Raw genomic sequence first — 144,179 nt, 5'->3', positions numbered from 1 at the left:
ATTTTAATCGTACAGTTCAGTCACAGAATTCTAGATGAATGACAGAATAACTTCAGCTTGAGTTTTGTCATGCTGATCATTTGATAATACAGCCACGTTCACTTTATTCAGATTTTTTTCAAAATGGTTTGGACCTTTATATTTCTTATGAATTTTGATTCATTTCTTCCATCTTTTGTACGTCTATGTTTAATGAAATCTGCAGCCAATATGCTCCTGTCTGTATCTCCTGCAAGAGCATTTAGCTTTCACTCTTCCTGTGATCTCTCTACTGCTTAAATTCCAATTCTGTTTTACCCGCCTCTGTGGTTAACACAGTCTGAAATGACTCAGGAGTCACATCCTCGCGAAGCGATCTCCACCTGTGTAGTGGGAGAACATGGTTTGGCTGGTTTGCTCCTAAGCAACAGTGTCTGGCAAAGGCAGTAGAATGTCACTCCCTTTATGAGGTCACCTTGTATGGCAAGGATGATAGCTGCCATCTCAGGAATGTCCGTAGACGAGGGACCGTCTCCTTGCTGACCCAGTTAGATAACTCTCATATTTCAGGAAGGTCCATGAAATGACATGGATTTGAGGAACCAGAGAAAGCTTACATCTGAGGCCTGGGCTCTCACTCTCTGGACCTTTAGGGAAATGAATTCTGCTGACCACCTGGAAGATCCTGGAAGTGCAGCCTTCTCTGGTGCTCCCTCCATGATGACAGTGACCTATGTCCACTCTCATCACAGCCCCTGAAGCAGACCCAGGACAGTGGGTCCAAGGGAGCTGAGCCCAGAAATGTGGACATAAGACACGTGTGCTTTTCAGGCACAACAGCTGTAGCAACTTGTTACATGGAAATAAAAATTTGCATGCTGTCAAAACAGACCTCGTTATTATTGTTTCAATGCATATTGTCTTCAGCTTCCTTCCCTGTACAACTTTATTGGTTTATTCTTCATGACTCCCTGTATCTCAAAAGTTCCCATAGGGAGGGCCTCTTTGGGCAAGCTGGGTTTTGTTGTTGTTGTTTGTTTTGTTTTGTTTTGTTTTTTGTTGTTTTGTTTGTTTCGTTTTGTTTTGTTTTTCTGAGACAAGGTTTCTCTGTAGCTTTGGAGCCTGTCCTAGAACTAGCTCTTGTAGACCAGGCTGGCCTCAAACTCACAGAGATCCACCTACCTCTGCCTCCTGAGTGCTGGGATTAAAGGCATGCACCACCACCGCCCGACTCAAGCTGTTTGTCTGTTGTGTTTTTTCAGTTTTTAGACCATGTCTCATGAAGCCCAGGCTGGCCACCAAAGGTCAGCCTGACACTCATACCCTCACCTTATGTCCCAAGCGCTGGGCTCACAGGTATGTGCCACCACACATAGTGCTTGGGATCAAACACAAGGTTGACCAGCATGCTGGGAACACACTCTAATGAAGTTATGTTCCAAGACTCTGTATAAACTTTCTTGTTTTTTTTTCTTTTAATTTTTCAACTAATAGCAATATCAATCTGGTTTACACTTCTAACGATAGTGCTAAATTTTCATCACTTTTTAATTTTCTAGCTTCAAACATTTTTGTTATCATTCTGCTTCTTTGGAAGTAATATTTTTCCTACCGTACTATCTCCCCCATCCATCCATCTGTCTGTTCGTCTGTCTATCTATCATCTATCATCTATCTATCTATCATCTATCTATCTATCTATCTATCTATCTATCTATCTATCTATGTCTTGCTTGGAATTTATACATGAAAATTCTTTGGAGTTTGGTTTGACAGTGGATTCTTCTAGGGAAAAGTTTAGTTTCTGTTTTCCGATAGATCCTCTTTAGACTGTCTGGGCAGTGAGATGAGAGAAACTTCACTTAGGGAAATAGTCCATGCCGTTATGAAAGCTGAGATATTGGACAATAAAGCAGACACAAACTAGAAAACCAGGGAAGTGCTGGTGCACCTACATCCGAGGCGTCAAGCCTGACAAACATAAGCAGCCCTCTGGTCCACAGGCTGAAAATACAGAACCCTAACATGCAGGGGCGGGAGATGAGGGCCTGGATTAACAAGAGGGAATGCTCACTGGCCTCTCCTGTCCCTTTTTATTCTATCTCAGACCTCAGTCCATTGGAGTAGCAGCCCACACCTGGAAAACAAAGCATCCTTATTTGTGTCTTCTCTAGAAACACCCACAAAGACACACCCAGAAATGAGTGCAGTCAAGTTAACGCTCAAATGAGCCAGCCTATACCCTGTTTCTCAGGGCTGTTTGAGAGCTGGCTTTGGTAGATGAATTCTTGGAAGAAAAGAAGCATTTTGGAGGTTTGTTTGTTTCTTCACTCAAAGCATATTATATTGCCATTTTTCTAGTTCATGCTGTCACCGAAGACATAATTCTTCGTAGATCCTAGAATCCAATGCTTGTACCAATGCAGAACTAAGTTTTTCTGTGCCCAGATTGAAGCTGCAAATCATAGGAAATGACAGAGGATCTCAAAGCTCAGCATTCTCTCACTTGGTTCCTGCCAGAATTATTTTTATAAATGGGAAAAAATCGCACACAATATATTCTGATCATGCCCTTTCCTCCACAACTCCTCTAAAATCCTCTCCACGTTTTCAACCACTTAGCTCCATGCCCTTCTCTCTCTCTCTCTCTCTCTCTCTCTCTCTCTCTCTCTCTCTCTCTCTCCTCCCTCTCTGTCTGTCTTTAAAATACAAATGCCTTTTTATGACTATAAAGGCTTCTTCTTCCATCTCAGACATACACTAATGCAGGCCTTTTATTTTGTATCGACTCCTTTAGGCACTCTGCAGCATGATAGATTTTCAGGATATTTACTCTGCCAATAGTGTCGGAAAAGGAAACCCCTGTCTCCTCTTCACCTTCCTGTCACCAAGCTTTGCCCTGAGCATTTTACGGAATCTACTCTTGTTAAGGTCGCCACTGACATCATCGTTCCTAAGTAAAGTAAATACTCATCAACTTTATTTTCCCATTGAACTTTTGAAATTATTGTTCATGTACTTCATGAGTCACTTCTCCCTTGTCATATTCTACACAGATATGCATGACCACACAGACACGAACTTGAGAGCTCACCGGCCCTAATGGGAAGCTTGCCATTACCAACTCTCAAATTGTTAATTTTTAGTGTTTTTGACTCTACACGTGTCTACTAAGAAATATCATAAAACTAAGGAAATATTCTATGTCCCCTTTCTACCAATAGGGTATTGAATACACGTTTTAGTAACCTGATTTATTGTAAGAACCATTTGCTCTTTCAAATCTTCTCTGATGCTGATCTAATATAAAACGCACCATCCCAGCCTTAGATAGAGACTATTGCTCAAGGTGCCTATTGCTATTCTTACCATATCGTTCCCCTGACTCATATTAAATCATTTTCTTAGAAATGCTAGTGAATAAATAGCTAGCTGCCATTTCCATGGTGTCTGTCTGTCACTGACATAAAAGATAGCCTTAGAAAATGAGTGAGGTGGAAGGTGCTAGATGGCATCTCCAACCCGTGGCCTGTGGGCAGCTTGGGTCCCAGGATCATTATGACAACCACTATAGGTCCAATGCCATGTCATAGTGTTAAACAGTGGGAGACTCCTGCTACATAAGACAGCACGTGTATGGAATCCAAGAGAACAAATTCACAGAATTGGAAGGTACAATGGTTGTTCTCAGGAGTGGGAGGATGAGAAAACATTAATTAGAGGCTGTGAAGTTTCAGAAATACAGGATGAGTGAGTTGTTGAGATACAATGTATAGTACAGTGACTATAGTCAGTGTTGTATTGGATGTCTGAAAATTGCCGAGAGAGAACACAGACATGCACACTTGCACATATGCACACATAGGCATGTACATACAGTAATGTAGATTTCACAAATGTACAAGTTTCTCTACTGACTTGACAAATGAAAATAGGCAGCTGGTGCCACCCTGAATATCCTGTGAGAACTGCCTCTCTCTGCTTTGTGGTTAAATGCCCTGTGAACCAACATATATAAAGTAAATGAGTAAAGGTGTTGAGTGGACATACCTTCCCACCTCAGCTTAAGGAAGCAATGTCAATTAACAAGACTATCAGGCCCAGGTGGAGTTGGCGGTCGTCCTGAGACTTGCATGAAGTGGGTGCCGGATGAAGTGGATCCGCTCCCTCCTTCCTCTCTGCTCCTCATTCCTTGGGTATCGCTCGTTGCACAGTGTGTGTGTTCCCCCCATCGTCCTTCCATGCTTCTCCTGCCACTTGATCTGCCTGATTACTTTTGACCTCAATAAGCTAACAGAGCTGATGCCTGCACACATGCGTGATTATCCCTGATGTCCCTCTGAGTTTAAGGCATGAGCTGAAAAGGTTTCATCCTCTTAAAAAGACCTTAAATTCTACATTATTAAAGCTACTCTCCTATACATCAGTTATGAGACCCCACTGTGTCAGCATCCACTCTCTCACATGGTTAGTTTTTCTACACCAGTTCAGGAAACAAAGGAAGTCCACACGTGGTCAGAAACATGACCTCTGTAGATTAACCATCAGCTGTGATTTTGCCTACTGCTTTGGTAATTGCTGATGGAGAAGGTGCTCCATTCAACTCTGAATAAGTAAGTTTAAAAAAGCTTTGCAACTTCCAAATTCCGTATTTTTCCTGAAGATTCAGTCTACCTCTGGTGTCACAGCTATGGTCTCCATGACAAATATTGCTAAGAGCCTCATTTCAACAACATACGTAGATTCATCATCACCAAAGTTGCCAGATTGGAATTGCATTAGCAACATTGGAAGCAAGGGTGACCATGAAAAACTCTAGCGCATCTTTGAGGTACACAGACACGAATAGGAGTAAAACGGAGCCCCCTTCAGAGGTGAAGCCAAATTGTCGCACCTCTGGCCCTCTACTGCCATGGTTAAAACACACAGCAGTTGCTAATTTTCAAACAATTGAGAAATAACTTTCTGCCACTCCTCTGGTCCCTGATCGCAGCTCTAGACAATACTTCTCATAACTTTGAGAAAAGAGACAGGACGTTTCTGTTATTATTGAGGTAGCTTACACGCAGGTAAAAGCAGCAGAAATAATCCAGTCTATCCGTGAGAGACAGAAGTGGGAACTGCTACAGGTAGTAAGGAGGGAAAATGTTGAGGTATGGGGGCGGGGAGGTAAGAAGCCAACTCGACGAACTTCCTCTTGCAGTAGATAGAATTAAAGGGAAGTATCCGCTATACCTTAGCAGACCTCGAGAGCAGTCTTTTTATAGCCAGCTGGGAGGATGTCTTTAGGATTTCCAAGTGTTTTGATATTTTCGGCATCAATCTCTTTAGCACCTGGGTGAACAGGAAGGGTGTGTGTGGCTCCACTGTCGGCGCCCTTGGAGAGGAAGCAGCAGTGCGCCTCGGGACTGCTGATGCTTTTCCCTTTTCAAAGACAGGCGGAATTTCGTAACCTTCTACTTGGCTTTCCTTGAATCCCATGTAAGATCAAAATAATGAATTGGCAGGTTTTTCAATTTTTTCTTTCTTTTTTTAAAAATATTGCTCTCTTTCCCTCTAAGAAGTGAATATGAGAGGGTTGCCTCCGAGTTCTATAATCCTTTTGTTTCTCACAGATTTGTATCTATCCGGTAATTTAAAAAAATGAAGTAACTGCAGTGGAAGGATTAGCATTTCAGTTCAGGTTCTAGTTTAAGGTCTACTTTAAGAGCAAATGACCCATAAACTAAATAGCGCTTTTATTGTAGACAGAGAACATGGCCATCAGGGTGTCTCATGTACCTTCGGAGATGGGGTTGACTTAGAAACTCTCATTTGTCTCCCAGGATTTTTGTTGGTGGTGAGTGTGTGTCTGTGTATATTAGGTAATGGGAGAAAGGGAGCAAGGGGAGGAGGGGTGGAGGGGAAGAAAGAAGCCAAGCAGTGTACTGTGGCAGGAGATTTGCTGTAGTGACTAAGGTTGTGTTTGGATGGAAGCTGGCAACCGTCTAAAGCTAGGAGTTAAGTTCGCCTCGGGGGATCTGTTGGACTTACATGTATTGTAGAGTACTCTACAAACAGAACCACAGTGGCCAGCTCTGGATTCCGGGTGGTAAAACACAAATCTAGATATTTAAAGCACATTCATTGATAATATATCCCGAAACAGTATTTTTGAATTTAATGGATTAGTTTTTCACTGGAAATTATATTGCTGTCTTTTGGGAACATCCAACTAAAGAGATGTGTCCAAAAAGGGTAACAGATATTTCCTCTTAGAGCCATTCCACACACCCTTCAAATATAATGGGGAAGTCTTCTTTTGTGTTGCAAGATTCATTCATTTCTTTCTTTCTTCAAAGCCAAGGGTTCCAGGAGAAGCCCTCCCCCCCCATACACGCACATGCCAACAGCAAGACAGAGTTCCCATTTTGAATGTGATATCAGTTACCCTCAATAAAAAATGGAGTGGACTAAAGACACACAAAAGTCCTATCGCTCTGTTCCTTATCAAAGAGCTCAAAAACTTGGCTTTTGAAAATATTTTTTTAATTTTATTTTTAATTAGTTTATTAAAAATTTCCACCTCCTCCCTGCCTCCCTTTTCCCTTCCCCTCCCTCCCTCCCTAGTCCTAAGAGCAGTCAGGGTTCCCTGCCCCGTGGGAAGTTCAAGGTCCTCCCCCTCCATCCAGGTCTATAAAGGTGAGCAACTTTAGAAAGGCTTTGAAAATAAAACATCATGGACTTGCAGATGCTTCAAAATGGAATGGGCAAAATGGATAGAAACACAATTACCCTCAAGTCACATTTCCTCATGGGAAAAGTGTCCAGTACCTAGGATTGGATGTTACAATGGGTAGCCCAGAATTACAGGACATCTTCATCTTGGGGAGTCCTGTGGGGACTGACTGTGGTGACCACACAGAACTGACAACTCAGAAGCGGTAACCTTCGAAAGGCTGCACCCGTGGTGATCGCTCACAAAACCAGCCCAGCTGGTGGCTTACTCTCCATGGAGCAGGGAGCAGGAAGTCAGATTCTGTGTTTCCCCTTGTTGTTTCGCCCGTCCTTTAGCAGTCTTTGAAATGGTTTCTCTGACCGTGCTGTATTCCAAAGTGGCAGAGCTAGAGACAGCTGTAAGTTAAGGCACAGGGAGGAATGTCCTGTGTTATTGCTTGCTGGGACCGGACCATTTCATTCAAGTGTGAGTAGGATTACTTTACATATTTCAGCTATTGTATTTGTTTACAGACAGAAATTACATTTCACACAGCATTACAAATGTTTTTGAAAAGTTTCTAGGAAAAAAGAAAAATAGTTCCTGTTTTTTGTTGTTGTTGGCATTGTAGATGAAGGAATAGTTCCTGCTTTTTGTTGTTGGTGGTGTAGATGGTAGTGATTGTAGAGGTGATTGATGGTAATGGTAGTGGTGGCTTTCTTCCTTTCAGGGCTGGGGAGAGGACCAATGACTTCATGAGGAGCGCTGTCATTGAGCTCTAGCCACTGAGAAGTTCCCCCAGAATCTTTGAATCATCCTAGCTACACTACAGATCTGTTTTTCCCTCAACACCAATTTGCTCCTCTGTAGAGTGCATCTGTTGTTGCCTCTGCTAACATGTGCCGCCCTGTAGAACCTGATTATTTTTCTTGAAGTAATACTAGCTGATGGCAAGTCTTAGAGAAGAAAAACTAGGGTCTCCTCATTTTAACAGATACATGATGGAATGAATCTAGATAGCACACAGACCTTAGAAAAGCAATTCAGATTCTTAGCAAGACAAGACTGAGAACTCTGGTGCAAAACCTCAATTTTCTGGATAGGAAGAAAACAATCTATGCTAGCTTTCTAGATGACTTAGAAACTGTTCTGAATTGTTGTTCAAATAACTGTATGTGCACATTAACTTGAAATAATTGGACACAGAGGAGTTAAAGTCACAAACACAAGAGAAAAGCAAAAGATGAACTCTAACATGAAATGCAAACACACACACACACACACACACACACAAGCAAAGGAAAACCAATGGTTCTCTCTGTCAAATACACAAAGCAATCATTTTCAGAGGTGTTCTCATAAAATTGTTGTAAAAGTTGAATGGTACAAGTTACTTTACCTGAAAATAAAACCCTGTAATTTGTGCAATTAATGATTTTGACTTAGAAAAAATACTTTTTAGAAAGTATGATTTAAAAAAAGGACATAATGCATTTTTAAAATGTATATGGAAATGGAAAGAAAACTGGGAGTTTATTGGAGTTGAGTGTTTTGGGCTTGTGAGACAAAGTCTGGGAGAGATGCTTGAGCAAACATGCAGTGTGCAGTGTGGCATCATGACTGGCAGTGTGGCAAACACGCAGTGTGCAGTGTGGAATCATGACTGGCAATGTGGCAAACACACAGTGCGCAGTGTGGCATCATGACTGGCAATGTGGGAAACATGCAGTGTGCAGTGTGGCATCATAACTGGCAGTGTGGCAAACACGCAGTGTGCAGTGTGGCATCATGACGTAGGGCATTTTTGAAGAAAAGGAAGGGCTACGGATTTGTGGTTTAGGACTTGGTAGAAGAGCTGCAGAAGGGAGTTGGCACAGGAACCTCACGAGAACCCTCACATTACAGAAAGATTCAGTGAAGTGCTAGACAACTCATTGCACCGAGTCCTACTGTAACATTCTTAGAGTCCCCAGATTGTGTGTCTGGCAATGTCACTCCTACAGAGAAGCTCTTCAGGACATCAATACAGACTTGTTACGTGACACTCAAGAAAGCCTATCAAGTGATCGGATAGACTGCTGGATATCAATGTTTTAGTTACACGATCATTGATAAATATTTAACAAATACTGCCTATCTCCTGACCTCTCTAGGGAAGCCAAATGTTGCTGAGAAAGACTGGTCAGAGCCTGCCTTGGCAGAAGTGATAGTTCGTGGTCTCTCTCAGCCAAACAGCACTTCTGTGGGGTGTGACAATTTAAGTGTCATAAAGAAGACATACTTCCATGTGCTAGGAAGGGAGTCAGGAAGGGAGTTAGGAAGGGCATCTTTGACACCACTTTCTATTCCCCGAGGGAGAGCTAAGTTGTCCAAAATGAATAATAAACATAAAGAGAAAATAGAACTATCTGTCCAAAGACAGAAGACCAGCGTCAGTGTGTGTAAGATGGAGAAATCTATCCCTCAGACACACATGTCTAAGACCCTGGGGCAATGAATGCAACCTTCTCCCACTGTGAGGTGGAGGAATGCTTTTTTTTCCTTGCATCCTCTTCCAACTCACATGGTGGTTTGGGTGGCTGTATCCAGTGTTCTGAAGCAGCATCCTCTTGGGATCTTTTGGAAGTAGGGGGCCCTTCTCACTGCTGTTACATGGGTAAACTGGGGAGTGTATAAAATGGCTAGTTATATGTGTCAGGTCAGAATGCTGGAGATTTTTAGTTAATTTCTGTCTAGGAATTTGGCTGTTTCCTCCCAGTTCCCTGTCTTTTGACCGAATTCAGTGAAAATAACTCTCAAAAGGAAAGAAAAGTAGTATCCTACACCAGTGGCAGCTTGTTGAGGATTTGAGGATTTGACACCCCAAATCAAGTGGCTTCTTTTATTTCTTTCTTTTCTTCTGTGTGTGTGTGTGCGTGCATGTGCACGCGCATGTGTGTGTTCTTCTGATCTGGACCTAGAATGTCACAAAGGACTTTAACAAGCAGAACTAAGAGGTGGACATTCTGGATAGGAAAGGACACACACACATACACATGGACACATACACACACACACATACACATGGACACATACACACATACATACACACACATGAGTACAGTGTGCAACAGAGGGGAGAAAATTGTGTGGTTCTTGCATGGCAGGAAAAGAAGAACAAGGGCAAATGTTTCAAGAGAGATGATGAAAAGAGAAAGGATGGGGTCATACTGTAAGCCAGGAAGAGAAGGATGGAATAATTTAGTAGGATTTGTCCCTCAGTCTCTAACATTTACACTTGAACTCACGGCCAGGGGCCTTTCCAATGTCTCAGAGGAAGGCAACAATTGCCTTAAATGTCTGTCTCTTTGAACCTGCTCTGAGAACACTGCAACTCCCCTTCCTACATCAGGGAGGATTCTTTGGTAGATGTCTTAGCTTATTGAGGTAATAATTGGGATCCTTTTATATACATTGACCACTGTCCAGAGTAATAGCAGAATTCCCCTACTTAGAGCTCCCATTCTTACTGGCACCGAGGACTGGGAAACTCTTGGTTCCTTCTCTTCCTGATCTACCTCCAGCTTCACTTGCTGCTGCATCTCCAGTTGGCAAAGGGTGGGGTCATATCCAAATCCCACAGTGAACATATGGGAAGGGGTACTTGTGAGAACAGCTTGAGGTTTTGTTGTTGTTGCTGTTGTTGGGTTGTGTTTTTTGAACAAGATGGCGATGGTCATCTGCACACTTTATTCAGCATGGAGCTGCAGACTGTAGCTAAAGCAATCAAGAGAAGAGAAAGAAACCAGGGGAAGATAAGCTGGAAAAGAGGGAGCCAAACGATCGATGTTCGTAGATGACATAATCCATTATATACAGTGTCAACTCCCACCTAAAGCCCTATTGAAGTCAATGTGTTCTACAGAGCTGCAGAATTCAGAAACTACCACAAAAACTGGCAAGGATTGTTATATACAGAGAGTGAATTATCTAAACTAGCAATCAGGGGAGCTACTATTCCATTTGCAATAACCACGTAAATGCCCAGAAACACAGTTAATGAAAGAGGCAAAAATCTATGTAGTGAAACTCCTATTAATGGAAAATTGAAGTGACACACACAGAGAAGAAAGACGTCCATGTTTGTAGATTGGAAAAGTCAGTTTTATTAAAATGTCTCTACTACATAAAAGATTCAATAGAATCCCCATCAAAAATACCAATGATATTAAACATGAATTTTAAAATTTGTATGAAGCTACCAAAAAATAGATGAACTATTAGCGACAGAATAAATCTGGAAACACTTGCTTCTATATGCACTGCAAAACCAGGCAAACCACAGTGAGAGAGCGTCCTCCTCCAGTAAGGATGCTCATATAGAAAAACACAAGGGCTGTATGCCTACAAAAACATGGAGAAAAGTGACCACTTTCACACTGTTGGTAAGAATGACAATAAGCACAGCCATTTGGGAAAATGCAATGGAGGTTCCTCAAAGAACTGAAAATATACTGTCAGCAACATTCTCACCAGATATGCGTCAGAAAGAAATGAAGTTGTCATGTAAAAGAGTCATCTGTATACCTCTGCTTACTGTAGCAATATTCATAAAAGCCAAGAAGAGGAAACAACCTAAGCACCCATCAGCTGCTGGATGGATGAAGTAGAGCAGTACATACAGAGAAGAGACAGATACTATTCAACCGTAGAGAGTGCTCTACACACTGTATCGATGATTTGTACACTGGACACAAGCATCAAAATATCTCATGACATCTTACGCATGTGTGTGATTATTCTTATTTTTATGTGTCTTAAAAATAAATTTAAATTTAAAACATTTTCACTACCAGAATTATAATTAGGATGTCTTTTTTTAATTACAAAAGAAAACACATCTTAAATATTGGCATCGGGGAAATGATTAAGTAAATAAAGGAATTTCATCCTGATGGAGTATCTTGTTCCTGTTTAACAGATAACTGAGTATTTTATAAAGCATTGGTATCATTGGGCCACATATCTCTTCTCAGATCCTTGGGCAAGTGACAGGATTTCTCTAGGCCTTCCTCTTCATTTGTAATAGAAGAGAAAAATACTAATTTCTTCACGTTATTCCCAGGAAGACTTTCAATTGCGGTAGGAAAGAACTCAAAGAACTGTCTGGTTTATTCAGAACTTAACACATATTAGTTATTATTATTATGTTTTTATTTGGCCAGGTCAGTGATACACACATGCAGAAAGGGCAGAAATTAAATATTTCCCAAAAGATGCATTTGCATGGCAGTCTTTGACTTTAGACTTCTACCATTTTCTAAAGAATTGGTCTGTTGTGATTTTTGACAAAGGGCAGATTAACAATCCCCAGTCTGGAATTCCACTGGGGCATCAAGAGTAGGAGAAGCAAGGTGTGCAGGCAGAGGATGGGTATTAGCACAGACAGGAAGGTTCAGAGCTACGGGCAAGGGATACCAAACAGTACAGGAAGTTACAGAGATAGCAACAGGAGGCATTTGCCCGAGATTGGATTATCTTGACAGGCAATGTTCAGCCATGAGAAAGTCTGCACTTTCAGACTGAGAAGACTCTGATAGAAGAGATACTTGGGAAGGCGTGTTTGCTAAACCTGTACGTTGTTGGCATTAGTTAGAATATTTGATGCTTTAGGCTTCCACCATCCTTAATGGAAGGTCTGAAGTCAAACCACAGATTTGGGCTGGGTCTGGTGGCAACCGAGTCTATCAATTGATTGACAATGAATGAGGTTTTCCACTATTATTGAGGTCGTCTTCTACCTTCAACTGCAACAGAAACAAAACTACGGCAACCATTTGACTTTCCTGAATGAAAAGTCTTTTCAGTGAGCTTGCTCACACTGGTAGGTGAGGCCGCCAGGGCTCTCCCTGCATCCCATGGCCCCAGCTCTTCTCCAGGAATAACCCACAGCCAGACAGCTCCAGTCTGCCTCTTAATTTCCTCTGCTTTTCACAGCTTTGGTAAGAGCCTCCTTTACCCTCCTCCCTGCCCCTGATACCACCCTGAGTTCCATACATAGCTCAGTTTTAATTCTCAACACTCTGTGCCCCCTTGTGTTTGCTTTCCACTAAGGAAACTAAGCCCTGCCTTCTGCAGGTTGTTTGAGGTTGCTCAGGACTCCTGTCTTGAAATGGATTTGTCTTTGCTTTGTTTTTGTTTTTCCTGCTTGGACTTTAAGAGATCTGTGTCCCAGAAGGGGCTGGATATGAGCTTGGGTGCTCCGTACCACAGTGCATTTTACAGCAGTCAAGACTCGGGCCACCTGTTCTACAGTGTCAATCATCTACAAGGATGTCAATCATCCACTGAACATGAGGACAACCTGGATACACAGAAAGTCTTTCTGTCTAACTCATTCTACTTCTGCACAGAGTCGTCAGATGTAAACTAAATTTCTCTAACGTTTAGACGCTGTTAGCATTTCAAAACTTGTTATGGAGAGTTTTAGGTATTTAGCAATAATTTCCTAGAGCCGGAGCCAAACCAAATTGGCTTCTGGACCAAGATTTGTTTCTCTTTGAAGATTTTTAGATGTAACCAGAAATGACAAGGTCTAAATTTAGAGCACACTGGACTTAAATGTACTGGGGATTATTTACAACTTAGAGCGGCCCATTTGGAGACAGTTACATTCATTTTCGGATTTGCAGCTAATAAGGAAAGGTGCCTGAAAATGAGGTGCAGCCTGCCCTGAGTTAGAAGCATGCCATGGCCAATACCAGTGTCAATCACGATCCCTCAGCTCCAGCTCGATGCAGCAACTCTATGAAGCATTTGTCCTTTCAACTCAGTTTTTCAGGAAGAAGTTACACTAGCAAGCGTTTGTAAGCAACAGTCCTCCGGGATTGGCAAGGATGTGGCTTATGAACACTCTCCTTTGTTGCTAGTGGGAGTGCTGACTGGTCCCACATTTTGTATCAGAATTTAATACAAAGAGCCGAAATCCCTTAAAAGTACATATTTTTCAGGGCAGCCATTGCATTTCTAGGAATTTTTCTCCATGGTTTCCCTTATTGTGCACCCCCACATGACAAATAGCATGCTTATCACTACACAGTCACCGCTGCCCTTGAAATACACCAAAATGTCCTGCGGCCACAGGTGAGTTGATTAAAATAGTCTACAACATGCGTGCCTACGTCTACACACAGCCTCTGGAGGTAACCCGGACTGGGTGCTCTTGGGAGATAATTACTGACACGGGTAAAGGTTCATGGTATAAGTGCCAGTCAACAGGCCATCAGACACCTCCAGTGCCACACGAATACATAGGTCCTCGCTCTGTGGTGACCTCTGAGATGACAGGTGACCTGGCAGTGCCAAGGACTATGCTGCAAACACACAGGGATTTGCTGTAGGAAGTCTCACAGCCAGTGGTTACCTGCCCACTGGGGCGTGGCCTCTTCTACTATGTATGCCGATGTAGAGCATGGGTTGAGCCTCTCTGTTCCGGTTGCGGGATTAGTTTTCTGATCTCCGTTCAAACAGAGGATTCTGATTTGTGAGTCTACCCCTAAATAAATAACCATGTATTTCTCAATTCTGAGCTAGTGTGGGATTTCTTTTCAGCGTCCATCCACAGGAATTCATTTCAATTTTTCTAAGGCTGTGAGGATAAAATAAGGAACTCTGATAGAGAGACTGGAAGGATTAGTGGCTCTGCTCCCTCTTCTAGACTGGTCTTTAGAGGTGACATTTTAAAATAAAAGCCGTATGTAGGTCTGAGGAAGAAGAATTTTTTTTTTTTCAATACGGCCTTACTATGGAGCTCTGGTCGGCCTAGGACTTACTATATAGACCAGGCTCATCTCAGTTTGACAGAGAGATCATTTGGCTCACCTCTGCCTCCCAACTGCTAGGATTAAAAGTGTGCACTACCACACCCAGAAGTTCATATTTCAAGCAAAAGGAAGATTGCAAAGGGGTTGGAGCAGGGAGGGGTTAGACCATGTGTGTCTGTGCTAGTGGGAATGCAGGTCATGCTGTCCCTACTGTAGGGACTCGGGCACGATTTCCTGTACTTATAAGATACGATCGCATTTTTTATACCTGGCATGGATTTGTTTCAACAAAAATAAGTGATATAAGTACAAAATTACACCTTCACTGATGTGCACCAGGGGGAGGTTCCCAAAGTGCAGGCTTACAGTAGCAAAGGCAAGATCTTAATAAGGACAGGCAGCAGGATTCATGGTGCCACCCACTGTCCAAACAGTCTATGTCATGGATGGTTCTTATGTTGGTCCAATGCTTTACCAGGAAGTAATGGATTTGACCTAAGCAAGAATGTAGTTTGTTGTAGGAGGCTGCTTGGTCATTCTGGTCTCCCAGAACCAAAATAACCACACAGAAACTATATTATTTAAAATACCTCTTGGCCCATTAGCTCTAACTTCTTATTGGCTAATTCTTACATCCCATTTCTAGTAATCTGTGTATCACCACAAGGCTGTGGCTTACTGGGTAAAGTTCTGGGCATCTGTTCCCAGCAGGGCTACATGGCTTCTCTCTGACTCTACCCTTCTTCCTCCCAGCATTCAGCTTAGTTTTCTCCGCCTAGCTAAATTCTGCCCTGCTATAGGTCCAAAGCACTTTCTTGATTCATTAATGGTAATCACAGCATACAGAGGGGACTCCCACATCAGCAGCTGAAGAGTGAGGTTAGTCTAAAGCTGCACGTTCACTAATGAAATTAGCCTACGATAGCATGATGGATGGGCTGGGCAGAGCATGGGAGATAGCAAAGTTAGGAGACAGTACCACGTAGACTCCCAACGTTAAACCAAGTGCACCTGTCATCTTCAATTTTAAATTCTTTTCATTATATTTTGATTTTTAAGTGTGTGTGTGTGTGCACACATGTGCATGCACGTGTATGTGTGTGTGTGCACACATGTGCATGCACGTGTATGTGTGTGTGTGTATGTGTGCATGCATATGTGTGTATGCATGTGTGACTATGTGTGAATGCAGGTGGCTTGTAGAGGTCAGAGAGAGTTGGATCTCTCAGAGCTAGAATTACAGGCTGCCCAGGAGCTCCCAACAAGGTTACTTGAAACAGAATTCCAGTCCGCAGGAGAGCTGTGCACACTCAACCATCTCTCCAGTCCTTGTTCTTGTTTCCTTGTGATGAAAACAGGATTTTTTTCAGCCTTTTGAACTGTTCAGTGACGCCAATGACCTCCCTGCTGGGCTGTAGCACACCAGTACTGCTGGCAACTTAGCACCTTCCGCCCACTGCTCTCTGCCTGACTTTACCAAGACTGTCTGCAGCCCAGCTGGGCTCCTTGCCCCTTTCCATCGCGTTTTCCAATGCTTACCTTGTCTTGAACATTAAGCATACAGTGACCATGTGAATCATCACAACAGTCTATACAATGTGGTCTTTATGTTTCAATTTGAATAAAGAAGATGAAATTAGCATGAAGCAACCATCCCTTGCACATGGGTTCCAGTAACACAAATCCACACATAGAGACGGACCTGCTAGACTTGACCGTACAAATGGAACATTCCAGCACCAGCACAATTTTCTAGGCAGTGGTTGGGGTGGAGGCGCCAACAGGACATCTGCTTTCTATGGCTCTGTAGGGAGCAACTCACTGAGTCAACAAATATCGCCCGATGAAACAAATCCTTGGACTTCGATCTATTTTCTGACACGAGATTAAGAAGTGATCACAGGGAAGTTCTTGTATGGAACCACACACTAAAGCTTCTCAGTTCTTCCCACTTAGATCACCTTGACTCGATCTCCAACACCAGCTGTTCCTCACAGCATCAGAAAGCAGTGTGGCTAGAATGACGCACAGGCAGGTTAGCTCCCATGAGACACAGAAGGTCCGTTTCTCTGCAGATACTGTGAGGAAAGAAGGAAGAGGCTTTGACCTCGGCTGTGCTAAATCTTTATGAGCCAGAGCACCATAAAATTGAAATTAAGTATGTGTGAGGTTTGGATAAATTTTACCTTTGGAGATATAGAAAAAGAAGGATCGTTGCTTTGAAGGAAGACCAAGGAGAAGTAATTTGGAGAAGTAATTTTCCTCATAATCTGACTTTAGTTTGGCTCTGCCTAGGGGACTTTTTGCATGTGTCTATCTCTGAAACTGTATTGGACACTACCTTTTAATGAAAAGCAGAATAGATTCCACATCAACAGGAATTTGCTGCATGGAGATACCAGTCAAAACTGAAAGCTTGCACAACAATTCCTTAAATGTTTTAGTCTATTGTTCCTGTAGATGAACTTATTGTTCAAAAACATTGAATGTTTCTGATGCTATTTTTAAGTTTATGGTTTAAAGCAGTGGCAGTGTACAAGGCAGATATGCCTGCTTGTTCCCTACAAACAAAGGAACTATTCTTGCACTAAGTTTATTATGTGATTTCTTTAAACACTATAATAAAATGAATACCCCCCCCAAGATATCTGAGTCCTATGTTCATGGATCTGTGCGTGCTAAAAGGGACTTTAAGATATGCTACTCCTGTGTACACGAATTGTGCATGCTAAATGGGACTTCAAGATATGTGACTCTTGTGTACATAACTTCACATGTAAAGTACACTTCACACGCGCAGCCCAGGATCTTGAAATGGGAAAACATTGAAATGGTCTGACAGAAATATGGCAGTCTTTAGAAAAGGGAAGCAGGAGAATTATAGGAGATAAATGTTCTGGTGGGAATGATACTGGGAAGGGGCCACAAACTGAGAAATAGAGGCCACATTGAGAAGCTGGCAGAGCAAAGGAAACAGAATTGCATTTCCCCAGGAGGAAGAGGCTCTCACCACACAGAGTTGTTTTGGATCTCTAACGTCCAGAACTGAAAATAGGGAATTTGTGTTATTTTAAGCTACTCCGTGTATGGAATTTTGTTACAAAGACAATAGGAAGCTAACATAAACAGACATGTTCAAAACACACAACTGGATGAGCCACTTCATCTGTCTGGGTATGGGTGTTAATATTTGATTTCCATACACCCACTGCAAACGGAGCACACTGATGTTAAATTACAACCTGACACTGTCAGGCTGCCTACACTGACCTGAGAAGAGATTACCTGTGGCCACTTTAGAAAACACGATAAAATTAAAATTTAGAATTAAAAAAAATCAGATAGTGGATGGCTGGCTGATCGTTTACCAAAGGAAGCTGTGTTTAAGAACAAAATGATTGTATGAGTTTTAAAAATCCTGAAACCATACAAAACATTTCACAACCAACTCAGCTATTGAAATTTCAAATTGCTTCCCAAGTTCCGGAGTGCGTCTATTTCAGGCTGGAGCAAGCAGAGAAGTAAGAAATGAATCTGACCGTTCACACAAGTACCCTCACTTCAGACTTTTATAGATTTATAGGAGGAGGTTGCTCGTTCGTTGCCCGGCCACCCAGACCCAGATAATCACACAGAACTATATTAATTACAACACTGTTTAGCCAATAGATCAGTTGTATTTCTTGCTATTCTTACACCTTGAATTAACCCATTTCTGTTAATCTATACATTGCCACAAGGCTGTGGCCTACTTGTAAGGTCCCATCTGGTGTCTGTCTCCTTCAGCAGCTACATGGCGTCTCTCTGACTCTGCCTACTCTTTTTTTCTCTCTCTCTGTATCGCTTCTAGCCTGGCTATATTCTGCCCTGCTACAAGCCAAAGCAGCTTTATCCATTAACCAATAAGCGCAACACATATACAGAAGGACATTCCACATCCCGGGTTCAACCTGAAAACCTCAAGTGTGTTCAGCTGTTCATAGTTTTGAGCATGAAATCTCTGAAATGGGTTTATCATGGACCATCTACCTTACTGTGGACTCTGTATTAGTTCGTAGGCTACTAGGGTGATAACAAAAAGTACATGAAGCTGGCTGGGGGGGGGGGGCATGCCTGGCAGTGACCTAAGAAGTCTTAGCCGAGAGCGAAGGAAAATGCCTGCAGCTGCTGCAAGGCAGCGGGGTTTGCTGGACAGCGAAGGGTGCTGCCCACAGTTTATGCTGACCGATGACTGCAGCCTTTCCTCTCTCAGTGGGACAGCAAGGAAATGGCCCCTTCCCTCTGGCCTAGTGCCTGGGCCTTTATAAACAGCGTGTGTCTTTAGGACAGCCTCTATACCCATCCCTTCTTACTGATTTTAGAGAATCTATGAGCAAGAAGCATGAATTCCATACATAAATCTTTTACTTCAGAGTTCTCTTAAAAATAAGATAGCATAAAACCAAGCGGTTATCCTGGTAGGTCATTTTTATGTACATGTAAGCAAAATATCTGATCATTTTTCTATCTCTTCATTTTTGCCAACTGGATATCAGAAAAATATTTTCCATTATTGTTGCACGGAGAAAATCTTTCTCAAAACCACATAGAATATATAACCAGCTGTGGCCTACCATAAATGGTTGTCAAGACAAGTCATTCTGGAGTTCAGCTAGCTGGTGCCGACAAGCCCATGGCAGGGCGAGTGGACACTGATGACATCTCCGGCTACAATCTGCTGGAGGCAGAGTTGGTGCTGCCTCACACTTCCAGGCCTGCACTGAGGACAGCAGAGAGAAGGACTGGTTTGCTCCCACTGACAACCACATCTGCAAAGACTACATCTAGACAACTTAAGCTGGGACCTTTTGTTTAACTGAAATTCATACCCCTCAGAAATGAAGCATTGGTAGTACCTAAAACTGACAGACCAGTCTTTCTCACCTAACTCAGTGGGTGCCCCCTCCCGGCAATGAGGTGGTGTTTAAATGTTTCTTGTTGTGTTAGCAGCTAGCTGTCCTCAAAACAGTAGGAATTATGTGGTAAAGTGGTATTCTCACTGGGAATCTCTTGCATCCTGGGGCCTTTTCACAATGTTGGGAGCCATTACAGGATGTTGCCGGCATCAGAGCAATGACGCTGTGAAGTACCCTGCTGTGCCCCGGACAGCCCCGCACAGCAGGGAAGGACACATTCGGAATGGTAATAGCACTCAGGTTGCTAGACAGCATGAATGAGGGCATGAGAATTACGATAGGGGACTTGGTGTGAGAGAAAGCAAGGACTCTTGTTCCTGCAAAACGTTCTGCTGGCGCCCTAGCTGCAATTTTGCAATGTTGTTACCAAAGAGGAAGAAAAGTGTGCTCCTGCTGAACGGAAGGCACAGATGTGAACCCATGGGGGCTCCCTCACCGAGCAAGGCTCAAGAGCACAGCCCCTCTGTCCACGAGACAGAGATGTAGATGCCTCATCTTCTTGGTCTGCTTCTGAAAGGAGCACCCACTAGGAATTCTATTTGCTCTGCACAGAAGAATTCTCTGATTGGGATTCTGTATGTTTCAGGAAGTAATTAATTTACAGTGGAAAGTTCCGCATCCCTTTCTTCTGAAGACTCGGGCATACAGGTGAAGCTTGCTTACGAATCCTCAGGATTCAATGCGCAAGCCCCTGTTGGGAGCACAGCACGAGAGAACATGGTAGATACACAGGTTCTTAAAGACATGTCCCAGCTACTGAGTCTGTCTGTATGGCAATAGCTCCCTGTTCCTGTTATGATACGGCAAGAGCTGGCCCTTAGCAGCAGGTGAGAGAATATGCCATGCAGACAGAGTTTGAGCATGGAGTTTATTGAGATAAAGGGAACGGAAAGGGAATGAGACAGTGGGAGAAGGAGAGACAGAGGGGAGGAAAGATGAAAGGAGAGAGAGGGAGGGAGATAGAAGAAGTGAAGGAGAAAGATGGAGGTAGAGACCTGTCTGGTTCTTCAGAACTGTCAGAAGAGATATCAGGAGTGGGCAGAACTTGTCTCTTAAGGAGATCTTTGCACCTGTATACAGACTAGGACCCTGGGTTGGCCATGGTACAGCCTGGGTACAGTCTGGCAGATGACAGGGCAGGCCAGGATAAGGCCTGAATCCCAACAGTTCCTGCATGAGAAAGATCAAGAAGCATTGCCAGCTCTCCTCATTCCTAGCGATGTGGACCTCTTGCTTATGTGGGCTTTTGTGAGAGCCACCATGTTATATTAGGAAAGCTGGTTTACCTTTGGGCATCAGAATTCTCATCTGCAAAGGCAAAAAGAAAAAGAACAAAAGATGTAGGCCCCCGCCTTTTCTGTGAATACCCACACCCAATCCAGGCGCGTGCTTTCCTGAACTCGGGCCCACGAGAATGGACGCCTGTCCTGAGGGTTTAAACAGACACACACAAAAGAGACCTTGCTCACTTACCAAAGAGTAAATGGCCACTTTATTAAACTCAAGTCGGGTATTTATACCAGTGGGCAAGGGGGTTCAAAAGGGCAAGGCCTCCTCCCATCAGGAGCAGGAGAAGGAGATTACAGGTGCCCGGGGGCCTCAGGCAGAATCACCTGGGAGGGGCCAGGCATGTGGGGCCCACTGCTAGAACCTTGATTACAGGTGAAATCACCATAACAAAAGAGAGCCAAATTCTTCCTAAACTATCCCCTCAAGCCAGTGCTAGTGCAGAATCTCTAGGGAGCCGGAGGTCACAAGGCCCTGCGAATCCACAGGAAGAAGGGAAAAAGACCTTGGTACCTACAAAAAGAGAGGGAGGATGAGAAGAATACTAAGACCTTTCCTAGCTCCATGGGACTTGTGGTTTCTTCCTGGGTTAACTATAATTATCGGGACTGCCTGGTGACTACCAATGTGAGAGGCAAAGAGTCTCTGGCCAATAGAGATATTGATTAACACACACTAATCACATATGCCAGCTAATCTATGTTAATTAGCAATCACTTAATTCTTTTGCAATTCCACCTCCAAATGGGAAGGAATCTGCTTCCAATGATGGGTGCCGGTTCCTTGGTACCTGAATCTCCTCTTCATGTGAGCATTCATTCTCAGCCTAGTTGCATGAACATTATTGATAAATTAGCCACCAAGCAGGAATCCAGTCTGCAGAGAGCCTGGAAGTGAGATCACCTGGAAACAAAAGGACTGGCCACAAAGGGCTGGGCATTAAGCAATCTCAAAACAGTCCAGAGAGCTGAGAGGGAACCTGCAATTCCACATCTTCTTCTGGAGAGCAAATTGCAGAGATAGCCTCTTCATTATGGAGAAACAGTCTTGGATTCCTATGGTGATCTCCAGATGAAGCATGCACACAGCGCAATGCTGATTTGTAAACTTGAAACGGTTCTAATTTTTATGTGCCAATTATACTTCAATAAGGCCTAGATGGGTGTGCAGTGCACACTCACTTGAACCCTATCAGAAGCAAGAGGAGATCCATAAGTTCCAGCCAGCCTGAACTACATAGTGAGTTCTAGTACAGCCAGGGCTACACAGAGACACTCTATCTTAAATCCAAAATGGGTATAAGCTATATATGGAAATGCAAAAATGCTGAATTATGTACAACCCCATTAACATGTTTGGTTAAGTTTTATTTTTAAAAAACAGCAACAAAAAGAAAGTGGAGGATAAGGCAAGAGAAGGGTGGGACATGGGTTGAGGGAGAGAGGCAGAAAAAGAAGGAGTGGAAAGAGACAGAAACGTCAGGAAAGCAGCTGGAAGTCAATGATGCCAGCTGCCTCTGCCCTCCATCCCCGTGACATCCTGGAGGGGCATTCGGAGTTGCTTCATTTGAAAAGTTGCAGTAATAAAATGTTTTTGTGTAATTAAGCAGGCCTGGGGAAAATGTTTGTTACTAGATTATCAGTGTTGTTGGCAGAGGCTGATAATATCCAGTGACGTGTGGTATCAAATTTGTGGGCAGAATGATTTTCTTTTGTTCGTTACAGTCTTTGCTTTGCTCTATTTTATTGTTTTTGTCCAAATTATCCCAAACATAATTAGTAACAAAGGGGGACTTGAATTTGATGACAACAAGAGTTAAAGCAATACTGTATGCATGGGAAAATGACTCAAAATAAAAGGAGATAAAATATAATGGGCGAATGTAAGCCAGAGAGGGGTGGGGATACAACAACTGTGTATGCACTATGTCACCCTGCTTTGGTTCTAAGCCTCCTGGTGCTCCAAATAAAAGAGAGAGCTAGCTATATTCTGATGAAGAGAAAATACATTCTCTTTCCAGTTCTAGCTATAAAAACAAAAGCATTTGAGTCTTATCTAAATGTGATCGCTACAATCAACAGAGTCACGAGTACTGCAGACTGCTTTTTTTTTTAAAACTAATTCTATGAAAATTAAGATTTAAAAAAATACAAAACCAAAGACAATGGAATTTTTTACAGATGGCCACAATACTCAAGTTGGAACAAGAGAAACTTGGGGATCTATTTATAAGTGTTATGGAACAGAGATCATAGCAAATGCTTCAGGTGTAGAGAGAATGTTAACGTCTTCACAAAGTGGAAGACTTGATTGGGAAATGGGAGGCAGAGGGAAGCAAATTCTTACCTATGTGAGTACTGGTGGGAAGACCGTGCCTTGCTATAGACCAGAGCAGCTTCTTTATTAACCAATGGTAATAAAACATCCACAGCCTACACAGGGGAATCCCACAACAAGAACATCATTGTGCAGAAGGTGAGGGCAAGCAAAACAGTAGACATTAACACAAAGCTCTTGCATAGCCTTCAGCCTAACTAGGATTTGTTCAGATTTACCCCAGACAAATGTAAAATGGAAGGAAGAAGTCCTCAACAACTCCCAAACCTACTGAAAATTTACACACTGAAAACGTTAGAGCTCCTCAAATGTCAGCAGTGTTCCTTTCTAAACTATGAGATGTGTTGATTAACTCCCTTTTGAAGTCAATTTTTATTTTTGTATCTTAGAACATTTTTATTTATTATTTGACAGTTTCATGCACAAATATAATGTGCCATGCACAGACACAAGGCAAATCTTCTCTCACCTCCCTGGATTCCTCCAAAAGTTCCCCCATCACATGTCACCCCTTTGGATACTTTAATAACCCGTGGAGTCTCATTAGTGCTCAAAGGGCATGGACAACCCGGAGCAGTCACATTCCTGAAGGACAATCCCGGCTTTCCCACTAGGATATGCCCATTGCCAATAGCTACTCAGCAAGAGCTGGAGCCTTGGGACCCCCTCCCCGAGCCATGCTCGGGAGTGTGACCTGGCTTGTATTGGTGATACAGCTCCTGATTTCCTGAGATCCACAGCCCTGCCACACAGCACTTCCCTGCACCTCCCCATCTCCCAGCTCCCACATTCTTTGTGTCCTTTATTTTGGGGATGTTCCCTGAGCCTTGGGAATGTATTGAATGCAGCTTGCTAATTCAAGGGAAATGCAAACAAACACTTTTGTTTTAACTGAGAATTTCCTAGGTCTCTCTAAATGTCCTTTTTGCAGTTAAGGTCCTTTTATTAGTACACACAGAGGAATTTTGCAAGTCTCTTTGTGCCGAGACATGTATCGATTTCTAGAGGAACGCAGGAAAGAACATGCTGCCTTTCAGTGCCCTGTGGGTTATCCTTAACTTCACACTTTATTTGAATCAAGGAGAGAAATCTGAAACTTGGCACGATGGTCAAATCATTCTAAAATGTTTATAATATGCTTCTATGTTATAAAAAGAGTGTTTTAGTTATCGTCAGCTTATATCTTAGCCTTAATGCCATTAGGTAGAGGAATACTTATTCAATAGATTCAAGAATAACCTGAGTTGGGTCCAGTGTAAAGTCTTTGAGGAAAACTGTATTGGCCTGAGTTGTGCATATATTTAAATCAGATCTCACTGTGTCCCACCACAGAAAAGCATGCTGAAAAAAAGCAGAACCCCCATTCAAGGTTTCACTTTTTCTGGTTCTGCTACCCACAATCAACCGCGGTCTACAGAGAAAACGATGGGATTGTAATCTGACCTTATTGTCTAATAATCAAATCAGTTCCAATACTGGAGCTGAAATGTGTGTGCAAATCAAGCACCGCATTACTATCTGGCACGGTGTGTATATTTTAACAGCTTTGTGACTTGTCCCCATTTAATGGGCTTCCCCTGGACTCCACGAGGTGATAATGTCCTGATGGAGGTCTGAAACAAGCAAACACTTTTTTTTTTTTTAATATGCAAGCACTTTAGCTGCTGGGTGGCAAAATTACCCTGCAAATAGCTGTGCTAATTTTAAATGCAGAAAACTCCTTGAAGATGTATAAATGGCAATTTGGGCATAAACGCCTAACCGACTTCAGGACGGCCATTTTCCTTCTGGGAGTCGGGCCAATTTGTATGGTGATTTGCATCAAGCAGACACTGTTAAGACCCTGCCTTAGAAACATATGTGTGACTGTGAGTGATGCATTTCCTGACTCCCGACAGGAGGTGAACATCTGGAGAAGGCAAGGCCACAGTGTGCTCTTCCACAGGTCCTTGCTGGAGCCTCCCAGCCACTATGGGTCTCATTTAAGGTGTAATCTCTTTTATTGGTGCGTAGGGATCAGAAGATGGGGAGGAAGCATTGCCGGTCCTTCTTGGCTGTTCTCTGAAACAGCAGCATTACTGCAGCCTGGGAGAATGCACAGAATAACTCTTTTTATAGAAATTATGAAAGTGGAGATGTTTCCATTCCCACTGCACTATTCCTTAAAATCTGAAGCACTTGTGTTGGTTTCTAGTGGCTACGACAGTGAATTCCTGCATTTATTGGTTTAGGACAATACAAATGCTATCTTAACAGAATGAGAACAGTGGTTCTCTACCTTCCCAGCGTAAGCCGTTTAATACAGCGCCTCACGTGGTGACCCGCAACCATAACATTATTTTCACTGCTATTTCATGACTATAATTTGCTGTTGTTATAAACTGTGAATAGCTGATACGTGAAGAAAGGGGTCATGACCCACAGGTTGCTAGCTGTGGAATCAAGGCATCGATGAAACTGGGATTCTTCCAGAAGCACCAGGGAAGTTTCTTTCGTGCCTTTTCCAGCTTCTTGGACCTTTTTAAATTCTTTGGCATGCAGTCTTAAATCTTCAACAGAATCAGCAAAGTGTCTTCTAACTTCCTGCTCTCCTCTCCTCTCTTCCCCTCTAACTCTCTCACCTTCCTCTTGAAAGAACTTTTAGAGACAATGAGTCTCTCCAGATAATCCAGGACAGCATATGTCAGCCTTCTCTCTCTCTCTCTCTCTCTGTTTCTCTCTCTCTCTCTCTCTCTGTATGTCACACACACACACACACACACACACACACACACACACACACACACACACACATACCATCTCAATTTATCTATATCTATCTAGATATCTACCTATTGACATCATAGTTGTTTTTTGGAGATGGTTTTTTTTTTTTCTTCAGTCCTGGCTACCCTAGAACTCACTCCGTAGACCAGGCTGGCCTGAAACTCACAGAGATCCTCCTGCCTCTGCCTCCCAAGTGCTGGGATTAAAGGTCTGCGCCACCACCACCCAGCTATCAGCTTTTGTTGAGGAGGGAAAGAATAAGTTATAACTTCCAGGATTTCCATCGGTGGCTTCTTGGCCATGTCACTGTCCAGTGCACCTTGCAGGAGGGAGAGATAGAAATGTCTGTTCGTTTCAATGGACTCGGGGAATAAGAGAAAGGGGAGGGTCGTGGTCTGCAGGCCCCTATCAGAACACGTCTTCAATGCCTACTATTCTCCCACAAGGCCCTACTCTCCGAAGGCCCGTTCCCCTCCCAGTGAAGCGTAAGTGGGCGAGCCTTCAACAAAAGACTTGGAGGATGTTTAAGATCCAGTCCATAGCACCTTCCCATCCCTAGGTCCTCAACTCTGCATCTACAAATGCCCCTTGCCACCAAACTAACATAAGCAGGGGTTCTGAGGAAATATAAAGATATTTTGTTGACCATTGTTCTGAAAATGACAACCATTTGGCGACTTCAGTTGTTTTTAAAAAGGGAATATTTAAGTTTACTTCATGGGGATGGAAATGAGATTAAAATAAATAAGCATCAGATGGAATGGAAGAAAGAGGAAAGTCTTGTGCAGGATAGCTAGCGACTCTACTTACGTCATCAGCATGTCAACTCAGACACCGCTCATCTCTAAATAGAATGCCATTTAACTCTTTGGCTTCCGTCTCCTCGTTGCTAAGTGTGTAAGTTTTTCATGAACTGTTTCCGCTGTTCTGTACCGTTATTTGGAAGACACTTCCGATCGAGAGCAGCGAGATGATGAAGGTCAGCTGTGAGTCAGACAGAAACGGGAGGGGATACAGCTCATACAGGGAAGAGCGGCAGCATGCACGAACACGCAGAGCCGAAACTGGAGGCAAGACTTCCGCAGACAGAGAGTGGCTGATAAGAAGGGACAGTGAGTGGAGACTCAGAGCTGGCAGGGCTGAGGAGAGAGAGTGCGGGGACTTCTGCGGAAGGCAGAGAGAACAAATTAAGGGCAAGAAGGACCACGCTTTCCCAAGCTGGATGGCAACCTGTCCACAGGGAGACCTACAGAAGTGGGGAGGTTAAAGCCAGAAAGCATAGAAGCCTATTTTTAACTCCAAAGAAAAGAAAAACAAGGTCAGGTCTCAGAACCTCTCCTCCTATGTCCTGGCCGTGTGGAAGAGATGAAGGTATAGGGAAACAATGGGTGAGGCTACCGATTTTATTGGTGAAACTGAAAGCAAGGTCATCTGCAAGACAGGAATCATAACTACCACCCAGGTCCCTGGGGTGGCCAACACCTTTGGGTCAGCAGGCTTGGTGAGGCGTGGCAAGCTGGAATCACTTAAGAAAGCCAACGACCTGAGTGTGCAAACTGAGACCAGAAAGATTATCGTCATGTAGATTATGCTGTGATACACAGTAAGAAATGTGATGGTAGCACACATCACATCACAGAGTGTGCTATCCAAACCTCGGTGGTGTGGTTCACCGCACAACTTCGCTGTCATGTGTGGCCGCCAACATAACACACTAGTGGTCGGGGATGTCACTTTTCAGCTTGAATTTGCTCAGATCAAATACTACGAGAATTCAAATGACTTTACCTCCCGCAAAGGCTACCTCTGCCAAGCGATCGTGTGAGGCTACAGGGACCTGCTTCCTTCACGCAGACAGAAAGAAGAATGTGCATGAAAAGATCATTCATATGTGGTGGTTATTTTATTATCATATATCACTGTTTACATTTTCTTTGGCATTTAAGGACATTATAAATCATACTTACACAACAATCTATGCATAGCATATGTAAGCAATAATGATCTGAAGAACAGCAGGAAGCCATGTAAACCTAAAATCTATTCACACTGAAACCAGATAGCTTGTGCATAGTAACAGTTGAAAGGCCAATACAATGACATACTGGCAAGTGTTCAGGTGTGTAAGGACTCCAGTCACATGTCCACACAGCCTTTGGTGGGAATTTCATTGAGACATTAACCCCTCAGCCTAGCTCTGCTTTAAACACTCCTTCTGTCTGGCACTTAGCAATACAGACAAATGCACATTCAGTTTAATGGGATTTTATTATTCTCAGATGTTTGAGTTACTTTAAATAGGTAAACATACACACTATTGCTTTGAAAACGTTCAGTTTTATAAGTGTGTAATTAAATGCCACCATACTTACAACGTCCACAGTATTGTTTAGCTGACCATTTGTTAACATGTTGAAGAGACAGACAAAATGGGTTCTACGACAACTTTTAATGAAAGGTTTAAACATGAAAATGGAATATTAATCTAGATCACTGGTCTACATCCTTAGTGATATCCCATGCTCAAGCAAATTGTGAAATGTTTTAGATGGTTGTTTGTCAACGCTTAATCCTAAAATTCAGAAATTTGACTGGAAATGCATAGAATTGAGAGATTTTTTTTTTGTCTGAAGTCATGTTTACATCTATTAATTTTTTGAAAGAAAAATAAGAGATCCTGTATTTCAGTGGTCCTCAGCCTTTCTAATTCTGGGACCCTTTAACCCAGTTCCTCCTGTTGCGGTGACCTCCCCATCTATAAATTTATTTTCCTTGCTGCTTCGTAACTGTAATCTTGCTACTGTTATGAATAACAATGTAAGCACCCGTGTTTTCTGACGGTGGTTGGTGATGCCCATGAAAGGGTTGTCTGACCCACAGAGAGGTCGAGACATGGATACTGAGAGCCACTGCTGTATTTTAATAGCACACCTGAGTTTGGGATCTCATACTTTTATACAATATGTGAAAAACAGGTGCATGTCCTTTATATATTATATCTAAGTAAAATGACAAAAACAAGGACAGGCATTATCATTTTTCTTTTCTTTAACCCGACTGACAACAGGATATTTGGCAGCATGATGAATTTGTCATATTGGGAGCAAAGGTTATATCATATAAACAATGGATGGAAACGAGCAAATTATCTTTATCGTAACACCAGCTCGAAACCTCAATTCATTATTTGATTTCTTAACATGATACATTGAAATATAGGCATATGAGGTAAGGACTAGTCTTCAATGAAAACTGAAAATATTTTACAGAATATTTGTTCGTTACATTTATACAATGCACCATTTCATTTCATTCATTAAAATACCTTGCACCAAACCTGGCATCTTCAACCTTAACACTCCTCAAATATGAGAAAAACTAATACCTTTCACTAGTATAAGATGTGAAATTTATAAAGTCAATATAACAAAAAGGACTGCAGACCCAACATAGCTTTTAAGACAACTTATACATCATGAAATGAGTGCTTTACTTAATTTAATGGAGGAGCTAGACAAACTCCGCTTCCCTTCAGGGCAGCTTAGTGAGTGTGGTTGCCACGAACATTTCACACGGTGGCATTCTCTTGTCGTTACGCAGGTTTCAGTGAAAGCCAACAGTGGCATTCTAAGGATGCCACGCCTCGGAAAACACTGGTAACATGTAAGTGCTACTGTTTTAACATTTACGTAATAATTAAATAAGTTTCGTAACATGTTATTTTCAAATCTTGCAACGTAAGGCACAGAGGAACATCAAAAGTCCAGCAGCAAGTATATTACATAATAAACAGTCATCCTTTCAGTCATCATTGGCCCTTTACCTGAAGAAAGGGCTCAAGTAGTGCAGTAAACACATGCCTGAATTAATAAAAAAAATAATGATGGGCTTTAAGAAATGCCGGTAATATCTGTGTGCAGAAAGAATATTAATTCAAAAAAAGATAAAGAATATTTTGTATAAAATACACACCCTGCTGTGTTACAGGTAGACAGAAAAACATGTGAGGCACTTATATTAACAGTGTAGAAGGAAAACATTGAGATTTTTCTTTTGATAAAAGCACCAAACCATTTATTTTAACATCCAAGACAAAAACAGAGGTTAAAAATATAGGAAATCAATCAGTCTTGTAACTCAGTATTTGGTATACTAACAAGAATCCTGAAGTTCAAAGCTCAAAGTACCCACTGTTTTTCTGGCTGAAGCCACTGAGCAGAGAAGTTCAACTTTCCAGAACCCTAAAGTTCTCTGCGGTGAGCACTGTGCACCCTGAGGTGTTAAAACTTTGTAAATGCATGGGGTCTCTCCCTAGGCTCCCATGGAGCTTCCCATTTTATAGGTGACTGATAACATTTTTTTAAACTCCTTTCCTAAACAAAGATTAAAATCTGCTTTAGAAAAAGAGTGCTGAGGTCCAACATGGACTCTTCCGGTATCTTGTTCCTGGGCTTGAAGCTATAGGAATCCACTGGGGGCGACATCAGGGAAAGACCTGGAGTCCGCAGGGTGATGAAGGTGAGGAGCGGGCTGAGTGTGACCGAGGCTGTTTAATTCGGATGGGTAGGTTTCATTTAACACTCCCTGATTCTGAAACTGAAAACAGAAACAGCAGGGTCACTTGTTACGAGCCATTAAACACTTTAAAAACATACTCCAGACCCTTCCATCTGCAGGTTGTTACCCCTACAGTCCTCTACTGATGTTCGGGGCTCAACCCTTCCCCATTCAAGTCATACAAAGAAATGCTCACACACACTGAGAAAATCAGGTTTCCCCCTTACTCCGATGAGGTAAGTTAAAGTCGGTACAGAGACTGTTACAACTTGTTCACTTTGTCTGTCTTGGGACCTGAATGGAATCCCATGACACAGGGTGTCAGAGGGTTATTCTGCCCTGCCATCATTCCAATCAAGGACCTGGAGTCAGCGAGCTGACGATATCCAGAATGTCTCCACTGCATTTCAGAGAGCAGGACTTTTGCTCAGTTCTGGATTTCAAAATGTTTCTTGCTTGTTCCTATAATGTTACACTACGGGTATGATCTTAATGAATTCATTTGTAATACATGCTCAATTCGCTTTTCTGCAAGTGACGAAATGGAAAACGCTTGCTTGCTGTGTTGGCTGGTTTGGCATCAACTTGATACAAGTTAGACTCATCAGAAAGGAGGAAGCCTCAATTGAGAAAATGACCCCAAAAGATTGGACCGTAGGCCAGTTAGAGCTAAGAATTAGATGTGATTAAGAAGAGATCAGTACGGTTGAGTTGACTCTTCTGGGAAGTCTTCCTGAGAGCACAGAGAAGCTGTGTTCCAGAGGCAGCCAAGGATGCATCTTGTGCTGACAGCCAAACCTGGTAGTGTACGAGTCACCTAGGCAGGAAGGGGTCATGGAAAGCAGCTGGGACTGGACACCGTGAAGGGAGTAGTCCACGAGAGGCTATTGCTGACAGTGCAGCCCCGCTGTATCACAAGACCCCAGCCTTTCGGGGACGCCAGTAGCAGGGGATGACTTCCAAGGGCAGCAGCAGCCATGGAGAGGAGCTTGCTGGATATTAGCGGAAAAACTGCTGTGCTGCCAAGGATGGAGCCGGAGAAGCGATCGGGCCCCAGACATTGGGCACTGCACTATTTATAGAGTTGGAGTTTGGTTTTGCTTTGATGTTCTTGTGACTGTGCCCTGGCATTTCTCTCTCGAGGTTAGAAGGTATTTAATTTTATTTTGATTTTTATAGGACCCCACAGCTTAAAGACTTTGAACATTTAAAAGAGATTTTAGATTTTTTAAAAGATACTGGATATTTTAAAGAAACTGAACTTTTAATGTGTTCAAATTTGTAAAGATCACGGGACTTTTAAAGTCATTGATGTTTTATATTCTGACATTGATATTAACGTACCATTTTGGGAACAGATGAGAAAGGTTCTAATTGAAAAGTGATGTTTTGTGTATCAGCCTGACTGAGAGTTAGTTGTGCTGATGGGCATCACGTCAGCATGACTCAGTTAAAGTTAGTGGAGAGGAGACAACCTCAACTGAGAAGACGCCGCCATGAGAGCAGGCTGTAGGCAGAAGCCTACAGGGGATTTTCTTAGTGACTGATGTAGGAGGGCCCAGCCCAGTGTGGGGGTGCTGTAAGAAAGTAGGCTGAGCAAACCATGGGACTCCTCCATGATCTCTGCATGAGCTCCGGCCTCCAGCTTTCTGCCCTGCTTGAGTTCTTGCCCCTCCTGCTTATGAGGATGAACTGTGATGTGTGGACCTGCGGGGAGATCAACCCTTTTCTGCTCACCGTGTTATTGTTCGTGGCATTTCATCACGGCAACAGCAACCCTAACTAAGACGCCTGCACTCTTACATCCAGACTAGTCTGCTTTACAGAACTGCTAAAAAAGGGACGGGCAAATATGAGAGTGGACAGTCTACAGATGTGCTAACACCCTAGAAGAAGCAATCAGGACTGAGAATCAAGCTGCACTCAACAGCAAACCGGCTAATGAACTTAAGGTTAGTCAAGAGATTCTCAGAAGCTGAACCAGTACATTTTCAAGCAAACAAACATTCTCTAACAGAAATTTATTAGTATGAGCATGATATATCCTTGCGTGGCAGTGGAGAGCAGCTACTAAATTATGCTAACATCAACCTATTTTTAAGAAAATTATTCAAAATAATTTATTTGTACTATGTTAAGAAAATTATAATGAAGTTAGTCATGTGAACATAACTATAGTAAAAGCGGTTTTGAGGTCACTTGCTGCGTAGAAGGCTTCTGATATTGTGTGTAAATGTAACAGGCAACATGGAGACACTTAGGCCTGACAGGTCTACGCAGCTCTAAGAGCCCTTACCTTGTTTATAAATGCCTGGGAGCCTGGAACTGCGGAGCTGTACTGCATCTGGTCCCCAGGGGTGTGCTGAGGCCCTGGCTGGCACTGGTACATGGACATAGCTCCGGCATAGTACGCCTGAGGGGTGACCATGGCTGACTGTGGATTGATTCCAGGCCTTTGGTTTTCGGGAACTTGTAAACAAGTGAGAAAATCCTCTAAACTAGTCGTAGTGGGGTGCAGGGACGGTTCAAAACCCTTCCCCGGAAAGTCCAAGGGTGCACAGTCGGAATGCGGTGGCAACAGAGTCTGATTGCAGGGAGCAAAGTTCTGTGTGTAAGGCATACCGTCCACCTCAGATTTGTAGGGGAACTCCTCCACAGTAGCTGGCAAGTCTGGAAAGACATTATAATGCTTTAATTCCTGCTGAGGACGGCTGAGAGGCACAGGAGGGGCGGGGTTCCAACTTGCAAACATGCCACTGACTTGCATGTGCTTGGCTTTCTGACCCAGCTCTTGCTGGGGGAGCTCCATGGGACCCAGCTGGTGACATGGCTGTTGCTGGGGCTCTATCTGCTCCAGCTGATGCTGGGGCTCCATGGCCTGAGCTTGGTGCTGCTGCAGCTGCTGCTGCTGCTGCTGCTGCTGCTGCTGTTGCTCTAGGTGCAGGCGTTCCTGCAGCATACAGCTTAGGTGCTGAGTCGCAGGCTGCTGCTGGCTAGCTGAATTCAGCAAGGTCGACTTGTTTAGAGAATCTTGCACATAGGTCAGGATTTCGTCTGTTATGTCGAAGTCCCTGACGTCAGCCTCGCTGGAGAGGTCGGTCCTGAAGAACTCCTCACTTTGCATGCGCTGGATATCGTCAAAGTCGATCCCTAGGTTTCTCATGACGCTGTACAAGTCGTCGCTGTTTTTATGATCTGGAAAGATATCCGAGGGCTCTCCAGAGAGTGCGGGGTTCATGTCCTGAGCATGTCCGATTTGCTCGTGTCTAAACACAGACTCACTTCCTATTGCTGCAATGCCGTCTTGCCAGCTACTGCATTCGCCCCTAGAGTCGGTGAGAAAGTGGCTGTCTAGGGGGATGGAACTCGAAGCCGGACAGAGATAGATGGACTCATCCTGTTGGATCATGGCATTCATAAGGGAGCTGGGGTGGAGGGAATCCTTACTCGGGGTTGACTGCAGAGCCCAGTCTTTTGCGTCAGCGCCACTTTTGGTACGTATTGGTAAGGGATCCATCATGGGAGGGAAAGGGCTGGAGATCTCGTACAACACGGCCTCGCCGGTAGCAAACATGAAGGGCAGCGTCATGCTTCTCTTCTGCAAATGCTCTCTTCCTTCCTCATCCCTACAAGGGTGGGCAGGAAGGTCTGCAGGCATTAGTTTTACCATACATGTCTTAAGGAAGGTATTTTTAAAAGGAGAAGAAAAATAAGTAAAATGTGCTAGATAGCACAGGACATGGACTTTATCTCATGACTAGTGTTATGTAAATATAGCTAAAAATATATAAATACTGAAAAATTACAAATAAAATAATAACCAGGAGACATAAGTAGAATAGAAAACAAACAAATAGCAAAATCAATAAATGAAAGGCTTGAGCCTGCAAGAGACTAATGAAGACAGAGGTCTGCTTGTTATATGGGTGTGTAAAGAACACATCCATGTACTCTTACGGGCAATATAAACCTTCACTATGGCATGGGTTGATGGCTACCTTTGTACAGATGCTAATTCTTCCTCCAAAGAGCTATGCTTTCAAAAATCCCAACAGTTCATTGTTATTGTTGTTGTTAGGAATTTATAATGAATTCTGAAGTGCATTTGGAAACATAAAGAATAAAGAAGAACCAAGACAATCATGAATGAAAACCAAATGGACACAAAAAACAAAGGCATGCATTCACAACTCAAAACTGCTAACAAAGACAATAAAATTAAGGCGATGAGTGACAGAGACAGACAAAGAAACTGGACTAACAACTCTCGAAACAGGACTGTAAACCCTCTAGCTACAAGACGTTGTCTCTTTAATAAATTCTATTGGTCGAAGGATTTCTACCTCTGGCTATACCCAGAAAAGTAATTCTCATGTGAGAGAAGTCCTTGCAGTGTAAATACTTCACAAGAGATAGCATACTGGGTGCACACCACAGCGTACTGGGTGTACACCATAGAGTACTGGGTTCACACCATAGTGTACTGGGTGCACACCATAGCATACTGGGTGCACACCATAGAGTACTGAGTTCACACCATAGTGTACTGGGTGCACACCATAGCGTACTGGGTGCACACCATAGAGTACTGGGTTCACACCACAGTGTACTGGGTGTACACCATAGCATACTGGGTGCACACCATAGAGTACTGGGTTCACACCATAGAGTACTGGGTTCACACCACAGTGTACTGGGTGCACACCAGAGCATTTTCAGGTTTTTCTTTTAAATATGTCATGGACTTTTCATCTCCCCCTAAACTGGAAGATGAGTAGAATTCTTTTAGCTTTATCTACTTAGCTCGCAATGAAGTTTGTCACTTCTGTTTTTTCAACATTCCTCACCTTTGCCCTGTTCTTTCTAGATATATTCTTTTAATTTTTCACTTTTAGTTATAGGTTCAATTGCCTTAGATTGTTTATAAATTTTCTGGCGAGAAGATTCATGAAAACACAAAACCATTAGCTTACGTGAGTGGTCTCTGAGTGGCAATGATATAATCCGGCCTTCCATTTCTATAAATCAAGCGTGCATTGGACTGGACCCACCGCCATCGACTGTGTTTCGCAAGAAGCCTGAACACAGTCATGCCGCTTTCTCCAGTCTTAATCACTAAAGGTAAGCAAAGTTAAACCCTGTATCAGTATAGCACAGAAAATCCCTGCCACAAAGGCCCTCTCCAGGGCTGAAGAAATGGCTCATTGGTTAAGGGCACTTGCTGCTCCTGCAGAGAACTTGAGTTTGGTCTCCAGCAGCCACACTGGCACCCTCTTCTGGCATCTGAGTTCACCTACACCCACGTGCACATACTCCCACACAGCAAACACACAATTAAAACATAAAGCAAAAAATTTAGAAAGCCATGCTGACCTATTTCTTTAACTAGCAATGATGATAATATCCTGAAAACGTTTAAACACAGTAAACACATTGAGAGGCACAGAAACCCTTCTCCAGAGCTGGTGCTTTCCCATTTGAGATGAAGCTTAGCATGGACAAGGGTAAGGGTGATGAAGAGTGGGTCAGGCAGTTTGGGTAAACACACGAGAAGAGCTTCACTTGGGAGGAAAGTAAAAATTACAACTTTTCAGGCTAAAGGAGCAATATGCTTAGTGTTTTCTGACTTTATATTAACATACATGTATGAGTCAATGGTGCCATTAAAGATTTTCTGAGCAAAGCTTCACTGGCAGAATATTTTTGTAATCATCATAACACTATGTGACTGAACAGCTACCTGAAGGATTTAGGAAGTAAAAGGTAGAGCTGGTTAGCCAACGTGACAGGATGCCACACAGGATGAATCCCAACAGTCCTGTGAGGACCTTGTCATTCATAACTGAAACCCGCCCGTATGAGGGCTGGGGGATGCCTTGGCGGGGAAAGCACTTGCCGCCAAGCCTGACTCTTTGAGGTTGGGCCTAGGGATCTACAAAGTGTCAGAGAATGTTGTCCCTACAAGCTGTCCCTGCCCATCTTGCGCGCGCGCGCACACGCGCGCGCACACACACACACACACACACACACACACACACACACACCAGGAAACATGTTCACAAGCTAACACGGTCTAGCACTCACTGCGGACGTGGGAGTCTGCGCAGTAGAGCATGTCGGCAGCGTGGACGAACTGGTAGCCCGAGCCTCTGGTGCACAGCTCCACCTCCGTGTAGCCCAGGATGAGCTGCCCTCTGTTTCAGAAAAGCATCACGTTGTAAGAGAACCGCCACACGTTCACGGAGTGTTCGCTATTTCTACAAACACTGCAGCTGACTTCCAAAGTTTTCATATTAAAACATAGGAGACATCCCTTTGAATTTTAATTGTTTTATTTTCTTACTTCTGGCTCTGAAGTCTCAGTGTTAGCCTGTTTTCTTCTTTTGAGTGAGGCCATTAAAATTAGGATGGCCCAAAATGGACAGAGGATGGACAGAGTTGACGATAAAATATAACAAATTCTAAGACACGGAGCACTCGACTAAGCCTAGAGACAAGGCCTGAGTCATGCTACTGCTGCCGCTGCATGCCCATGTGAAAGGAGAAGAAACCTAAAATGCTTCGGTATAAATTCTTGCTCACTAATTAACTTTAGATAGTTATTTTCTAAAGCTAAAAATTAAATAATATTTTTATAAAATGTAAAATAAACCAATGTCCTAAGAATAATTCTTACAAGTATAGTAAATAATACAAAATAAGATTATTTGTCAGACTGATTAATATTACCTTACTTTAGTAGGCAATACTGAAAGAAAATGATTAGTTGCTAATATAGCAGTGAATAATATCAGAACATAAGGAAAACGTCCCACACAATAAATCAACCACCAACCACATGTTCAGTGAAATGAGAGTGAAAGGCCCCTTACTTGGCATCACAACCAATAGGTGTGAAGTCTAGTTTGTGTTTGGTCCTGAAGATGAAGTTTTTGGTTCGAATTTCCAGGATGGACGGTGGCTGAAGTGGGGTGGCGATGGCGAACAAGGCCAGCTGAGCGGGGAGCAGCGCCCCGTCCTTTCCTTTCTTGTTCTGTCCGTGGAGGTACTTAAGCCTCCCTTGGAAATTCATGGCCTAGGGAAAGTCATTAAAAGGAACAGCGTGTCACAGTTTCGTTTCCAAAGTTTCATTTCATTGTCAGTCTGGCTCTTCTGGGGTTCTCGGGACTGCAGGACAGTTTCCTTGCCCCTAGCATCATGGCAGGAGAGCCCTGTCCTTTTTGTGCCCGAAACCACCCGGCCATTTCCACCCTCCACGCCTGGCTCTTTGCACACCGGGCACTCCACGCACATCTTCAAGGGAAGAGCGGCGATTAAGTCGCTGTGTGTGTGACTTTCGAACGTGTGTGACCTACAGGTCGTAGTGTGCCACAACCTTTCCAGAGGGAAAAACATACAATTTCATTAAAATAGTAAAGTGAACCTTATAAAACTATATAAGGAATGCAGGGATCCAACATAAAGAGTGATTATAGGAGGCAAAGGAGAATTTAAACATGGCTGTGACAAACTTAGCTGATCTCCAAGCCTGTGGGACTCTGACACACACCTGATACAGCACAAGGTAGAAGAAACCCTTTGAGCACAGAAATCCCACCTAACTCCGCTAGCCAATCTTAGACAGCGGTTCTAGGAAAGACACCCGGATACACCGCTTGATGCCAGGTCAGCAAAACAACTGTAAACATAACACTAACAAAATGCACTGCTTTGTGCGGCTTAAGATGCAGCCCTTCTTGGCCTGGGCTAGAAGGTCCTGCTCAGTGTCTGTGCCTGCAGGACAGCCCCCCAGGGTCACCTCTTGGCCTGGGCTGGAAGGTCCTGCTCAGTGTCTGTGCCTGCAGGGCGGCCCCCCAGGGTCACCTCTTGGCACAGCACTCCTGTCAGATGGTAACTCAAGAGCCACAAATAGAAGCGCTGTATTTGCACTTATCCCAGACATAGATACATCCATGCTTTTCCTGTGTGCACGGCATACAACTCCCAAGTGCTAGGCATCCTACTGAAGAATGGCAGCTAATTCTTAGACTTAAATGTTCTTTCGGAATACTCAAAGTACAGGAACCATGTTACGTCACTGAATTCCTACAGCTTCATCTTAAATGATAGGCTTTTACGAGCTGTGGAGGACTCCTAAACCCTGAAATACTAATTTGTGTGCGTGTGTGTGTGTGTGTGTGTGTGTGTGTGTGTGTGTGTGTGTGGTGCTGGGTATAACCTTCCATGATTCTCCAGTTTTCTCCCTTCATCTACTGAGTTATAGGTGCAGATCACCACGCCAGGCTTTTACATGGGTCCTTGGGGGTCCAAATCAGGTCCCAATTCTTGCAAGGCGAACATTTCACCAACTGAGCCTTCTTATTGACCCTGAAATGTTAATTTCTCCAGGCTGCTTTCCTTTATCATATTAAGTCACTCCAAGAGCTGGGATTTTAAGCTTTTCCACCGTACCAGAAATCCAGATGAATTGTCCAGCAGACACCGCAGCCGGCATATGAAGCACCTCTCCAGAAAAGGTGCGTTCTCTGGAGGAAGCTGGTCCGGGCTGAAGTAGACCGCCGGCAGCTGTGGGAGGCCATGGGTGTCTGTGGAAACGAGACAGCAGGTAACCTCACATTTTCTGCAGAAACTCAGGCTTTGCCTAGTTAAAACCGCAACACATTTTAAACTGGAGCCTGCGTTCAGAATTTAAACTACCATGTCAAAACGAATCCAAAAGTCCAAGCTTATTAGCAAGTTTGTGCTGTCTAACTTGACATCTTCTTTGCTTGTGTCTCTGAGCTGCTGCTGCCAACTCTGTCTGTTTCTAGCAGTAGTTTTCTTGTCTTAGCAGCTTCACTGGTATCTTAAAATAATGCTTACACCAGGAAAAGCCTTTTGATTCATGCACATGCTACTGGACGTTTTTGTGGGTACACTTTGCTAACAACAATTGCACTGTACAGTTGTTACCCTGTACATTCCTCCCGTCTGTCACAGTGGCACTATGGGCAGTTTTATAAAACATAGCGCTGCTTTGGGCGTGGGCCCTAGCTCAACTGCTGAAGCACTTACCATGCAAACATGACATTGAGTTAGATCCCTAGAACCCATGTCAAGAAAAGTCAAGGATGCAGGCTCATGCTTGCAATCCCAATGCTTGGGAGGTACAGTCAGCAGGATCCCTGCGGCTCCCACCAGCCTAGACTTCTTGGGGATCTCCATGCCAATGAAAGATCTTATTTAAAAAAAAAAAACCAAGATGGGAGGGTGGGTAAAGAATGACACCCAAGGTTGGTGACCTTTGTCCGTCACACATGTACCCACCAGTGGGCACAGACACACATATATTCACATTGCTGACAATGCCAGTCCTCTGATGTATGATGTTCTTCACGGCTCTCACATGCTAAACTTTCCTCAGCTCTTACAGTCCGGCTCTATCTCAGGCCAGAGACTCCCACCACCTGACTCGTACCCTGTCTTCATGCCCCAAGACTTCCACAGAATATTCCAAAAGCATCGGCATGGCCTTCTGGTAAACCTCCTTACCGTCCCCTGCTTGTGCAGAGTCTGTGCACTGTGTAGGGTTTAGACTCCAGTGCAGCTGGCGCTGGAACTCAGCTCGGTCTTCTGTATGGATAAGCTCATAGACACTCTGATGTATGACATCAGACTAAGGAAAAGGAGCGAGAGGAAATAAAGGAGTGATTAGAAATGATCAGATTTAGTAAAGCAGTTTCAAAACATGTTGAGATCAGTGGGCACCTGATCGCAATGATGAACTGAACGCAAACGATGGCCTGCGGTATCCCAGTCATTCGGAGTAGGGAAACCTGTGGACCAGCGCTGTACCCGACTGAAAGAATTATCTGCCATCACTTCCCAACACGAATTCTCTGGTTCACAAGGCATCTCTCTGCTCCTCTGATGTACCATATTAAGGACTGGTCATATTCCTTGTCCATTTCATGCCAGCTGATGCCATGACAGACCAGTGGTTCTTATGACCCCTTTGAGGTCACATATCAGATATCGACATTACAACTCATAACAGCACCAAATTAAAGTTATGAAGTAGCAACAAGCCAACTTTGTGGTTGGGGTTAGCACAGTAGAGAAACTGTACTAAAGGGCCGCGGCACTAGGAAGCCTGAGGACCCTGCTCTAGATCCTCTCAGCCATGAACCCCCTACCGGCACCTCGTTCTGTCGTCACTAACCTCAACAGCATTTAATCTTCAGTTTCATGTGTGTTTTCTTTATAGGGACTTTCTTTCCAAACAGACTCCAGACTCCGCACCAAGGGACAAAGCCTTTGTGGTACCCGTCCCATCCCTCCTCCCCATGCCTCTCAGCCTTGACTGTGATGCTGAATTCTTAGTCTTCGGGAGAATTTGTTTTTCTTTTTTCTTTTCCACTGAAACTCACAGCATGTAACACATTTTCTATCCATCCTACGCAAACATAATCATGCAGAAAGGTCCCGTGTAGCCTCTTTATTTGGGATGATACCTAAAATTATCATTTTACTACTGCAGGTTAAGCACTGAAGTAGAAAGTTTGATCCTTTATCCACTGTATTACCTGAACCATTTCCCCTGAGTATGTTGCAACTTGTAGTTTTCAAAACTGAAATCTTAATCCCACACAAAAAGAATGTACAAGGTATGCATATGAATGAGAAAAGTAAGTGGGAACATAGCTCATTTCTTAGGTTTTTTTTCACTTTTTTTTGTGGTTTAACTTTGAGACAAAGTCTCACTATACAACATGGATGTTCTGGAACTCACTAGATAGAGCAGGTTGGACTTGAACTCACAGAGATCCGCCCGCCTCTGCCTTCCAAGTGCTTGGATTCAAAGTCATCACCACATCTGGATGTCTTTCACTTGAGCTTTTTTAACGGATATAAACCATGGTATCATCATCAAAACCTTAAGTGAGTCACTGTGTTTCAAACAGGCTTACTACAGACAATACCCTGTTTAACAGTGGTCAGGTCCATTTCTTTCATCCTCTTCCCTTAAGTCTCCCTAGGAACCAAACACACAGTCCATCATCTCAATGCATCCACTTTCTCTTTGATGAAAACTGCCAGTGGATATTTTTTTTAAATACATATATATATATATACATATAATGTATATTTTTTAAAAATATTAAATACACTACACATATAATAAGAACTACAGTCCACACACGTGTTAAATAGTCTGTGGTTTGTAGACCAGCAACGTTGTGGGACTGGCAGAAGTGCAGAGTCATGGGCCACACTGTGATCTACCGAAACGGACTATCTGGGAATGGAGCCCAGAGATCTTATCAAGTGTTTCAGGTGACGCTTCTGGCATTACAGTGGGAGAGCCAGATGCGTGAGAGGAGCAAGCATCCACGTGTGCTCACTTTGGTCTGTTCCCAGATCAGATGGGGTGTTCCAGTGTCTCACGATTCTACCAGCACAGGGTCCCGCTGGTTTTTACTGCTGACCACCGCACACCAGCCCTTCAAGGCTGCCGACACACAGCAGACACTCTCCCCCTCCCCTGATGTCTTCCCCTGTGTCCCCTCATCAACCATCTGAGCACTCTACATACTTCAGCCTCAGGACATTTTTTCAGGTTAATACTCATACTCCAGATGCACCAGAACTAACGGTGGAGGCCACAATCTTTCCCATGTGCCTTCCCGTGGCATCTCATTAATTCTGTAACTGTTTTATGCTGTAGCCATACATAAATCTAAAGGCAAATTTTCTGTCTGCTTCAAAACCCAACCTGCCTTAAAGTTTCTTTCTCTGGCCCCTTCTGCCAGGCTAACGACTGAACCCAGCACAGCAGATACCATACAGCACAGCCCTACATCTGCAGGGTCCTGAAAGTTTCATGTGTATATATGACATCATTAACGGACGCAAAAGAAACGTAATAACCGCAGAACAAAGCATCAGTGCCATACATTATCAATACTGAGAAAACACAACATTCTTATAAGAGCACACATTTTAGTCAAGACTCTCCATGTACAAACGGCCAACTTTGAGCTTACATTTTAGGATAGACAAGACAGAGGAAAGCTCATTTTCTAACAAGCACTGTAAATGAAAATGATGAAAGAGAAGTGTATTTACTTGCTGAAAGCCCAGGTAGTCTTGGATAGTAGAGGAAGCGTAGAAGACCAAGGCATCTGCTGTGACAACCAGGACAAAGCCGTTCAGCGCCTGCAGACAGGAAGGTGTGAGACCGTCACTCGAAAGTACCAACTGCTAGGTAAAAGCTGTTTCTCTTCCTCACGAATACCGTCTCAAAATGACTCTCCAAACACAGGCACACGGCAGGTGGACTGAGGCAAACCTACCCACGCCTCGGCTGAGGGAAATTTACAACTAAATTTAAAGTCCAACAAGGTACGTGGATAAGATACCAGGTTTTCTGGTTTCCTTATGCTCCACATTTCTTCTTTTGAATACATCGCATTCAACATTTGATGAAATGAATGGCATAGCAAACTGGCCGGACTGAGAGCAACTGGGGACCTTACACCAGGCTGGCTCAGCTCACTGGTGGGGCTGAAAGCAATTGGGGAACTTACACCAGGTTGGCTCAGTTCACTGGCTGGGACTGAGAGCAATTAGGGACCTTACACCAGGTTGGCTCTGTTCACTGGCCGGGCTCAGAGCAATTGGGGGACCTTACACCAGGCTAGCTTAGCTCACTGGCCAGGCTGAGAGCAATTGGGGGACCTAACACCAGGTTGGGTCAACTCACTGTCCGGGCTCAGAGCAATTGGGGGATCTTACATCAGGTTGGTTCAGCTCACTGGTGGGGCTGAGCACAATCGGGGAATGGTGCTAATACTATTACAACACACTTACTTCTTCCATTTTATTTCCATAAAATCACACTGTGAGAACCAAGCACACTGCACCCTCTAAGAAGATGCAATTTGAGTTTTTAGGAATGTATCCACAGCACACCTGGAAACGCCCAAGCTCTGAAGCACAAAACGAGGGCCTGTAGTTGTTGTGGAAATCTACAACACGTAAGTCACACATCAGTGCTAAGGTGAGACAGAAGTTATAACAATGCACGTCAAACACAAGATCCAGATTAAGAACAGTGTTTGTATATTGGACACTCCCCATGTGAGCAACATTCTTGACAGTACACACAGATCAAGAGAAGCCACAGGGAAGATGATCAGACCTGATCAATCCCAGTTCCCATAGTCCCAGGATGATCAGACCTGATCAATCCCAGTTCCCATAGTCCCAGGGTGATCAGACCTGATCAATCCCAGTTCCCATAGTCCCAGGATGATCAGACCTGATCAATCCTAGTTCCCATAGTCCCAGGATGATCAGACCTGATCAACCCCAGTTCCCATAGTCCCAGGGTGATCAGACCTGATCAATCCTGGTTCCCATCTTCCCAGAATGATCAGACCTGATCAACCCCAGTTCCCATAGTCCCAGGATGATCAGACCTGATCAACCCAATACCTAGCTACAGTTCCCATGAGAGGCACAGGGAGTCTCCAAAGGACCGCCCACCGAGGTCGCCCTACTCTCCTAGGGACTGTATGATGGGAATTACCTGTAGTAAGAACTCTCCTTCCTGCAGGAGCAGCCCATCTCTGACTTGCGCTCTGCACTGATCCTGGCCTCCGTTCCGGTCGGCAGGGGAGGATTTTAACGCCACTGTAGGGGGATAAAAGAGAAGAAGTAAGGACACAAACGGCAAGTATTAAACATGTCATATTAAAAGACTATAATAAAACCGTCAAAGAGAGGATTTGAAATGCCGTGTGCAGGGTGCTGAGAGCTGACACAACCCAACAGAACCATTGTGACTTCAGCTTTTCAATGTGCACTGGCAAGTCTCGTGTGGAAACACATGGCTGACGTCTCTGAACGAGGCAGATGCAAACCTTAGCTCTGCCACTTACTAACCCTATCAGCTCTCGAGCCTGTTGTAACTAATATGTAAAAGGGCAGTTACAAAGGAAAACGTCCATCCTGCAAAGGTGTGACGCTGTGTTAAAGAGTAATGGTGGTGTGCAGGAGGGCACCAGCATCGCAGAGCTACACTCTCTAATAAACAGTCGCTCCAGTCACTTAGTAAGATTTTTAGGTCCCCCACTCAAGGAAAGCTTTCTTAGAAGCAAAGCGTGGTGTGAACCATTCTCACGTTTGTACTTTCTGGTAAATCATCAACGTGTGTGTCACACCCGGGACTGGAGGCCAAGCTGCCATCTGTCTTTGCAGAAGCTGAAAGATCTCTCTGTGAGAAGAGGCCAGGGCTTGGCCTCTGTGTATAAAAATTCCAAAAGGCCAGAGAACAGACTTCCTCAGGCCAAAAAACTGTATAAGGTAAAGTGAGCTGATTGTTAATCAAGATGAAAAGGAAATGCTTAAAAGCTTCTCACTGAAATGTAGAGCAGACCATGGTCTTTTCCTCCCTTCTGGCCTGGGCATTAGCAGCTGCTGTGGCTGCTTACTTCAGTGGGAAACTCCACTGCGAAGCCCCGGCTGCCCCACAATGCCGAAGTGAAATCAGGACTCAGCTACTTTGCCAAGAGCTTCCACAGAATGAACAACTTAGGAACTTTACCGAGTAAGACCCACCGTTGAAAAGATGGGGACAAAGTCAAACCCAAACCCCCACATTCCCATGAAATAAGCAATCTAAAACCGGCAGATACAGTGCCACATAGTAAGACCTCAAAGATCATCCAGGGTCTCTTCACGCTAATTTTGTAATCAACAGAATTCATGTAGGTGCCAGCTAGAGTCACCCGTAGGAGAAAACAACAGCTCAGCATTTAGGTACATCCTGAATCACCAGAGCAGTGAAGAAGGACCTAAAGGGTTTGTCTCAGTAATGCACCACTTTTTGGTAACTAGACTTAACCAGTCTTTAAGGACGATGTGCCATGTAGTGATACACAGATTAAAAGAATTGGGCTAAATCAAGGTGTAAGAGTTAGCCAATAAGATGTTAGAGCTAATAGGCCAAGCAGTGATTTAATGAACACAGTTTGTGTGTGGTTATTTCGGGGCTAAGGTAGCTGGGCGGCCGGGCCGAATGGGCAGCCGGGCCGAACAAGCGGCCCTCTCCTTGCAACAATGATACACAAATAAAGAACCAGAAGAGAATGCCAAAAGGAGTCAAGAATCAGAACAGCTTTACAAAGTCTTACAGAAAGTGTGGCGAGGCTAAGAATATGAGCAGGCTCTTCACAAAGCCTAAGTCTTGGAGTTTTAAATGTTGGAAGCACAGTATTTTATATGCACAATGAATGAATGCCTGGGAACGGTCACTGGAGGTTTCTACTCCACACAGAGCAGAGAGATATTTCTGTTGTTTAGCCCCCAGTGAAGGACTAAAGCAAACCCTGCACAAACACGAGTCCAGAGACAGTGTGTGCACTCACTTCCCAAGGTCCCCTGTAAACCCCTCTCTGCAGCTCCAGAAAGCTTAGGTTATGCCCACACTTCTCAGTCCAGGCTAAATTGTTTCGACCTTTTGTGACATTTTCCATGAAGTTTTAGTCTCTTTACCATTGCCTCTCCCTTTCTAAAATGCTAGGCTCTATATTAACACTCTTTCTTCTCATGTTCATGTTGCCTAACTTAAGAAATCAATGGAAGAAAGCAACTGCTTCCTATCATTTGAATGACTCTAATTACTGAATAATGATGCATGATCTTGGGGCTATAATCTATGCCCAGCACTTCCAAACTATGATGACCCATTTAATTTCTCTAACAACCTTATGAGGGTAGTATTGTTTGTTTAACATGATTTGGAACTAAGACATAAGGAGATGAAGAGACTTTCTCAGAGTTCCCAGACCCAAGGCGGTGAAGCCTGGCTGAAAAGCCTGCCCCCATCCCCCTGCCGTGGGCAGGCGATGGACGTCCTGCTCATCCCACAGTTTGCACACTGAGTGAAACACTTTTCACCTTTAGTTTCCTTGCCTTTAAATGAAAGCAATGCTATCACTTGAGATGAATGCTGGAGAGCGTAAAATAACATGCCGGGTACTCAGAGGCAGTCAAGGGCAGAGTCTGCAGTAAATCCTTCACACACCCTGGGACCACTCCAGGAAGCCTACAGTTGGCTGGGCTGCACTGGGGCTAGCCATTTCCGCGGCCTTAAATAGAGCACGCCGATGAACATCAAATAGGTAGAATTACTATGACAACTATATGGCACTGACACCTTCCGGATGTTAAGAGGGACACAAATCATGTATATAACTTAATGTCTATGATCCTTGAAGATTAACAGTCTTGGATCTGTGACAGCTTGTAGAAACGAAGTACAGCAGCCAAAATTGTCACTGATTCTGCCACCTGAGAGGCACCTGCTGAACTTTAACAGACATCTGGTAAACCTCCCCAGTAGTAGGCTACAGATCTCCTTCTGAGGGGACAGGAATATAACAACAGCACAAAATAAGGCCAGTAAAATGCTAAAGTACATCTTCAAGCACGTCTTCATTTGGAGGGACCTGAAGCGATTCCATAGCACAAAGAACTGATTTCACTCAGTGGTGGAATTTAGTGTGTGCATGCACACGCAACACACATCACTATTGAGTGGCCATATCCCAGCACCTATGACTCCAATCTTAATTCAACCAACATCCACCCAACTTACATTTTCAAATAGTACTTTCCTCTTCCATGAGTTATTTTGAATTGTTAAAAAAAGAAAATTCCTAAGACAAAATACTGCATTACAGTAAACTACATCTTCAACTTTGCTCTCAGAAGTTCACTTTTAAATTGAAATTTGGCATGATACAGTTTGTGGGGGGAAACTATATGTATGTTATTTATTCTAATAATTGCTATTAATTTAATGTATCTTACAATATTTATCATTTCTTTTATTATTTTGATTGGGAAAGTAAATTCCATCCCAACATTGATGTAAACATAAAAGAGAAATGACTTAAAATCAATGAAATGCACAAACATATATATATAATATATATTATAATACATAGTATATAATATATATTATATATAAATATATATTATAATACATAGTATATAATATATATATTATATATAATAGAATGGTTTAAGAAAAACAGTATTTATTAATTTAAGAAAATACCCCCAACTTAGTAAATATGAATAAATTTCTAAATAATAAAACAAGTTTACCTAAATGGAGTTTTCTATATACTTTGAGATAAGAGGTACATTTTACTTTAACGTACTGTAAAGTTTGTTTCTGTGTATGAAATGTATTCTTTTTAAAAACATATATTTGTTATTGTCTGTATGGCTTTTTGAAGCATGTACATCTGTGTACCCCAAGCATGCCCAGTGCTCTTAGAGACCAGAAGATGGCATCAGATCCCTGGGGCAGGAGCTCCAAACATCTGTGAGCCATCATGTGGGCACTGGGAATCAAGCCTGGGTCATCTGGAAGAGCAGGCAGCGCTGTCAGCTACTGAACCACCCTGCAGCTCCTGAAGTGCGTTCCTTTGGGTACTGCATTTGTGTTTGTGATAGCAGTTTGGGAAATTACTGTTTTCTCAGCAGGTTATTTTCAAAATGCAAAGGAACTTAAAGGTTAGTTCCATCCTGAATTCCAAGTGAAAACTCATTTCCAAAGATCAAGTTACCACACGTCATGTTACACACTCAGTTCATCACACATCATATTACACGTTCAGTTCATCACACATCACGTTACACACTCAGTTCATCACACGTCATGTAGAACACTCAGCTAATCACACGTCATGTTACACACTCAGTTGAAAGCAATTCTACACAGTCCCTCTATACTCATGCAATAGGGCAGAAGTGTCTGTTAGCTTGTGGCTTTTGATAGGACCATGAACCTTACTGTGTCACACTGTTATTTACATACAAGAGTGAGATTTAAACATGACTGTAAAGTGCAGAATGTGACTAATAAGTTATACCAGTTATTATAGCACTTCCACAGACCCTGAAATCACCCAGAGGGCATACACTGATTCAGAGACTGGGAGGGACCGATAGCTAGGACGGCACTCCGCTGTGTGCATTAACAGTTCCTAGGCAACACGGCAAACCGCATGCCTCTCTCTGAAGACCAATGACAGAATATCGGAATGAGGGGACAGTTTGGAAATCCTCTAGGGTCCCATGTTTTCAAAGATCACTACAGGCTTAGCACGTACACTTACTAATATGGGCATTCTGAGATAACTCTGACAACTTCACCGAGACATAAACTGCTGCACACCATTGAAACCGACACACGGGTGAATACATGAACGCACTAGGTCCATGGCTCGTGCCCTCCCAAACAAGCAACAAGCAAGCTCTTTCCTGAGCACATCTAGATCTGAGCCATGTGCCATTTCTAACAAGAGAAAACATGGGCAAGCAATGACCACCTACTCCCTTAAGAGACTGTAAAGGGCTCATTAGCCAATTCCTACCTAAGCTAAAGGGCAGCACCTCTTCAACATGGGAGCTCTTAGGTGACATTAACACCCTGGGTCCCTAAAGGTTCCTAGGCATACACAATCACAACAAGGAAGTTCTCCAAAATCTATTATTGTGTGAATGGGTGTATTTACATTTCCAAACAGTAAGAAGTAAATATGGTTCCATGATAACAATTTTAATTATAATTAAATTTTAATTATAGAACTTACTAACAAAGCCTAGCTTATGTTCAGCATCAAGCTACTTCAGAACTCAGAGCCAGAAAGCCTCTTTACTGTCCACACTGAGAAGGTGAAGACAGTGTGGTACAGGAAGGTTGAAGGACCTCTCAAAGACGCAAATTGGTTCACTGGGTGACATGTGCCTCCTTACCTGCCTGCTCGCTCCCATCTTAAGGCACGACATGTGTGCCTCCTTCGTGACACACAAAGACATGACTGGAATCAAAGGGATGTTCGGTCACAGAACAATAAAATGCAGCCCACACATGTAGGGAAATGTGAAGCAAGAGCAACAAGTTAACGGTAGGCAACTGGAGGTTCGTTAAACACTGTTTCCTCATTGCGCTCCTCTTCTTCCCTTTGGAAGGGTAATGTAGAATCTACGCCATCATATGTTGGAAGTCTGCCTTTTTGTTTTAATTTTACAGGGGGTTATAGTTCAAATATTAGCTTGAGTCTCAGAAGAGACTTTGGACTTTTAAATAGTGTTGAGATTGTGAAAGACTATGGGGACTTTTGAAGTTGGACTGAATGCATTTTGGATTATGGTATGGCTACCGGCTTATGGGGTTAGGGAGCAGAATGAGAGGGTTTGAATGAGAATGGCCCCATAGGCTCATACATTTGAATGCTTAGTTCCCAGTTAATGGAACTGTAGGGAAAGATTAGGAGGTATGGCCTTGTTGGAGCAGGTGTGGCCTTTTGGAGTAGGTGTGTCACTGAAAGTGGGCTTGTAGGTTTCAAAAGCCCACACCAGGTCCAGTCTTGCTTTCTCTCTGTCTGCAACTTGTGGACCAGATGTCAGCGCTCTGCCATTCATTGCTGGAGAGCCAGGGCTGCCTGCCGTCTGCCATGTTGATCATGGACTCACCCCTGAAACTGTAAGCAATCTCCCAGTTAAATGTCCCTTTATAAGTTGCCTTGGTCACGTAGTTTCATCACATAAATAGTGACCATAAGACAATGTCTAAATGTAGACCAATTTGAACAAATTATGCCCTGAAAATTTCAATATTTAGTAAGAAAATGTCATTCAAATGTAAATGCCAATATTATTCTTCTTAAGAATCAATTGTTAGCTGGGAGTGGTGGGCACACCATTAATCAGCAGTCAGGAGGTAGAGGCAGGCAGATCTCTGAGTCTGAGGCCAGCCTGGTATACAGAGTGAGTTCTAGGACAGTTAGGGCTACATAGAGAAACCCTGCCCTAAAAAAAAACTAAATAAATAAATACAAATTGCTACCCCTAATGAGGTTGGCCATCAAGAACCGCTCTATGTTCTGTTTGATAACCGTGTAAGAGACATAATTCAGGAGAAACACCTTCTGTCAACATCTGTCAATTCCAAGACCTGGATGCAGCCACCAAAATCCTAGTCTCCAAAACTAAACTCCTACTGATCATAGTCATTGAATTTTGTGAATACCTTCCTGGATCAGACATAACAGCAGTTTCAAATAAACTATTTCAAACTTCACCCTACCTACAATATGACTAAGCAACACTAAATACTTAAGAAGTTAATTTCTGAGGTGTTCCAACTAATTAGGAATGGATAAACACTAATGTTTACCTAACACTTGGCTGGGCCTTCCAGAGAGTAGTAATAGCTTAGTCACGGCTCCCAAGTTTATGAAGATCAATTCAAGCCGTATTATTTGAACTTGCAATAAATAGATGTATTTTCTTGGAAAAATATCTATTGTTGTAGTAAAACTTGAGTTTCCTTTTGAGCCAGATTGTATGATTACTCGTTTATATTGTTCTTTCCGCAGGAACCTACACACCCCCTGTTTGCATCCTGTTATTCATTGTGAGCTTCCCTTCGCTTCGTTACACTGCTTCCTAATAGAGGGACGGTGAGACCGACTGTGGACAGGCACCCTTGGGACTGTCGGGAGCGTCACATCACCTGGCTTGCACTGTTCTGTGCATGTGAGTCCTAGGCTCTGCTCTAACACACTGCAGGTCCAATGATGGCCCAGAGAAGATGGGCGGTCATTTTGGTTTTAACTGATTTTTAACCCCTCAATTTCCATCTAACCGTGTGCTTCTACATGGAACAGCTCAGGTACTGCTCAAGGTGAACACACACCATTAACCCCCCCCCCCCCAATATACTCTGATAGTCTTCTGAAAATTGTCTATTTGGGTTTTTACTTCCATAGGCAAAGCAAACAACTTTTAAATACCAGCTCTGGGCACAGTGGAGGCCAAACTAAGACATTTCTTAACTTCTGTAACACATATGCCTGACCCAGCATAGGACAAGCATTCTCTAGAAGGTGTCTTTTAACAAAATTTCCAGTTATGTTTTATGTACACTGAGGTATAAAACCAGCAAGATGGCCTAAAACTAAGGGTGATATAATTGATGAGGAATAATTCAAACAGGTAATGGACCTGAATGAAAATCCAACTAATGAATGAAGGGCTGAGAAAATACTTTTAATATGCCTGGTACACTATAGCACTGCTAATAAGGCAGACTTGGGTAAAAAACCAACCACATGTCTAAACATGCATGTGTGTAAACATACATATATCTTAAGCATATATATATTTACACATATACATATATATCTTAAAGGTAGTGATTATGTAGTGCTTACATGGTTTCGCAGTTATTCAAGTAGCTTTGCTGTCTTCTCCTTACTTTTAAACAGGGGATAATGTGTATATTTTCTCACATGTATATACACACAGACATAAACATTATTTTTATATCAACATTCCTCATTACAAAGGCACAAGAAATTGAATGATTCATGTCAATATGCCTTTCTCAGAGTCAAGAGAGGCCCCTGGGCTGTATGTAAAACTCTCTAAGGGCAGAGGCGCCACCCACGTCAGGGAGGAGCTAACGGTGGCTGCTGTGGCAGAGCGCGGGAGTAAGCACCAAGGGTCAGGACACAGAGCCACGGCCCAAGTTCAGGTTAAGCAGCAGTGGCTCCAAAGCCTTCCCAGGCGTTCTTTCCTCTCTCACTGAACCTGCAAATGAGCTGACTCCCAGCAAGTCCCAGAACCCTTCTGTCTCTGTCCCCACCATGCTAGGGATGTAGGCAGTTCCAAGCTTCTAGGTGGGCAGTGGAGATTTGAACTCAGATCTTCAAGTCTGCACAGCAAATCCTCTCTTATCCACTAAGTCACTGCCCAGCCCCAATCACGGTCTTCAAATATTTTGTTACTTCTTTGTAAAAAATGAAACCTGAGCATAACTTTTAAATATACGACTTTCAAAGGATGATACTGCATGCCATTGAAATGGTGGTATCTGTCTGGTGAATGAGACAAGAGGGCAGTTTGATCACAGTTACAAATTTAGCTTTGTCACTTAACTAATGTTTATAACTCAAACCATTTTCATCCATTGATAGTTTTTATAGTCATCAATATTCAAGGAAGCATATTTAACGTTAGCATTTAACAAGCCATTGCTGGGAGGGTCAACCCTGGTGTCTTACCATCAAAGAAGCTCTTGGCCCTCAGGTAGCTGACGCTCAGCCGAAGGACGGAGAGTTTGTCAAGCTTATTAATAACGTCTTGTGGGAAGGGCAGCAGGCTGGCCAGGCGGTCCAACTCTGTGTTCAGTCGGTCTCTGTGTCGCTTAGAAGGATTGGACTTGATTCCTTCAGCAGGGACTGGCTTTACTCTGAAAAGGAAATAGTCACAAGAGCCTTTAGAACACACAGCAAAAATGTCAAGTTGCATTCCAACGTCTCCTCAGTCAGCGCTCTAACAGAACAAGCTTTAAAGATTGACTTCAAGCTTGCATGGGTCTTGCCCACGTCTTCCTTTGATATGTTAGTAACAGGGAACAGAGACACCCTTCATTGGTGTGTCATTAAAAGCTCACAGACTCATCACGGAGAAATGTTAAATATGTCTTACAAAAGTGCTTACTCACTTCACATATATGCAGTGTAGTAGCCGCCAGTGAGCAAGGCTACTGGGCTTTATTTTCCCCTTGAAAACGATCGCTAGCCATTGCCAAAGCAATGGGAAGTTCTTTACTCCGGTGTTCTGAAATCACACTTCTGCTTTCTTCCAGAGACGCAGCCTGCCGTTGCTTCTGAGGATGGCAGAGAGGCCAGAGGCAGAAGGACCAGTGGCTTCCTGTACACATCCTACTCCAAACGGCTCCCCCATCCTTCCGGAACCTGAAGATGTTCCACTACCTACGTATACTTACTATGGTCCTTAAATATAGACAGGAATAGATCTGAATTCAGGTATTCATATTTGCTGCATGTCAAATGCTAGAGGCAACTGCTACGTTCACTCTGGGCAAAGCCTACATAATGATTAGGTTCTATGGTTTGCATCTCAATTAAAAGGCCGAGGAGACCCTGACCATGTAGTATGATGTTCCTTTGAGAGAAAACCAAAACAAAACACAAAGAAACAAAGAAAAAAAAAGATACGGGTAGGAGATGAACCTAGGTTTACAGAAAGGTCTTATCCGAGATTTCAAAGTGAAAATCAACAACGGAAAGTCAGTTGATAGATCAGCAGACCCCCATAAGGAAACAGACATGACATTAAATGACAGGTGAGACAAGCCGGTGGGAAGATGTGCTCGCCACCAAGCCTGTGAACAGAGTTCACGTTCCAGGATCCACATCGAGGAAAAAGATAATGGACTCCCCTATGCTGTCCTGATATCCACAAGCACACCATGGTCTGACTGTGCATTCATGCATGCACACACACACACACGCACACACAGACTCTGGCACAGACTCATACACAGACTCAAACACACACATGTATATACACTCACATACACTCACAGACTCGCACGCACACACAGACTCATATACATACTCAAACACACACACTTATATACACTCACAACTCACACAGAAACACACGTATATACACTCACAGACTCGCACGCACACACAGACTCATATACATACTCAAACACACACACTTATATATACTCACACTCACATACTCACACATAAACATACACACACATTAAAAAGAAATTAAATGAAATGGGAAAACCAAATGAAATCTTCGATCACATCTCTACACCTTGGAAGGAGCTCCGCACAGCAAAGCCACTGACGACAGAACAATGAGGTCACAGGGTCGTGCAAAGCAGAAACTGACTGAATAGTGCAGCACTAATTTGACTGAAAAAGCATTTTTAGGCAATTTATATCTTCAATGATACAAATGGAGAAGAATATTTCAAATAGAAATGGATGAAAATTCAGAATTTTACCATGTTTTTATATTTCTCTAGAAAATAACTTCTTCAACAACATGGCTTTCTATATTAGAATTCTTACTATTTCTGTAAAAAAAAGAGTAAAGAGGTATAGAGATTAAAAATCAATACTTTCTTTAAGGTGTCCTTATTAAACAGAAATTGGTAACTGTTTCCCTATTTATTTCTCCCAGTAATATGCATATAATAAAATTTAAGTCACAGCTAATAACTATATTTCTCAATGAACCAATCCAATTTCAATCTTCATTTATAATGCGTATCTACCTCATTCTGTCATTCTCTCTCTAGTGGTTAATTAAAGATGTCACCATTATTAATACAGATAGGTCTTATTCTGGACTGTCCATAAATATGTTATTGTACACCATACCAAAAACTATTGTGGGAGCTACATAAAATAAGGAGCTGCTTGAAAGGAGACCGTTCACATACGGACGATATCTCACCTGGACCCTGGTAAGGATGGCGTGGGGTGTGAAGCAAGGGGGAGAGAAGGAGGAAAATATGTGTGGGGGAGATGGCAGAGGCCACACTGCTTCAAGAAACACTGAATGCCTGCCCTGTGCGGACGCAGAGCCCTTAGATGTGAAACTGCCACACAAACCCTTTCATTGCCACTGGGGGACAGGGAACGAAAGCATCTGTTGTGAAGCAGCCTAAAGCACAGTGAGGAAGGACTGGTGGAGATCTGACTGTGACAGACGGGGGAGGTCTGTCTGTCTGAGGTTTCGGTACTGAGGCGTACAAGATGAAGGAGGGCCTGGTGCAGCTGAAAATGGAGGAGAAAGCAGCAAGCTTCCTCAGAGCCATGGCAGAAAACTGGACCCTGACAACTGAAGCTATCGTAAGCGCTGAGCTGGGATCTACCCTAGGAGTTCTGTGTTTTGCCAAGCTGCCCTTGGCCATGGAGAATACAGACAGCAGGACAGGGCTCACTCGAGTCTCGATTCTGTAATGAGAATCTTCTTTCTAAAACACAGATCCAAAGGTGCTTCTCTGATATAGCTTTTAGTTAGCCCTGGGCTCCCTGGCTAACAGAGAACCCTTCGTGACTGTTCTAGCCTCTATCTACCCCTTTGGCTTTGCTTTATCTGGCCAAAGTCTTCTTAGGCCCTTGTACTCCAAGGCTAGGAAGTCCCTTCCAGCTATCAGCATGTACTTTGGTGCCTTTATGCAACTCCTTGATCTGACTCACTCCCTTCAAGTCTACAACGAAGCCTTTTAAAAAGCCTTTTATGACCTGTCTTGCAACAGATTGCTACCCTGTCCCATGTCTTTGAATCTTACCCCAAATCATCATGCAACCTTCCTCAGGAAGAAACCACACAGACAGCTGCATGTGAAAGTCTTCCTTTGATCTGGCTATCCACTCTTGATGGCTTCGCAGTAACAACCAGGAAACAATTGGGAGAATAAACAGAGACAGGCTCCCTAAGATGACACAGAGAAGTAACAGTAACCGAGAGCCACAGGCCATGCAGGACTTCTTGGGATGGCTCCTTGCAGGGTTTAACCCTGTACTAGATTCTGAGACTGTTACTTTCCACAAGTCAAAAGCATCCACCATTTAATGCATTGCCATGGACCTTATGCAACGTTTAGCATGGGACCAAATTCACAAAACTGTTAAATAAAGTTAATTAAGCAGTAAAGAACCCGCAAGCTTGGATTAAGGAGAAATGGAGTTCAGATGCCCGAAAGAAAGACTTTAGGATGCTGATGAGGCAAAGACACAATTCATGATTTGTTTAAAGATTAACCTCAAGACTCCTTTCCCACCTGCGAACCACAGGCTCCAGCTAGGCGCAGGCTCACTGTACCTGGTGCTGAGTTTTCATGGCAGGCTGTCTACTGTCTCTAAGCACCTACCAGGCTAATCTACACCTGCTCGGCTCATCATGTGTACCCAGTATTTGAAGCAAAGTGGGGGAAAAGGGAACAATTTGAGTCAAACATAAGTTCGTGCTAATGTAGGTGCTTGGCAGTGCAAACATGGTTTCAGCAATCAGACAATTATAGTCATGTCTTCCAACAACAGACACCATTGTATCTCCCAAGCTCACTCGCTTTTTTCTCTGCAACGTAATCTATTCCCACGCCTTCAGTATTTGCATACCTCTAAGTCTCCTCCTGTGCTTGAATGTCCTCATTCATATTTCCTGGACCTGGGCTCCCCTTTTTATTATCTTGTGGGATGCTACTCTCTACCCAAGAAATCTGAAGTCGTTCTCAACAAGCCCTCTACGACACCAGCGACCCGCAGCTCTTTCTTTTCCTCACTAGCATGATTATGATAGAAGGTCAGACAATAACAAATACTGCCCAAAACACCAAGAGACACAACATCCGGGCACAAATCCTCTACAACCACTGAGCTGTGCAATTACAGCGGAAGTATTTCCATACTGAGAGAGCCTTTAGGAAAAAATATTACTTAGAAAACTACTATCGAACAAGCATGTGGCTTTAGAGTTTGTAATGTTTATTGATTTCCATAGTCAAGCATTTACCTATTGGTCACCGCTGATGCTCAAATTCCTACTTCCTTCACCTTTCTTAAAGGTTTTATTTAGTTTACCCTCTCACAGACTAAGATTAGCTATGCTGTTACTGCCATTACTTTATGGCCTTAGTACAGAACCACGATATTTTCTTTTTGATTGGATTTTAAGACCTGCTCCATGAGATGGAGGCTGTATCTGACACTGTCAGTGAACACAAGGACCTGTGGCTAGATGAGCTATGGGTCCCAGGGGAAAACCTACCACCATTATTCTGTTGAATGGACGTAGCAATAAAATAACTCCTAATGACTTACTGCCACACCCATAGATTAGAGCATTGCTCAGCTCTCCTGACAGCAGCTCCTTGTTCCGATGGAGAGCCATCAGCAGGCACCCACAGCTGGCAAACACGTAGAAGAAAAAGAAAAAGAGGATACAAAGTGTGCTCAACCCTAATTCAGAGGTTTATACCACACCCTTCCCCACAATGCCCAGGGATCTACATGGAAGAAGGGGCAGAAACATCCTGGAGCCAAAGAGGGTGGGTGACATCAGGGCAGAGGACATATCAACCCCACAGGGACTGTATGTAACAACACACAAGGCCTACAAATGTTCCAGCCAGCCACAACTCAGCAGAAAGGGGAGCAGGTTAGCCTGAAGCCCCCACATCCAGCTGAGAAGCTACTGTTACCTGATTGCTGCTTGGAGAAAAAAAGTAAATTTTCTACCATGGAGGGACACACACCCAGGAGTAGCTGGCCAAAGGAAAAAAAAAAATAGAGTAGATGGATTTTAAGGTCTATATAGAGTGGGGATGAGAGGACTTGGTGGGTAGGGAGGTGGGGAGGATGGGGGGGATTTGGGGAGGGGTTGAATATGGTGTAAAAGGAACTGCGGGCTATGTCCTGCCACCCGACTCCCGGCTAGCTTTATTTGAAATAATTACACAGAAACTGTATTAATTTAAACACTGCCTGGCCCATTATTTATAGCCTCTTATTGGCTAACTCTCACATCTTGATTAACCCATTTCTAATGATCTGTGTAGCACCACGAGGTCGTGGCTTACCGGGAGGATTCTAACCTGCGGCTGTTTCAGAGAGGAGAGTCATGGCGTCTGCCTGCCTCTGCTTTCTTTCTCCCAGCATTCTGTTCTGTCTATTCCACCCACCTAAGGGCTGGTCTATCAAAAAGGCCAAGGCAGTCTCTTTATTAACCAATGAAAGTAACAATAGACAGATAACCCTCCTCCATCATTTCCCCTTTTTCTGTGTAAACAAAAAAGAAAGGCTTTCACTTTAACACAGTAAAATTGCATATAACAAAACAGTTATCAAGCAAGAATTATAGTTACAATATTTATATCTACTTTATCTTTTATCATAACTAAGGAAAACTATAAGTAACCATTCTTCAACTCCATCAAAGACTCCAGAAGGATATAATACTACCTAAGTAAACAAGAAATAAGCAACTTTCAAATTCTAGAAATGACAGAGACATCTCGCTGCCTGTACAGTCACCCAAAGTTCTTTTGTACCGTTGGGGCATCCATCTTCAGCCTTCAGGCCCATAGTATCCAGCAGACTTTTCCGCCGATCCTTTTGCAACAATATGGTTAAAATACATTGTATCAAATTCTCAGAGAAAAACATAGTTTTAAAATGTGGAAAGAAAGCGAAGAAGATACCTGACTCTGGCCTTCATGTGCACACCTGTATGTGCACACACACACACACACACACACACACACACACACACGGTAGGGGAATAACTTCAGAATGAAGAGACCACTCTCAACCCTCAACCCCCATGCGTTCTTCCATTTGTTTCCCAGCTCCAATGTACGGCGTTCTCTGAACGGGAAATTCAAACGTGAACTATTATAAACTATGTGCTTAATTTAAAATGAAAGGAGCACTATATGGCATAAAGATGAATTTCATCACCAGGCTGGTTCAGCTTGATGTTTTATTTCCCTATATGAGACCAAAGGCATCCATAGACCTTCTGAGACTTCTGCCTGGAAGCCACACTTAGTCAGAATTCTCTTGCCACTGCCCTGTTCCTGCTCTCTAGTTCTGATGGATTCTTTACTTTCCTGATGTCTTTAGTGAAGGAGAGATTTATGTAAACAGCAGGAGCTCACATAGTTAAGGAGAGATTTATGTAAACAGCAGGAGCTCACACAAGAAATACATACCAAGAAAAAAAAAGGAAAATGAAATACGTCCTAGGAATGGTGATTCTGCAGGTGACCCTGAGCATAGGAGGGATGCTCACTCTTCCTCTTTCTTAAGCATGTGCACATTCTTTCTTAGAATTGCCCCTGAGCACACATAACAGATCCAACATGGCACAGTCATCACGGTAAGGCCAGGATAATGTTAAATGGTGATCAGCCAGTAACTTGGTAAACTTCAAGCACTTGCTATGTGGGAGCTCTGGTCCCCACAAAGCCAACTGTGACAGGAGCAGACAGACTTTACAGCAAGGCAACAAGGATACTGCATTGCTCAGAGAAGTGGGCTGGTTAGCAGGGATGCTCAAGAGTCCATAAAGATGCAGGCCTCTAAACCAGGTGTTAAATCTAAGCAAGACATTTGGGATTCACGATGGCAAGATACAACACTTTCTGCGACTATCATTCTCTTTCAGAAACAAAGACAAAAGGGGGGGGGCAAAGGCAGAAATTCTGTCTCTCATAAACCTAAGACATTGCCCACGTATGGAAAAGAATATGATGGTAGGAGATGGTAAGAATTACCGATGTATGCTAGGAAAATGCACTCACAGGACATTACTTATCTCACCAACAGAGGATTTCTGTACAGTCAAAAACATGAAGCATACGTAATCTGAAACTCGGAGGCTAGGGAGAGGTAAGAAAAATGCCGGAGAGATGGGATGCTAAAGTCCTTAAGGTAGGCATCAAAGACAATGCCCAGCGCACTGAATGCCAGGCACCGCTGCATGTGCATTACTGACTTTTTAAATATGTATGCATGTTAGAGGGATCTAGTTCACAACAAGAGAAAGAACACACTGAGAAGCTGAAAAGTGTTAGACAAAGTCATTCAACACAGGAAGGATACAATCCAAAACCCACACCCTCTACTGATCCTACCATTGCACACAAGCCCAGTTCCAACACACAAACTCAACCACCTCCACCAGTCAAACTGGCAATATTTTTAAGTAAAAAACACAGATAGAGGCGTGTTTCATAGACATGGGAGTGTAACTCACAAGAAATCCTATAATATAGTTTGTCATTATATCTGAGTGCAACACTTGGTTCAACCTTAGAAGTATATGCCCACTTTTGTGACCCTAAATTCTACTGGAGAGTTTTGTCCTATGGAAGTAACACAGTTATACAGGGATTTACAAATGTCCAGGGTGCTCACTAAAACCAATTAAATTACTGAAACCTTAGAAATGACAGGATGTCCCCTAGAAAGGAAAATACGGAAGCTACTCTATAGAACGCCACACAGCTATGAAGAATGCTTCACAGGGAGACATGTGCAACCATGCAGGAAGCTGGGGAAGATTCTAAGAAGAAAGGACAAGAACACAAAGCAGGAACTGAGCAAGAGCAGATCAAGTCCTGAGACGGCAAGTGAGGTTTCTCTGCCTCGGTGTTTTCAAAAAGATGCAGTAGACAAGGAGCAAATCCCCAGGACAGAGGCTGTCACACCCACCGATTAACCTGCTCACCTAGGCCGTCCCATCTGATGGTAAGAACATCACGTTTTGGAGCCAAAAACTAGAGATTCAATACCCAAAGTCTGGTTTTTCATGTACTCCATGAACCAACTTTGAATGTGAACCTTAGGTGCAGTGACGTGAGCGATAGTAACATCATGCCATAGTTCTACCCTTAGGTCCAGTGACGTGAGCGATAGTAACATCATGCCATAGTTCTACCCTTAGGTCCAGTGACGTGAGAGATAGTAACATCACCCCATAGTTCTGGTGTGAAAGTGAAACTGAACTGGAGGGAAATCCTGTGTTCAGCACTCCTATCAGCACATACTGAGAAAAAGAAAACAGCATTTTCCTGCTACGTTACACTGCTAAGCCAAACGAGTAAGTTTTCAAGGGTTTGAAAGCGGGAGAGGGCCATGGAGATTTGCACAGTGCCCACTTCTACGCCACGGTGTACTGAGCATACTGGCTGGGAAGGGAAGAGACGGCCATGTCTGTAAGGGTCACCTCAGGCTTGCCACCTCAGCTAGCAGGACGTAGCCAGCAGGCCTTCGCTCGGTCTCAGGCAGCCTTCTGCTTTACCAGACCTTCTGTTTTCTAGTTCAGTTATAAGACAGCAGGAGGAGACTGTCCCGACATTCCTAAACAACTTGAGCAGGAAAGGGAGAGAGAAAGAACACGGGGCAGGGTGGGGAGTGGAGACAGCCTGGGATGAGCTAGAGGAGGGGAAAAATTTTCATACAGACAAACAAACAACAACAATACCTGTGACCTGATTACCAGCAGTGAGAAACTAGGCCTCATCCAATAGTTTGGATCTGTCGTGTCTTCTGTTACAGTTTGATATGAGCCCTTGTGTTTGGACCCATCCACAGGTTAATTAACGCGAGGCGTACCTACATCCTGATGCTCTCTTAACAATGCTATTTGAGAGAAAACAATGAAGGAAAAGATTAAGTGTCTGGAAGGATCTAGAATTCTAGGCGCTCTCTAGAAGAAGGCACCATACCGCAGCTCTGTGGTAAGCTCAGTATTCCATAACCTAATGAAACTTTTAGTGAGGTTTATCGTATAGGTGAGGCTCGCAGGGTTTTAGCAGAATAAAGGGAACATTAATAAGGTAAAATCCTGCTCGTTCTGTATTCCTCAGCAGCTCACGTGACTCCTGAATGCTGTTGTCCCGACAGCCACGAGGGCCGGCTTGGTCGCCACCAGGACTGCCTCATCCTCAAATGCAGGTTTGACTTACTGAACATCTGTTGTTTGCTAACGTGCTTTACTGACTTTCTAGGAACATGATAAACTAAGATTGCAGAAAGACCACTTCTGTCTTTCAAAAGCTTCAAAAATGTATTTAAAGTTATCAACAGCACAGTGATCATTGGGCGGTAGGTTTTCCAGCCCTCTTCATGAGACGAAATTTTCCTTTCCAAAGAGAATAAGCAAGAACAGGATAAGTGAAAACATTTGCTCATTTTCTGGGGCAAACTTACTACGTGTGGGGCAACCAATTAAGAAATGTAGAAGATTCTACTCCTGGAGGCTGTCTCTGAAATTCTGTCCTTGAAGATGAGGATGGGGACAGATGCAAGGCTGCTTCAGAGTCTTTAATTTCCTAATTTAGTTGCACCAAAGAAGAAAAAAAAAACCAGCTCTGCACAGTCAACTGTATACAGGACACCAGACCGGGATGAAACGGAACACATTTCAAACTCAGTTCCTACTAAAGATGACGGCCATGGTGAGATCAGCCACTAGAGGGCGATAATTTTGCTTCCCGATCCTGACTTGAATGTGCTTCAGGTTCAAATCATGTTGCCTATTTTAGTTCAAATTCTCAGGGAACTGCATATTTAAGTGGGCATTTCGTTAAAACCGTAAAATAATGGTGCATATGCTCTTTGAATAAAAAAAAATGACTATCCCGTAAAGAATCCATGTTAAACAAAATGAGAAAGCATGGTCAACCCAAAGATGTGTCTTTCCTGAAGTTGGGGTATTTGGGGCCTCCCTGCACACAACATCTTCGTTTAACAAAAGGATTCATATTAAAATTTAATAACCTAATTTTTAAGAGTGAACTTAGAACCAGTGCCTTATAAAGTTAACTATTTTCCACTCAGGGGAAAAACGTGAGAACTTTCACTAGGTGATCTAAGTGCCAACACTAAGCTCTTGTGCAGAGCAGGCTGGTGACCTTTCAACACTTGAAAGGTTACAGTCGACCCACAGTGCTCAGTCAAGATCTGATGAACTGCAGCTAGGAACCAAACACAAGTGAGCGGGGACAAGAGTTTAGTTATAAGAAATTATCAAACGCAAGTATATTACAGAAGTGAGGGAGTAATAAAAACACTGAGACAACATAATAAAAGCTGTGTCTTAAAGGGAAGTGTTGTAATGTTAAAAAGGAAGCTCACTCTAATAACTAGAAACAAAAAAACATTAAACGTTATAGCGAATGAAAACTGAGCTCGTGAACTTCCCAGAGAAAACAGATTTTGTCCTTACGTGACACCGTACAAACAGGTGACTTAATACTCGCACGGAGCTTCAGATCTCTTTGCCCATGGACATAAAATCTGAGATACACCCATTTTACCTCACGCTGAGTGAGTATTGCTAGTAATGAAAACAGAGAACAGACACTTGAAAGCCTCTCAGACTTTAACCATCAGTAACAAAGTCAGACGGAGCAAACACGTTTTAATAAAGAAAACCATTCTACAAAACAGCAAAAAGCAAAGCCCCGGGAGCCAGGGTCCTCAGAACTGCCCGGCAGGAAACCGCTGAGTCGGCGGTATTTGAGGCCCATACACTGTACCGTAAAACTTCCAAATTCTCGTCGGACTACTTACACACAAACATCTTCTCTCAGTGCTAATTTAAAAGTCGAGATATGAGGGACTAGGACAGGTGAAAATTCTTAAAGGAGATTAAAATTCACAAATAACGAAACTTTTAAGCTAGTAACCAGTTGGAAGCGTAGTATAAATCTTAAAATGTTATTTTTCTGGTTTGCTAGTATGATAGCTAAGTCAAATTTTAAGCAAAATGCACACTACTGATAGCCTGAAAGTGTCCCTAAAACTATTTATAAAAAAACAAAACAAAACACAACAACAACTGGGCAATGGTAACTTGTAGAAACACCAAGATAATCATGAATGAAAGCAGCAATACAGCCATCTCCTACATGGAAACCTGTCTCATTCTTGGGGAAAAGGATTTAAATGCATTTCCCATCTCACACAGAAGACTGCAATCACCCTGTTAAAACTGGGAAATGAATTAATTACAGGTAGATACTGAGAATAATTTATAAGTCCGGTTCTTTTTCTTCTTCCTTTTTTTCTTTATGATCTTATAGGCCCTAAAACTACTCCAAAAGGAAGTGGACAGATTCGCCAAAGAGTGGGTAAGAAGGCCACCAAGCCACGGGGGCACCTGTCCACTGCACACTCCAACCTGCTACCGACTCTGCTCTTATACTGAGCCCGGCACACTTGCTGCCTAGCAAGTCAACGAGACAGCGAGACAGTGGAACAGAAAGCTAGCTGCTAGGAACAGAAAGGAATGCCTTCAGAGGCCAGGACCCCCTCTTTCAAACCTGCACGTGTTTAGTTAGCGCTTCCCAGCACCTCAACTCCGCGAGCTGCCTGCCAGGGACCCTACACGTCCTCTAAAGCTCACCAAGGTGGCGATCTGGAGTGGAGGAGGATTTCAGGACAGGCTTAGCAATTAGCTAAATAATCCAGAGCGGCACTAGGTAGGTCAGACCTGTCAAAGAATGGGGCCAGCCAAGGTCACCGAGCTACGAGGGTGCGGTGCCCGGTGAGGGGATGGATTTTTAAATGCACCGACCGGACCCGGTTCCCGGTTGGCAGCCAGCGTGGAGACCTCCCGCCCCCGCCGAGCGCCCGGGCCCGCCGTCACTCACGTTTTCTGCACCGGCTTGCGCCGCTTGCGGCTGGCATAGGTGATGTTGGCGCCGCTGCTCATGGTGCCCGCGCCCTGCCCGCTCCACCTGCGTCCCGGAGGCGGCGCCCGGCCCGCGCTGCGCCCAGGTGAGCCGCCACCGCCGAGGGCGGGACCGACCGCGACGCGCAGGTGCGGGCGACGACAGAGGGGACGCGGGGCTGCCGGGGTGGCCGCGGAGGAGGAGCCCGCGCTCTCGCCCGCTCGCCCGCCCGCCGCGCCCCGTGCCGGGGCCCCGGAGGCGCTGCGGTGTCCTGGGGCTTCCCGGCTCCCGCCGTGTGCCGCCGCTCAGGGGCCGGCTCCGCTGCCACCTCCCTTCTGAGTCCGTCCGTCCGTCCACCAGTCAGTCCTCGCGCTCGCTCCGGGCTGAGCCTCTCCCGAGCACGCGCCGGGCACCGAGCGTCGAGGGGAACCGCACACACGCGCTGCCGCCCGCCGCGGACCGGCTCCTCCGCAGCCGCGACCCCGCGCAGCCCGGCCACGCCCCTTGGCCACGCCCCACCTGCTCGGTCCCGCCCCTCGCGGCTCCCAGGGGGGCTCCACCCCTCTTCCCAGCGCGTGATGACGCAGCACGTAGTGACTCCCTGTTTTAGTCCTCTTCCAGAGAGGTTCTGGGTCTGGGGCGGTGTTCAGCCTGTACCTGTTTTCCAGCCTAGGAGGGGTGTGAGGCCAGATTATGCCCAGGCAAATTCCTTGCAGCTAGACATCAAGATGGACTAGGCAAAGAGCTTAGCTCCTCCTAGAGTTGAGTCACCTCATTTTTGGCAAACAATTACAGCGAGCTGGGAGATAAATACTTCAACTAGAGAGAGGGGAAGGCTCCAGAAATGCCCTACAAAGGCGAGGCCTTTAGGCTAAGCGCTTTACACTTCTTCCCTCCCACTTTTACTGTAGCTCCACAGTCGGCCATAAAATACTTTTCCTCGAAAGTAGCCTGGGAGTGTTGAGGCATCGCAGGATAGGTACTCTGAGTCTGGTGTGGTCAGAGTGGAGCTTTTGTTGGTAGTCTGGCAGAACCCCGGAGAAAAACTGGAACGGATATTAGGAAATTCTAGGAGCAACTCACAAAGCCTTGATGAAGAAGTTGCGCTTCAATCTGTAGGCAATGGAAGGCTTTTATAAAGGTTTCCTTTGGAAGATAATGTTCCTGCTGTCTTGGGAAAGCCACTGTGGGAAACGGTGAGAACTCTGTTACTGGGGAGCGGAATGGATGAAGAAAGAGTCGTTGGAAAATGGGTGAGGTGATCCAGGTGCAAGTCCAATGACAGCAGTGGGGATGAAGAAGAGAGGACTGAGGGAGAGAGCGGGTAGCCTCAGGAGAACAGAGGCAAAGAAGTGCATTTGGGGAGTCGGGGGTGACGGCAGAGATGATTTTGATTTGTTTTATAGAGTTGGAAGAGACATTAGAAGAAAGGATACATGACAGCAAAGGAAAAGGATGTATCCAGAAAACTAAGAGCCCCAAATGGCGAGGTCGTGGAGAAAGAGGAACCTTTAATCACTGTGGGTGGTTGTGTAAACTGGTCCAGCCACTGTGGAACTCTGAATGGAGTTTCTCGACAAATTAAAGACAGAACAACCTTATGACCAGCTATACTACTTCTGTGTACACACCTGAAGGACTCTCAGTCATAACAGCTTAAGAAGTGGGGACCTAGGTTACTTGCTCATCAGGACGTGAAATTTTAGTGGACCATGAAGGAAAATGAAATCACAACATTTGCAGGGAAATGAATGGAACTTGGAGTTACTATGTGAAGCATGGTGGACACAGAAGGACAAGTATCTTGTGTTCTCTCTCTTGTAGGTCCTAGAGTTTGATTTTTATACACGAGACTAGACAGGAGAACATGAAAAAGGAAAAGGAGCTCTTGTGGGGGTGAGAAGAGAAAATAAGAGGAGAAGAGAATACACTGACTTGAAACAGAGGAGGGGCTCCTGGGAAGCGGGAGGAGCAACAGGAATGGGCCAAAGAGTTGGGGGAGGCAACAGAATCAGAGTTTGAAAATGCACACATTTGGCTAAGTCCATTGAATTGTATGCTAATATTAGGAACAAACTTAAAAGTTAAAAATAATAACTTTCTCAACTATGTTTCTGGCTGAGTACTAATGGCATAAAATACCAGGAAGAAATTATCACCTTCCTAGGTTTGGAATATAGCTAAGGCATCTAAGAAAGGGTGTTGAGTGCACCAGCTCAAGAAGGACAAACTGGAGCCGTGGTTTAGAGGCCATTGGCTGGTGGACAAGTAAAGAAGAGAACACGGCAATGCCATGTGGACCTGTGAAAGAACTGCAGGACTGACCTCTGAAAACTCCAGAACCCCACATGGAAGAACTGGGTCCACTGGTGGAGCCAAAGGTGAAACAGCCCTGTAATGTCCTCTACTCAGAAACCTGAGACAAGAGAACCAAGACCCAGAGGCCAGTCTGAACTAAATTAGAAAGCCCCATTATTAATTATTAATTAAAAATAATATGGGGTTGGTTTTATGGGGTAATGGGTGCTTCTTCTTCAGGAAAGGGGAGCGGCAGCTGACTCTGTAAGAAAGACAAAGGGCAATAAGGAACGGTAGATATTAGCAGGAGAGCCGGGCCCGCGCCAAAGCAGAAACAAGGTCAGGGCTGCCGTGGACATGCTAATGGCCAAAGCAATGCTTCAGGCCCTTTGTGGCTCACACCTGTACTCCCAGCACTTGGTGTGCTGAGGCAGGACAGTGTCTGAGGTCAGTCTAAGCAACAGAGTATGGTTTTTATCTTAAGGGGGGGGCATAAAAATAAATGCAGAATTTCTGAGTGCTCCCGTGTCCATACTGAGCCAGACTCTGACTATTAAGGCCTTCCAGGTGATCCAGCTGTTTGAGAATGAGTGCTGTGTAGTAGGTGGAGGGAGAGGGGACATACCAATGAGACAGAGTCCACTGATAAAGTTCACAGTGAAAATACAATAGGCAGGGACGTTTAGCCTGAGCTGCAGAGGAATGGGTATGCCCTGTGGTTGGTAGTTTTGTTTTAATTTAGTTTTAGAAAAGCATGCATTAAAAGTGGTCTGGGAAATGGCAACAGGAAGGTGGGACATCAACGCATTGTCCCTCATACATGTCCCTCCCAAATAATCCATCACCACTGGGGGAACATACAGGAAGTAATAAATAAATGAATGGATGAGAAAAGAAAGAAAGAAACAAACAAACAAACAAACAAAGAAACAAAGAAAGAAAGAAGGACTACTTCTAGAGAAAACTGTTCACATTGATCAGCAAATCAAGGACAAAAACCAAACATCTCCATGCTGCCGTTTCTTCCAGTCCTTCATCCACAAAGACGAAATACACAGTCATTCTATGACAGCATGCTTTAAGTGGAAAAGAATAATTTCCACTTTGCATAGCAACCTAAGGTGTAAAACACACACAAAACAGCCATTGACTGGTTCTGTCACTGCTCCTCCACAGGAAGGGGTTGTACCAGACTCTTAGTGGGTTTTTCGTTTGTTTTTAAAGTCATTTTTTAAATGGTGGTTAGCCCTATCTTACTTTCTGCGTTTGACTAGCGCATTTTACAGGAGTCATATCGTGCTATGTTCTCATATTCAGTCTTAGGTAATAAATTTTTGTATAGCCAAGATTAGCGGTCTAATGTTCACAATCAAATTTCAGAAATTCATTTCATTTCAGTAATGACAGTATAAAGTTCCCTTAATAATCAGTGGGCTGATAAGGCCAGTCTTCCCTGTGAGGTAGTAAAATCAACAATGTAACACGGCTGATACTTTCTAGCCAACAATGCTTTCGAGTACCACTGCAGAGCATGGCTCTTAAATTGTCATGTGTGGCCCCTCACAAAGATACTTTGTTTTCTGTCATCTAGAAACATGTTTTTTTTCTTGCAATAATTTGTAAAAAAAAAAAATCCATTAACACCCAACTACTTCACCAAATATGAGAACAGCATGTTTTAGGAATATTATAAATATAGTTCTTCTATAGGGAATGAAAATAACTAAAATAACCCTAAGCCAATACTGTCTCAATGCTTGTATCCATTCATGTTGCTAATATATTGAATTTCTGCAAGAAGTCAGACACTGTGTAATACACTAGCAATAACAGATTCCCTAATAGAACCTACCTTGTCATAGAAGAACAATTAATCAAGTAGTCATGTGCATACATATGTAAATGTGTTCATGATGCATGCTCTTGGGAATACTATGGGATGTGTCACAAGTGGGTTTGATTTGTTAGGGGCAGTCCTCTGAAGCAGACGAACTGAGTCTCGCAATAGGAATGGGCGTTTTGCAAGTGTAGAGGGGAAGCTATTTCAGGCAGAGGGACGTTTGGAACACTTGCTTTTTTGCTCCTCTTCAGTTCTGTATCTCTTTACCACCTGCCACACTTTTCTATTTCTCCGGTGACACACCTTAGGTGTTTTCTTTGTTTGTTTTGCTCTTTATGGATCGTAGTCCCTGACTTCCAAACTGTGTAGTGAGGTGACTGAAATGACCAATTCAGAGAGGAACTGTGTTAGATAGATATTTAAATTTTGAAGGCCAGCATTAGTGAGATCACACCGCACACACAACTAACTTGAAATAGTCCAAACTTGAGCATTTAACTACTCTGTTCCTCTGCCATATTGGTGTGAGGCTAAGTTTCTATACACTGCTATCATAAAACACAACGATAAGGAATTATTGTGGAACACAAAATTGTTTGCTCTGTGATTATAAATAACATACTGCACAGATGAATAGCCTAATAAGAATGAAATAAAGCTTCTAATGGGTGTCTATTATTTTTCATATAGCTTCTATGTTGGAAGACTTCTAAGTTCTTAGACATATATGAGATTGAAACTAACTACTTAATAAATTCAACCGCTTTTTCTTTTGCCTACAAGTCATGTAAAACTTAATGGATACTCTTAAATTATTGTAAGGAATATAAAGTGTAGAAAATCCTGACATTGTTCAGCTCTTCACTTAAGAAGCGAGAAACTTCAGGCCCAAAGAGACAAGTTTAGATTCTAGGGCTTGTCAGTTCTGCTGTTCAAATCAGTTCAAATACAGCTTATCTTTCTCCAGTCTGCTTTAATTCACTTCTTAAACACAGTCGGTTTATACACTGCTTCTTGGTGGTGCAGAACTGAAGACTCTAGCACACAGTTGTTATTTCTAGATGCTTGATTTCTCCTTCACTGGCATGGGTATTCTCCCACAATGCCAGAGTCAGAAGGAACAAAGACTTCACAGAGGTGGAAGGATTCTGTAAACAAGGGTGAGACTGACAAGGGTAATTGGCATCGTCCTTGACAAAGAACCTACAATAAAACGTAAGAATTATTTGTTAGCGGTCAAAGTTACTTTCTTTTACCTAGAGGTAATCAAGAGGTTTATTCACACTTACGTGTCTGTCTGTCCATCTATATCTATCTAGTGAGCTAGCTGGCTGGCTAGCTGTGTGGGGGAGGGCAGCGCATATATATGAGCACACTGTGTCATGACACACGTGTGTAGGTCAAGACAACTTGTGGGAGGCCATACTTTTTTCCTCCATGTGAGTTCTGAGACTTGAACTCAGGCAGTCAGGCTTGGCCTTGAGTTACTTTACCTACCAGCAACCCCGCTGGCCCAACAGTCTTGTGTTTAAATGCTAAAACTTTATTTTCAGGGCCTCTTATTTTAATATATGTGAAATTCAATCATGAGGATGTTGATGAAGAAGCTTTATATTTCACAAGATAAGGTTCATATCCTATTTAGTAAACATTTTGTTAATATGTATGTGTAAAGATAAGTTTTTGTAAAGATATTCAACTTTGGAGATGAATATATTTGAGGTTGGAATAACAATATGTGCTTTCTGCAAGTTAAGCCAAAAATACAGATCCAGCTGAAAAGAAGATAAATTTATTCTAAAAAGAGAAAATGATATTAGCTTTTGAAATGTTACAGAGAGATAAATGATAGTGGAACTGAATCTAAAAGTCTGTCTTATAAGTTTGCCAACCTGGAAAGACTGACGCGTTCTCATGCATAGCAAGTGACAGGGCAATGTATTCTTGAGAAATATTTAGTTTGCATTCAATCAGTCTTGTTGACAGTGATCCTTAATCTGTTTTGCATACTATTCTAACCCGAAAGAACCAAAGAACATATGTATAGTTGGCCATGTAATTCAGAACATGTTAAACACAAATTATTCGTATATGTATACAGAATGAGCACTGATGGTATTTCATGCAAATACTTTGTCTTTAGTTCATAACTACTGGCTTTTTTTTCCTTTAAGTACTTCCCCTGTTACAAGATTTTATAACATATATGTAGTCAGGATTTACACTTACATATTAGAGAGATAGTTTTGGTACCCATCTTAGGGAAAGTGCTATCCAAAGATGGTGCTTTCAGGCATCAAAAGAAAAAAAAAACCTGATTGACCTAGTTGCATATTTAATGGCAAGGACAGCCAGAGCAGAATGTTCTGGAAGGCAGCATGTTCAAATCCTCCTCAAAATCAGGCTGTGAGAATTTCCCCTGTGAAGCTCTACTTTTGAGCTGAGTGACTTCCCTGCCTACACACAGATGGAATTCCCGGATGCATAGAGAAGACCCAATAGAAATGAGTTAGGGGGTTCAGTTTATTCTACTTCACAGACAAATCCGACATCCTGTCCCTCTCTGCTTTGAGTTGAATCCGTTTGATTATGCTGAAGAAGCCACATAGGGCTGGACTTGTCTCTGGAGACAGCTTATTTAGGAAGCACGAAGTCCCGGGTTCAACCTCTACTACTACAGAGAATAAATACATGAGCAAATGAACAGATTACACTGAGCAAACTTTCCACAGGGGAAAAGCATACAAATCAAATAGGTGACAACACATTGGTGATCAAAAAACATACTGAAAAATCAAATCAATTTTTTGGTAATATGGACATTTTAAACCTAGAAATCAAGGTTTTTGAGAACTTACTTTAAAACATTCAAATGTCATTTTCCCATAGGGCTTACTGATATAAGAACATTTTGCTAGTGTCTTGTTCATGCCAAATATTCAAAATATTTCTTTAAAAGCACATCACCATTGGGAGGAAAAGTCAATATGCATTCTTATATAAAAATCCCCACTTTGGAGCCCACTGGCAGGCTTAGATTTTGGAAGCAGTGAAGGTGAAAACAATGGCTCTTCCAGGCTCCCTTGAATTCAGAGTGGAAGGCTCACTTCAGCACAAATGGCATTAGTGGAACCATGTGTCAGGCGGTGTCAGGCAGCACAGTGCCCCAACCCTTGGTATTCCCTCATTGAATTTGCCTGTGGGAGCGGCGTATAGGAGGTGACATTCTGGTAGGATATCCTCCAATTACTTGTAAACATATCCCACACCATATATCAATAAAGGAAATATAAAACAGATCATACTTTGAGACAGTTTATTCAATGTACCAGCTCTTTCGAAGTTGGCTATGATTTACAGGCACAAAACTGTCTTTACTGTCAAAGCCTTCATTATACGTCATTCTTAAGAAATCAAATGTCACAGCAGCATGAAAAGGTGCATAAGTGTTGCCGCCTAGTAGCTGTTTCCTTGTGTTTTCAAAGTCTCCCAAAGAGAGAAAAATCCACTCTTGTGGAAAGTGAAACGTGAGACACCTTCCCACTAGACACTGCCGTTCTGTCTGACGTGTCAAGCTGCTAAGTGGCAGTTTGTTTAAAAGTTTTGGGAAAACTCCAATTTACAAATCACTTAATCAACTCAAGACTAAGGCACGTTGACGCCGATCATTTCATCCTTAATGACACGTATTTCTAAAAATTGAGTATTCCTTTGTCTATGTGTCTATAGTACAAAACAAATAGATACATTCCGGGCAAAAACTTTAGGTCAGTCGTGTTGTTTATTTTTACAGAGGAAATCGATCCATTTTAACTAACTCTAGTGACTGAATTCTTACATAAATTTCATCATCTCTTGAATTTTAACCTAATATTTCACTTAGGTCTAAACAGAATTTCCCCAATTACCTATGAACATGGCCTCCATGAAATATTAATAAAGGAAACAGCCTTAGATATAACAAACTAACAAAAACAGTTCGATCATAAATATAAACAGAAGCATACTATAAATTTAAGTTTTCTTTTAAGGTATAAATCAGGACATTTTGTACTTGCATCATTGAGCACAAGCACACACACACACACACATGCACACACACATGCACACACACATGTACACACACATGCACACACACATGCACACATATATCTCCAAAATCATTTTAAGACATATTTGAAAATAAATTATAATGTAATTGAAAATGAATGAGACATTTAAGGTCCACTCAATTTTTCCATTTTATCCATATGTTTTATTTGCAGATTACGTAATATTCAACATTAAGTTATGCATCTAAGAGAATTTGATTTTGAAATCTTGCATACTATTTTCTATTATGCGTGATTAAAGTTCAAGAAAATTTAATACCTCAACTCTTTCCTTTTTCTGTGTGTGGTCGTCAGACGGCACGAATTAAAAATTAAAAAAAAGCTACAAATATTGCCATTTGGTAGCTTTCAAGGGCACCAAGAAAGGCACTAACGCAGCTTGTGATAATGTCTTTCCCCCTTGAATAAGGAGGCTTGTGTAGCGCTGACATTAAAAGGATTACACAGCAAGCCTGCTGAGAAAATGCTCCGAGGTATTAAACCCTGCAGTGTTGGTTTAGCTGTAAGTACTGTAGAATGAGATTAAGTCCAAGTTTGGAAGGAAAGCTAGCTATGACAGGAGACTAAAAGGTAACAGTTTTCGCAGATGTCCGAATTAATGCTCCAGTGAAAAATATAATTAGCACACGATTTGAAAATATGTCTCTCCTGGCAAGAGTCTCTAAAGCAATCAGGACCGCAGGCTGATGGGCTGGAAAGAGCGCTAGGCAAAGGGCCAGAATCTTGGACTTCAAGCTTGTTGCTATAGTGTTTCCCAAAACTTTGATCCAGATGATGGATATGGCCAGTTGTAACCATTCTTTCTTCTTTATAAAGTGCATTTTTGCACCGCAGAGACCAAAGGGCCGAAAATGGAATTCCCCAGATTCCGGTGCCATGGAAGCTTCAGAAAGCAGATTAGATTCAGCTAGAGGCCAAAGTCGCCTTCCTGCCACTGGCTTTGCTTTGTGCGAAGTGACCTTGTGGGAGAAAGGGTCATCTATGATGGGCTTCCGCATCTGAGTTATAGATGCACTGGTTTGCGAGTCTGCCGAGTGACAGCTGTGTGGTCCCTGGTCCTTTCATTATAATTGCAGTGGCAAATTTGATGATGGTTTTATAGGAAATTCTGCCTTTGCCACCTTCCCGGTAGAGGCAGAAACAGTATTCACCCTGCTAGCCACTTGTAGGATATTCTGGAAACATTTCTCGATGCCCAGCTTAGAGCGGCTATCTCTAGCCTTTCCAATTATTTTGTAATCTTTTAATTCCTTGTAAATAATCTCTGTCTACTTAAAATGCCCAGAGATTATCCTGTCTCCCATTGAGTTCTAATTGATAGAGAGGTAAATCGTATTCTTTTACAAGGTCTTTGGAAGGACCAAACAGGAATACACTTTTGAAAAAATGGCCACACCTGCCAACTAGCAGCTGTCAAATGACCTCACTGTGTTCTGTTATTATTATTAATTTTAACAACATAATATATGTATATTTCATGAAATATTCTATCTTTTGGGCACATAATTCAAAACAAATTATTGCATATCTCTAAGTGCCCAGATACTACAAAGCTTCAGTTTGCCAAGAATAGCCGTGTGCTTGCGTGACATATTTCTTACCGCTGTAATGGAGAGATTACTTCAGAGTTACATTTCTGTTTCTGTACCACTTTTCTCTGATAACGGCATCAAAAACATGGGGCTAACACTGTGTGTGGGAGGGAACTGACACCTGCTTCCGTGTGTGGAGACGTTGAGAAGGAGCAGAAACGTCATTTGTTCTGTGTTCTCCATCTCTGCATCTCCTAAAGGAATCAGACCTTCCTTTTTTCCCTCCACCAGTTTACGCGTAGCTCCGTTGGTTGCTGTGCCCACGGAATCAAGAGACTCTGCGTTCTCACCCCAGACCTCCAGAGGTCTTTCTGTCTTGGTGTTGTGAACTAAAATTAAAACTGAAAAGAAAAACAAAAACAAAAAACAGATCGTGTCTCTCAGGAGATTGTCAGTTAAAACGTTGGAAACAATGTAATGTGTGTGACTTTCTCCTGGTGAGTGTAGTGGATGTTCTTTGAAGCGATAGCCTTGAAGCTTATTTATGTATTTATGCCTCAGAAATCCCATAACCTGGAGAGCAGAATTCCCTGAAGCAACCGTGACTCACTAAGTCATCTCTGAGTACTGTGTCAGTTTGTCACAAAGCAAAATCCTTACTGTGTTTGCTTTTGGGCAAGGGCACTTAAACATTTAGTGCGGCATATGCAATTTACAGGAATGCAGAACCATAAACAGTCGCCCACACGTGTTATAGTATAGAATGTCTTTGCAACACGCTGTAGTACTGTTTGGAATTAAATTGTTCCTGCATAATATGTCTTCAGGATGCTATAGGGTGGTGTGATTCAGTTCTTATAGTTCAAAGCTTTTATTTTTCTGTAAGTGAAAGCTACATTAAATAATGATAGGAAATTCTGGGCAAAGGTATTATAGTTACATATAATTTTCAGGTGTTATAATGACCAACACATTTATGGGGATTCGTGTGTGTGTGTGTGTGTGTGTGTGTGTGTGTGTGTGTGTGTGTTTGAGAGAGAGAGAGAGAGAGAGAGAGAGAGAGAGAGATTAGCTTCTTTTGTTTAGTTTAATGTTTCAAAGTTCATCCATGTCCTAGCATGTAGCAGTACTTCATTCTTTAACAAATTAACAAAATGTGAAAAAGGCAAATAATAATATCTAGCTGTATGTATATCCTACATCTTGTCAATTCAGTCATCAGTTGGTAGACAGGTGGGTAGTTTCTGTTTGGAACATTATGAATAATATTGATATACAAGTTCCTTGTGTGAGCTTCTTTTCAGGATATGAAATAATCCTAAAGCTTTTATGTTGGAATAACTGGTCGGTGCTGCTTTGAGAGGTTATGGAACCTTAAGGAATGAGGCCTCCCTGGCATCTGTAGGACACCAGGCTCATGAGGTATCACCCAACTGGGTTCTGCGCTTCCTCTCTGCAGGTGAGCAGGTGCAAGTTTCCCGCGAAAGGTGGTGCCCCAGCCACCAAGCCACCAGGAGCTAAAATAGCTCCTGCTTCATGGTCACATCTTGTCAGGGTTTGCCATAGTACAAAGAAAAACAACACCTATACTGATACACTATATATACATTTCCTGGAAGTCTGTGTGCAGGCATAGGATTGCTGGGTTCTAGTAACTCTGGCTAACTTGTTGAGAGGCTGTCCAGGCTGTTTTCTCAGTAGCTGTAGCACTGAGAACGTGCCTACCAGCGTCAGAGGGGGTTACAATTTATCTGGATTCTTACCAAACCTCATTGTTGTTCTTGTTATCAACATGTGTTTTTTTGAGACAGGGTTTCTCTGTGTAGCCCTAGCAAGCCTGGAGTTCAGTCTATAGTCCAGGTTATCCTTGAACTCAGTGATCTGCCGGCTTCTGCTTCCAAGTTGCTGGGATTAAAGGTGTAGGCCACCACTGCCTGCCTATTATAGCCATTTAACGGGTGTGCAGTGATATTTTACTACAATCTTGATTTTTGTTTCCCTAATAACTGAGGATTTATCCATCTTGATATTTGTAGTTTTTATGTCTTCTCTGGAGAAATGTTTACTCAAATCCTTTGCCCATTGCTAAGTTGGGTTATTTTATTGCTGAATTATGTGTGTATATAATATGTATGTTATATACAATCATGGCATAATACATGCATATATTTTGGTATTAAACATTTGTATAAATGAATGTTTATGTATTTAATTCACATGTACATTTTAGTTTTAATAAAACCCCATTTGCCTTGTCTGTTTCTTGTGCTAATAGGGTCACATCTAAATTATGTCAAATCTGAGATTCAAGCATTTTGTCCTATTTTCTTCTAAGAGTTTCACGGTTCTAGTTATTATATGTTGTTTTACATTTTATTACCTTTTGGGAGTGGGGTGGCATGATCAGAGAGCAGCGTCTGTGTGCGTGTCGGAGGGAAACCTTGGGACTCAGCTCTGTACTCGCATCCTGTGGTGCCCAGGGATGAACTGACTCCCCAGCCTGTCTTGCTGTGAGTCTCTGTATTTGTTCCTATCTGCGGCAGCAGAAAGCCTCCCTAATGATGGCTGAATAAGGAACCAATCTATGAGTACAGAAGACTATTCTGAGAAGACATTTTATCGTTACTTTTCCTTTTTTAGAGAGTAGTACTTGGTTCTATCCTAGGTCTCTGACCTATCTGGTCTCTGGTTCTTGGTCACCAAGCAGTGTCGGGTATGGGTTCCATTTCTTGGAATTGGCTTTAAGTTAAATCAGGCTTGGTTACTCCCACAAAGTTTGTGCTGCCATTGCCCTAACGATTTTGCAGATGGGACAGATTATAGATTAAAGCTGTTGTGGTTGGGTTGGTGTCTACTTTTCTCTACATTTTATGGGTAGACTGGAGCTGGGGGAAGGGCATGAGAACAGGAGAATCTGGTGGGATGGGAGAGGAGAGCTCGGAATTGAGGTAGGGAATGAGGGCCGAGTCTGTTAGAACTGATAAGCATTTGAGGGGTGGTATGGAAGCCTAGTGCAGTGGAAACTTCCTACAGTCTACATAGATGATCTTTCCTAATGAGGTCTCTAAATAATAACAGGCAGAACCCCTACTTGCTATCCCTTGTGACCAAATGACACTTCCAGTACTAAGACTGGGTTGTTGGTCCAAAACAACACGGCTGTTGCCAAGACAACAGGTTGCTCTCCACAAAGTGTCAGCAAGGCTGCATTGCAGAGGGCAACACTCACACAATTGTCAGCCGCACTGCAGAAGACAACACTCACACAATTGTCAGCCGCACTGCAGAAGACAACACTCACACAACTGTCAGGTGCACTGCAGAAGACAACACCCACACAGCTGTCAGCCGCATGGCAGAGGACAACACCCACACAACTCATTCGACACGGAGAGGCTGGGCTGGTGCCTGCATAGACCCATCTCCTCGTGTTCCAGGGTCTATGACACAGAGGAGGTGACTTTCAATGGATCCTCCCCTTCTTGTGCTCCCACCTTATTAAAATTTCCTGAAACTACCTCATTTTTCAAAGACAACCCGTGTATACAGGTTGGTTTACAAGGAATGCTTGGGGTCTGTGGGCATCCTACGTCCATCCTAAGAACTTCTGATTGAAGAAATGAGAAAATAACACACGACAAACACATGAGTCCTGGGAAAGGAGGAAACGGTTTGTTCTGGAATATGCTCTCCCTCTTCAGACCCAGCTAACACTTATCCTGTCCAGCCCTTGCCCCTGTGTGTCCTCCTCCTCCTCTTCCTTCCCCCTCTCTCTACTCAGCAGATTTGGATCTGTGTGTCCCTCGTTTCACCATATCTTGTCTGATTCAGTTTTTCCGTTGGGTCATACTATTGCCAGACAGATTACAATGATGTTTTACATTTCTCTTTTATCAGAGAAGAGAAAACGTGTTTTAAGATATGGGTTCTGCAAACATCCTACGTTTTTATATGTTTAAGGACAATGGAACTTCTTTTCTGCTCCTTTTATATTTCCTTGAAGAAGAACAATCACTGGAGTCACATTCCTGGCTCCACCTCCTCCTCTTAAAGGGAAAACAAGTCCTCTGACAACGTGTGATGTCTGTCAGTCTGTGCTTTCCACTGGGTCAATAGAGAGCCCGACCTTCTTTTCTAACTTCTGCACTGTGGGCTTAGTAGAGACTTCATTTCCAGGGCAGTGTGCTCTGAAAGTGCAGGCCTTGGCTCTTTGGGATATCCTGATGGGGAAAGTTGGAACCTGGTGTTCCCAGGCAGGTTTGCTCTAGAGGAAAACGTTTCATCTCCAGCGAACTCAGCAGGCAAGTAACTGGTGATTATCTAGTTGTCTGCACCGGCTGCCATGATTCTCAATACACTATGAACACAAGAAGGGATAAACTAAAATCCCCTACAACTCCAGTAATTTTTACAGACTTCAAAATTAATTTAAATATCTACCTCTCTGCGAAGACTTTCCTAAGGGTACCGAGCCAAAAGTCCCTCTTCGCTCTGCACTAATAACTCATTGATGGAAACCATTCACCGACATTCGTCAAATACTGTTTCACTCAATGCATTGTGCTCAATACGTCATTTTAAAAAAGATGTATGTGTTTTTATTTTTATTTTTTGCCTACATGTATGTATGTGTACCACACATGTGGCTGATGCCCACAGATGCCAGAAAAGGGTATCAGATCCCCTGGAATTTGAGCTACAGTGGGTTGTGAGCTGCCATGCGCATGCTGGGAACTGAACCTGGGTCCTCTGCACCAGCAGCCAGGGTTCTTACCCACTGACACATCGCGCCAGCCCATGGACTCTACATGTCATAACCCCAGAGTAGAAATGTGCCCATGTTTTCTTTCATACCACAGGAAGGGAGATGCCAAATTAGTAATATAAAAAAGGCTATGTCAAGAGAAAGCAAAGAGATGCTGGGGTTGGATGGAGACTATTCAGCATTTCTGGTATAGGGTTCACCCCTTGAATCATTTTCAAAAATATATTGAGAAAACAAACCTCCCAAACTAAAAATAATATAAAGTAAAACTATTTCAAGGAACATTTTAAGCCTTTAAGCCATACTTAGAACACTGTAAGCTGTAAGTCAACATCACGTTGATGAAAGGCAACTGCATTCCAAGGTTACACTTGAGTGTTGGACCACGGAGAGCTACCTAGAGATGGCTCTGAAAATAGATGTAGCTTACTATGTATGAGACTGGAGTTCTCTAAACAATTTCTTTTTAAATTCTGGAGCTTGAAAATCATTCTCAGAGCTCTGATTCCACTTAGGAGCTACACTGAGTCTTCAGTTAGACAGACTCATTTGTCCGATTACGGAAAGCGGTGATGGCAGCACCACAGAGGAACACAGCCTACAGTCAGCCCATGACCTGAATGAACTTGATCCCAGTGTGCGGAACCAGGGACTGCAGTAGACTAGACCACTTGGTCTGGGAAGGGTCTGGCTCCTTGTCTTTACTCTTCTCTAGGATATAGTCACCTATGGGTTGTCTATCACTTTGGTGGAAATAAGCTTGGTGTCTCTGATAGTTAGAAATTCTTATACTCTAGCACAGAGGCAGCTAGAAAATGATACAAGTCAGGTAGACGTCTACCACCTGTAACAGCATTGTGATGAATCTGGAATTAGAATAACAATTGATAATGAAAGGCTCTAGCAAGGTCGAGCATGGCAAACAGGGTGCCAATAGGTTTTGCCATTCACCCCTTTCCCTCTTGCTGTAAGATTCCTAAAACTGGCCCCCAAGGTCTCACTTGGCCACTGACTCATTCCTAAGACAAAAGACCAAGGTCCAAAATCAAAATTCCTTTCTTGGTTACTTTGTCCAGTCAGAGGTCACCGGTTCACCCTGGCACAGACTCCCTTCTTTTCCTATTTAAAAACCCTCTTCTGCTTGCTGCCTTCTGCTTGCTGCTCGCTGTTGTTGGCTGCTCCTGCTGCTGTCTGCCTTTGCAGCCCCTGCCCTTGCCTCTCTAGGGCAATAAATCTCTTTTGTGTAGAGGATTTGGCATCTGGCTGTGTCCTGTACTGACTCCGAGGGATCAACCTCCCTTACAGATAAAGTATGTATTAAAATGCAAAGTTTGGGTTCTGAATTCATGGTACAAAGGGAGCATAGGAAATTATACATTAAAAAAAAAAACATGTACTTTAAGGAAGAAATTTCCCACACCGCACACCAGCCAGAAACTAATGTAGCTGCCGACAGACAGACACTTCTATTTAAGATGATGGAGGGTGCGACCCAGACAGCTGGAGAGTGTTTTTCTGGACCAGCTGCTCAACCAAGGGGCAGCATTTCCCCTGTCAGCATTATAGGAACTGGCAAGGATGGTGTCCCCTGTAGGAAACTGACTAGCAGAGCCCAGTTGGATATCTGAAGAATGCATACTGATGCTGGAGCAAATAAACTTTCTCCCTCCCACAACTGACTATAAATTTCCAATTCTGTTTCGTTTATTATTTTTATTTATTTATTTAGGGTTTTTTTTTGAGACAGGGTTTTTCTGTGTAACAGTCCTAGCTGTCCTGGAACTAGCTCTTATAGACCAGGCTGGCCTCGAACTCAGAGATCTGCCTGCCTCTGCCTCTCAAACACAGAGATTAAAGGTGTGTGCCACCACCACCCTATCCCTTTCTTGATGCTGTAACAAAGCACCTGACAAGGCAGCTAAAGCAAGGAAGGGTTTATTTGACTTTGGAGTTGGAGCAGGACACCGTCCACCTGGCAAGGTAAGGTTCGAGATACAAGCAGAAGACAGTCGTCTCTCCGGCCCACATCTTTCTTTACTCACACTGAGAGCCCTTGCTACCATCTACCCCTGACATCATTAGATTCTCATCATGTGATGCATTTCCTTTCATCACTTAAGACAGCTTTACCTGCCCCGTTTCAGTCACAAAGAAACTGGGAGTATTAATACCTGGCCCCAGATCTCCAGCTAAGACAGAGTCCAGAGAACATTGTGGTATTGTCTAGCGTGAATCAAGTACATCAGGTAAGTTTATTCATGTGCCTGCTTTCCTTCTTTGACAGAAGACATGCCACCATATAGTCTTACGCTGTTAGGCTGAAGCACTGTAGAGTATTTCCAGTGCTTAAAGCATGACTTGCATTCTCTGGAAATGCAACTACATTTGAACTACTAATGTGGCCCACTGCAAAGTCACAAAGAGTATTCTGCATCTACTTTTATAAAGCAAGGCAAGATATTGTTTCACCAGAAACATATATTCTAAATTTTAAGATTAATTTTTGTTCTCTGCTTATTTTAGGATCTGGGACCCTAGGGGGAAGCATGGCATTTCCATGACACAGGGACGAGTTGGTTCCAGCTTCGTAGCTGCCCCGTGTTGCTTTGGGCTGTGGTCAAGGATCATGGTGTTCTCTCTTTAGATGCATTTGCACACATGCTGCGATGGTTAGTGATGCACTGCTGATCCGCTGCGTCTTCTGGGAGGATCTGTTCGGTGCTTGTCTGTGTGACTCGCCTGGCTCACAAGTTTTGAGTCAGAAGTGAAACACGTAGCTAAGGCAAAGAGAATTTTAAGAAGTGAAACTTAAAACAATAAAACCATTCATAACACAAGACTACTTGTGCTATTATTGTGAGTGACACTTACAGGGGATTTACTGCATGTCAACTATGAAATACTGAATAAACATTCTCCTGTTCTAAGAGATCCTCGAAGCAGTGATGACTGCAGCCACGACTGTGCCTATGTGACTTGCTGGCAGTCTCCTCCAGCAGTGGGACTCTGCTGATCTGTAAATACCGCACACTTCCACAGAACTGGGCACTTCCCTTATCACCAGGCTTCTCCAGCTTCTTGGTAATTGCTGTTTCCCACAGTAGAGAGCACCATCTGCGTCTGTCGTGGAGACCGTTGCCTTCTCTGCAGTAATCCGACAGCCAGAGACCTATAGGAAGAGCAATTCACCAATCTCTGTTAAATGGATGAATCTCTAAAGAAGCAATACACTTAAGAAGCAAGAAGACTTAGAGATGGTGCAGAAGTACAGTCTGTGAATGTTCTTCCAGGCTTCCACAGGGATCGCTGCTCCCCGACACCAACACCCAAGCCTGGCTTTTGAAGGAGGCACAGCTAGGAAGTGCACAGACTGATAGATGAACTGAGACAAAGCCAGTCTCTGCACAGAGAAGCCAGTGGCGCTCCATGCTATTGGAAGCACTGTAACTCTTCAGTAAAGGCTCAATATTCGAGAATCTGGAATAATTCTCAAGAGAAAGGGCATTCTTGAACACACTGTCCTTGGGGCAGGCTGATTTTCTCCATCTCCTGTATTCCTCAGAGTTTTGTTGCCAAACCAAATAAGAACAAACAAAGGAAACAGAGCAGATGATTTAGGATTTACTGATCCCACCCTTCACCCTTTCTTCTACCCTTCCACCCTTCTGTAACAGCACTCCACCTTGGATTCACCATGCTTAATTTATTAGAGTGAAGTCAGGGAAGAATAGTGGTCTGCTCACTTAGGGACGCTGAATGTGCTCGGGGACACATGTGAAAACTGACTCAGGCCTTTCTGAACAGACCAGTCACCAGGTGAAGGTCTGTCTGGAAGATTAAGCTATGGAGCGTGAGATGGGTGGAGCCATGGGTAAAATTAGGTGCTGACAAGAAGCACAGAGGTTTTGCAGCTGAGGATATAGCTCAGAAGGTGAGCCCTGAGTGTGTGCAAGGCTCTGTGTTCAGAGTGTGGAGCAGGACAAAAGGGGAGGGGGAGAAGGGGAGGAGGAAATAATTAAACTTTTGTTTAATTATGTATGAAGAGCATACATAATAATTAATGTAGCACCATAGTTTTACAAATATATCCTTAGCTAGAAATAATGTTTGCTACATCTTTAAAGCATGGAACATAGAAACTTATTGGATATTTTCATGGTAGGTTAGGAATAAGCTCAATTTACTGAACACAATAGGCGTTTATCGCTTCTGTGCATGTGTGTGTGTGTGTTATATTTGTGTATGTGTTCATATGTGTGTGTTGGGGTGCACAGATATGGGTGTGAATGCACGTGGAGTCCAAAATTTGATGTTGGGTAACTTCTTCAATCACCCTCTGCCTTTAAAAATTATTTTATTTTATTTTTAATTGCTGGTATGCGTGTCTATATGTGGGTATGTATACATGAATCCAGGTGCCTACAAAGGCCAGAGGAAGGTATCAGATCCCCTGGAGCTGGAGTTACAGATGGCTGTGACCTGCCTGATGTGGGTTCTAGGGGCCGGACTTGGGTTGGATGCAATGGCAATATGCTTTTATAACTGCTGAGCCATCCCTCCAGCTTGATCCGCCTTAATTTTTGAGGTGTGGTTTCCTTTTGAACCTTAAAATCATGGCTAATGGCACACTAACTGGCCAGTGCACTCCAGGGAGCCTCTTGTCTCTGCCCCCTGTACTTAATGATTTACACATCTTCAGTAGTAGCCTCTCTTATTCTAAATTGCCAACCAAAAGATGAGAGTTTCACAAAGGCAATAATAAACCCTCGTAAAACAAAGGAATCAAGAGGAGACAAATAAGAAAAACCTTTGAATTAATCTAGAAGAAAAGGCCCCAATCCCAGCATTTGGCTTCTGGAAAGCAGCCAAAAGCTGATTAAGCAATGGGAGATGAGGTTAAGGGGGGAGGTGAGCACACACTACTTTTTTAAAGATGTGGGACATAAAAAGTAGGAAAGAGATATAATTGTGGGAAATGTCAAGGGCATTAGGTTAACAAATAAAAAAGCAGTGCCATGATAAAGAAGAATCTAATCTCCCCGCATTCTGAACTACTCCCTCATGGCAGGTTAGTGCCTTGGGAAGCTCATTAACCCCAAGAGGGCACTGGGGTATTGTTTAAATCACTGCAACTTCTGTGACTGACAAAGCCTGGGAGCTATCACTCACAGCACAAGGCAAAGAATTTCCTGCCATAGTCTAGGGACTCCCTCAGACATCAGGACACCGTTGAAGATGGAATGAGTACCCGTTTTCCTGGAGAAGTATGCATTTGCAAGTAACTGTCAAAGCCACACACAAACTGCCAGGCTGATCATCACTGGGTTATTCTAAAGCCACTGGGTTTATATTATACTGTCTGGATGGTTCAGTTGTTTCATTTGTAAAACAAATATTTTTTAGATGTATAATATATGTAATATATATATTATAGTTGATGATCTCTAAGGACAAGAGGACATAGTTAGCCTTCAGTCCATGGTCTCCAGTTTCCCTTTATCTGGTAAATACCTGTGAAGGTAGAAAAGGCAAGTGTGACCCAATATGCCACAGAGAAGACAAGACCAAACAGAGACAATGATCTCTTCTTTTTCTCAAATTTCCTTCAGACTCCTCTATTCAAGGTTTATGTTTTATTTTATTTCTCAGGCTTATTTTTGATATCTTTTCCATGCAACCCTAAGAGTTACTGCATAAAGTAGTTTACTGTTTTAAGACTATGAAATCCATGACAAGGAAAATATTGACAAGCTTCTTCTGGGATTTTCAGATGCTAAATCTCACATGGCCCTTCAATTGTAAAGGTATAGAACTATCTATCATGTAGCTATTGGCACTTTAAATATCATACAGATCTTTGTATATCTTTAGATCTCTTACAAATGTGCTCATTAACAATATAAGATATGTAATATTAATAAAAGTTATCACAATAATGATGTTTCCCTTAACCTTATTTATTTTTGAAAACAGGATGTTCACTATGGAAGTGGAATTTTCATCCACAATATGTGTAGACTACTTAGAAGGTGTAGAGGATTCTATTGTCCTCTGTCACCCTATATTATGTAGACATTTAATAATCCATGTTCGGTAATTAATTGTGGGGGCCTTAAATATGTAATGTTTCAGTTCAATTGAGCTCAACTCTGTTGAGGGTCTATGACTGTAGGATTTTAGAAAGAGTAATAAAGTCAGACTGGCCATTTACAGAGCTAAATGTCTATAGGGAAGAGGAGTGGCCATGGGTATGACTACCAAGTACTAATTCCCATTATTTTCATTGGATTCTTTCAGTAACTTCATAAAGTAATACATCTTATCTTCCTGTTTTAAAAAGTATGAAATCAAGGGGAAGGAGATCGATAGCATAATGAAAGATGAACTATAAATCTAATTTCTCATTAAAATTTATAAATACAGCTGGAAGTCTATAGCTCAGTGGTAGAGCACTTGTCTTGTATGCACAAGGAACTGGATTTTGGCCTCAGCATCACACATAGAAATAATAACAAATAATTAAAACACCAAACTCTTTATCTAGGGAGGCAGCAAAATGCAAGCAATGCCTGAGCCTCTGCCGTTAGAATGGGTTCACTGTGGGCGTAGAGAGAAGTGGAGAGAGCGCCATAGCAGGAAACAAGGCTAGAGCATAAACCAGGAGCCTCTAAGATCTACAGCTAAGTCACAACCAAGAGATTACAGGAGTTCGTTTCTAATCAGACAAAATCCCAGCACTGAGAAGGGAGAGGGGACTCAGTGTCCCATTACTAACCAAGAAGCTGTTTGCAGTTGGTGTCTGCTGGGAAAGGGGAAGCCAATTATCTCCAATGGAAAGTAAATATGTCAACCGTGCCCAAGAGTAGTTGGGCAACACACAAGAAATGCCATGGGTTTCAGTGTACCTTTTTAGTTTTGTATTTTTTATCTTAGTGGGTTCTGCTTGTTTTTATTCGGGGGTGGGGTGTTTAAAAAAGAAAAAATACATGAGGTTGTGTGGGTTGGAAGGTAAGGAGGACCTTGAAGGAGATAGGGGATTGGAAAGAATATGATACAAATACATTTTCTGAAAAAAATCATTAAAAACTTCAAATAAAAAAGTTGGTATTGGGGCCGGGCGGTGGTGGCGCACGCCTTTAATCCCAGCACTCGGGAGGCAGAGGCAGGCGGATCTCTGTGAGTTCGAGGCCAGCCTGGTCTACAAGAGTTAGTTCCAGGACAGGCACCAAAAACTACAGAGAAACCCTGTCTCAAAAAATCAAAAAAAAAAAAGTTGGTATTGTAATTTACATCTTAGAGTGGACCCTCTTTGTGGTCTAAGATTCCTAATGGGTACCTGAAATCGTAACTGTAAGGACCTTATAGTTGCTGTATCCCGTATAGTTGCTATGTATATTTTTATATGTGTGGTAAGGTTTAAGATAAATTAGGCATGGGAAGAGAATGATAATAATGGCCAATATCGAAACAGAACAACTCTAAGGAGATGCTCTAACTGAGTTATGTGAATACAGTCTTTCTTGCAAACAGACCACACTGCAGCCACTGCCTTATCATGACATGAGGTGGTACAAATGCCTGTCTGATGACATGCAGGAGAGTGAGTGATGTCGGCATTGTGTTGCGGCATTAGCCCATGTAAGGGCTATCTGGACACAATCACATACTTTCTTTCATGAGAGCCTTCGTAACTGTTCATTTTATCAGAATGGGACATAAAATCAGCCTGTTGGTATGATTAAATTTTATCTTATACAATTTACTGGTTACCTGTGAAACAGAAATAATGCCAGCACATGGCAGACATGTGTGGAAGATGCCAGAAGAGGAAGATGCTCCTGAGTCCTCCATGCCTTGCCTAAGGAGGAGCCATTGCAGTACTACTTCATGGTAGAATCCATTACTCGCTCCTAACTCTGTGTGTATCCTGGTCCTGGAATTGTGACCACTCTGCACATGCTTCCATACTGATGGCCATACTTCATACATGCATTGGAGGAGTGTTGCTGCAGGTTAGCTGGTACCCCCGACCCCAGGGCTACTACAGTTTCACACGCACTCACTCTACACGCACATGAACAACAGATGTCATAACCCGTGTACCCTAGATCCCAGAGAATGTTCTCTTCTGAACCCTATGTCCTTGTCCACTCTAGGTATCTATATCTAAGATCACTGGGCTACTACTACAGCAGGCTGTCTGTCCTTCAGATGCTGATGCTTTGTGGAATCTGATGGTTTGTGTAGATCTGGTCCCTCTGTACATCTCCTCTCTACAGACTACATATTTCATTGAGACTAATTCCTGAAGCACAGTGAAAAACCAATAAAAAAGGTTGATTCAATAACTAAGAATCTCCCCCAAAAAGATGGCTTCAAAGGGAAATTCCAATAAGCATTGAGAAATGATTTAGTGGTCATTCTTTATAAACTTTTATTAAAAATCAAAGAGGAAAGAATACTTCCCATTAAACATAGATATTGTGAGAAAGGAAAATTATCGTACAATGTTTCTTAACACAGATGGAAAAATCCTCCATCTGTTTTATTTAGTTTTATTGAACTAAAAAACTTAGTTCAATAGCTTGATGAAAAGACACCACAATCAAGCGATGTTTATCCCTGGGGATATAAAGATGATTTAATATATGCAAATTAATAAATTTAGTATGACCCCAGTGATGGGCCAGGGTCACCAACTAAATCACGACAAGCAGCCTGCTCCTCCTGTTATAACTGGAGCTCCAACATGGTGAACTAACTCCATGTAAAACCTAAGAGAGCTTGAAAAAGGAATTCTAGAAGAAAAAAATATAGAGAGAGAGTCTAACACAGGTTTTTCTGTTTACTAGCGGGATGCCACAGGGAGAATTTCCTCACTCAGCAGCCACAACAGTAAAAAAACCATGGCAGTTTTAAAATGCCAGCTTTCTGCCAGCACAATCTCTGGCTCCTTCCTGAGACAGAGCATTTGGATGGGGTTTGTGAGTAAAGGGCTATGATTCATTTGATGGCAACTGGACTCACTGTGTGCCTAAAAGGGGATCATTATGCACACATGGCTCAGAGGCACAACTGACTCACAGACACAAGCAGCTCTACCATGCTAGCAGTGTGTGTGTACAGCTCAGAGGCACGAGCAGCTCCGCCATGCTGGACTGAGTGGGCCAAGCCCACAGTCTCTGTTTTTGACCTAATCTTAGCTTAGATTCTTAAGTGCTTAGCGATTTAAAACTTCAAAGCAAAACTGCTCTTGGACAGTAAAGAATTACAGATTCACAATGGGACAGATTCAAACATAAAAGACCTCTAAATGGGTCACACTGTTAGATAAATGTACGTAGGCTTGGGAGAGAAAAGAAAAAGAGTATAGAAAGTCATAAAATAAAGTTAATGCTTTAAAAAATGGGGTAAAGTCTTTAAAGAGACAGAGTACAGATAGTTATAGATTAAAAAAAGAAAAATAAGCCACAAAAAAATGAAAAATTCACAGAAAGTCTGGATTGTGTATGTTATTATATTATTTTTGAATTTTTAGACTGTGAAGTACAGAAACATATTTCATTATATGGGCTGTAAGCTAAACCAGCATGTATATTATAAAGGTATCATGACTTCCAAATTTGGGTCTAAGAATATGGTACTTTGGAAAAGAGGTTCTTCTTTCGTTTTCACAGAGGATGAAACCCTGTGGATTCCTTCTAGACCAATATGGTATAATAGACTACGCCCTCCTGAAAGGTTGCCGTAAACACCCTCAAAAACTTACTTTGTTCAACTGCCAACTGAGATGAACCTAGCATACATCATGAAAGACCTGATTAACAGTGCCCCCATACAGCACAAAGAAGTTTGAAGAAAAATAACTACGTCCATATTCCAAAATATTGTTTATAACTGTTTGTTTACATTTAAAAGGGTATATGATATAAATATGAATGATTTGCATTAGTATGGATTTGGCTTTATTGATATAAATTTAAGCTCAATCTTGTTATATGTATATTTCTGCTCTTGATTAAGGTATTGTAATTGTGCAGTTCATTTAAAAATGTGATGTATAATTAGGAAATATGGATTGTTAGTGGATAATCATTGATAATAGTCAAGCTTGTAGTTGTGTTAGTTAGATTTTCTAGATATATAGAGATATATTTCAGTTAGATAGGCGTTCTTCATATCTTTCAAAGACTACAGAATATGGCATTTAATGTTTTAATAACTTAGTGTTTTTCATGACAATGAGACATCTGCTCGTGGCAGCACCAGTTACTTTAAAAGGAAGATGGGCATCGAAGAGGCTCCTTATGGAGTTTGATAGCCATTTGGGCAAGAAACTGCTCTTGCCTGGATTGTTGCATAAACTGGACATGAAGAATCTGCAGAGAGAGGACTGTTAAACTTGCCTAAAGGTGAGATGATCCTTTGGGGTTCCTGATTCATAAAAGAGTCTGTGAGACATTCTGCAGGATACAGAAAAAAGTAACTAAACTGTCTTTGAATTTTCCTGCTTCATAAAAACGTCTGCTGGATACTATGGGCCTGTGGGCTGAAGATGGATGCCCCAATGGTACAGAAGAACTTTGGGTGACTGTCCAAGCAGCAAGATGTCTCTGTCATTTCTAGAGTTTTGGAAGTTGCTTACAATGAACTTTCTATTTACTTAGGTAATATTATATCCTTCTGGAGTCTTTGATGGAGTTGAAGAATTTAAAGTTATAGTTTTTCTTAGCTATGATATAAAAATAAAATAGATACAAATATTGTAACTGTAATTCTTGCTTGATACCTGTTTTATTATATGTAATTTTACTATGTTAAAGTGAAAGCCTTTCTTTCCTTTTTAAACAGAAAGGGGGGAAATGGTGTAGGAGTTTCTTCTATTTATGTGTTGCTTTCATTGGTTAATCAATAAAGAAACTGCTTGGTCTGATAGGGCAGAACTTAGGTAGGCGGAGAAGACAGAACTGAATTCTGGGAGGAAGAAAGCAAAGTGAGAGAGAGCCACCATGGAGCCGACAGATCAGATATGGTTGTAAGCCACTGCTACGTGGTGATATGCAGATTATTAGAAATGGGTTAAATCAAGGTGTGATAGTTAGCCAATAAGAGGCTAGAGATAATGGGCCAGGCAGTGATTTAATTAATACAATTTCTATGTGGTTATTTTGGGGGCTAAGCCAGCCAGGTGGCCAGGATGACAAGCAGGCCGCTCCTCCTGTTAACAGCCCACAGTAGAACCAAACATGCTGACCAAAAAGGCAAAACAAAACCAGTTAATGTAATGATTCCTAATAATAGTCGACTATACTCATAGATTAGTGCCTCACCCAGTCAACCTCAGAATCAGGGAGTCTTCCTCCAGCAACTGATGGGAGCAACGCCGAAACCCACAACTGTAGACGGAAGTTTGCTGTCTATACACAACAAAGCATTAGGCAGAACTTGGAGAATCATGCAGAAGAAGGGAAGGAAGAATTGTAGGAGCCAATCAACTGAGTAGGATTCATAGAGGCTCACAGAGACAGAAACGTTCCTTGTGGAGCTTGCATGAATCGGCACAAGGTCTTTTGCTTCTGTGCTGTGTTTGTTTAGCTTAGGTTTTTTTTGTGGGACTCCTAACGCTGAGAGTGAGGGCATTGCTGACTCTTTTGCCTACTCTTGGGACCCTTTCCTCCTACTGCATTGCCTTGTCCAGCCTTGATGTGAGTGAAGATTTGTGTCTAGTCTTATTGATCTTGCTATGCTGTCACTATGATATTATATCACTATGATATGTTTCACTGGGGAAGCCTGCTTTTTAATGAAGGGAAATGGATAAATAGTGATGTGAGTGAGAAGGGACGTGGGGGGACTGAGAGGAGTGGATGGAGGGAAAGTTTTGGTCTGGATGTGTTATATGAGAGAAGAACACATTAAAGATAAATTACAGATTCAGTATGTCACATTAAGAAAATGAAGATGTATGATAATCTCTGCAGATACAGTCAAAGTATTTGTAACATTTAACAGTCTCTCATGATAAAAACCTTCAGTGTATCAGATACAGAACTAGAATATACCAATACAGCAAAGCTGTATAGAAGATCACAGTTGATGACATTTTTAATGGTGAAAACATGTAAGAACTTCCCCTAAACTCAGTCTAGGAAAGATGTGCTTGCTTTTACCACATCTACCCTGTATAATGCATCCTTCTTACCAATGAGATCCTCTGGTGGGTTAGCTCTATGAAGATATACAAGGATAAAGCTGTACTTGGAGCCTGGCCTTCACCGGGTATGACGAGGACTTTGTTCTCTGTCATAAGTGGATTCCCAGATGCCTTGGTTAGCTGGTACAAAACACTGGAACAAAAATCAGCTTGAAGAAAAAAGGGTTAATTTCTGCTTTGGACTCTTGGGTAACATTTCAGCAGGAACTGAAGTCAGGGCAGGAACTCAGGGAAAGAATCTGGAGGCAATGTGTGAGCAGAAGAAACAGAGGATCAGTGTTTACTGGGTTGTTCCTCATGGCTTCCTCAGCCTGCTCTTTTATACTATCTAGGACCACCTGACCAGAATTGGCAATGCCTATAGTGAGATGGGTTCTCCCATACCAATCATTAATCAAGAAAATGCTCCATAGATTATACCTACAGGCAACCTGATGAAATCATTTTTTCAATTGTGTATTTCCTTCCCAAAAAACAAGCTTGTGTGAAGTTGACAAAAACACCAACCAGGACACAGTACATCACACTTGGTATGAATAAGCAAGAAATGTCTCTGGTAGGGCAAACACCTTATGAGCCTACAAGAATCTGAAATAACATAAGCTCCAGCACTGAAGAAGAGTTCTGGTCGTTATCAGTTTATTGAGTGATGATGGGGACCTCTGATCTTTCCAGGAAAAGGGCCAGAGCAAAAACCCAAGCAGTAAAGGAAGAACTTTAACGAGCATGTGAGCTGAACCGCAGTGCTGATGTGGGTTTAGAAAAGCATTGGGAAGCTTGGCTCTTCAATTCTCAAAGCCCAGAAGATCTCAGGATCTGCTCTCTGGGCAAATAGAAGCTTTCCACCCTGTGTGTCCCCTTCTAAGATTTTCTTTCCTTGATGCTTCTTAAAGGATTCCCTGTCCTTATTTTCTTACCGAGGAGGAAAAACGTCTTTAATCTTTGACAAGGTATGTCTTCTATATACTTCTTATCAAAATACTGATGAGTGATGCCTTAAATCCATGGTGTATTCAAGTGGTTCATCCAAGGTCTTAAAACCTCCTAGCCATCTGGACAGGGGCCCAGATGAAGAGCATGAGATAAAATTCAGACTGGACTGTATGGTTTTCTTCCCATCGTAGTTGCTGTGAGCATCACTATCCCTTCTGTCCATCCTAAACTGATGGACAGTCCTCTTCCTCTAATCTACACTTGCAGCTGTATTTGATTTTCCTCGAAATCAAAAGGCTGGTAACGGTCAAACTTACTCCGATTACTCAGTCATTCATAATCTGCCACCCTGTGTGCTGGACAACGTTGTGAGAACAAAGCATCAAATACACGGAAGTTCAAGAAACAGCAGAGAGGCTGAGGGAGGAAACTGCCAGTGAAAGGACCCAAAGGTTCCCCGGAGACGGCTCTCACCTGAGTTCCTTCATGTCAGTGTCCACTCAATAGGGTTTCCTGAGACTACAAAGTCGTTTCCTGGCACATGCTGGAAATACCAGTGGGACAGGAATAGATTCGTCTAGAAATGTGAGATTAAACTCATGAACAAGTTATTGATACAAATTGCATTAAAAAGGATGGGAATGGAAAGGTTGAGCAAAGGAAATGACTCGTCAAGATTTCGCGAGTTTGCGTTTCTAATGTATGAATCTGCATAGGACCATCTCCCACCCACACTTCTCTTTCTAATGATGCACTAACTTATACCAGGGCCAGTTATCAGTCACCAAGATTAGAATGTCTAGACTGAACTGATAGTCTGAGGGTTCTTGGCAGGCTGACTCATTTAGGTATGAAACCACACAACAATCGTGGATCCCAAGGTATTTCTGGTATTTCTCGACATTTACAGTCTCAGAACTGAGTAACCGCAGAATGATAAGTTGCTGATCCTGGTGATTTGATAGAGCAGATGCACAGAAATTAAAGCGAGCTCTGTCTCCTTGACATTCTCGTGTCCTTTCCCACCAGCATGACTAGTACTAATACTCAACACTGTGTCTGCTATTTTTGACTAATCTAATCATGTGGATGGATTTTTGGTCTGTCCTTCTCAACAACTTGTAGTATTTAATCCCAGTTGTAACACGTTTCCTTTGGTGGATGTATCCAGACATCAAAAGTTTTACAAACAGCTAGGGTAGAATCAACTACAAAAAGGAACCGAGAGAAAACAAGAAAACTATTCTTGTCTGGCAGTTCCAAAGCCAATAGAGGATATAATCAAACCTACCAGAAAGTCAAAGTTAATTTAACACTGTAGACAACACAAGGCAGTGCTCCACATGAGGGGGTGAGCATGGTTTGAACTAATGGTAGAACCAGCATCCTGGAATGTAAATATTTGTGTTAAAATCAGCATTGTGAACTCAAGAGTTCATATGGAAAATAAACACAGGGAAGCTCAAAGGGAGGCATTTGAATGCTAGGGAAATTCACTGAAAACTTTCATGAACTCACATTTTAAAAAATCTAATATAACTATTTAATAATTAAAAGTAAACATGTTTTTAGGACATTGGAAAACTAAGGAATGTAGCTTCAGCTACCCAGAAAGAAGACGTGAACTTGGAAACTAATGGAAAGTAAGGGCGTTTTGAGTTCAGAAATCCAGTAACACAGATATTTGGAGGAAAACTTCACAAATGAGAGGAATCTCATCTGGATTTTTCCTGTTGGATGAAGAGTACCGTTCAGAGAGACGAGGTATAATTGACATAACACCTTGACAAATGGAATGAGCATGTATTTTGGGCATTTCCGTGAGAAGGGCTGTTTGATTGCATGATTGGGAATCTAGGGAGCATGGAGAGAGTTCCAGCACAAAGGGACGGCAGGGCGGTTATAGAGGCAACACAGACACGTCTTGAAAGCCAGACCTATTCAAGAGGATTTTCTGAATTTCTTAATTTCTCTCTTTAAAACTTTAGAAACTGGCCTACCAAGACTGCGATCATAGAATTTTGTGAAGAATACCAAGTAGTCAAAAAAGGTGGAAAATTGTGGCCTTTCAGTCTCTGGGGTTAACTGGGCAGGAACTACCTGTGTATGTAAATACAAAAGAGGAAGAGGGTATGGTCCCACCCTCATGAAACTTTCCTTTCAGCAGAGAGAAGACTTCTAATCAGCTTGGGCTGAAGTGCTGATGGAAGACAGCGTGCGCCAGAGAGCAGGGTCTTGTGTTGTCTAAGTGTGAGACAGCGGGATCCCTTAGTGTGGTAGACTGTAGATAAGACAGAGAGAAGCATGGCTTTGTTCTATGATCTGTGATTCATCTGCCAGGCATGGCACCTGCATGTCCTGGAGTGCACTGAGCCAGACTGGGGGGAAAGCTGAGAGTCAGGCTGAGGTCTGAGCCAAGGACTTCAGTGTGCAGACTTCAGAAGCCTTGCAGGTGAGCGGCTGTGAGAGTGGTGGGCAGGATGAGTTAGCGTGCAGACGACTATGCTCTGACCAAACCTAAGCTACCCAGACCAAGTTCCACCAGCTCACAGCTCCTCAGAGGACACCTTACCATCCTGGGAGGGCTGGAGGTTCCCAAACGCTGCCGCTTGTTCCAAGTGATATACTCTGTTAGCTGCTTTAGAACTGACACCAACGACCCTGTCTTTTCCGTATTTCTCCATAGTATCAAATACAGTACAGGCCCCCAAATTATGCAAGTTATTTAGGGAAAGAATGAATAAGAGAGTTTCCTGAATAATGCTCATTTTCTCAGAGAGTAACGGAGTAAATTTAGTTTGGGGATGACATTAATTTTAGTGTGCCCCCACACTTACACTTCATCTGTAGACATCTTTCATGAAGACGCGAGTCACTTCTGAATCTCAGGGAGAGTGCATAAATTTGCCACACAATTGCTCTTTCCTACTTTCCTGAAGCTTTCTGTCATTTTCCTAGGGGCCAAGATTGTTTTTGCCCATTTCCTTACAAATAATCTTCTGGGTTCCATCTATTTACAGTCCTACAATTCAAGCCTGCTTTTTGTACCATGCACTGACTCACTGGCTTGTGCTTTAATAGCAGAAAAGTGTGTGCTATACATTGTGGAAAAACTATCTTCCTTTACAGATAGTTGCTGTTATAATAAACTTCTTCTTTACTTCGAGTTTCACATTTGATGATTGTTCTTCCTCTATAGTGTGCTCAGGCACACAGAGTTGATGCAATATTAGCTATCTACATCATACAGGGACTCTTAGTAAAAGGATATTGCTTAATGCTCTATAGACAGCAACTATTGGTTAGGAAATTGAACTGCTGTGCTTGTAATGAGGACATCAGGGGCAAACAAAAGAAGCTGGAAAATGTATTTGTTTTAAAATAAGAAACAAAAGGCTAGAAGTTAATCTCCAAACAATAAGAAATCACATATCTTTAGCAAAGACATTGACAGAGAAAAGCATATGGAAGCCAGACACCTTGAAGTTGCCAGGTCTAATGTTGCCTTTCTCTGGCTAACTTTCTTTTCATCAGAAGGATGGGGCATCGAAGGGAGGAATCGCTTTTAAGGTGCTTGAGAGAGGAGAAGCTAAGACGTTGACAGCTCTATTGGAGGACATGAGTCGGATTACCTGTGGGCCTGTGCACAGCAGCCCACAAACACTTGGAATTCCAGCTCCAAGGGTGCTGTCTACACACGTGTCCATATCCACTTACACATGGATAAAGGAAATCTTTTATAAAATCACAATCGTGATGGTGAAGGAAAATTGGTTTTAATGAATTTTTAACAGGAATTGTTTTGTAACTGACATTGACTGGGAATGATAACTATAAAGAGGAAGAAAACATGGTCTTGTCCTCCAGAAAGCCAGGTTAGCAGGGAGACTGGATAGAACAGGGTCGGTCGTAATGAGTACTCAGAAGAGGGAACAAAAGGCAGAGGTTGATTTTGGCCTCACAGCAGCAACTTAAAAAAAAATAGCATGGCTGGGCGATGGTGGCACACGCCTTTAATCCCAGCACTTGGGAGGCAGAAGCAGGCGGATCTCTGTGAGCCTGGTCTACAAGAGCTAGTTCCAGAACAGGCTCCAGAGACACAGAGAAACCCTGTCTCAAAAAAACAAAAATAAATACATTAAATCAAAAAATAAAAAATAGCACATGAGTTGTGTTTTGCCAGATGGACGAGTCTTGGGAAATATTTGGAGTAGAGAGAAACATGCATACAGTGTTTTTTTTCCTTGGGAAATTATTTCTGCCTCTCTGTTTTATGAGCTATACGGACTATAAATTCAGACCTCTTAACTGCAATATCAATGTAGCCGGATGTAAACACACACAGATGGCAAGACACGCAGCGAAGATGAAGTCCCACTGTGCAGTGTCCTAGCCCCCACCCCCAGGCCTTCTCCCTAGTGAGTCGTGGTCATTTCTTCCATTGTTAACATGGTTTTCACAAGATCTGCATTGTTAGCTCAGGTTTCTCTCCACACCCAGGCAGTCGATCTTTTGGGGTTTTCCCCCAAGAAAGTCCCATAATCCCTTTCCACTCAACTCAGATCTGAACTGATCTTCTTTCTTCCCTTATATCTTTTGTTTTTTTTCTGACCTTATGCTTCAGTTCAGTAACAATGAGTTGTAAATAAGCTAAAAAAGAGAAAATACTCATATCTGGAAAATACACCTTCCCCATGAATATAGAGTTTTTTTATAATTAACCAGTTGGAATATCCTTTCTATACTTGTATTTATTGGCTCTTGGTTTTACATTAATTCAAAACAAGACCTTCAAATTTCAGTCTGCATTCTTGCTGGAAGCCTCAGATTGTGGTAATTGGTTATATGGTTTTTCTGTGCACTAACCATTTTGCATTTCAATGAGACAATGATAAGAAATAATTTGATAAATATGATCTATGCAGGAACTGTGTCTATCTGTGTGTTCACAGTAAACTGAAGCGCTGCTGAATGCTAAGAGACATTGGTAGAAATTTTAGGGACCAATCTATCTCCCGGCAAAATATTTTTATTCTAGAATTTTAAATAGCAAAACTTCATATTTGAAGGATAATTCTGCTTAGCAGGAATCGTACCAAATGCAGTCAGGAGAAGTGGGAACTGTGGTGACAGCGTACACTCCCTCACATTTTCATGAGCCCTTTCTCCAAATGCTGGTAATGAATCCAGGGAAGTAGCTAACACACACCAGACGTGCTCACCTCTGCACACAATGGCTTCAGACGTGTTCACCTCTGCACACAATGGCTTCAGACGTGTTCACCTCTGCACACAATGGCTTGGCACCAGGGCTGTCATTCACATCTTTGTTTAGAAGTTTGTTTTTTTTTAAAGTTCTGTTTTTCTAAAGTAATAGATATGGGATTAAGGGAAAAAATTAGGAGGGCATTCGCGTTCTTGTGAAAATCAGAAAACAATTTGTGGGACGGAGTTCTCACTACCTTGTGGGCCCTGAGAATTGAAATCAGGTCATCAGGCTTGGCAGGAGGTATCTTTACCCTCTCAGCCCTCTTGATGGCCCAATAGACATGTTTATTTTTTTATCATGTATAATATGTTGTGTCTGAAGCATACAAACATCATGGAAATAATTCAGTCTAGCTCATTACCAAATGCATTGCCTTACTTAGAATTTTTTTTTTGACAGGCTTTGAGGAAAAGTTTTAAATCTTGAGTTCTACTGGGTTGGACAGTGAGCATCAGTGAAATGTTTGGGTTCAGACATTAAGAATCTGTCTTCAACCTCAATTCTTGAGAGGCAGAAAAAGTTATTTTTTGTAAGTTTAAGGCCAGCCTGAATGGTTTACATAAGGAGTTCCAGGATACATAGTGAGGCCCTGTATGAAAACCAAACAAACAAACAACAAAAACAAATAAATTCAAAAAAGATACCCTATTGCCTCCTTATGCCTGATATGGTGGTTACCTCCAAATCCAAAGAGGAGGATGAGATGGACGCTAATCTGGCTAAAGGGTAGCATTCTTTCTCATAAGGAAAAGAAAACAAACATAAATGAGAAAGAGGGGGAAGGGAGAGAGAAAGAGAGGAAGGGAGGAAGGGAGAGAGAGAGAGAGAGAGAGATCTCATTACATAGCCTGTGTTGGCCCTGAAAAGATAAAGTTAGGTTTGTCAACAACTCAAGAGAGAGGACTAGCCAGATACCATGATAGCACACCACTCTATCTCCTTTTATTTAGCATTTGTGTTTTGAAAGCTGCCTTTAGGCTCTGGGCTGGTTATGAACAGTGAATGCATTCAGTCTGGAATACTGAGAAAGAGTCTCACAGAATAAGCACAGCAGTTTAATTCAAAACTAGCTGAAGGGCAGATTGCTACAAAAGAGAAAAGGAGCCACTCAGCCGCTGTCGTGTAAAATGAGGAAATGACTGTAGGCAGGAGCAAAGAGTCCTCCTCAAGATGAGAAGCTCCCTGACTTGGCAGTGAGGAGCATCTTGTTTATCTTGCTTGTTAGAAAACTATTCATCTTCACATGATTGCAGTGTGAAAGGCACGGAAAATGTCAACAATCCTGCTTTATTCTACACAGCTCATGTTACAACCATCGCTTCCTTGGCTTTTTCATATAGAGCCTAACCTGTGCTGCATCTCTCCATCTAAAATAGATTATCTCTTTAACCTAATAATACCAATAAGATAAGTATATAATAATTTCATAATAAAGTCAAAAAGAAAAATATATGAATTTTATAGAATGACAAGCATGTAAAGGGGAAAACATTAGCATGTTAATATTTTTATTCTGATAAAGTACTTAGTTAATTCAATCTTTTATATCACTTTGCTTTGTAATTTGCTAAATTATTGCCTCTTCTATGGCCCCATATTTTTAAATCCCATTGCTCTCTCCGCCTGGCTGCCTCAGTGCGTCGTCCCCCACACTGGTCTTTTGTCTATGCAATATTTCTAACAAGGATTTTTAGAACAAAACCAGATATGTCTCTCTGCTTCTCCTGGTTTTGCATAACATCTGTGAAGTGGCCTAGAGGGCCAGTGTGACCTGGCTCACAACCACCTTGCTACAGAGCTGTGTCTCAGTGTCCCTTCCACACTCTGCTTTGGTTGCTCTTCTGTCAACACCCAAGCTCAGCGGCGTTTCTGCGTCTGTCCACACCTCTTTGTCGGGGACACCTAGATGGTGAGAGCCTCATCCTCTTCATATCTACAGATCAGTCTACCCACCTTTGAGAAGCCAGAAAATGAAGCTTCACCAAATAAAAGAACTGATTTACAGAAAAACTCTTGATCAGGTGAATATCAATACTTCCTAATACCTGATAAGCAATGTCCCTTTTAATCAGTCAATCCCTGCCTTCCTATTTACTTTTTGTGTAAGTGCCTGGAAAAAAGCATCAAAGAACCAAACATATTTATGAAAATAATAGTCTTGTTAAGTTCCCGTTGTCATATACATATTCAAATCTCATGAAGTTTACAAATGTATAGATGTAGATAAAGTATACAGACCACCCTCCACCCCCCGCTGTAAATGTCCTCATGCTTTCCATTTGCAGCCTGGCTTTCCTGCCTCTCCTCTTCCCATTCCCTTTCTGTCTGATCAGTTTCCCCCCAAACTAGTTTTCTTATTTTTGAGGTTTTTATATAAATATAGTCCTGTGTTTTATAACTTTTAACCTTTTACCACTTAGTAAAATGCCGATGAGATTCAACCAAGGTGTTGCTTATTTACTGCTTTCTTTAGTAACCAGCATTCCACTGTACACCTAAGGCACTTGTGGCTTACCACTCTTCCGCTGAAGGACTCATTGGCTCATTCCATCTTGAGAAATTGTGCAAAGAATTGCGATAGGTGTTCATACCGAGGATTATATATGTGCATGGGATTGCAGCTGTCTGCAGTAAATCTCCAATGGTGGATCTTACGAATCTTGTGGAAATGCATTCTGACTTGTTAAACAACTTTCAAGCCATACTCCAAAGAGGCAGCTCCAGTCTGTGCCCCCATCAGCAGGCCACAGCGGCGCCACCTCTCCACCTGGACTTTATTTCGGTCAGTAATATTTGACTTGGCCACCTAATATGGAGCAATGGCAACACATGTTTTGATCTTTCTTTCCCTATGGCTAATGATGTTGAAATTCTTTTCAGGTGTTTCTTTGCTTTCCAAATACCTTCTTTGATGAAGCATCTGGTGTCATATAAATTCTTTGAGAATTTCTGGCAGTGTGTTTTGACAATATTAACCCCGCCTCTAGCTCCTCCCAGACCCACCTGCCTCCCCAATTTAGTGTACTATTTTTTAAACTGTTGAGTCCCATTTGTGCTGCCCCATATATTCATCAATATTTGGCCTTCCACCAATCTACTAATGGATGCACTTCTAAAGAAAACAAACCCTTCGTCTCTTCACAGCTCTCAATTGCTATGTCTTCCCTGCCTGAGGTGGAGCTCTGTGCCTACCTTCCCACTCCACTTCCCACTCCATGCTGCCTTTGGTCTGGCTTGAACTCTTGCAGGTCTTGAGCAAGCTCTCATAACCACTATTCATTCTTACGTGCAACTGCTTTACTGTATGCAAAAGGTTTCTTTATAGTCAACCAACACCTCTGGCTCTTGTAATCTTTCTGTTCCCTCTTTCACAATGGTCCCAGAGTCCTGAAAATGAGGGGACATGATATAGATAGCCTATTTTGGACTGAGAATTCTCTAGTCCCTTATTCTTGGCACCTTGACCAATTTCGAGTCTGTGTTAATCACCATCTACTGCAAATAGAAGCTGCTCTGTTTGATGAGAGTTGAGAGATGCAATCCTGGATGCTGGTTTGCTAATGGTTCCAGGCCGTGTCATAATGGGGACAGTGCTTGGGATTACTTTGTTGCCATTGGTGGTGTGTTCATCTCAGTGGGCACCTCATACTGTGCGTATGACCCTGGGTGTGGACATTGACGATTATAATCAGTTTTCTGTCTCCAAGTGTGAAATCTTTTCAAAACCCTCTCCAAATGGTCATCAACCTTACTTCCATTCTCAGTCCTAGAATATTTACCCTCTTTGTATTTCATTTTTGTGTAAATAATAAGCCAAATATAACTCTAGAATCTAGAAAAAATATTATTCATGATTAACTGTTTTAAAAATGCAAAACGTCATATTAATGTTCACAGACTTTGCTGGTTCTGAGAATTGGCCATTAAAACAATTGGGACTAGAGAAGGAAAATAAAAATAAATGTCATATTTCTACTCTTGTATCTTTGTTTAGGTTTCATTTCTAGAAATGGCTTGTTTTTGTTAGAAGCCCTTTTCACAGATGATAGAGAGAATAGTGGTTAAAAAGCCCTGTGATTGAAGCTAAATCCTCTGACTCCCAGATCATTTAATTATAATTCTGTTCATGTGTACAAGCGGCTTAACTGCACTGAGCTTCAGTTTTCCTATCTATATGGAATGTCTAATATTTGTGCTTTAGTATCCGTACATATATGTGCATGGAATGAGGAAGAAAGAAGGGAGAGGAGAGCAATGAAGCGGAAGAGAAAAGACTAGAAAGGATGAGTAGGGAGAAGAAAAGGAGAGCGGAAAGAGGAGGTGAACGGAAGCAAGCTTGACGCTCTAAGCTCTGGAGTTAGACACTGGGAGAACCTTAGGTTTTCTACTTACTGTCTGGATGTCCTTCAGATAATTCCACCTCCTGGTGCTGTGTACAACAAAACTCATAATTGTAGCATTCATCGTTCACAAATCTGCCATTCAATAGTGCAGGTAAGTGAATGAGCACATGCAAAGACTATTACAATTTCATGATAGCCATTGATATGTTTTCAAAAGTATATATGAACACAGTTTTGTCATAGGATACAGAATTCAAGTTGGGGCTGAACTGGGTAGCTTTCCTAGAGAAAGTTTGGGGCCAACAGTCATCAATAGTCTTAATGTTAAATCCAACAACTGCAATGATGATTTTCCAGAGAGTCTATAACCTCTATTATAACAGTGGCGTGAGTACTGAGGTAATCAACCACTTTATGATTGGAATTAAGATTTACCCCATAGGAGGGAACTCATGCCTGGTACTAGAACCTGGACAACACTCTATGTATCTGGGGAAGTTGTAGGTCCTAGGTGAGAACCTAATACTACCGTTCTGCTAGATGATTATGTTGTCAAATGGTCTCCTAAACGCCTGTGTTTATAGCCGTCGATTGTTGCTGCTCTGAGTTTTCCTTGAAGGAGGTTCTTTTTGCAGTTGTCAGTGGTTGTTTTGCAGAAAGGCATATGTGGTCAGAAGAAGGTCAGAGTGTTCATGCCTAAAATGAATATTTAATGTCCCCTCCAAGGCTCAGCAACATAATGGAAGAGGGGACATAAAGATTTTAAGAGCCAGAGTGCTGGGAGATGATCAGTCAAAGAATATTTCCCAGATGCAACTCCTTCACTCGTGACGTCATAGCAGCTGTCACTATCTGCCAGTTGGGGTCACCCGCACAAGGCCTGCACAAGACTGGAACCATCATCAATGGCAGAGAGGCCCTTGAGGCCTCTATCCCCCCTGAGGGGTTAGTGTCATTAATGATGACAGGGCCAAAGAGAGCCATTTTCTTCAGTGCTGTAACCACTGGGAAGTTACTTACTCTTCAACTATGTATTGGCTATTGATAGATTCCGGAAAGGTGGAAACTTCAGTTATATCCTCACAAGACTACAACAGTTAGTACCAAATTCATGTTTGGACTGAAAACCAAAACAAACAAACACGTTCACGAGAAAGTGATTTGTGGGGGAGAGGACACAGAGGCAAGGCAGGCAGGACATGGGAGAGGATGGGGGACGAGAGCGCTAAGCGGGCAGTACGCACAGGTTTGAAACTGTCAGAGAACAAGTTTAAATGGCAATAAAGTGGCCAGAAGACAACACAAAATAAACACATATTCAACATTGTTTCCTGAATATAAACTTCAAGTATAAGCAAGTTAATCAATGATTATTGAAGCTATTCCCTTTATGAAGGAAGTTTTTATGTCAGGGGTCACAGTGGTCTAGTTTCTGATAGACTGCTGCTTAGATGACTGTGTGTGTCTTCAATGCGTTGGCTTAGATGGCTGTGTCTTCAATGCGTTGGCTTAGATGGCTGTGTCTTCAATGCGTTGGCTTAGATGGCTGTGTCTTCAATGCGTTGGCTTTGTTTAGAGAATGGTTTAGTGGTTAAGAGCACTTCTTGTTCTTGCAGAGACCTGAGCTTGACTTCCAGCATGTGTGTGACAGTTCTCTGTAATCCCAGCTGCAGGGGATCCAGTACCCTCTTCTGATGTGCATGGACTGCAGGCACACACGTGATGCTTATGCACAGAGGCAGGCACAACACGCACGCACATAAAATATAAAACGTAAAAGGCAACATTGGATTTTAATTTCTATAAGTTCCTAACTTTTTCTTCATAATACATCAATAAAAGCAATGACAGCAACAGCAACGAAAGCGAACAGCCTGCTTCAGCACGACGGGAGGATGTGATGGGGCTAGTCGTGGTTTTCTCTCACCCTGAAGTCACCTAGAGATTAAGTAAACCATGTACTTTGATGTTTAAAGAAGAAATGGTCTGATATTGGCATTCAGTCATTGCCCTGGTTTAATTTTAGAGATTAAGTAGAAGTTTTAAGAAGCTTCTTTAGTTTGCTAACACTGTTTGATTTCATTAATTAAAACCCGAGAGATTTCTATTTTAACGTAACCTCTTATAGCTCTCGGTTTTTAAATTCTCATGAATCTGGTTTCATCCTTTTACATATGATTTGTCTGGCTTCTAGCTGAAGAATTTCTCTTTAAATGAAGGTCCAGTCCTGACACCGTGCAGGCAGAAGCACAGGGACAATGGTTAAGCTGTAAGTTAAGCATCAGCTAGTGACAGCTAACAGGATCCTAGTCACCTCCACTACTCAGGATCAAAACATTCTTTATTGGCATGGGTGTACGTGTCCGTGCGTGGTGCATGTGTGTGTATGTGTGTGTGTGTGTGTGTGAGTGTGTGTGTGTGTGCTAGTGTGTGTGAGTATGAGTGTGACTGTGTGTGTGTGAGTGTGTGTGTGAGTGTGAGTGTGTGTGTGTGTGAGTGTGTGTGTGTGTGTGTGTGTTTTCCATTGTTTGAATAACTCTATAACCCAGGCAGGCTTGGAATACTTGCCATTCCTTCTGACTTTAGTCTCCCTGAGTACGGGAGTTATTAATTTCAGTCACCACACCTGGCTACGAAATGTCCTTTCTTAATTAAGGATGTTGTCATATCAATAGCTCCTGTGTCATATTTGCCATTCCATTTCTTACCTAATGTCCAAAGATTCATGAGTTTTCAGTACAAAATATCCAGAACAATTAGTTTTGTAGCCAGGTTAAAAAGTGATCGTCCAATCAATTCAGATAAAACATGACTTCTGTACCTTCACAAACTTTTGAACTCCTTACATCTTGCCAAATTTAGTTAATTTTTCATTGAACTGTAAATACTGCTTATCTTAGAATGAAAGACAGAAGTAATCCAAACATTTTAGGGCAGGCAAAAGTATTCCGTGTAATGTTTGGTCAGATATATGTTGCTAGGGAACAAACACTGTTTCTCTATGTGAGTTCATTTGTTCTGTGCATCTTACTTTCTGGTGCTATCACTCTGACAGGTTTTTTTCTTAAATGGTGAGAAGTTCATGGTGTTAACACATTAGAACAAAAGCCAAGTATCTGTAGCAATAAGTATGAGAAGTGGAAGTCTGTATGCTGTGAGATAGTTTCTAGTTCCTCAGAATCCGTTGAGCTGAAAGGTGATCCTCGCATCATTTAAAAAGTGAAATGTCTGCAGAATTGAGTGTAGTGTCAGACACGTTAGTTGGCTGCACTGCGGAATTCTGAGATGAAGATGTAGAAGAGAGGATATGAGTATGCACAAAACGTCTGTTAGAAGTAGCACACCCTGCCAAACGTGTGTCCCACAGTTGAACTTCACACCATCTGACCAACTCTTCCTTTCCCAGGCAGTGAAAAATATTTCCTATCTGTCCGATTAGCTTCCTCACCAAGTCCGTGATGCACACACGAGAAGGGTTACAGGAGGTCCGATCAACACAGTGGCATGGTTTGTCCTCGGACTGAGCACAGCCAGAAGCAGCGTTGTTTCTAAAGTCTATGCTTTATTTATAATAGTTGCAATACATATGAGATTTAGAATTAAACCCATTGAGAATTTAGGGGAATAAAACAGAAGAGAGGGAAGAGGGGATAATACTGTGTTCACCAATAGAAAGATTCCACACTTTGAAAGTGTCTGCTCTTTTCTAAACAGTCTATGGATTTAGTATAATATTAATTTTTATGTGCTAAGGACACACAAAGCTTGAAATTCATAAAGGACAGTGACTATATAAAAATAAAAACCAGCAAAATGAAACCAAGAAGTGAGTGACCTTATGTATTGCATATTAAACGTACTTTCGAATCATGCAAGTAAAATACATGCACTGGGGCAGGAATTGAGAACCGTACCAATGGAAAGGAATTGCAGAACTAAACTGAATCACATATGATCTTTCATATAATATAAGCATGGCAGTTAATCAAATTTTAGGTACAAGTTTGGGGGAGAATTACCTGTTTGCTTGAAAAACAATGATTACGTTATTCACAAAATAAATTTTGAATGATTATAATCTAAATGTAAATTTGAAGAAAGAGATTGAGAAGGAACTAAAATATGCTCATGGATTGATAAAGTTAATACCTGAAAATAAATAAAATTTGAAAATGAAAATAATAAAGTTAATATTTGCAAATTCATTTACAGATGAATGCAGTCCCAAGTAAAATCCCTACCTCATTCATCTCACATACACCAAAACTACTCTAAAATTCGTATGTAATCATAAAAAGTTCAACATAGTTAAATCAATCTTGAGGGGGGAAAATAATGTTGAAGGAATTGTCATCCTAGGTTTCAAAATATGTTGCAGAACCATAGAAATAAAAACAGTATGGCACATGTAGGCAAATCAAAAATTTTGAAGATCCAAGCATGTAACTATAACCACTTGGTTTTTGACAAATGCCAAGATAGACAGATAGATTGATACATAGACAGACAGACAGACAGATAGATGGATAGATTAGAGATAAAACAGTATATTGGTACTCAGAAAACTGAATGTCCACAAACAGAAGAAAGAAATTAGACTTGTATTGTAGTCACATTACATAAAAACTAGCTCCAAATGGATCCAAGACCTAAGCATGAGACCTGAAATAATGAAACTGCTAGATTCAGAAAACGTTGGCAGTGTCCTACAGGATGTCGATGTAGGAAAGGACTTTTTGGATGGAACTCCATTTGCACAAGAATTAATGTCAACAATTGCCAAGTAGGACTTCATATACCAAAAAAGCTTCTGTCTGATCAAGGCAACAGTCAAATGAAAAGAAAACTCACAGAGGGGAAGGGCCAGCCACACACAACAGAGGATTAATATGCAGAATATATAAAGAAATCAGAATTAAAAAAGTAAGTAAACAACATCAAAACTCAGTAACATTAAAAAATAAGTTACAGATTTGAAGAGTTCTCAAAAGAGAGTATAAACATGGCTCAGAAATATCTCAAAAACACCCATCATTCTTAGAAATCAGAGGAATGCAAATCAACATAACTTTTATATTTTACCTTAACCCTTTCAGGATGACTAAGATTAAAATGAAACAAAACAAAATGAAACAAACAAAAAAAAAACAATTGGCAGCAAATTCTGTAGAGGGTGTGGGGCGACAGGGGCTCCTCTTGCACTGTTGAGGTTGCAAACTGAGATTTCCACTCTGGACACTGGTGTGGAGAACTCTCAAGAAGCTAAAGTTAATCTACCTTTAATCTCCCTCTACGACAGTACTGCATCGTTGAGGACAGAAGGACGGTGCTCTCAGATCCAGACGGGGTCAAAAGGAAAATGACAGGGACAAGGAACAGTTGGGGATTTGGTCCCATGCTAGGCACGTTTTACCACTTGTATAAAAGAGGAAAACCAAACATTATATATTTTTCATAAGTATTTATTTTTATAAGTACACAGAAGAAAGTTTAGAAGAATCTTTATTATTGGAATGGCAATTGCCACATCTCTGAAAGGGTATCAGAATCGGTGGTTATTGCTAAAACTGCATTGACCTTGTTCACATGCATAAACTTTTAATTTTTAAAGTTTTCATAAACTACAGGAGATATATGGATAGTGAGAAAATAAATATTATTGGGAAAGTTGATCAATTTATTTTATAACTTCCACTAAGGAATCAACAAATATGAAAAAGGTAACAAGATTAGCAATGAAACAGCTGTCTGATAGAGAACTATAAAAAGGACATTGGTCTAATTCAGTTGAAATCTCACAGGATCAAGGCTATTTAAATTTATTCTATAATCAAATAAATTTAACTATTTCTATATATCAAAGAAAAGTGTTTCATCTAGAAACATTTAATGGCATAAGCATTAGATTACAAATGAAAATGTTAAAATCTCAACATTTCTGCTTTATTAGTTAAAGCAAACTCTTCATTCACACGGTGTTTTTTTGCTTAAACACACAATTGCCATCCAACCTATAGGGCATATTGTTTTAAATGTGTTAATGTATCAATAAGTTTTAGGAATTTCTTTCCTCAAAAACAGCCAAAAGTCAAATATGTGAGATTCAAAAGCAACCTAATTCCAAGGTCTGTAGAAACGTGACCAGAAAATGCTGTTTCTGAAAGGAAACACATAGGGCATTTTGTGCAGTTCAAAAACTATGTGGTATCTTTAATCTGTGGTTGATCATTTAATGTTCATTTTAATTCTACTAAGAATTCTTTTTTCCTTCTAATTTCTTCAGTAGGGGAGAAAATGAAAAGTGGATTGGAGTTAATATCTTACATTTTGGTAAAAGCTAATGTTAGTAAGTGTTTTTACCAACAACCCTGCTAAGTTTAAGAAGAGTCTTCTAGTCCACTGCCTATAGGAGCCATTGGGCAGGACGGCTTAAGAGCCCTGGCGACCATTCCAATGACTGGTCACTCCTGGTCTATCGCTACTGACCAATCCTGAAAATGAACAACTGAAAACATTCATTATGCCATCATTTATAATATTGAAAATTAACAAAAATGTCTAATACCAGGATACTTTTAGTTATACTTTGAGTAATACATTTGATGACGGATTATCTGTGTTATTTGCAGCAAAATGTTTTAAGGATGGATTGGTGAAGGGAGCTGCTTTCATTAGTGAAAACGTAAAGTTTAAATTTTAATTACCATGACTAATGTGCATGCACACATAGAGGCATACACACGCGTGATATGAGGTCCTTATATCTCCATATACCTCGGACAGAATTCTCCCCCACGACTTCTGTGATAGAGGTGCTGTACTTCAGTTCTTCCTGGCTCCACCTGAGTGGTTTGGGGACCTTCTTAGGGGAGGTACCTCTCCCTGAACTCTCACGAACTGAGAACCGTGGGAGGTACCTCTTCGTCTACGAAGCACGAACTAAGAACCTTGGGACAGCCAAGAAGAACTGCATCATCCTCAACTCTTGTTCTTCACCCATGGTTCCCAAATGAGCATTTGAACGGAGAGAGACAGAACTCTCTAGGGCAGAGGTAGCAGCTGCTCTCTCACTCTCTCAGGGTCTTAGCTCATCCCAGCGTTGACAAGTGCATGGGCTCTCAGTCCCCGGAAGTTGGGTACCACACTGCCCAGTAGAAGGCGACTGAAACAGAGAGGGTACTAAGCCCGACGTGGGAAAGCAGGACAAGAGGAAAGGAGGATGTGTGCGGCTATGCTTTTGAATGCCCTCCATGAGCAAGCTGTTTTCCGTCATGATTTTGTCTTTGGCTCGGTCCCGCTCATGCCCTGGAGTGTGACCGTCAACTGCACCCCTGGAGCCTTGCTCTTCAGAACAAGTCTAACTTCCCCGGGGCTGCTCTCCCTCAAACGTCCTTTCACAGGGAGACGGGACCTTATCTCTTATTGACATAGAGGAGACAAACTTTAGCCAGACTGAGATCACAGCCCTTCTCCGGCATATGGTTCTGACCAAGGCCCAACAACCTTAACTCCTCCGATCAGCTGGACCTCTTCAGCCCTGTTTGTCTCCAGCTGCACTTAGACCTCAGAGTTTCTCCTGACAGAACAATCAGTGGCATCGGCTGCTTCCTTTCTTTGCCCTCATTCGCTGAAGTCAGAGAACCACAGGTGTGACTTTAAAAGCTGCCCCAGGAGTGAGCTGTTAGTAACACAGATAGGGTTTGGGGTTGATTATTAGTTCATTTTAAATTTCAGTTACTTTTGAGATTTTTAACAAAGAGTAGTATATTAGTTTCATTCTGAAAAAAAAAATACCTGCTCCCCTCCATAAACAGAAAGTAGGAGAAAGAGGGAGAGGAAAGTTCGAAACTAAAAACATGTAAATTTTGAATCTTCGTCTAAGTTATTTTACTACAATTGGACCTAATAAAGAATTTTAATAGAGAAATCAAACATACATAGAGAAAAAAATCTATAACCTCAAACTCCAAATTGTAGAAGAAGCACTGTTGGCAACCGACTTCATGGTGGGTATTTCCTAACTCTTGTTTTTCATAGTACTGTCTTCACCTTCTTATGGTAGCTTCCAGGCCTCTGTAGAGAAGTCCTTCATGGCCCTCAGACTCCAGAGTCTTCTCATAAGTAGTCCCCACTGGAGCCATTCCTCTTTCCTGAGTGCAGGGCAGGAGCCTCTCCCCTTCTGTGTATGGGTGCAAGAGCCTCCCTCCTCCCCTTTCCTGTGTAGAGGGTATTGGGTGTGGGAGAGCAAGGGCAGGCTCATCATGGTCTTTGTACCTGCTGCTCAGTATGAAACGTTCTTCCCCAGTGTAGACTTCTAAGGTCAGGGTTTCTGCTCAGATTATCCCAGATTACCATAAGGTGGAGGCAGAGGGTGAAGTCGGTCTAGGAGGTCCCATCCATCAGTACAACCCTTCTGTGACACCTGCCGTAAAAGATGCTTCCATTCATGTGTGACTTTCTGTCTCCCTTAAACAGATAAGGAGTCCTGCCTGTGACACGAGAATACTCAATAAAATCTTAAGAGACTGGTTGATCAAATACATCGTATCTCACTTTTATATTTTGGTAGCTTTCCTCACAGCTAGAAATCAGTCCCATTGTCCATATATTGCCTTGGTCTGAGGTGATTTATTCATAGTCCAGAGATATCAAGCTAGCACTAACTTGTGTTTTATTTCACACTAGCCAAAAGAATATTCCTGAAAATTGAACAAGAAATAGTTTGAGCTGCATTTTCTCATATGGTTTTCAATTTCAGCACGCGGCCACGCTTCAAGCTCTAGCTGAAAGAGAAGCAAAGTGCTGAAGGCTATTTCTGTGCACTCTTCAATCTGATTGTGCAAACTAAGCACGTCTGGAAGTGGAGATTGCGAATGAGATTAGAGGTGCTTGGGCCATAAATATCTTAGAAACGGCCTCAGAAGTGAAGCCCTAAAACCCACCGAGTACTGCTTCATCCTCTATTTGAAATGTATCACACATGCTTTGTTTAAAAGAAAACAATCTGAGTACTAAGGAATCAATTTGTTACCCGCAGCATTTGCTGAGTGCAGAACAGTGTTCCGCATGCTCTTTGTTTATCAACCTGTCCAATCTCCGTGCCCGATCTTCATGTGACTGTTCAGAGGACTTTACTCTCCTCTCTCTTGCAGACAAGGAAACTGAGGTGCAGAACGAGTCCATTAGATAGCAAAGAGAATGCCAGCATCCACCAGTGCGGCTCCTGTCTCACTCACCACCTTCAGTTACTCCGTGATTCTTTCTACTTTGGCGAGGTTGGTTGCTGCTGTGGCTTGAATATGGCCCCCACAGAGCATTGTAAACTTAACTCACAAGGCAACAGTGTTGGGAGGCAGTGTATTTTGGTAACTAGATCTTGGGGGCCGTGCCCATACCAATGGAGTGATGCCGCTACTGAGACAGCTACATTCTAGAAACAAGCTGGTCCTTTCTTCTCTCAAGTAGGGCTGTCATCCACCATGCTGTGACGCAGCAGGAAGTCCCTCACTAGACTGTGCCCTACGTTCCAAGCCTCAAGAACTGTGAGCTGGGTAAATTTATATTTGCTTTAATTAACCTGGTCTTTTTTATTCTGGTAGATGTACTTTTTTACTAGATGAAATAACACATCAAAAGTCCTGAGGCTAGGCATAGCCAGGATTTGAACATCATCTGGCTTCAGAAGACTTCTCTATGTCCTTTAGGCAATAATCCTCCTATAATGTAGCTGTGATGGATGGACAGCATTGGGGGAGTTCAGCCTGCTACCACACAGAGAGACACCTGACATCTAGGTGACAGGGACACACAGACATCTACATGATAGGACAGTGGAGTCTCATACAGAAAGCATGGGATTAAACTTTCATCTGTTTCTCAAATTACCACTAGGCAAGTTTGCTTATGCAATGCTAGGATGCAAATATGAGCCCTCAATGATTGTGTTTGTGTTTCCTGGTTAAATGGCTAAAGTATAACTGTGAGGATCTTCAAGGGCCACATGAGCAGTTGTGAGGAGCTTACAGACCTGCCTGGTCCCTTAAATGATGATGGAGCTTATCGTATTATTGAAGCAGGCTATGGATATCAAATATTAAGTATTGCTAATATAAAGTTTAAAGATGCATTCTTCTCGTGTGTTTGATATTAAACTATTCAGTTCAGTAGGTTAATCGAGAATACTCAGGACAGATAGAGAGGAGCATGAAGAGAGACACACCAACATTTTCATAAGTTTTGGGGAGCAAATGGGAGATAGGGTACACACTGCTGAAGTCAAAATTGATTGGGGAATAAGCTACAGAGTGGTTAAATTCATTAATTCAAAAGAATAAGAATTGCCTTTGTGTAGAAGAAATCAGAAAAGAAGACTGTCAACATGCAGATGTTAGTACAGAAAAAGAAACAGCATCCATAAAGAAATCTGATGCTTTACCTGATTTAGTTTCAGACTGTCAGGGAATATCTATCCTTTTCAAAATGCTGAGCTAATCTGGCAACCAGGGAGAATAAAATGGCTTCTGCATCCAGAGTCCAGGGTCTTGGGGAGATGACCTAAGTTTAGTCTTCTGTCCCCTGTAGTGCTATGCCAAGTCACTTATCAACTTAGAACTGTGCTCCCCAGTGACAGACAAAAGGACGCAAACATAAAGCTCACTGGAACCATCCTGAAGAAGCACTGATTCAGTCTGTGGGGGACAGAGGAAGAGCTACGCATGGCCAGACTACAGTGAAGAAGGTTGTGGAGCTAGTGGAGCGTAAAGTAACTTCTGCAGAGATGGGGGAAGAACTAAAGGGAACCCAGGAAAGAAACACAATGCATGGATTCTAGGGGCTTTTCCCAGCTTGTTTCTGGAGAACCATGGCCCTGGAAGAGTTGTAGAACTGTGAGAGTAGCTTTCAACTCCCTTATTCTTCTTTAAAAATATAGATGACTTATCCTGTGCTCACAATCATTTTTTAATTATTTGGTTATGCACCAGCTACTTCTACTTCGTTATCTCATGAGCAGTTCATCTGACTCAGCTTCATGTGTCCATCTCTCTCCACTCAGACCCCCACCAGGAGCGCTGGAACTAGGGGAACAGTGATAGAGATACAAGCAAAGGAGGAGCAGATTTGAAATGATGACAAGTGACAGCCGAGGAGACTATGGGACAGTGTAAGGACTGTGTAGTGAAAAGCCCCAGCACGCACAGCAGTAAGTACAGCAGAATAGTTTCTTCCTTTTCACATCTCCCCAAATATATGGAAATACACTGGAATTGCTGTATCATTTTCTCTGTGTTTTGATTTATATACATACGAGCAAAATGACTCATTACAACAGAAAACAATAAATAAACCTTCACAATTTCAGAATTGAATATGTTGGTGTCTGAGTGAGATGCTTTTTTGAGGCTCAGGGAGGGTCTGGGCTGGGGAAGAAGGCACTTGGTCAATATACAACATTGCCTGAGGATTTAAAGGAAAACCTATAAGGCACAAATCTAAGGAAAGACCACATGGATGAGGTAATTCAAGGTCTGAGAGGCTGAAGGTAGTCCATAAGTGTTGACCAGATGTAGCAGATCTTAGAGGGTCATTTGGATGAAGGAAATGGTGTGAAAGGCTCTGTGTGACATCAATGGATGAAGGGCTCGTGTCACAGTAAGGAAGACAGCAATGGGAAATGACCTCAAGCAGTGGAGCGGCACTTCCCTCGTGACTCCGATTAACATCACCTTTATATGTACATGGCACCAGAGGCCATCTAGGAGCAGGGGACACCCAGACATATGAGACAAGGCTTCTGTAAGTCTAACAGGAACAGGAGAAGGAGTGACCTAGGAGAAGCTATCAGCTGTGGTCAGTCATTCAGTAAAGAGTTACTGACAGACATGCATGGTGGCTCACTCAGGAAAGTCCTGCTGCATCATCACGAGGACCTGAGACTGGATCCCCACAATGAGATAAAGCCCAGCAGAGTACCATGTGATTTTGACTGTGCGAGGTGTGAGAGGGAGGAAGCAGGCAGACCCATGAGGCTCAGGGCCAGTGAGTCTAGACCAACCAATGACCTCCAGGCCCAGTGAAAGTTCTTGTTTCAGAAAATGAAAGTAGAAAGTTGTAGGAAGGAGGTCACTTGTTGGTTTCCAGGTGCCCGGCTAGCTTGGACCCGAAATATTCACACAAAAACTGTATTATTTAAATCACTGCTTGGCCCGGCCCATTAGCTCTAGTTTCTTATCGGCTAGCTCTTACATTTTAATTTAACCTATTTTCATTAATCTGTGTGTCATCACAAGATTGTGGCCTACTAGAATAGTTTCAGCACTTCTGTCTCTGGTGGCTCCATAGCTTCTCCCTGATTCTGCCTCCTTTCCCCCAGCATTCACCCTAGCTTTCCCCACCTAGTTCTGTTCTTCCCTTACATAGGCTCAAAGCAGTTCTTTATTCATTAATCAATAAAAGCAACACTTAAAAGGAATTCCCACACCAGAGAGTGATCAGGAAAGACACTTAACCTGATATCAACTTTTGACTTCCCCAAGTGCATCAGCACACACGCACGCACCATTACCAAGTACCATACACAACACACACACACACACACACACACACACCACCACCACCACCACCATATACATACAACTCCCTGTCCCAATAATTACACATGTTCTGTGACTGGCAACTGCTGCGGCCATCATGAGTGATCAAGATGATCATAAACAGCCATTGAAGCACTAAGGAGCTTGATGTGACTGTCTACACAAGAGTAGTCTTTGTATGGGAATTGCTTTTTCTTCTCCGTGCAGAATAAGGATAGGGGATAGTCTGAGTTGGGAAGACAAAGAGAGCAGTAAACCTTGAATGAGTGAATTCAACAGTCATGGAGATAAAGGAATCAGGTCGGATATTTGTGAAAAACAAATAGTGGAGAAACTACGTGCTGCCCACAGTCTGGAGGTGTGGGGGCACACTGCCCCTCTGCTCAGCTAGTATTTCCATATTTGTGTCTGGATTTGAGATCTACAGGAGATCCGCGTCCCTCGATGCTAGCAAACTTGAGTTGTGCAAAGCCTTGACAACCTCCTGGGTGTACCAGACGTCTCTGTAGAAAGGGGACTTTCTCACGGAAGATTCCTTGGTGCACCGATTTACTCTTAAATGACAGAGCAAATGGAGTGGGTGTGGATGACAATCTTGAGGTCTGATGGAGCAGCCACATTGTTTTTGTTTGTTTTTAATGATTGAAGAAATAAGCCAAAGGTCTCATGTTCACTGAAGAGTTGATGGGAACTCAGCAGGCGCTGAGCAAGTGCAAACAGTCAGCTGGCTATTTCCAGGGATCAGAAACAGAAGTCCTCAGATGATTCACTGGCGGGTTGTGTTTCTGTGTTTCACTTCTACCCTATTGTTGCCAAGGAAACTCGGGCCCTACTTCCTACCACACCGTGGCTGCAAAAAGTACCAGCAAAAGCCGCAGTACAGTAGCTTCTCGGGTGTTTTAGAATGAAAAATGTCTGAAGGACTAAATGTCAGTTACACAAAGGGAATTTAGTTTGACCTGAAAATCATATCTCCCCTGCTATGACACATTGAGAAACCGCATGTTTTCTGTTTATCTTTCAACCCGCCCATTTTCTCATGCAGGGTGTTTCCTATAAAGTACCTAATAAGCCCACAGAGATTCTATTTCTTCATGTTTTTGCAATGACAGCAGGGGCTTGCAAAGTGGGTGTTAATTTCCAGCAAGGTTAGGAATCCTAGCCACGTTATCAATGTGCTGGTCTCTCTGGGTGGCTGTGGCAGGGCAAATACAGGGCAGGAGAAAGGAGATAGGTTGGGTGCTTGCCACCCATAGGATCTGTGAGCCTTTCTTCTTTAGCCTCTGATGGTAGAGGTTTTATAACCATCATCTTCAAGTTCACCAAGTATCCTTATGATGGGTCCTTCGTGTTGGGTACGTTACAGTGACTGAAGACAACATTGCTTTCTCCCACAGAGAGCTTTGTGTTTAGTTCTCCTCTGGAAATGAGGGATGGAGGCTGTGGGTATGGTACATTGTCAGCAAAGCCTGTGTGGGTGGGAATTTCCACTCAGTAAAGAGGCCAGGCAGAATAAACAAGGAAACATCTTTTCATGTGTATGGAATTCTTACTAGAAGGAACACAGAAGGACTTTCCTGAGAGACGGCGCGTTTCTTCACAGCCATTCGTACCTAAAGCCTTATCTAAAATGAGACATACCCTGCACTGTATGCTTACATTTACACAACAGTAGAGCCTTGGAAAGACAGTGCAGGCAGACATGAGTTTATTCTTAAACTTACCATTTCATAATTAAAGATATTAACTATTTTAACAGTGATTTCCCCTCAATTTCATGTAGTCATATTTCTTCACACTTTAAAATTTACTATAAATTTCTAATTATTAGAGGATAACATCCAAGCTCCTAATGATGGGCACAATCCATGGCACCATCTCACAGCCTTTCTTTGTGTCTAGCAACACAGACCGACATAAACTTCCCTACTCTCCGTCTCCGGGACTCGGCACGTGGACCTCCCTAAGCCTGGAGTAGCTTTTCTCTTTTATGTGATCAACTTCTATTTATCCCCACCCCCCCCCAAAAAAAAACTCAACTACCACCTTCCTCATCAAGTCGTGCTGTGTCCCCTGCCTCCTTCTCACCAGTGTCTTCCTGGGTTTCAGTGCCCCCAGAGGACATTCTTCAGAGAAACATCTGGTCTTACCCGTATTTCTTCTGCTGCACTCAACAACAGTCTGTTTTATTTTCCCATTTGTGTGTGTAATTTTTCTTCAGAATAATTGTGGAAGAAGGATTTATATTGGTCTTTTTCAGTCTCTGTGTTTTCTATATGATGCTTACGTCTTTGGTGCTTGGGATCTTCACAGAAGGTTTTGCTGAAATTTTTTCCATTTTGCAAACTTTGTAGTAATTGATGCAAAAAAAATGGCCTGAAATAAACACATTGCTAATGAGTTCTAGGGGTATGGAAATTGGTCACTGAGCCTTATCATATTATAGAAGAGAATTATACCCTCAATTCCTAAGTTAATAAGCAGGCAAATGGCCAAAACGTGACAAGTCTGATGAACAGGAAAAACAACAAAGTCTTCCCAGTCTCTGATGTTAGACTGCTAAAAGAAAAAGTTATCAGTTTAATTGCAAATTAATAAAATTACCATGGCATTTTTCTGATTGCTCCATAACTCATATTTGCACCAGCATAAGCATCTGCTCCTTAAACAACTAGTGTAGAAGCTTTGTCACAGATCTGAAAGGGAAGAGCACAAGAGGAGAAGCCAATCTGTCCACTGCTTCTTTCTTTCAGAGTTGGGGATCCAGTATTTTGAGAAATACCCTTATGGAAGAGGGGGAGGTCAGGGAAAGCTGGTGGGAGGAAAGAGAGAAAAACCTCAGAAGCTGTACTTTGAAGAGACTCCCTAGACCACACTTCTCCTGTAAGAGCTGAGGTACTGGCAACTTGTGGCTTGCTGTAGGGCAATCAGGAATAGCACAGAGCTGTTACTTCATCAGCGGGTTGGAACGTGGCTGGGAAAAGCCCTTCCAACAGTGATTGAGCTTCATGGTGCCAGAGTGGAAGTCATGTCCATTAACACGAGAGATGCCAAATATACTGAAAATGCTGGGAGAGCAGTGGCATAGTGAGCCAAATGCCAGGGTAGGGTCAGGAGAGAAAGAAAACCCAAGCTGAGATGGAGTCGGAGCGATAGAAGATCGCCCGACAAATATCTGAATCACAATGGACTTTCTGAGCACTGGGTGGCCAGACCACCTGGCTGGCAAGTACTCTACAATGATGGTCTTCTTCTATGGAGATGAAAATATTCCTCAAAAAGTAGGAAGGGCAAAGTGCATATCTGTGTCCAGGCTCCCAAACGCTCAGTGGTGTTAGCACATGGAATCATTGCTACTCTCCACCTTATCAACGGCATCTCCCCCGCCCCCAGAAGATCACTGAGCTACAGCACACAGTCCAAGTCAGCATCTTCTAGATGGGGGCAGGAAGGATGGAACTGTGGAGGCCCACAGAAGTGGATCCATTCTGTCTGGATGAAAGGTCAGAGAGTTCAGACCTATTCTTGCTCCTTCGAGGTTATACAACGAAATGTTTGACCTAAGGTGTAGCTACTACTAGACGTCTTGCCTAGACAACAAGATGATTGACCAGAGGCATGGCTACTGATGTCTTCCTCTGCAAAGGCCAGCCAACAGGATGTTTGCTTTAGGGTGTGGTTGCTTGATGTTTGGGTATTAGGGAGGTAATTACATTTGTTTCCCATATCTCCTTAAGAAAGTCTTTTACCTTCCCCCTTTGGATTGGGGTATATAAGAACCTGAGTAATAAACTTGGGGCTGATCACAGCCATCACTGGATGCCCTCCCGACTCTATCCTCTGTTTCTCGTTTATTTCTTTCCTTAATCCTCAGCCCTCTTTTTAAGCACAGATCGGGGAGTCTGCTGGACCAGATCTGGAACAGTAAGTCCAATAGCTCCTGAAGGTGGAATAAACCAGAATAACATTGCATGGCTTCAGAAAGCAAAACCGTCGGTGGAACAGAATGTATCACTTGCAGAGCAGAGGCAATCAGCAATCAGCACACCCTAAGTACAGTCACCACTAAGTACAGTCACCACTAAGTACAGTTACCACCTAAGTATAGCCACCCCCTAAGTACAGTCACCACTAAGTACAGTCACCACCTAAGAAGTACAGACACCAATAAGTACAGCCACCACTAAGTACAGTCACCACCTAAGTACAGTCACCACTTAAGTACAGTCACCACCTAAGAAGTACAGTCATCACCTAAGTACAGTCACCACCCAAGTACAGTCACCACCTAAGAAGTACAGTCACCACCCAACATAGGGGACAGAAGCATGGTCAGAGCCTCTTCACACAATAGCCCTGATGTGGAAGCTCCCCTTATCATGCAAGAACCAGGAGAAAAATAATTGTGAACACAAAGACAGCTGGGTCAGTAACAAATCAATTAGGGGCTGGCTATCTAAAATTATGTTTAATGCAACGGACATAAAATGGTGCCAAAATTAAGGGTATCCTGGTACAAATCTTGAAATCTTTAAACAAATATAAGCATAAAAACATAAAGAAAATTATTCAAAAGCTAAAAGCAAACACAGTGATAGCAAACTGAGTTCTTTTGTCAACCCATTTCCAAGGCCAGCTGCCATGACGCTGCCTGTGTTTTAATTGATCAGCATTATGACCCTGGAAGTTCAGGGCTGGAAGGGCCCCTGGCACAAATATGGAATCGATCATTCTTAAGTGTTGGTAGCTATATTGAATATTTTACCCCTCTTCCGTCTTTTCCCTTGAAGTCTTCTCAGTAGTTGAACACTTTAAGAAAGGCCAGTGGTTCACCAGCCCCTGAGTATGATTCTTTTATAACCAGATATAAAATTTGCTTCTTCTCTGTGCTGGGATTGAGATGTCCAACCTGGGACATAATTGTATATATCAGGACCCACAGCGCTGGGCTTGAAAGTTGGCCATCCTCTTGTAAAAGGTCCGTGCCTTACATCTTTTGAGCTCCCTACACTTCCCTGAGGCCACTTGTGGGGAGCAGAAGTAACAGCAGCGGCTAAAGAGCCAGACGTCTGCATGGACTGAGCCTCTGACTTAGTTTACCATAGCTGAGCGCATAAGACACCTTGAGCTCACACCTGTTAGGCAGCCAGAAGTCAGAAGTGGTAGGGATAGTGAGCAGTGAAGAACGGTAGGCAGATACCCAGGAATGTAACAAGATTTCAAGCAACAGCAGTGTCATCTGTCCCAGAAAGGTCTGGGGGATAACCCCATGAGAAGGTGATCGCAACTGGTGGAAGGGAGCAGGTTGCCTGGAGAGTCATGCGTAGTGATGATCAATGGCTATGGTATTGGAAACAATAAGAAATCCAGCTGGCAGAACCCAAAAATAAGCTTCACTCCCTGCCCCACCCCCAAATAACAGGAGGAGAAAGCGGGACTAAAGGGGTGCGATAAGACAGAGACCATCGCATCCGCAGGCCCATACCCAAGACAGCGAGGGAAATAGCTGCTTTCGTTTACATGACACTTTCAAGAAATTTCATTTTCTTGGCTCACACAGGACAACCCTGTACCTGTAAACATTATTTCCTGTTATCTTGTGTGCTAAGTTCTGTGTGAGGAAGCTCCTTATTGTCCCTTCCACAGAGGGCCTGCTCTCCGATACACCATGCTGTCCCTTATCCGGTCTTCTTTATCTGACCTACCTATGCCAGACAAAGTCCCCGGGTTGCATCTAGAGTCGCCTCGGTGAAAGGCAGAGCAGCGGTTTACCTGGACAGTTTGGTTGCTCTGTTGCCTTCTCACCCCATCCCCACCCCTCCCACCCCCCCACCCCCGCACCTACCTCTCTGCAGTCTATAGTTAGTTAAGAAACACCAAACTCGCTTCACCTGGGTTTTTTTCCAAGCTCAGATTTTGATGCCTATTGAGTTACTTGTGAAATTTGTAGTGTAAAGTATTACAAATGCAAATTTTTGTTCGATGGTTTCTCTGTGATGACTCCCCTTTAATAGACAATTAGTAACATGGTTTAATGAATGAGTTATGTAGCCCTAAATACACAGGTGTACTAACATTATTTAAAAGGACGTTAAATCATACATAATTTTGTATAAGTTGAGTTACTAGGCATTTAACCCAGAGTCTTACATACTCTTGGTAAGTACTGTACCATTGAGCTACAGCCCCAGTACTGAATCCACTAAACACCATCTTCAGTTTGAATGATTGGGACTATGCAAACAGAAAGAGAGAGAGCTTTGTGAATGCATAGGACAAATTTCAAATTCTGGCTCTGTATACATTGGTAGCTTAGTCCTGATCTTAAGAGGCTCTGTTTTGTTGCTTTAAAAATTAGATATAAAATTTACAAAGACATCCAGCAGAATGACCTTTCTCTCCTTTTCAAATGTAGATACTGAAGCTATTGGAGATCTTTTTAAATTGCATTATTCTCATGTATGTTTATGTATTCACATAAAATATATTAAAATTCATGAATAGATGGAAATAAATTAGTAACAAAAAGTAAGTCAGACAGAGGAAACTGTTAGTGCTAAAACATCAACATTTACATGTGCTATGACGAAAATCACGTCCCTCAGGAACAGCATGAAATTCATTGTGAAGATTTAAATAATTATGTTGGGAAGTGCTGACAGCAGACTCCTTCTGGAGTTGTGGCCAGGAGGAGAGGTGGAGAAGCAGGAGGTGCTGAATGTTCCTCTGGCCGCTCCCTTGGTTTTCACCAGTCCTTCATCCCGATGGAGCCTGTTGGGACGCTATGCTTGGCCAACAGGTCGCTCTGATGTCTCTCCTGCTCTTCCTCCTGATGACACAGGAGAGAGGTCAGAAGCTCCTCTGGCCTGTCCGCCACAGTGGTGTGAACGCCATTTAACTACAAACTGTCGGTCACCTGCTAGCTGAATATTCTTGTTAGTGTTTTCTCACATCAAGTAATGGGCCCTTCCTCCTCTAGCAGCATCTTAGTTTCCACGAAGTGAAAACACATGAGTCTTTCTCTTTTCCCTCTGAGGCAGCACATGCAGGGTTAAGTGCGGAGGGAAAGTCAGCATTCCCTGTAGTTTTTCTACCCTGTATACAACAGAAAGTTCAATGCTCACCAGGGTAATTTACCCATGTGCCAGTGTCTATGGGAGTTTCTTCCAGCAATGGAGATAAGGTACAAAGAATTTTAGGTTTTGCAGAATGCCTTGTATAGGATGGAATATTAATCTTTCTGCTCAAATAAGTCTCTCAAGACAGATACCATCTATCTTAACGATATTTCCATTTGAAAATTCATAGATAATAGTTATTCTGTTGTTCAAAATACATACAGTTTAGGAAGTTGTTGGCATAGAATACCTGCCACTTCTTTTTCAAACACATAGAAAAATGTTCTGTGAGACAACATTCAATAGACCACATTGATTTGGTGGAGGTGCGAGTGGGGGTAATGCCCAAAGAAACAGCTATTTGATGATGGGATGTACGTCATTGGCTCGGTGTGTGTATGTGTCACCGACTGTTGCCACTCTTTTGATGATGCAAGGTGGAACAAAGTAGTCAGCCAGATGCTGGGGGGGGCAGATGATGACACCACACATACGAGTGACCTATGACAGCCAAGCTTACAGAGGTGGGGAAGCCAATGGAATTGTCAGAGACTATGGGAAGAGAAAACGTACCGAAGTCCTCAACATTCAGCGTGTGTAAGTCCTCTCATAGAGCGAGCTACTGCTCTCTGTTAGAGTACCAAGAGTCAGCAATGCTGGATTGTGTACCTAAAAGTCTGCTAAAATGTTTTAGCTTGTGCTGAGCTCTTGACATTAAAATGCATGACAAGGGAAAGAGGGATTGTTTGAAGGAGATAGACACATTAATGGTGTCAATTATGTTGATGATTCTATTTGTGTCTCTTTATCTCCAAACATACTAACACATATGACTTACATATGAAGAGCTTTTTGTTCTTTTACATGTCTATGTTGATCACACCTCAGTTTAGTAAAACAGAGGCAAGGGATATGGTCAGATATTAGTAGTGTAAATTTCTCTCTCTTCAGCAATAAGGAATTGGCACTGCCAGGAGCTGAAGCAGAGTGATGAAGAAAATAACAGAACAGACACCTGACTTAGGGAATGCTCATTCTGTTAGATGCTGAAATGTGTTGGGGCCTTGACACACAGTCCTATAAGGTGTAGGAAAATTGCAAGCTGCACAGTCTAACAGAAGATCAGTTAACAGCTTTGCCAGAGAAACATCCTCCATGGCACCTGAGTCTTTTTGTAAGTATACCACAGAACATTAGAAATAAGTCAGGTTGACCAAAATGTCTATATTGTCTATTTTGTATTCTACAAGGTGTCCTATGGTCAGTGAACAGACAAGGACTCACCAAAGACACCTAAAACACTTCCTTCAAATGCATGAACATTCTCAAAATCCAAAAGCAGAAGGTAATCTTTTACTGTTCAGTAGCAATAGGTCACAAAACAGCTACCTCTAAAGCATGCCATCTGTTTTCAGGACTCATATTCTGACAGCAGGGAATTAAGGCGGAATCACTGAGTCCAGAAGTTCATCGGTTTACAAAGCTAAGGAGTCAGGGGGATAATTGGGTTAATCAAGAGTGTAAGATGGTTTGCTAATTAAATCTAAATGCAAAGTGGGAACTATGGATATGCATATATAGCTAGTTATAGACATGTTTATGTAGAATTTATACTATGATGTTATGACCCTATAGTGCATACTGTTTAAAACTTACCACTTTCATAAAGTATATAATATGAACAATCTTTTGTAAATAAAAACTATAGGCAGACTTAGTTTTATTCATGCTAGTACTTATTATTGAACATCTATTTTTAAAATATCAACATTGTATATAGTATTCAGTTTGATTATTATGACATATTTTGCATAGCTCTCATGAGTTTTGTTGGTCAAATTACTAATAAGTGAAATGCGGGGCCCAAGGTTGAAGGTTTTGGAAGCCATTTTCCAAAATTCCTTCCAGAATAGAGTTTACAAAAATCCTTCTGCAAATAACCTCATTAGAATACAGGAATGTATACTTATAAAGTGATCTTTATCAACATCCAAGGACTTTGTATCTTTATTTCTTTATCTTATACAAATTGGTAGGATTTCTCTGCCTATTAATTAAAATGTTTCTAGGATTATTTTAATGCTAAGATATAACACCATGACCAAAAACAAAATAGAAAGGGCAGGGATTGTTTAATATGACAATTTGTAAGTCTATTAAGGGAAATCAGGGCAGGAATTCAAGAGAGGACCATGAAGGCAAGAACTGAAACAGGCAATGGAGGAGTTCTGTTTACAGCTTGCTCCAAATGGCTTGCTTGGGCTCCTTTCTCGCACCCAGTAGCACTATCCCAGGGTGGAATCACCTGTGTGAGCTAGGCCCTCTCACAGCAGTCGTTAACCAAGAAAATGAGCCATGAGTTTGCCCCCAGGGGATTTGGTAGGGGTATTTTCTCAGCTGTAGTTCCTTTTTCCCAGGTTATTCTAACATGTGTTGAGCTGGCATACAGTTGGCCAACCAATGATGGTATTTGTAAGTGCCAGCCATCAACTTACTTCTGAAACCTCAGAAGCATCTATGAAAGCAGCCAGATCATCTGAACCATGAAGGAGACTAACAAAAGTCTAAGATCTGAAGCTGCTATCAGCTGTTTCCCTTAAAGGAATGCTTTGGATAAATTCAAAGCCCTTACCTTTCTTTGTTAAGTTAAACAGACCTTTGTGAAAGGAAAAATTATATAAGATTTGTAAAATATACCTTTATAAAATGTACCTTTCTAAAGGTAAATCGGACGTGATTGCCGGAGTCATGCAGGTGGCATGGCTCATATCACATTAACACGTGTGATAACCTGAAAACCAAACGAGAATTTCCAGGAATGGAAAAACAATTCTCAGGGCCCAAGCTTGCCACTCTGGTGCCAAGGCTCTAGGTGCACCGACGGCACCATAGGTGTTCTTCACACCTCAGAGTGGGCTCCTTCGGCCTGCTGACTCACAACAGCACAGACACAAATCACTAAACATTATGAGACTTTAGCACTGTTCAGAGACTTCCTGAGAGGATAAATCAATTTTTGTCCTTTAGTATGATAGAAAAAACATAAAAAATAAACAGAAACCCTGATGTGTTTTGTCTTCAGTCCATGGCACACAGTCAATGACTCAGAGAAGGCAATTCTTAACAGCGGCTCCTATTGGAAACTCCTTCTATGCGTATTTGCATTTTCACGAGCATCCTGCAATAACTAAACTGTATACTGTACCCTGCCCCTTGCTGTGCTTCTGTACGTGGAAATGCTGAGGGGGAGTTTGTCTGTCTGTCCACCATTACTGTCGAATGATGGAGACCCAATGTCTACCACCTTCAAAACCCATAGCTTTAATTGTTACTGTAATTGTTTAATGTTTTAAGTTTTTGTGAATCATAGGGACTTTTGGGAACCAGAAACTTAAAATTCCTCTCCCAGTTAAAATTCTCTTGCCTGAAACTCCCTATCGTTTGTTGGGTTTTGTTGCTTTTGTTTTAATGAGAAGGTATCGTCCTTATGTTTACAGAATAGGGGCGACAGGCGTCGTGTAAATGTCCCAGTTAGAGTGGTGCTGCTTTACAAACAGCATTAGGAAGACGCGTTTCATGCAGGGAGTGTTCTTCCGTGGTTTTCACAGTCACAGACTGCGCATCCATCTTCACAATCACTTTTAGAGCAGTTTTTCAGCAGCTTCAGGATAAGCCATCTTCCTTTTAACTAGAACCGCCTGTCTCCCCCTCCACTCACTGACCCGCCTCACACACCCCAGCTCACACACAAATTCCTGTCTTTAGCCACCACTCCTGACCACCTACCTCTGTGGCTTTGGGTTGGCTTATTTTAGGAATTTTATGAAAGTTAAATCACATAATATTTTATCCTCTAAAAGAGTTGTTCAGAAGTGGCTGTTAGAGAGAACGTTGACTCCGCCACTGTGCCCCTCCCCCTGTGATCAGACTGCCACCTTTATTGTTTTTTTCTCAATTATTACAAAATTTTTCTTTTTAACAAGAATGTTGGAGTCTGGTTCTTGAAGCTGACCTCCAGAGAAAAGATGAAAAATGTTTGCTTTCTCATCAAAGGAATGGGTTACTAAGGAAAAACTCTGCCAGGCTCCAGATGGGCAGGAATCCAACAAAAGGAGGTATCTTTCAGACTCAGTGTTCCTCAGCCCCAGGCTTAAACAAAGATTAAACAAAAACAAAATCCTGCTTGCAGGATGAGACCCAAGTCTTCTGCTTCCTCCCAGGAAAGTATGAACCAGCTGGCTCACAACCACCCCCACACAAATCTAGGCTTCTGTAAACTGTAGGGTGGCCACGTGGTGTGTGAATGTGTGATTTGTATTAGACTTCCCCCCATCTCTATTAGGTGAATTTGTAACTATAGCCATTTTCTTTCTAAGTTCAGGGAAACTACGTGCAATTACAGGGCAGGTTTAATGAACCAAAAATGTCTAGTAATGGTTTTTACAACGTTCAAACGACAGCCTTTTCAAGGCTCACTCATGGCAACGGCATACATTAGCATTCCTTCCTTTTTAGGACTGTGTAATATTTCATTGCCACTTCCTGTAGAGTTCCTGTATGCATGTGGTTGTGTGCTCTCTGATTTCATTTCATTTCGGTTTATTTATAGGACTGATGTGCTGGATGTATGTTCACGGTTTTACTTTTTAGGAAAATGCCAAACTCCTTCCCAAAGCAGTTATAACGTTCCATGTCCTTGTCAGGTGAGAGCTCTGACTTCTCTACCTTCTTAGTAGCCATTGCTGACTGCTTCTCCCACAGCTAGGTGGACCTTCAGTATGGGTCTGGGATCCAGAGACACTCAGCACCTTCTACGTTTCACCATTTCTGTATCCTCACCAGAGAAATGTGTGTTCAGACCCTCTTCCACTGAAAAGTCTGGGGCTCTGTTACTCTGGACAGGCTCAGTCCCTTGCGTATCCAGACAGTCTTTCCTGCCTCTGTGTTCTCTTACATTCCTGACAGTATCCTTTGAAACATAACTTTTTACATTTTGATGAACTCTGAGGTTCATGTGGCTCCCGTGGTCTCAGTGTCGCCATTGCCCCGCCTTGTGTCACAAAGATTCACCTCTTCAGTTTAAAGTTTTGTAGTTTCAGCTCTTAAAACTGCGCTGCATTCATTTTCACTAAATTTCTACATGGTGTAGAGATAACCCATGCTCTTTCTTTTCTATGTGGCTGTACTATGTCCTGACATCATTTCTTCTTTACCATGGTCTTTGCTCTCCACGGACTACTCTGTGCATCCTTTTTAAAATTAATTTTATTGAGCTCTACATTTTTCTGTTTCCCTCCCTGCCTCTTCCCTCACCTTTAGATTTCTCCCAAGGTCCCCGTGCTCCCAATTTACTCAAGGATCTTGTCTTTTTCTACTTCCCATGTAGATTAGATCCATGTATGTCTCTCTTAGGGTCCTCATTGTTGTCTAGGTTCTCTGGGATTGTGGTTTGTAGGCTGGCTTTCTTTGCTTTATGTTTAAAAACCACTTTGAAAGAATACATGTGATAATTGTCTTTCTGGGTCTGGGATACCTCACTCAAAATAATGTTTTCTAGCTCCATCCATTTGCCTGCAAAATTCAGGATGTCATTATTTTTTTCTGCTGTCAGGGCATCCTTGTTTTTGGTGGGTAAACTTTCACAGCCAGGTCTTGTTTATGATTCTAGAAGTGCTTTAATTGCAAAACACAGCAACCAAACATAAGTACCGTATATATGCCATACTTCAAACATTTGCCATAGTACTGAATATGTGGTAGATTGATTGGTAGAACTGAAGGTGTTGAGGACAAGATCCAGGAGTTCACAGCGATGAAGGCTGTGCCTGTCATTGTATGCTCTTGGGTTTCATGTGGTAGCTTGGAAAATGTTGATAACTGATACTTACCAAATTACTCAAATTATTGTTCTATGACTTATCATTTCTACTGCATATCATTTAAAAGTGACTGTGTTCACTATACTCACATATCAGAAATGTGCTCTTCCGGGAATCCCCTCCATCTCTAAAATTCTGTTACGATCTAGAGTTGCTTTCTTTCCTGTGGCTTACAGAGCACACCATTTGTTACATTTCCCCTGTTATGTCTTCCTCTGTGTCTACTGATTTAATAGTCGATGGAAAGTTTTCACTAATGATTAAATTAAGCCAAATCTATTATGTACAGACATCAATCCAAGTAAAACACCTAACTGTATGCCCCTGTGTCTCTGAACTCACTGCAAACACTTCTGCTTTCTGGATGCTATTCTCCTGTTTACTGCAAAATCCAGAGACTTAGAAAAAAGGAGAAAGGGAGAGGGGGGAAGAAGGAGAATGAGGAGGAGGGGAGAAGGAGGAGGAGGAGGAGAAGGAGACGGAGGAGAAGGAGAAGGAGAAGGAGAAGGAGAAGGAGAAGGAGAAGGAGAAGGAGAAGGAGAAGGAGAAGGAGAAGGAGAAGAAGAAGAAGAAGAAGAAGAAGAAGAAGAAGAAGAAGAAGAAGAAGAAGAAGAAGAAGAAGAAGAAGAAGAAGAAGAAGCAGCAGCAGCTTCTATCTACCCACCTCCCAAACATGAAACCTTTAAAGATAAAGTTCTGGTTTTCTGCCATTAAATGAATATTAAGGTAATCTAATCTTAGACTTATTTTTTAGTTAAGGTTTGCAAATAAGTCTCTAAAAATGCAAATTGTATAATTGGCCATTTGGGTTTTTCCTGTCCTTTTCCTTCATCTTATTAATTTTGCAGGAAATGTCATGTATGTCTTTCAGAACATCGGATTTCAATGGAGATGTCCCTGGTTGAGGAAAACAGTTCTCTGTAGAGGGTCTAACATTATTTTTATGCAGAAAAATAGAAGACATTTGAGAAATTAAAACTGTCTTTTTTCATCTTGCTTTATGTCAAAAAGGAAACTTTAGCTCTTTCTTCTCTTTTAGAAATTTAAAAAAAAATTCATAAGTGCAGCTGCAAGATCCCACAGGTGGAGCCATGCCATACCGAGATTTTATTTAAGACCCAGGGTTTAAACTGGTCTACTAACTTATGTGCACGCATGTATGTGCACATACACACACTGACATATGTGTTAAATTTTGTTTAAGAACTTAGATTTGCAATGTTTCTCATAATTCTGAAATTAGTCATTTAAGAAGCTTTTCAACCAACCTCACCGTATCAACCAACATTGCTGTCTGACCTAAGAAAGTCACTGATGGAGATCTTTACCAGGGTATCTGAAACCTCTAGATAGCAGAAGTTACAGTGGGAGGTAGGAAAGATTAAACTCTTTGTGCCCTGCCAAAAGCAACAATTAAGATGAATGGAGTCTGCTTATATAAACAGCTGTCATATCTCCTCGAAAAAGAACTTTGCCATTTACCAGTGTCAAAGAGGCTAACCTCCTCAAAGGACTGAGTTTTTGCCGTTTCCTTATTTATTCATTAAAAGGAAGAGTCCTGAGAAAACAAGCTATTGGAATTATGTGCCCTGAGGATGAATCCAATGAAGGCAAAGTACTGTGGCCACCACTCAGGCTCACGGAAACTTCCGGAAGCTGGATTGCTGGGATTTCTGGCTTGTTGTTTTGTGATTTTGATAGTCATTAGGATTTCTCATCAAGCATTCCTACACAGCCTTCAGTTTTAGAGAATGGTGAACAGGCTCCACGAGGTGAACACACAACATGCTGTAGGCTCCAAAACCATGTTGTGATGCTGTGTTTACATCATTAAGAAACACCGGGTGGTAGGGAGAAACCAGCGCTCAGAGGTGGTTTCCTGGAACATCGAGACTAGAACTGTGAATCCTCCAACTTCTAAGCCAGAGCTTTATCTTATTTTTCTAAAAATTTGCTAAAATGTGTGGACAGTAAGAGAAAAGAATTCAAAACATAGTCCTTATTCATATGACAAGATATTTGATTCCATACAGTTTGACACTGAGGTGTCATTTGTCACCCAGTTGACACAGAAAAAGTCTTTGCACATAGTCAGTTGGCGGGGCTGTCAGTAACTGGTTGCTGTTGGGCTGTAATCTGATATGAATCCTTTGGAGGATTTGTCAAATATATAGAAAGCACAAATGCATTACACATTAAACCAACAATTCCGCTTCCAGGAATCTGTCTTATAAATATCCACTCACAAGTTCAAAATGACACATAAACAGCCATTCGCTTTGCTATTCTTTTGTAACAAAAGCTGGAAGACGCCTGCGTGCCGAACAATATACAATGGCTTGAATTATGCATGGCTTCTTCCATATGTAAAAGTAATTAACAGCAGTGAGAGAGAGAAAAGGAGAAGCTCTGTGTAGCAATATGGAGAGGCCTTGGGGATATACTGCTCCGTGAAATATGATGTAGTGACATATTAATGATATATTATATTTAATACAAGAATTGAAAGATATGTGTTACAGAAGAACATTACTTCAAGGGTGAACGAGAGCTGACAGAAATATTCATAGAAAACAATAAACATTAGGGCTCAGGTCAGGAGAAATATCTATGTTTGTGTATTTTACATGGATACCTCACTTTGATCCCATGTAAATACACCGCTCTGCCTATTTAAAAGAGACTTAACAAATAAAACAGAATCTCTAAAAGTTGGAACCATATTAAGCAAATGCGGCCAAAGATATAGATATAGATATAGATAGATAAATAAATTGGCAACATAATCCCAAAGAAACGCATTACTAGAGTAACCATAGGATACAGATTTTTCTTCATATCATTAGAAATTCATTCCGCAGCAGGAAAAGAAAGCAAGTCCATAGTATTTTCAACAGCCATTATTGTTAGGTTCATTTCTGAAAGTCCTCCATATATCATTATAGCTTTAATATAAAGGTCCAAATAGGACAATTGATACCTTTGTAAAGGCAATGCAATTTAGAGAATAAACAAGAACACTGTCAGAAGAACCAAGAGGCCAATGTTACAACCACGATTTTGAGAGGCAGCAGGATGTCTCTCCACACTTTGGTTAGAAGGACAGGAAAGTAGATATGGGTATAGAGCACAAAGGACCACACACACTGTAGCCATGGTGGTTTCTGCTGGCCATTGGACACTCAGGAGAAACAGCCACACCCAAAACGTCTCTGTAGACAGGAGGGAGAGGAGGAACCTCGGTCTCTTTCTTGTACCTGCTTCCAATCCCACCAGTGCCACTGTGGGACAAAGCCAAACAGACCCAGTCAGGGCAAACACCGAAGTGAAAACGTTGGGCACTTCATAGGCAATCAAGATTTGGGGGACTGGGGAAAAGGGGGCAACAGTAGAAAATCAAGTAGCGTTGTGATGCTGTGTTATTAATACTGAACTAAAATCCTAAGAACAAATTTGTAATTTAAAATGTATGCACTTGTTTCCCTGCTTCATGCATTAAAGAAGACAGCCATATTTTACTCCAGTATCAACCAAAAATGTCTCTAGTATACTTTTGTAGAAAAATGAACCAGGGGCTTTTGGAGGAAATTGTTGAATGTTTATCAGAAGCAGAAAGGGAAAGACATATTTTCATTTATTTTGCTTTGACAAATACTCTGATGAAAAGTAATTAGGAAATAAAGGGCTTAATTGGTTTACAATTCTAAGGATAGTCCATTATTGCAGGAAATCAGGACAGGATCTTAAAATGACATCGTCAAGCACAGAGAGAGGACAATGTGTGGATCGGGGATCAGTCTTTCCCACTTGCTTGCCCTCAGCTCACTTTCTTCTCTCAGATGCTATTCCAGATCCCTGTCTAGAGAATGCTACTACCCACAGTTGGCTGGGCCTTTCTTCATCCATTGGCCATCGTGGCATATCTTCACCAGACACGCCCACAGGCCAACTGGATCTAGATAATGCCTTCCTGAAACTTTCTTCCCAAGCAATTCTAAGTCCACTTGACAGTTGAAACTAACCAGGACAAACTACAAGCTGAGGATGGGATATTCTGGCCTTTCTAGCTTTCAGAATTTAATATAATTGTCTTAAAAAAAAAAAACAGACATCAGCCCCGAATGCCTCCCACTGTGCAAGCACACTACATAATTCTTGTAGTTGCTTTATATATATATATATATAAACTTTCAATGAACCATTAACCTAAAATGTATAAATAAATAAATTATAAAGCCAAAAAGTATACTACTGTTTGCTAAATTCTAAACAAAATCTCGCCTTAGGATAAGGCCAAGAGGCCTCAAACCTACAGAAAGAACTACAGGCAATTAAGAGATACTGATAATGGGAGACCAGTCTTCTGCGCAGAAGAACACACCAATTGGTTACCTAATACCAGATGGTAGGTCCTGAAAACATATACATGCAAGTAACAGTATACAGCTTGAGCAAGTTATATTTAGAGGTGTGCATGTGTGTGTACATGTATGTATATGTGTGCATGTGTGCATGTAACTAATTATAGTTGATGAAAAAGGAGGTTATGAATTTGAAAGAGAGCACAGGGCTGTATAGAAAAGATTTGAAGGAAAAAAGGGAGGAGAAAATGTAGTAATTTTAATCTCAAAAGTAAAAGAAATTTAAAAACTTGGTACTGACCTTTACAAAATTAAATCTGTCTTGCTGTGTGTCCCAATGACTCCAGCTAATGAGAGAACACGAAACGGTTAGCACCAAGTGATGTGAAATTTGAAAAGCCGTACTTTAGCAGTAGCTGGTTCATGGAAGACCCTCATTTTGTGTTAGGAAAAGCTCAACAACTGAAGACTTGAGTCTTATAAAACAGCACTTGATCATAGGTGGGAGAACAGGGCAGCAGAATGGAAGACTCAGCTCCTGACCACATAACGCAGGGGCCAATCGGAGCAGCTCTCACATAACGCAGGGGCCAATCGGAGCAGCTCTCACATAACACAGGGGCCAATCGGAGCAGCTCTCACAGCTCGACGGTAGGAAGAGGATCACCACCATGAAAATCTCGCCTCGGGAAGGATGCACGCCAAGGTCCTCGTTTGTATGGAAACTGAGAGTTTGGTTTACTCTATAAGAAGAAGAGATACATCCAGAGAGCTCAGTCACCCCTGATGATATAGGAACATCATATGATATGTTCCTATCATATAGGTAAACATCATATAGGTAAACATATATGATATGTTTACCATAGTCACTTACCACATGGACCAAGGCGTGGGCCCTCAATCAGATACTGATTTAATGCAAAGCAAATGGAAATTGTTTCAAATAAAATGAAACCAAAAAACCAACTCTTCTGGGAGTGGAACATTTATTTTGGCATTCTGGGAGAATACATACTTTCTTTAAAAGGAATCTAGGAGCAGTTATGTGTGTGAAGTGTTTCCTGAAGTCCTTGGAAATTCTTCATGAGAGCAGTAAAGAGATAATTCATGTGATCACCTGTGGCCTGGATTTAGCTTATTTTTATTCATTAACATGGTAAAATGATTTAGTGTGTTAAAATTTGTCACTTTGCTTTCAAAATCTCTCTTTGAAATCTGAAGAATAAGTAATTTTAGTGTGCCATGTACCAGAAGTCTTATTTCAAAGCAAGGATTTAACTTGAAGTTCTGGAATGGTCATGCACATGTGTGTGCCCCCCCCCCCCCCGCCCATGTATCTCTCTCAGTTGAGTTTCCGCTTGGATGGCTTTCAGAAGGACACGTGACTCAAACATTCCAGAAATGTTACAAGTCGCACAAGTTGAATTGTGTGGTTTACTGAACTGTACCCTGTAAAAGGACAATGCTTACATTTTCCAATGGTTTTTAAAGTAACTGAATCAAATAAAAATACAATGAGAAACTGATGGCTTCTTTTGTGCATGTCTGTACTTGTCAGAGATAAATAGCTCCTAGTGGGGCCTCAGTAGCGGAAAGGCCTGCTGCCAACCGGAGGACCAGAGTTCAGTCTCTAAGAGCCACAGAGTGAGAGGGGAGACTCAGCTCCTGCCAGTTGCACTCTGACCTCCACACCCAGGCCATGGCAACTACCCTCTGCCACTAACACAATACATAATTACAAAAATGAAATTTCCGGGGTTATTCCTCCCTATGTATTCATGCAACATGTAACACGTGGCTAAGAGGGATGCTCGTGTCCACTTGATACATCTTCCACACAACCCCTGTGTTGAAGGCTCAGGGCACACAGAGGCAAATGAAGTCTGCTACAGGATTTGATGCTGTCATCGGTGTTTGACAGGGGGCAACAGCCATGGATTCTAAGACCGTGTTCACCTCAGCAAGATCTGCGTGACGACAAGAGCACTGGATACCCCACCGTGGACAGAAGAATTCTGGCAAGGCCCCACCCACCCCTAGATGAAACGCATGGGCAATTAATGACTGCTGAGAGGAGAAGCATTCCTTACCTGGGATGAGCCTCTTAATATGTTATGTTATACAGTTCCGAGTGGTGACCCCTAACACATGCACATATGAGCGTCACTAAATGGACTCAGCAGACTGTACTCATGGAAACATATGTATCTGTGGGTCTACATGTAGCAATAATGAAAGGAGAGGACATGTAGCTGGGAGGGAGTAGGGGTGATACACAGGAAGTGTAATCAGGGTGGAAAGGGTACGGATGGTGTTAATCCGGCATTTATATATGAAATTTTCAAAAAATCATAATAAAGTAGATCTTTTTAAAAGTTGGTTTGGGATTAAGGCAACCATCATGAGTACCTCCAACTCCATTGAGCATGTTTTTGTAAACAGGAAGGAGAAAGGCTGGAAGAGAAAGAGAGGAAAGTCTGCAGGGCTGGCCTCACGTACTTTTAACCTGCATAGCTAAACAGGGCTTCCTAACCAAAGATCCTGCTGCTGAATGCCTAGCTCTTCCTGCATTGAAATTGTCAATCCTGTCCCAAGAAGGGGCTCCCCATCTTCCTGTCTGCATGTGACAGGGCCCACCCTGCGCATGCCGCTTGGACCCAAGCTTATCTGTGTCACCGGCTGCTGCTGCGCTCAACCCAAGCTCTGTCACCGTCCTCGCAACCCCAGCTTCCTTCCTGCAGATAAGCTCTGCTCATCGCTACAACCGCACAGCAGCCACGAGCAAACATGGATGAGAATCGGGGAATGTGGAGGCAGAACAGAGAGAGAGAGATGCAAACTGAGCAGGTCAGGTCTGTCTGAAAGTCCAGTCATCCCCATCGTGGTGATGCTGTCCATGGCCTTTAAACAGACTGATCATCATCTTCATTTGGCCTCTGGCACTCCTATGTTAAGAGAGGATTTGCTGAGGAAAAGAGTTTCAAGACTCTGTTGCTCAGAAAACAGCATTTAGGGATGATTACTCTGACATTTGAGATAATCTCTAAAACGTTCAAAGTTGTGTTTCTCTATATCCCTTGGAGGCCCCAGGTGGCAACATTTCGTTAGGTTTAGTTGAGATATTTGCTTGTGACAACGGTGTCTCCCTTTGTTTAGGATGTGAATTTTCAGTTTACTAAGCTCTGGAGTTTCTACTTGCACAGAGAACAGTCAAGGGGAGCTCATAGTTGCTCAGAGAAGCCAAGCGCTGCATGCTAACAGGCACCCAGTCTATGCATGCTAACAGGCCCCCAGTCTCTTCTCTGACCCTAGCCCAGCCTCATTGTGCGTTCCGTGAAGCTTTTAATCAGAGGACATGCTCATCACGAAAAGGCTAAAGCTTTCTTTTTAAAATCATCTCAAAGGTAGTCAAACAGTATCAGTAGTAATAGTGATTGAAGTTATAACAGTCATGATTGGCTACCGTACCAGAGACACTGCACTAAGTAAACATGTGAAAGGCTTATTTTCACCCAAACTCTGTCATTCTGAGAAGTCACCACTAGACTGTTGACTGCCTATAGCAGAGGGAACTGATGTTTAGGAAATGACTTGCATAAACTGATAAATCTGATAAATGATGAAGCAGAAATGTTCGCCTAGTAGAATTCAGAGGTCATGCTCTGCGAGACCCTTATCATAAAGAATAGAGAATTGCTGGTGTGGTATGCTGCAGACCGGGCGAGCAAAGCTAAGACACACAAGTGTGTGTGCACATGGGAACACACCCAGGAGAGTTGTTGGTGTAGCTATGCTGCAGACAGAGTGGGCAAAGCTAAGACACACAGGCGTGTGTGCACATGGGAACACACCCACATACCGTCATTATCGTTCTGTGGGGGTGATTCTAGGAAGCGTCTCTTCTGATATTAATCCATTATTGTGATAAGAATCACACTTTACTCATCCATGAGTTTACTTTTGAGATGTTCCTCATCTGCAGTCACTTCTTGGGAGGATTTCAGGACACCGTAAATCATGAATGTTTACAGTTAGATGTCATGAAAAGAGGAAAAACTGAAGAAATATGTAAGAACACAAGGAAATTTCTTTCTGAAAATGTATTAGTGTCAAGCATTAGCCCAATATTTTCTACCCTTCCCAGATGTATGAAATTGAAAATTTGATATTAAAGGAGCCCCCAAATACTTCTCTGTGTTTAATTATCCAGTCATTTTAGTTTTAGGGATAAGTAAAGCACCGAACAAGCCAATGCTGAAAGTTACACAAACAGCATGTTTTTAAGAGCAATGGATGATATTAAAACAAGGCGTAGTGAAAATAATGCTTAACAAAGCTAAGATTGCCTGAGACAGTATCGACTTTCAAAGGTGCTGTGCCATCCAGAAAATAGTGGAAATAACATTGAAGAAAATTCCCTTGGAGGAAATCTTCATTTCTGAACTCTGGTGTAATAAATAGTTTATTTAACTGATAAATGAGAATACTGAAGCACTCATGGATTCCTCACTCCCCACCATGCTGGCTTCCATGAGGTGAAGGCATCCGGAGAGACACATTACCAATGGCGGGGAAGATTTTGTTTGTTTGTTTTTCTTCCTGATGTACTCTATAGCACATGTTCCTAAATATTTCCAAAGAAAGAAAAATGAGTTTTCTGGGCAGATATTTGTGGAGTGAACAAATTCTATATCATGTTATAAAAACATAAATTCTCAGTAATGTGTTTGACTGCTGAAAAGTCATTCTTCCACATGGAAAATGAGATTGAGATCAGCAATAAAAATTATATTATATATGAGTAGGGCTAGAGATGTATCTCCATCAGTAAGGTGCCAACCATGCAACCGAGAAGATCTAAGTTCAGATCACCCTTGTGAAAGTCAGGTGTAGTGACACTGTTCACAATCCTAGTGCATGAGGTGGAGGGGGATGGGTGTTGGAGTCAGGCTCAGAAAGAACTCACTGGCCAGCCTGGTTAGCCAATGTGCTCCGGATTCAATGAGAGACACTGTCTCAAAAATTTTGGTGGAGTGTGACAGAGGAAAACACTCAGCATGATATCTGGCCTTCACGTGCACATAGACACACATGCACACAAACACACATAAGCATACCACACACAGAGAGAAAGTATCCATAAAGGCTTATACTACTGATCAAGTGCTCAAAAATAATTACAAAGGATTTTTTTTACTATGGAAAATATTTTTAAATGTATACTTAAAGGGGAAATTCAGTAAATAATTAAACTTATTGTTATATCTGTGCACTGACTAAAAGTGCTTTTTCTGTGGCCGTAGTGATGGCCCAATGGTTAAGGGTATTCTACACTGTTCTTCTAGAAGACCTGTGCAGGGAGATCTAACACCTCTGACCTTTGCAGGCATCTGCATTCATATGCACACATCCACAAGCACATATACACATACACATGACTAAAGATTTAAAAACCGTTCTTGGTCTTTCCTTCCACGCTACCACACCTGGGAAACATTTGAAACCTCGTGGAGTTTGAAAGAATTTATGCAGAGATTCATGACAGCATTGTTCTTCATTTCTGTTGCCTTGATAAAATATCCCAACTAGGATAAATTTAGGGAAGGAAAGGGCTTTATTGGTTACAAGTCTGGGTCATAGTTCATCAGTGAGAGAAATCAAGGTAGAAACTCAAAGCAGAAACTTAAAGGCAGACTTGTTTGGCATTCTACACTGAATTACCTCTAGGTAAGGAGCTCAAACCACAAAGGAGAACATACAGCAGAACCATGATCTGCCCTAGATGGCTTACAGGTGAGCTAACATTCAGCCAGGTTTCGTACACGGTTCAGGACCACCTGGCTAGGGCTAGTGCATCCACAGTAGTCTGGGATGTCCTCTTACATCAATGGACAATCAAGACAGTCTCCCCACGGACCATTCTGATCTGGGCATTTCCTCAGTTGAGATTCTTTCTTCTCAGATAATTCTACGGTGTGCCAAGTTGATATTAAAGTTGCTTGGGAGGGGCATCTTGAAGCTCCCTTTTTATGCACTCTGCTCCTTCCATGACAATAAAGGAACACACCTAAGCATGTTTGCTTTGTTCTGTGTTTTCAGTAAGAATTCCTTTCACAGCCATGGGATTTTCAGAGCAATATTTGTTAACTTCCCTTGAGTTTGAAATTAGTGGCAAGCTCTCTCTCCTGAGAGTGTCTTGGCTTTAGTAAGTGCAGGAGCTCATCATGCGGATGTGGACATAAATGGACAGATGGTGCCAGGAAGGACAGATCTACGCCCGACAAATCACTGCAGCTTCATTCTGAAGCTAGAAGCTTTTAGATTCGTTACTATCCAGATGACATGGATGTAAATTTAGTAGCTTGCCAACAGCCTAAAGAGCGGATGCGAGTTGATCCTGTCCTGGGTGTATTATTTCCTCTCTAAGTTCATTCGGACCTGTGATTGTCAGATTTTTGTGAAGAGCCATTGAATTTTAAGAGGAAAACAGTTGTAAGTTAGGGTTCCATGGTATGACTTTATTTTCCAATATCATAGAATAGCCTGGCCATGCTAACCCAACCATTCTTTCTGAAACTTGTTCTTTTTTCCCCAAGGCTCAGCCCCAGAGGCAGTTGTCGATTTCAGGGTTACATATTTCTTCTTGAAACCCACTTTCACTTTAAGAGGACCCCTCTTTACCCAAACTTCCTTTGTCTTACTCTATATGCAGAAGTTAGTCATGGGATTCTGTACGCAGCCGTCTTACACATAGCTCTCCATCAGTTCTTTCATCTCCACAATAAACACTCCCGGTTTGTGTTTGTAGAACTGTTAAACCGCCTGTGCATCTCACTTCGCATTGCCCAGCAATCCCCCTGCTCACTGTGTATGCTCGGTTTCCTCAGCAGCCACACCCACTCCCACAAAACCAGGAGAACCGGATGGGTCTCATTGCCCACTGTCACACTGTCACACCTGTGGGCACCGTCTATACATTCTGTAGTTCTGACAACATCCCACAGAAGGGATGGCAGAAGGGAGACATGCATGTAAAGAGAGAAAACATCCTGAGCCTACAAGTCGCGGAGCTGAGATTCCAATTCTGACTTCCACATCTCAAAAGACAGCTTCTGTCTCACTGTTCTACCCTACTGTAATATTTTTGTAATGGACAGAAATCTGTGTTTTATAATTATGACTGAAGATAATCTGAAAAAGTATTTTCTCCCCGAGCAACACATAAATAAAGACTCTTTGACAGACCATTCAAAAGGTGATTACCCAAGATAACTAGAGAGACAGGGGAAGTGATGGGATCCTGCTGGCATCTGTAGCTAGACTCAGATTAGATCAGCCAGCGAGTGCCTTTGACGTGCTCTTCTGTAATATTTTAATGACTGACTTCACATAGACACACAATGAATAGATCTTTTTTATTGTTTGTTAGTCATGTAGGCAGTTGGTATTTTGGGGGGCCAGTGTTTCCTTGTTTATTATGATGTAGCAATGTTACTAGCTCTCGCAGTTTGAAAGGTACCCTGTATTGGGATAAGGCCTTAAGAATTCACAATGTTGATTAGATAAGAGAGAAAGTCACTTGCAACCATAAAATAATTGCATTCAATGATGCCATGTTTATCATAGTGATTGGTTTATTATTTATAGTTTGGTAATTTATGCTAATGCTTTTTATTTGGCATATGTTTGCAAATAGTTTGTTTCAGTTATCCTACTGACCACATATTTGGGATGGTCTAAAAGACTGTCATGAAGTGTTTGCCAGAATTTAGTAGTTTGAGCTAGGGATATAGCACAGTTGGTAGAATCCACCCTTCCTATGTGCATGAGGCACATGTGTGAGGCTCAGAGAGCTAGCCCCATCACCACACACACTGATCATGGTAGTACACACCTGTAAATCCCAGTGCTCAGAAGGAGGAGGCAGAGAGAGCAGGAGTTTTAGACCAGACTGAGGCAGAGGGCCTGATCCAAAAATAATAAGCAAAACTTTATAATTGGTGGCTTGTGGTACTGGACTATGATGTGCTGTTTGTTATGGGGACATGTACAGAGAATAATAGACCTTGGCCATCCATGTGCTGGCCTTTGTCTTATCCGACATAAACTTAGAGGCCTAAGATCTGAAGGATAAGTGTGAGCATTCCAGGCAGACAGCACTGGAGGACATCTATTTTCTAAAGGAGGGGAAAAGTATGTATAAAAACATAAAAACATGAGCTGCCTTTTTAACAATAAGCTCGCAGAGGCAGCAATTTATTTGGAATTACTATAGATTGTATACAGGAAAGGAGGAGAATGGTCAGAAATGTGGCCAGGCAAGAAGCTAGAGCCAGGCTACAAACGGCATTTCATACTTTATGCTGAAATGTTTATATATTACTGCAGTAGATGATAAGAAGGCATTAAGAATCCAAGGACATTAAAGTGTCACAATTGCTGCCAAACTGGTTTTGAAATGCAAGGAGACGTGGAAGAGGCCCAGCCAAGGAAGAACAATACTGTAGAACTTGTATCACCAGATAGCGCGGTTTCCTACAGAGTAGTGTGAATCAAGAGGGCGGGGCTAACACCGAACACTTAAACCCAGGTACAAACACAGACACACAACAGAGCAGCGGAGGAGAGGCCCTTTCTGCTGTTGGTGTGGGAAGACTGATACCTGTACGGGGGAAGTAACGTATGATCCACCCTCACTCTACAAACAGAGCAACAAAATTCAAGTGGGCTGAAATTTTGAGAGGAGCCACTTGGAAGCCAAATCCATTTGTGTTGCATGGAGACAGTCGGCTTTGCCACCGCTGATGAATTATCAAACGCGTTGGCTGTTCTTTGTGTGCAGCGGTATTTAACGTTTACTACCTAGCAAGAAGGAACATATGATCCGTGTGCCTTGGAGTGTGTGATTGGCAGATGGTTCTCAGAGCAAAGCAAGGGACATCTATTTTCATGCCATGGCGTCCGAGGGCTAACACACCATGCTTTCATTGTCTCGTGTGTTTGGATAGACTCCCCTACCCTGGAGCATTATAGGGACATCCGGCCTCAACTGATATGTGTCTAAGCCCACTTTCCTGCTCTGCTTCTCTGACCAGCCTGCGCTGTAAACACACTTTTCAGGGGTTACACTGTGAATTAGTACATGTCTTGAGCCAAACTTATGTTGTTGCTTTTTATTTTAATGTACGTGTATGTATGTCACGCCAGGTAAGTACAAAAGTAAAACACCAAAGTTTCTCTCTCGCACACACAAAAACATGGTACGTTAAAAGAATTAAAACCCTACAAAGTCCATGATATCCAGAAACTGTATGTGAGGCATGTGTCGAGGGGAAACTAGAGACATGAGGTAGCCGAGTATCAGTAAGATCAGAGTTGCTGTGGAGGGGGCTGTAGGTAAAACCAATCAGACCAAACAGTAGCTCTAGGGGACAGCAAGAAAGATCTGAACTTGGACAGCAGGTGTCGTTCTCAGGACAGAGCTCCATTACAGTCCGTGAGTCTTTAAATACTTAACATCCATGAGCACGAGACAGCATAGTGTGATCCTTGTAGGAGGAGTCCATGTACAGGAGGCACAACCTTTGCAGAAGGGATGTGACTGGCATATCTGTGAGGGAATAGTTGAAATTACACCTTGGATGAAGGAGAAGCCAGCGGGAGTGTCTGGGCTTGTAGAAAGGGAGACACCGTAGAGAGGATACAGATCCTGATGGGAGCACAGAGGGCTCTTCAGGAAGAAAAAGGATGCTGCGGTGACGGCATCCACTTTACTGTCACAGACTTGGGGGGTGTCCCAGCCAGTCACAAGTGGGCACAAATAAACCTCAACGCTACTGCCGAAATACAGACAATACTTTATAAGGTTGATCACTTCTTCATGAGGATGAGGATGTTTGGACTTCACCTCAACAGTGATCACAGCCGTAAGAAAGAAAGGGAGATCACAAGACATTTCCAGGATCCCTGTTAAATGCTCAGAAGGCCACAGTCATGAGTGCAGTGCAGTAAAGAATGTTATTCTCGGTGGGTAGACTTAGTGAGGCATAGCCCACAAGCACTGAGGTGGTAGAGGACTTAGTGAGACATAGTACACAAGCACTGAGGCGGTAGAGTCTGGAACATGTCTGTGGACCTAAGGGAATGCCATTCTAGCATTTTTGGCAGAACAGCTTCATCTCAAGAGAATAACCAAACATGTACTGCTTCCTGGAAAAAATCAGACTTCAAAGAAGGCAAATAACTTCTTTGGGTGGGGCACTCTGCAGAGAAGCGGACAGCACGTGGAAGAATCTTTCCAGTGTGCAAGGCTTTATGATTCCTGAGATTGTGTTAGAGGTGTCGGCTCTGCAATGATACATGGAGGAGATGGAGTGTGGACAGAGTGACAGAATAAGAGGAGATACATCGGAGAAGCCTGTCCTCCAAGTTCCTGGGAGCGTTTGACATGTCCATGGCTGAGATCAGCCACTACTGTAGAGGAGAGAAGCAGGACCCCAGGTTCCAGAATGCTTGAATCATCAGCTTTGGTTGGGAAGACTGGAAGGGAGGCTGTTGTTATGAGAAGCCAACTTCCTAATCTTCCACCTCCCGAATGTATAGCCTTGAGGAATTAATGTTGATATGAAAACCGACACCTTACACCTAGAGGCAATTCTCATCAGTCAAAGAATAAGTCGGTCATACTTTTCTAACAATGAATCTTAAGGTATCCTGGGCTGAGCATGCAAACAACAGGTAGTGGGAACCTGCAGTTAACAGTACTTGGTTCTGGTCCCCAGTGACTTCCTTGAAGAGATATACACAAAACAGTTCCTCATGTGTGTTAGGAAGTAGAATGGTGAACAAGGACCAATCTTAAACTTAGGCTCAATGGTAAGACTCAGGATAAATATTTGGTAACTACTGTTACTTATCCACAAAACCCAGCTATTTAAAAGACCATTCTCCTATTTAAGAAAGTTCAACTTCAGATAATATTTCTTAAAAGTATGTCTAAAATGTGGGGACTAGTAAAATCCTAAGCCAACGATGTTAGTTGCGGTTATAACAGACTGAGCCTGTTACAATGCTGCCTTGAGGGGTTAGAGACAGTTTACATGAGTACGTGGAGAGTGAAAGACAGTGGCTCCATTCTAGTGTGCTAGATGAACACACACACACACACACACACACACACACAGTACAGAAGAGTACATGTCCTTGATTTGCCCTGTAATAATTCACACTCTTAAGTGCATGCAATTTTAATAATCTCCACTTACATGCAGAGTGCCATAAAACAGTCAGCCAAAATGGAATTGTTAGGAATGTTGTTAAATCTTTTCCTGCTTCACACACACACACACACACACACACACACACACACACACACGCACGCACACACACACGCACACACACACACACACACACATACACGAGAAAGAAGAGATTGAAAAACTACTTCTATCAGCTCTGATTCATATCAACTGAACCATGTGTTACATAATTGTTTGGAAAAATGGTTGTCATACCAACCTCATAGCCACAAATCAGCATTGACAAGAACAGCTGTGAGCTCTGGAAGGGAGTTCGGGCAGCGTTTACAGACTTAGTATGAGTGCATTTAAGGCCAGCAAAATGATTTTCTTTCATTCAGAAGAGAATTATTTCCCATTGCAGCACAGCATAAAAGTGTTTCTTTGTTCATTACCTGCAACCCCTGCATCGGTCTTAGAACACTAGCTCGGGAAGGAACCCCAAACATCTCGCTGTGGACAAACCCTTTCCATTCTTCCTCCTCTCTCAATATGCCAGCAATATCAGTAGCATGATAGCTCAGGCTGTGATACCAGATAACACTGACCAGCTCTATGAGAAAATGTTGACAGGAAACAGTCTCTGAGGGATGACCTAGTGCACCTTGGCCTGGGGACTTGCTTGTAGGGGATTGTTAGAACTGGGTTAATTGAGGTGAAAAGAACCACCCTGTAGGTGGGCACTATGGGCACCACCAACTCCTGGGCTGTGCAATGAACTATGTACACTGAGCACATGCGCATGGGTTCGTTCCTGGCTCTCTGTCATTGACCGTGATGCAGGCAGCTTCCGGGAGCTCCTGCCTTGAAGACCCTGAATTGGTGGACTACATAACCTGGAACTGTAAGCCAAATTTGCCTTTTCTTCTCAAGGCAGCCTTATGTTAGGGTATTACAGCACAGAGACAGAATGATGCTTCAGTTGCATCCACCTTTCCATTTAGCTACTCAATGTATGGACTTTTCCCTTTGATCTACTGCGATCTAGCTTCCATAGAGTCGGGATTCCCTCAGTTCCTCCTGAATCCCCAGAAATCCACCCGCTGCGCATTGCAGATTTAATCACAAACCAAACCCTGGGAGTGTGTGGGGGTCTCAGGAAAACATTCCCTTCCGTGCTTAGTGCACAGTCAGGTGTAATCAGTGAAT

The 144,179-nt window shown here is 42.4% G+C and overlaps 1 protein-coding gene and 2 long non-coding RNA genes across 9 annotated transcripts; 1 reads left to right on the top strand and 2 right to left on the bottom strand.

Annotated features, from left to right (window-relative positions):
* Nucleotides 1–27,707: 27,707 nt before the first annotated feature.
* On the bottom strand, nucleotides 27,708–64,588 carry Ahr (aryl hydrocarbon receptor). The gene is made up of 11 exons (XM_048415390.3): nucleotides 64,456–64,588; nucleotides 52,514–52,701; nucleotides 43,954–44,057; nucleotides 42,489–42,578; nucleotides 39,912–40,035; nucleotides 38,832–38,965; nucleotides 37,253–37,455; nucleotides 36,465–36,574; nucleotides 35,354–35,495; nucleotides 32,677–34,006; nucleotides 27,708–30,419 (listed from the first exon to the last, which is right to left on the bottom strand). The coding sequence occupies exons 1-11, from the start codon at nucleotides 64,515–64,517 to the stop codon at nucleotides 30,282–30,284; spliced, it is 2,625 nt and encodes an 874-aa protein (XP_048271347.3). The 5' UTR covers nucleotides 64,518–64,588; the 3' UTR covers nucleotides 27,708–30,281.
* Nucleotides 60,802–62,465, top strand: LOC125387690 (uncharacterized). Its single transcript, XR_007227964.3, has 4 exons — nucleotides 60,802–60,896; nucleotides 61,391–61,536; nucleotides 61,666–61,753; nucleotides 62,140–62,465. It is a non-coding gene; the product is annotated as an uncharacterized LOC125387690 (long non-coding RNA).
* A 16,354-nt stretch (nucleotides 64,589–80,942) lies between the features above and the next one.
* LOC125387737 (uncharacterized) lies at nucleotides 80,943–100,217 on the bottom strand. Of its 7 annotated transcripts, XR_015739264.1 has the most exons (7): nucleotides 99,955–100,217; nucleotides 97,393–97,535; nucleotides 93,462–93,557; nucleotides 92,645–92,747; nucleotides 91,226–91,370; nucleotides 81,895–82,192; nucleotides 80,943–81,800 (listed from the first exon to the last, which is right to left on the bottom strand). It is a non-coding gene; the product is annotated as an uncharacterized LOC125387737 (long non-coding RNA). The 7 variants fall into 7 exon arrangements; XR_007227978.3 differs by lacking the exon at nucleotides 91,226–91,370 and having other exon boundaries at nucleotides 99,955–100,216; XR_015739261.1 differs by lacking the exon at nucleotides 93,462–93,557 and having other exon boundaries at nucleotides 91,226–91,386; nucleotides 99,955–100,216.
* Nucleotides 100,218–144,179: the final 43,962 nt, after the last annotated feature.

The sequence above is a fragment of the Myodes glareolus genome, chromosome 11 (assembly GCF_982192425.1).
Source record: "Myodes glareolus chromosome 11, mMyoGla1.1, whole genome shotgun sequence".
Lineage (NCBI taxonomy): Eukaryota > Metazoa > Chordata > Mammalia > Rodentia > Cricetidae > Myodes > Myodes glareolus.
This window is presented reverse-complemented; position numbering and strand designations above follow the sequence as displayed.

Coding starts and splice junctions, on each gene's coding strand:
- Ahr (XM_048415390.3), bottom strand. CDS start 64,517: ATGAGCAGCGGCGCCAACATCACCTATGCCAGCCGCAAGCGGCGCAAG. Junction 52,702..64,455: donor CGCAAGCCGGTGCAGAAAAC/GTGAGTGACGGC, acceptor TTTCCTTTTCAG/AGTAAAGCCAGTCCCTGCTG. Junction 44,058..52,513: donor GGCCAAGAGCTTCTTTGATG/GTAAGACACCAG, acceptor ATCCCCCTACAG/TGGCGTTAAAATCCTCCCCT.